Consider the following 121,896-nt stretch of genomic DNA (forward strand, 5'->3'; position numbering starts at 1 on the left):
ATGCATAAGATGTATATTGAAGGTCCATTATATAAAATAATGTATTTTTTTTTATATATATAAGATACATTTTTAATATATTAAAAATATATTATTTGTGTACTAAATATACATTATTTGATAATGTACAAAATACCAGGATTATGTGGTCTAATGGTATTCAGGTTGGACTTCCATTTGGAAGGTTGTAAGTTCGAGCCTCAGTGGATGTGTTATTTAGCTTTTTGTGTTTCAGTAGATTGAGAAAGTATATGAACAGATACTACAATGTAATAGAGCTAGTAGCATTCAAAAAAAAAAAAATACAAAATAAGTACATAAGTTGTAATAATTGAGTAAAGTTATAACCAACACTTTTGGAATTAAGTTGGGTGTCCATGTTGCAATATAATAATTCAATCCCCTTGTTTAACAACTCTAAACCTTTCATGAAGACTGCAAAATTCAGTTGTGAAACTATATGTAATATCAACATTACCCATGAAAGGCGTAACTCAATTCTTTAACCTGTTAACCATATACCATGCATGAACGTAACTAAATTACGAATTGTAATCAAACATCTTTTGTGGTAAGAGATTTATTTATTTATTCGCACCGGCTTAGTTTAATGGTTTAGTGAGCAGTATTTGGGGTAAAAGACCAAGGTTCGAACCTCGGCAGCGGCAGTGTGGGGATAATGTTCAAAGTGGGCAGATTCCTTGTGTGCACCGTCATTTGGCCTTGCCTACTAGCCTGATTTACATCCCCCACATGCCCTCGAAGTGTGGGGAACCCTTAGGGTGGGGATTCAGCCTTTTGGGGTAAGTATATGATTTATTTTGGAGTGAGAAATATATAGCATTGGATTCTTGGAAATTGATGGCCATTGGATTCCAAAGTCAAGAATGCAAACACTCATCTATATTAATATTTGTGAGTGTGTGTATATATATATATTGTGATCCAATCATTTCTTGTACGACCTCAACCTTGTCCTTTTCCCCAGCAATTCTGGCTACCTTATCGGAGTATTTATTATTTATTATTTATATTTTGAGCCCAGCCCCCACCATAACCATTAACCCATCCATGTGTTTCTCTGCATCATATCAATCTATATATTATCTACGCACAACTAACTATACTATACTATACTATACTATACATGCATGCCTCAATTAACGCAATCATATGAGCAGCAACACCTTCCAAGTCAACATTTGGGACATTTCCAGATTTAAATAGTTCTCTCAAAGTCAAAGGTCAACAACACTCAGAGTTTGAACAGACTAAATAATTTCTCTTAATTGCCAGGGAAAAAAGAAAACCACTAAATTAAAACAACTATCATGGATGAAACCAAGACTGACTGACTCACTTTGTTTCACCATTCATGCATGCATGCATCCATCATATCCCTTCACTCTCTCATGTCGAGTTCCACTGTACCAGGGGGAGGCTGCAGGCTAATGTGTGCGCGAGACTTGTGGCCTCACCGGCGTCTTTGAAGGACTCACCCTGCAATATCATATCAGTGAATTCAACTACTTAATAATTTTCTCGAGGAAGATGTAGTGTTTCATGCCTCAACCCATTACTGCAATGAAGGTGGTTATTGTTTGGGAAAGAAGGGGGGAGGGCTGTGATAATAATAAACAGTAGAATCCATCAAATTAAAGCTAGCTCAGCTCCTTTCACATTACCTGATGTGTTGAGACCCCATCGTTTCACCAGAACAGTCCAGCGCCAAAATTGCACTCTCAGCCTGCATGCATGCATGTTTTTATCAACAATTAGTTCCCAATATCCTTACAATTTTCAATCTCGAGGGAGCCGAGGTATGAGAAGCTGCTAACGATAATTCAGCAAATTAAAATGATATCTTAGCCAAAGATTTGCAATACCCCACAAATACACATATTAGATGCTATATACGCATGCATTTCCTTGCCGTTCTAGAAATAAATGAGCAATTAGTATATTTCTTAAAGTATGAATATAATCATAGTCATAAATACCATCCTGTATGCCTGAAATGCATCCTTTTATAATTCGAAGAATGCATTAATTACTAGGCTAGTGTTTTATCTGTAAAAGTATCAAAAGTTTCTGTTAAGCATAAATCCATGAAAAAAATAAAATGCTAAATGCAGTCTAACTATTATAGTGTATCATTGAAGCTACTCAACTCATTAATGCAATTATCTTATCCTAAAAAGTGCCTGCTATTTTGTGAAAAGATTGAAGAATGCAATTACCTATTTAGCCAGTGCACATAGCATATTAATAGATAGGATAGCATTGAAAATACAAGTCACAAATATACTTGAGCAATCCGTTGAGTAATTTTACACCTTCATGTAACTAGCTTGTAAGAGACCCATCCATCGAGTTCAAAAAAAAAAAAATGAAGATAACCCCCCAAAAGTATGGTGTGAAGTGTAAACATACCACAACAAATTCAACAAAAGCAATTCGGGTTGAGTGAACTTGATCCCCCAAAAGCCTCAGGCGGGAAACCTGAAAAGAAAATTATTATTATTAATGTTAAATAAATAATAATTTCACTGCTTAGCCAACCTATTGAAACATATGTAGAAGAAATTAAAAACTCTCTGACCTCACCACATCTTGTTTCAAAAAAGTCTTTAACATCAGCTTGGGAAACCTGTTCACCATGACACCAATTTGCCAGTAATCAATTAGGATTGAAAGGAAAGTTTTTTTTCCGACCAGTAAAATTATGTTCATGCATGCATCTTTGCAACTATTTCTGAGCTACAGAACACTATATCCCAGAATATGCTTAAGACCAATAGAAACATTCAGTTAAATAAAGCACAGACGATTCCATCAATGAGAAAAAAGTTATACCTTCTTATCAATATTTGTGCAGTAAACTGTCCTAGTACACATCTCACGTTCATCCTCTGACTGTTAAAATAACAACCAAAACGAAAGAAGAAATGGAGTAACTATTTCCAAGAACAGAAATTGCATTTAAACAGGAATTAATAAATAGGTGAAAAAAAGCAAATTTCCTTTAAAATGTGCTCATACCCTGGGAAGGAATGTAGGATTCACAGGCAGGATGGCAGTTTTTGAAGGCAGGACCTTCAGTTGAGAGAAACCTAATATTGTGCCAGAGAGGCAAAGAGCTGCTCTAGCAGAGTCTGCTCAGATTCATTCCAGATGATAAGTCAGGAAACAACTTACAAGAACTCAAAGGCTTGGGAGCCATTCTATAAAGAAATTGGGTCAAAGCGTGCAACTTACATTCATCAGCAAACTCCACAAAAGCAAAGCGAAGACGGGAGTGAGGATCACCACAAACACGGCAATCAACAACCTACCCAGCATGTGTAAAAATAAAAAATGAATTTCCTCTTTCGGAAGTAAGGAATTCAAGGCCAAACCCCACTGAATTTACTCTTTCAAGTTTTTAATAAACATGTAGGCAATTTCCAATTTTCCCCACCGCTCTTTAAAGGTGAAAATTAACCACAGAATTTTAAAAAGAAGCGTTTTAAAAGTAACTACTGGTCAAGCTACCCACCATGCCGCCACTAAAAGGTTGTCTTCCCACTCTTTAAAGGAGAAAGAAAAAAGTTCCATAAACCATGCCTTTATATTTTAGAAACTCCGTGTATTTAAAAAAACCAAAATTTATATGTGGAATAAGGTTGAAGTTCAGATGAGTAAAGTGACTTACTTGTCCATAGGCACTAAATAAGGCAGCAAGACTCTCTTCAGTGATCTAAAAAACAGTAAAACACAAATCTTATAAACATCTTAGTCGAAAGTATAAGATTCATTTAACATTAATGAAGATCTAATGCATGCTTACATTTTGATCAATGTCAGAAACATAGACTGTTCTCCTGACAGTATCTTCTCTTTGAGCTCTGAAAAGCCTATTGCTTGTTCTCCTTCTACCCTGGTTGTTGTTGTTTCCTCTCTGCAGAAACCAAGTTATTTATTTGCCAGTGAACTATGAAAAAACAGATAAATGAGATAATATAAATCTAGTCTAGTTAAAAGAAATGTCTGTCCGAACAGACCAAATTAATATAAAAATAAAAGTTTATAGAATGTTACTCCTTCCATAGTTATCACCACCAGTAAATTTACCATGATTAAAACAAAGTTCCGTTTTGCTGCAATACACATTAGTGATGATGGATATGAAAACAAAACCACTCCAACATGGAAAGAATCAACTAAATCAATTGCTTGCATGGAAATGAAACCAGCCATGCAAATTAATGAACTCAAGATAGTGACTTTATTAACGACCATGTCAAAACACACCATTTCATTGAGATATCAAGACTTCAGAAATAGTTAGAGAGCTAGATATCCCAACACAAGTAGGAAGATATAAGGAGAAGATCAAATCTTGATTCAAGTGAAGCTGAAACATGATCCTTGAATAGATCAACGAGTTCAGAATTCGTTGTTGGAATTGGTTTTGGTTCAAATGTATTTGGACAAATGATTGACTGTGTTATTTTTAAACCAATTTTTAAAATACATTAGAGCAAGGGAGATGTCACAATGTACTTTCAACAAACCAAAACCCATCTATCCATCTTTAATGAACCAAATATGTCACTAATTGTTAACTAGCAAAATCAGTAGACAATAAACCATGTATCAGTTTTCATTTCCAAAATAGGAATGCACACCAATCATTCGACAGAGCAAATACTAATACAAAATAAGTGAATTTCAATTCTATTCGCCAGGATAAGTAAAATATTAATCTACTGTATGTAGTTGCAACTTGCAACCAAGGAATGAAAAAGCTGCCAAAAACCTTGTTACCTCTCTAAATAAGAGATCTTAGGTTCAATTCTCATTCACCTCAGATGTACCAAAAAGGCAATATCAGTTCCCTTTGCTGCAATCATGCTAACTTTTCCACTAAACTAACAATCAAGCATAAACACACCTTCAAACAACAAGTGAATATAGTCTTGTGACAGTAGATGGGACATGCAAACAATAAAATACAAGCACACAAAACAAACATAAAAAGGACATAATTCATCCAATCCAGTATATAAAATCCAGGAATCTACTCAAGTAAAACCCTAGAAGAGTGAAATTTTGGAAGCCATGAAAAAAAAAAAAAAAAAAAAAAAAAAACCTCAACAAGTATATGAACTCAATCAGAATGAAGAACAGAAATTATACCTTTCGATAATTCCGGACACCGTCAGGCCCCAAACCCTTATGAGCCCCCACGAAATTATGGACTCCCATTTGATCACGATGATAGGAAGAAGGAAAGAACTCCTTCGCCAATGGATTCAATTTCAAAGTCTTCAACATATCAACCAGATCCTGCATTTGATACTCTGATTTCGAGTTCAAGATCGAATTCGGATCAGAATTGGACCCCTTATCACCGTCTAACATGGATTCTGATTTCGCATTAGCGCTGAGATCAGAACCGGCATCGGAAATTTTGCCGGAATCGGCATAATTGTCCGGTAACGAAGAAGAATTCTCTGTAGCAGTAGCCTTAACCACTGCTGCCTCACCAGACACCTCCGCACCAGCAGCCATTAAATCAAACGCCAAAATACACTAAAAAGGGAAGTTTTTGTTTAAGAAATCACAACTCAGATGAATACCCTTTTATCAACCCCTCCAAAGACTCAATCTTGATGATGCCAAAGATCAATGGCAAAAGAACAGCTTTCAGAATTGGGTAATCTCCATATTTATTTATTTATTTGAAAGGAAGAACTATATTTATTCTCTCACATAAATTGATAAAATTGTTATGGAAAAAAAAAAACTATAATAAATGCATTCCAAGTTGTGACAAATTTCTGGAAATGAAACAAGGAGATGGATAGGAGAGAGAATACGTAGACAGAGACTACTGAGTTTTTGTGACGAATTTGATTACAAGTGTTGACGGTTTATGAAACAACAAAAAGGTAGCTTTGGTACTTTTTTTTGTCCAACTAACCCAAGGTTAGGTTATTTTATTTTATTATTTTTTCAGTATTTCTAACATAGTAAAACTAATTTGATATATATATTTTTCAATTCATTCTAGTTTACACGGTTACCCACGCCAACCAAACTGGTAAATAATTTAATAGTAATAATATTTTATAAGTATATTTTATGTGAGACGGCTTCATGTGAAGCGAATTTTATTCATATTTAATTCAAATGTATTCAATAATTTATATTGTATCATATTTTATATTTTATCAGTTATATATGTATAATTTTAATACACTTCTAATGGTTAAGTCAACAAAGGAAAATTATTAAATTCTAGATAAAATTAACATATAGACTGAACATCTTAAATAATTTCCCTAATTAGGAGTTTTTAAATAAACAATTACGGAGTAATAATCAACAAATAAAAATTACTTTACCCAAGACGGTTAACTAAAAATGTATAATTGTTTCAAAAAAAAAAAACTAAAAATAAATATACGGAGTATAATATTACACTGTCAGAAATTACATTGACCACTCGAATTGTCAGTAAGATGATGATGGTCGACTGTATGTGCCCTCACTCCTAGGAATTATTATTATTATTATTATTATTATTATTAGGGTAATTCTATTTGCACCACCCTATTTACTATTTACACCACTCTATTTAATAGGTATGATAATTTTGTAGGTGGTGCAAATAAAAAAATCAACATCATTAAATGTGGTTAGATATTAATATTTATTATTCCATTTTTTTATCCTCAAAATCTTAAAAAAAAAAAAAGAAAGAAAGAAAGAAGATAACCCACCCGTCACCTTCTCCGGTGAGAAGGCGACCCACTAGGCTGCCTTCTCACCGGAGAAGGCAGCAAAGTTAAAAAAAAAAAAAAAAAAAAAAAAAAAATCCGTCACCTTCTCCGGTGAGAAGGCAGCCGGAGAAGGCAACTGGGCTGCCTTCTCCGGCGAGAAGGCGACCCAGTGGGCTGCCTTCTCACCGGAGAAGGCAGCCCAGTTGCCTTCTCCGGTGAGAAGGCAGTCCGTCGCCTTCTCACCGGAGAAGGCGATGGTTGCTTCTTCGTTTTTTTTTTTTTTTTTTTTTTTTTTTTAAGAATTCAATTTTGATCTCATAAATGCAGTTTTAATAGGGTGGTGCAAATAGCATTTTGACCACCCATTAGGCTATTTGCACCACCCATATATTTATTATAATTTACCACCTTTTTACATTTTCAATGATACTTTACACCATATTTGGTCAAAGAGGGTGCAAATAGCAACACCCTATTATTATTATTATTATTATTATTATTATTATTATTATTATTATTATTATTATTATTATGAAGTCTTTTAAAAAATCAAATTGACGAAAAAAAATTAAAATAATGATACTGAAAACGTAGCACTATTTTGATGGGAACAGAGTTTTTGTCGGCAAAATAACTATTCTATCACGTTTTCTATAAAACTAATAAAATAAAATATTAATTTTATTCCTGCCACGTATTTTTATTCAATGAGAAAATGCTCAAATAGGCTCTCGAACTTTAATTGAAAAGTCAATTTGCCCCTACATTTTTTAAAAGTATATTTACACCCATTTACTGAGAAGGCGACCTTGGTCTCCTTCTCCGTGACCAGCGACCGTTCGCCTTAAATTTCGCTGGAGGGTGGTCGGATCTCTAATAACCTGTGCTAGCAGGTCATTAATAAGTTTTTGGGTTTCATTGTATCAAAATAATTTGTTGATGAATGTAATAATACCTTTAAAAAATTTAGGAAGCTAATTGACTTTTCAGCTAAGGATCGATGCCCTATTTGATCATTTTATTTTATTTTATTAAAAGATTTTTTAAAGAACTTTATGTTTGAATTAATTTGTAATTGTTATGTGAATAAAATAAGGATTTACACCCCCTTAGTTTTATCACTCACAAATAACCACTTCATGATGTGGTACAATCCTATACATTATTAGAGTTAAAGTTAAATTTTAAAAAAATTAATAAACTAATACCTAGGATTTTGCCACAGCGTGGAGTGATTGATTTATGAGTGATATTTAGCATTTTTCATAAAATAAAAATTAAAAAAGAAAGAATACTACAATCTACAGGTCCTATCTGCTATGATTCTACTTGACCCTAGTTAATTGGTGATGAAACTTGTGGTTAGATGAGAAAAAAAATTATATTACACATTTAAATAATCAGTAAATTTCACTAATATAATAGATAAACTTTCAATATAATAGATTACGATAATTTTGTATCAGGTAATGAGTTTCTCTCCATCTAATCCCAAAAAGAAAAAAAGAAAAAATTGTGAGAATATTAAATATTAAATGGGACCATTAACCGTTAAAAGGCATTTAATTATAAATTTGAACACCCGACTTAATAATTCATTATTGTTCTTACCATAGAGAATACGAGAGGTAAATTAAGAGAAGAATATGGGAGGTAAATTGTGTGATGTGCTCATTAATTATAAATTATATTATATAATGGTGTAATATAATTTATAATAGACTATTATCATTAAAATGAATATATATATATATATATATATATATATATATATATATATATATATAAGTAGAACCTACCTTTCTTCTTTTTATAATTACGATAAGAACAAATATCGTGAAGACTTTAAGAACAAGAGAATCAATTGTCTGCCCATAATTGGCTGTATTTATAAAGTTAATTATTAATTATATTTCCTTTTCAGACTTTTTTTTTTTGAAAGAATTTCCTTTTCTGACTTAATTATTCTTTTATACTTAATTGCTATTCACTCGTGGCACGGCAGCAGGGGATGTTAATTTAAAAATTTAATTAATTAACTTCTTGGTTGTTCCCTCTAATATTATTCATACAGCTATTTGTGAATTAATTAATCGTATTATAAAATAATTAGGTAAATTTAAACATTTAAAACAAAATTTAGAAAAAAAAAAAAAAAAGTAACATGATTGTTCTTAACAAATATTGGTGGCTGCTAAGCAAGTTTGGCGGATCTACAACCAAAATAATTTTTTTTTAATTTTTATTTTTTAAAATTTGATATGGAATTATATGGTCGGAATAGGATTCCCCCTTTATCTTCAACTGCGATTCCCTCTTTACCTTTGAACCGTCCCTTTTTAAAGGTGGAAAGGATTTTTTTTTTTTTTTTCCATAACATATCATAGTACTGCTCATTTCTTATATCTACTAGTTTTTTACGCGCATTGCGCGATTGAGATAATGCCCAATATTTTTTTTAAATAAGTATTTTAAAGTATATCAATGCAAGATTATATTGGAATTGTTCATGCATAGATAATTGAATGTTAAATTTGTGTATTTAAATAGGCAATTCTAAGTTTACAAATGCAAGATAATATAGTCAATATTGATTATAGTTGTCAATAAAATAATTGTATAGGTATGGTTGAAACCAAATACAAGACATAAGGGAGAGAAAATAAAAATTAGGACATAAATTATTAAATACTCCGTATATACTAATATTGTAGAGCTAACTACTGATTGCCAAACAAGGACATTGCGAGATAGTTTCCCACCTCAATTTGTTGTGTGATTTGAATACTCTTTTTATCAATAAATCTCCCAAGTAGTTAATATGATTGACTTAATTATATTTTTTATATTTTTTATTTTTTTAAAACAATTATTATTATTATTATTATTATTATTATTATTATTATTATTATTATTATTATTATTATTATTATATCATCATCATACCCTTAGGTCATTTTACATGTTAATCTAAACAACTAAGTTTTTTCAAATATCTTTTTACCAACCATTGATATAATTCGATGGTCAAATTCGCTAATATAATCCGCTAACGCTAACCGCTAACTGCTGATTGTCAAACAAGGATATTGCGAAGTTGTTCTCACTTCAATTTGTTGTGTGATTTGAATAGTCTCTTTGTCAACAAATCCTTCAAGTAATTAATATGATTAGCTTTATTAATTATATTCTTTTTAATTTTTTCATGGTATTAATAAAATACTTGGTAAATAAATATATAGCATTATTTTGTATTATAACTTTGATATTTAATTACAAAAAAATAGTGCACAAAAAAAGGTAATAGACAATGTGTGAATATAATCAACTGATGAATTTGAATGTAAAGAATTTTTACATTGGAGAAATATAAAGACAATATAACTAATAAAATTATTTCTCTTAATTAATTTATTAATAATGAATTATTTTTTTAATAAAGACATTGTAGGGACAATGTAGCAAATATAATCAATTGATGAATTTGAATACAAAGAATTTTTATATTGGAGAAAAATAAATACAATATAACTAATGAAATTATTTCTCTTATTTAATTTATTGATAATGAATAATTTTTTTTTGAATAAAGGCATTGTAGACACATAATTCTAAATTAAAAAATGATATGTATTATTTTTTGTTGTAGCTACTAAATTATTATTTTTAATTAATTTAATAAGAGTAAAATAGAGTACTAATTATGCCAACTTTGATTGGGATGAGGTTCGAACCTAAGACCTTTAAATTCTTATTAAAATCAATGAGTAAGTTAACGGTGAACTAACAGAGTACTTATTATTATTACTAGTTTTTTACGCGCATTGTACGATTGGGATAATGCCCAATGTTTTTTTTTTTTTAAATAAGTACTTTAAAGTATATTAAGGCAAGATTATATTGAAATTGTTCATGCATAGATAATTGAAGGTTGAATTTGCGTATTTAAATAGGTAATTCTTCTCCCAAAGGTTGAGTCCCCAACCCCAAGGGCTCCCCACACTCCGACTCGACAGAGCATTGTGGGAAGTTGTAAATCACGGTGACTCAATGGTTCAGCAGATAGGACCAAATGCCGGTGCGAACAAGGAATCTGCCCACTTTGGACATAATTCCCGCACTACCGCCGCCGAGGTTCAAACCTTGGTCTCTTCTCCCAAATACTGCCCACTAAACCATTGAGCTAAGCCCGTGCGGGTTAAATAGGTAATTCTAAGTTTACAAATGCAAGATAATATAGTCAAGATCGATTATAATTGTCAATAAAATAATTGTATAGGTATGGTTGAAACCAAATACGGGACATAAGGGAGAACAAATAAAAATTTGGGCATAAAATATTAAATATATACTAATATTGTTTGAGGAGATTTCGACATTAGGATTTGTGGTTAAGTTCTATTAAGACTTTAATATTAGAATTAGATTAATGGTGTAATTATAATTCTATATTAGACGTTAATATTAGAATTAGACTAACGGTGAATTAACGGTATTTAACGGAAAAGTTAAATGGATAATCATATAATTAAGGATAAATTAGAAAAACTTTAAAAAAAATTAAAACCTGAACAATTTGAACCATTCATTTGATTTAATAATTTGGCGGTCATTTTTTCTACCCAATGTTAATAATTAAATAAATTCGTTGGTCAAATCCGCTAATATAATCCGCTAACTGCTGATTGTCAAACAAGGACATTGCAAGGTAGTTCTCACTTCAATTTGTTGTGTGATTTGAATACTCTCTTTGTCACAAAATCTCTCAAGTAGTTAATATGGTTGGCTTTATTAATTATATTTTTTTTATTTTTTCATTGTATTAATAAAATACGTGGTAAATAAATATATAGCATTATTTTGTATTATAACTTTGATATTTAGTTAGAAAAATAGTGCACAAAAAAGATAATAGACAATGTAGTGAATATAATCAATTGATGAATTTGAATGTAAAAATTTTTACATTTGAGAAAAATAAAGACAATATAACTAATGAAAATATTTGTCTTAATTAATTTATTGATAATGAATAATTTTTTTTCACTGAATTAAGACATTGTGAGGACAATGTAGCGAATATAATCAATTAATAAATTTGAATATAAAGAATTTTTATATTGTAGAAAAATAAAGACAATATAACTAATACAATTATTTCTCTTATTTTTTTTTTTGAATGTTACTAGCTCTATTACATTGTAGTATCTGTTCATATACTTTCTCAACCTACTGAAACACAAAGAGCTAATAACGCCTCCACTGAGGCTTGAACTCACAACCTTCCAAACGGAAGTCCAACTTGGGTACCATTAGACCACATAGCCCTGGTCAATTATTTCTCTTATTTAATTTATTGATAATGAATAATTTTTTTTTGAATAAAGGCATTGTGGACACATAATTCTAAATTAAAGAAATGCATATCTATAATTTTTTGTTGTAGCTACTAAATTATTATTTATATAATTTAATAAGAGTAAAATATAGTACTAATTATGCCAACTTTGATTGGGATGAGGTTCGAACCTAAGACTTTTTTTTTTATTGAAATCAATGAGTAAGTTAACGGTGAACTAACGGCAATTCTTAAAATTTTAACGGAATTAGTAACGGTGTGTGGGTATTTTAGGAAATTTTAGTGTAAAATTTAAATCTTATCAATCTTTTAATCAATCTGAGCCATTCATTTGATTAAAATCTGTGACCGCCATTTTTTCTACCCATTATAGGCCTAACTCTCTTGGGCTCTTATTAGTATAGTAGATAGTAGATATCTATTTACTAATACTAATATATAATCTAATAAGAGATAATAAAGTTAAGTTTGGGAACTAAAAAATATTGATCTAATTATTTAATAAAATGAATAGTTCATATTATTTTGATTTTAGTTTTTTTTTTTTTTCATATTTTACCCTCTATTTCATTTACTTTTTTAAATACCCCACAATCCATCGGTATAAACTTTAGTAACAGAATATTCAGTTAACTATTTACTCCGTATTATTCTTTAATTTACTCATTGATTTCCATAAGAAATATCTTAAATTCGAACTTCATCCCAATCAGAGTTGACATAATTGTTGAACATATATTATGAACATGTTAGAGTGTATGAAAAAAGTACAATATAAAATTTAGGGTGTGTTTAGAAACCATGAAAATGACTTCTGAAAAATGAGTCATTTTTCAAAAAAAAAAAAAAATCATTTTCAATGTTTGGTTGCATTCTAGAAATATATCTTGATGTGTTTGATTCATTTTCTAGAAAATAAGTAGAATTGTATAATTAAACAATTTAATTATTTTGTTTAGAATATAACAACATCCTCTAATATAAAAAAGCCATAAGAAGTAGTAAATGCTTTTTGGCCAAAAATTCCCGCCCAAGTCAAAACCGCAGCATTTAGAGTTAGATTTTGGTTTAATAGTTTTTCCACAAACATCATTAACATTTAAAATTCCAATGATAATTTTAAGGGAAAATGGCACTTTTTCCCCCTTTGTTATATACTTATAGCACTTTTCCCCCCTAAATTATTTAAGTGGCAGTTTAACCCCCTGATATATTAAATGGACATATTTACCCTTAAAATAAATATTTCATTTATTTTTCTTCTCCAACAAATTATAACCACGATTTGAAAACATAAAATACATTAAGTGTTAAATTTAGAATATTTTAAAAATAATAAAAAAAAAAATTTAAAAGAAAGTTTGAACCAACCGTTCAAATTGGATCCAAAATCGTGAACCGACGGTTCAAAATAAAACTCAAATCGCGATTATATATACTTATATGTGAGAGTCAATATAAATGCGGAAAAAAAACATGCACTATTTGCAAATATTATAATTCTAATTTAAGCTATTGCTAGTAGTTGTTCCGATTTGAACCTCCGGTTCACGGTTTAGGATCCATTTTTTTCCAGTTCACGATTTTAATAAACGGAAACCCAAATATTGGGTTATGTTATGAATCATAACCGAAATTTTTTAATTTGATTGCTATAGTGTTTGGTTCAGTTCGAACCAAACCGTGGTCATCCCTATGTATAAGCAATAATTTGGTGAAGAAGAGAAATAAATAAAATATTTGTTTTAAGGGTAGAAATGTCCATTTAATATTATCAGGGGGAAAAACCGCCACTTCTATAATAATTGAGGGGGCAAATGTGAATGCATGAATAACTCAGGGGGAAAAAGTGCTATAAGCATATAACACAGGGGGAAAAAGTGCCATTTTCCCAAATTTTAATTAATAGTAGGTTAAACGTTTAGTATTCGAAAGAAAAGAGAAGGCTGCAATGCGCCAATGCCGGTCCAAATTTTATTTTCAAATCAATAGCTTTTACAATTCCAAGCAAAATTTTAATAGTAGGCCCATCTTTTAGTATTCCAGGGAAAAAAGAAAGCTGCAATTCTATGCTATTAAATGCATGTTGAATTCGAATTTTAACAGGAAGCAACTGGGACGTATGCATATAAAATGAGCATTGAGGATATATATTCATTTTGAACATAAACTGCATCTGAGAGGGAATGAAACAACTTATAAGATCTGTGATAGGGAGGAAAAGGAAACACCCTTCTCAGAACAAAGGTACCATCTAATAGCCCTTCTCCATTTGAGTTCATATCAAACACAACTACTGAGAATAAAAACTTCATTACAACACAAATACAAATCAGAATGGGTCCAATATATATCTTTGCTTGCGATATTTCACCATTGAAAATTCCTGTGCTATTGAACTTCGCTTAGTGTGTACTTTTCATGAAGTTGCAGAAAGAAGGGCAGTAAATCTATTGAAGGTAAAGAGTGTCTGTTTCACGATGAAGAGGTATCCATTCTTTACTATTTTTATATAATCTTTTGCTTACCCATGATCTATTATTTCACCCATAAGATCCTACATACAATAAACATATTAACAATAAATCCTTCCACTAAGGCTCATTATATATGCTTGCAAGTGATTTATGATGAATTTGTTTCAGTACATTTTCCTAGCTATTATGTGCCAAAGACAATCACAGTTACTGAGAGTATATGTGCGTTTCTGCCATTGATGGAGTTCAGTAGCTAGATATATGAGCTTCATAATACATAAATGAAGGAAAAAAGGTTATGCATGCATGACTCTGGCCTTTGCAGATTGACAGGCATAAGCATGTGTATATAGTTTACTAAACTTTATAGTAACAACATGTTGAATTACAATGAGGACATGTTATTTGTATGGGAAGTGGATTTTGATTCAACTATGTGAATGTGGTGAAGATATGACTTTGCGGACTTCTTTGACAAATGAAAATTCAGGTAGAAAGTAGAAATGTTCAATGCGTAAGGTTAGTAATTTTTTTTTTTTTTCAGTATGTTTAAATTGTGATGTAGATTATGATTAATGAATTACTTTAATTTTGAAATGATTTTTCTCAAAATTCAGATTGCCTTCTTTGTTCAGTTTGTATAACTATAATAGTTGTTGATTTATCTTACATAAATATACACTATAATTTATTATATTATATGTGCATAAGAGATTAGACATTGTGTTTTCTTTTAATAAGAGACTAATAGTTTTAAACATATCATACTCATCTCTCTCAAATATTTAGCCCGTGCATTTTAGTATTCAGTATTAATTTAAAATACTAAACATGTCACATCGGAATAGTTTTTGTATTTCAAAATAAATTGTAATGGTCTTATTAATAATTAATATTTATTATTATGAAGTTCATGAACAATGTATAATTATGCTTATATTTTTAATAAAACTAATTCTGCTTAGTATTATAACATTATAAAATTACCTATAAATTTTTGTCCGTGCATCGCACGGGATAAATACTAGTGTATAATAATAACAACAACAACAACAATAATAATAACAATTTTAAATATAATAAAAAAATAACTAATAAGATATCAAAATAACTAACCAAAGTCTTCTAATTCAAAATGACAAACCAAAATAATCAAAGTTTTACAATCCACAATTACGAACAAAGATTAGTAATCAAAGTGTTGGTGTTGGTGGCGATAGTGGTAGTTGTGGTGGTATTATTTGTTATATAATAATAATAATAATAATAATAATAATAATAATAATAATAATAATAATAATAATAAGTGTTCATATTTATACCCCATATTTAGCCTTGTTTTGCTTATAAAGTGTCACAATGTTGTTCAAAATGATCTTTATTTAGCTCATTTGATCCATTATGCACAATTCATTATCTTTGAGTACAAATGAAGGATTTTAGATCATGTTGGATGCATTTGGATTCAAGGGGAGCCAAGGTGAAGCTAAGGAGATGGATGCAACACTTCCAAAGGAGCCAAAAAGTGATGTTTTCAATGGTGTTGATCATATGGACAAATTAAACCAAGGCAAAAGTGGAACAAGTGTCAACAAGCTGAAATTCTCGCATGGATTGGCCACTGTTCTGTTTTCAGGCCATATCTCGGTCTAGAAGTATCCAAATTAAGTGATTCTTGTTCCATTGGAAAGAAGACTCAAAGGGATACAATTCTTATAAATACATCAAAGCCTAAAAAAGAATCCACAGGGGTCAAATTTGTCCTTGAAGTTGAAGTTCTAAACTTACAATCCAAAACTGACCACTGTTTGGTTGTTGGACCATATCTCGGCCTACGAATGTCCAAATGAAATGATCCTTGCTTCATTGGAAAGAAGACTCGAAGGGCTACAACTTTCATAAAGACCATAGTTCCAAATTCTGGCGTTTTGAAGGTCAAAAGACACGGCCAAGTACACAGACGTGTATTTTTTGTGCAGTAGCTAGTTTCCAGAAACCTGCCCAGATTCTAGATTTTTGGACACGGCCTGGGACATGGTTTGTGTACTTAAGGTGCGCAATTTTAATGCTTAAGGTGCGTCAACCGCACAAACGCAAGGGTAGCTATACACGCACCTGAACCCTTCCAATTTTAATGCTTGGTCAGATTGACTTAGTAATCATAAAATTACAACTTCTACTCTCAACAGGAGCATCCTTTAGCCTTTATGATTTGAGTCGGTTACCTATGAATAACTTAGACTGATTTATTTAGTACACACCCTCATAGAGTGACTGAAAGGTTTTCCAAGTGACTCGAAAAAAAAAAAAAAAAAAAAAAAAGGACCTAAAGTCTGAAGTGGTGAGTCCAAAATATAAGAGCCCGGAAGGCCAGCATTGCTATTTTCACATGGCAAATTAAAGGATGAAGTTCCTGCCAAGAAACACTAATCAAAATTTTGCAGTAACTTAAAGCAACAGGAAATAGCAGAAGCAGCAACAGCCATGAAAGGAGCGGAGCTTCTTCAAGCATTCATGGCATGGTATGAAGACAACATATCACAAGCCTGTGAATTCACATTCTGGAAATAGAACTCAACAAAACATGTTGCTGTCATAACTCACATATTTATGTAATAGCGGGGCGCCTATAACTGAGATCATATTTCTCAAATTCTACCTCATACATAACATCAGAATCACTTCAGCCATCTTTAGGTATAACTCAGTGCTCCAAAAACTGGGATAAAACACTAGTCATTTCATGGATTGAAACAGGTTTAGGTATGACTCCATCCATACCGGCCCTCAAACACCTTTCTTTCATCCATCAATCTATCTATCCAGCATTGCAACTGGGTAGCAATATATGAACATCGAATCTATCAGGACCACTTTTAACCAATGCTCATTTATCAAAGCTATTCCAGGTCAAATAAATCTCCCACCTCAAAGGAAAAAAAAAAAAAAGAATACGTTTCTGACTTTGTGATGGGGGCAGTACTACTGTGGGGGCAGTGCTAGGTCCAGATTGGTCGTCCCCACTTCTACAAGAAAAAAGTGAAAACAATTAAAGGATGTGTTTCGTTTCAACTAAAAGTCTAAACTGATAGTTGAATTACACAACCCATGAACTTTCCGTATGACTCATATACCAAATTGAAATATATGTTTCGTTTCAACTAAAAGTTTAAACTGATAATTGAACTAAACATTGGTGTTTTATATATATTATTATATGCTCAACAAAAACTAATGGTTTTGATGCCAAGACAAGCTAAGGCCAGGAACAAGGATGTTGAGGTGTAAGTCAGAACGAATGGAGTAGAACTTAATCCTAAATTTCTAACCCAACCCGGCCAAGTATGTAGTCTTTTGGTGATTGGCCAGCCTATCTACACAACTACACCTTTATCCATATAAATACGCCATTCTACATATGTTCTAGCTCGATCTACGCACCAATATATGAAGCTCATACACATATAATTTCATTCAAATAGTTGAGGTTGGGGCTTGGGGCAACCCCAATCAAGTTGGTTTAGTAACTATAAGGTTCGAAGTTCGATTCTCTTTAAAGCAACTTATTGGTCTACTTGGTTTAAATATTTGTTTACTTTTTAATAATTATTTGTCAATCATTTTAGAGTTTTGTAGCCCAACTTAGAGATGGAATACGAATTGGATCATTCATTTGCAATCAAATTCGAAGATAGGATATGAATTCGGCCTCTACTTGCAATCAATTTGGGCCTGGGCTTAACATTTTCAATTACAGTTAGTCATGGTGTGTATATGGCAAATTATGTTGTGGAACTGTGTCCACCTTGCAAGGTAGACACGGTTTCAAAACTGTCATAATTGTGAATATAGTGTTCAAAAATTATGAACATAGAGTTCTGTAATTGTGAATATAGAGTTTAATAATTGTGAATTTGAAGTTCAAAAATTATGAACATAGAGTTCTGTAATTGTGAACATAGAATTCAATAATTGTGAATATAGTAAAGTTCAAAAATCAATAATTATGAACATAGAACTGTATTTATATTGCAAGGTGGACACGGTTTCACGGCATAACAATTGGTTCAATCTCTAAAAGAGGAACGGTAAGAGGTGTCGTGATGGGGTGCAGAAAAAATCTACTTCAACTAAGCCTAACAATACATCAAAACTAAAACACAATCTTTTGGTGGCCAATTATTTTGGTTGTTACGCGTTATACATACAATGAATTGTTGTAAGGAAGCTCCCCCTAGTGCGGTAGGTTCAAACTTTTGCAGAAAAAGAGGTTGTTGGTGGCGGCAGTTTGTCGGTTAATGGTGTCGGAAACGCGGCCCCAAGGACACGTTTCAATTGATGGATGGTCAGGAGAAGAGCCCAATTTTTGCACAAATAAAAACCACGTTTTACTCAGGTGGGGGGTTTTTCTGTCTTTTCACCAAAAAGCAGGAGAATCTGAATCCTGACGTGGCACAGATTAAGGGACCTAATTTGACGTTGGTCGTTTCAAGCCGTTGAACCGTTACGTAATTCCTAGATATTTGTTTTTTTTTTTCTATATTTTTAAATTTTTATTGAAAAGAAAAAAATAAACTTTTTTTCCTTCTTTTTTGATTTTTGATTTGTTTTTGTCTTGTATAACTCCTTTTTCAATATTTTAGTGTCAAATCTATTAACAGTATTAAGGAAAAAAGAGGGTGGATTCTATCCCTACCATTTATTTAAATTACTTGGGGATATGTTCCCTCTTTTAAGCTTCTTTTAATTTGATTAGAAATCTTATCTACTAATTGGATAAATTTGGACTGCCACGTGCCTATATCTCCATACCCTTATTAAAAAAAAAAAAAAAACCCTACTACCTACCTACGTGATGCACATTGCAAATTATAATAAATTAAAATTAATTTACTTCTTTCATATTTTTATTTTAATCGTATTTTTATAATGTAATTTGATGATAAGTACAGTTAACAGATTATGTATTTTTTTTAATTCTATTTTTTATAAAATATTAAAACATATGTATAAAATAGTCTTCATATTAATTAACTTTAGTTAACTAAATCATATTGAAGTTGTCTAATATCAAAACATTTATCATACCCTCATAAATCTAATGTTTATTATAAATCACATGTTTTGAAATAGGATTTAAGTTAAGTAGTATAATCTTTTTTTTTTCTCTCTCTCTCTTTCTCTCTTTTTTATTTATTTTCTTTTTCTTGTTAACCTAGGGGCAGTCACACGTAGGGGTGTGCAAAAACCGACCGACCCGAATTACCTAATCGACCCGAACCCGTTTAAGCTCTATTTGGGGCAATCCGAACCCGAACAGCATGAACCGAACCGATGCTACGGAAATAAGCCGGTTTGGAGGAGGCGGGTTGGGGCTTATAAATTCCCCCCCGAACCCGTCCGATTACCCCAATTAGGGTAAGGGTTCGTTTACCCTAAGGTATACGACGTCGTCCTAGCGATGTATATATGTGTTGCGTTCGATGGAAACCCTAGCCATTCCACTCATTTGCGCAGCTTCCTCTTCTTTCTTCTGACCTCTGAGAACTCTCTGGAAACCATAGCCATTCCACTCGTTCTCTCGTGAGTCTCGTCTTTCTCATCTGAAAATCTGAAATCTGAAACTCGTTCTGTCGTGAGTTTCTTCTCCAGTTCTCTGATTCTGTGAGAGAGTGAGACGCTTCGTTCTCTCATTCTCTCTGAGTTTCTTCTAGAGACTAAGAGTGATATTGTTCGGTGGAAGCTGAGAGTGTGAGTCTCCAGTGGAAGCTAGGTAATATTGTTCGGTGGAAGCCCTATTCTGGACGACCGGTGTCCAGTGGCCGGTGCGGTGGATTGTAGAGTGCTGTCACGGTCTAATTGATTTGAAGCCCTTTGTTCTCGGGGGTTTGATTTGGAGAAACGAAGTAATCTCTAAACCTTAATCTTAGACTTACTTAGATTATACTCTTATATGTTGTGATACTTTGGTATTAGTTGTGATTGTATGATTCTGATGACTGTGACACTGTGAATCTGTTGAGAAGTTCCGGATTCTGATGTCACTTGTCCCTTATTTGTGAATTTTTTATCCTTTGATTAGGGTTTCTATGATTATGTCATTTATGTGGACTGTGACACTGTGGATCTGTTGAGAAGTTCCGGATTCTGATGTCACTTGTCCCTTAGTTGTGAATTTTTGATCCTTTGATTAGGGTTTCTATGATTATGTCATTTATGTGGACTGTGACAATGTGGATCTGTTGAGAAGTTCTGGATTCTGATGTCACTTGTCCCTTAGTTGTGAATTTTTGATACTGTGATTTGGGTTTCTATGAGTATGTGGTTTGTGATTGTCTGTATTGTTTGTGGAAGCCCCTAAGTCCCTAACCCAGTAACCCATGTTGAGTGTTAGCTGTTGGATGTTGTCCTGTGTTGGTGAAAATGGTGGATTGGTGGAAGCCCCAATTGTAACTACCAACTCTTAAATCCAGTAAAATGATGAGAAAGTGTTCAGGCTAACAGGTTCCTGATTACTGAATTTCTTTGTCACTTTGTGTGATTTATGTGATACTGTGATTGTATCACTGTATGCCTGTATAGATTATAACTTATAAGTTATAAGTTTATGGATGCATGACCCTTAATAGTTAATTTCTTAAAGTCCCAACTATTAAATTTAGAAAAATGATGAAGTTAAGAGGTGCCTGTCTTCTGATTCTGGATTTCTCTATTTCTCTCAGTTGTCTGTGACTATCTGAATATCTGTACTTGTTCAATATGTTTCCCACTGAGTAGTGACCACTATACTGATGGTATTCCATTACTTAGATGGAAAATATCATAGAGTCTGGAAGTCAACCTTCTAAATCTTCAATTGATGGGTCTACAGTGGTGGAAGGCCAAACTGTTGACACAAATAATCAACAGAATGTGCAACCTACTACTGCAGTTCCTGAGAAGAAGAGGAAGATTGTTGAGTCCAGATCTCCAGTGTGGGATCATTATGAAAAAATTAAGGATAGTACTGGTGTTACTATCAAAGGCAAGTGTATATATTGTGCCAAAATATATCAATGTCAGTCTAAAAAGCATGGTACTACCTCCTTGAGAAACCACATGCTTAGCTGTCTGAAAAACCCCCACTCTAAAGACACTAGACAATCACTGTTAACCTTTCAAGCTATTACAAATTCTGATGCATCTCCTGCTACTGTTGGTGAGTTAGGAACTTGGGTCTTTAACCAGGAAGCTATTAGGAGGGCCTTGGTTGAAATGATTATAATTGATGAACTGCCTTTTAGATTTGTGGAGGGTCCAGGGTTTAGGAAGTTTATTCTGGTGGCTTGTCCTAGGTTTAAGATTCCATCTAGATGGACAATTAGTAGGGACATCAATCTGATTTATGAAGAGGAAAGATTGAAGTTGAAATGTGTTTTTAAGGGGAATGCTCAAAGAGTCAGTATTACAACTGACACTTGGACTTCTATTTAGAGAATTAACTACATGGTAGTGACTGCCCATTTTATAGATGAAGAGTGGAAGCTTAATAAGAAGATTATCTCATTTGTCCCTATTACATCACATAAGGGTGAGGCTGTAGCAAAAGTCCTTGAAACCTGTTTGCTTGATTGGGGGATTAGGAATGTGTATAGTATAACTGTAGACAATGCTTCATCTAATGACACTGCTATAGGTTTTTTAAAAAAGAAATTGATGTCTTGGGGAACATCTACTGTGAAGGGCAAGTATATTCACATGAGATGTATTGCCCATATTCTGAACCTTGTTGTCCAAGATGACCTGAAACAATGTGATTCTTCTGTGAAGAGGGTAAGGGAGGCTGTAAGATATGTGAGGAGTTCACCTGCTAGACTTATGAAATTTAGGGACTTGGCTGAGTGGAATGGGATTGAACAGAAATCATCTTTGTGTCTAGATGTTCCAACCAGATGGAACTCTACATATCTTATGTTACAATCTGTAATTATTTATGAGAAAGTGTTTGAGTCACTTGAAGAAAGTGATACTACCTACAAAACAGATCTGTCTGATGTTGTTCCTACTTTTCTTGATTGGGAGTCTGTGAAGAGTTTGGTGGAGATCTTGAAATGTTTTTATGATATGACAATAAGAATTTCTGGTTCTTTATATGTCACTTCTAACACTTTCTTTTCTGAAATTTCTGATTTATACTGCTTCTTGAATGGCATGGTGGAAGCTGAAGGGTCTGTGCAACTGATGGGAGAAATTATGAAGGCTAAATTTGAGAAATATTGGGGGGATATAGATAAAATGAACTTGATGATATTCTTTGCAAACATTCTAGACCCAAGAGACAAGTTTGAGTACATGGCAACACAGATGAATCACATGTATGGTGAGGCAAAAGGTAAACCATACTATGAGAAAGTGATTGCAGCCTTGAAAGAGTTGTTTAATGATTATGCTGCCTCTACTCCTGTCTCTACTCCTGCCTCTACTCCTGTCAGTACTCCTACTGATTTTTCACAGTCTACAGTTGGAAGGCCCCAACATTTGTTAAAGTCACAGATTAAGAAACAAAGATTGGAGAGTGGGGGAATGAAAAAAACTGAGTTAGAAATTTACCTTGCTGAGGCAATACTTGAAGAAGAAACCTCTTTTGACATACTTAGATGGTGGAAGTTGAAAGCTGAAAGGTTTCCTATCCTTTCTAAGATAGCTAGGGATGTTTTAGCTATACCAATATCTACTGTTGCATCAGAATCTGCCTTCAGTACATCTGGTAGGGTTTTGGATCCTTTTAGGAGTTCATTAACTCCTAAAATTGTGGAAGCTTTGGTCTATACACAGGATTGGCTTAGGCTATCAAATACCCCATTATCAATTTAGGAAAATCTGGAGGAATTGGAGAGATTTGAACAAGGTAACACATTCTATTCAATTTTTTTTTAACAATTTGTTATTTCCTATTTTCCTTATAATTTTTTGTTGTTGCAAAAATTGGGATTGCTGGTGGCAGTGGAACTGGAAGGAGTGGTGGTTCTACACTTGCTACAATTCCTGTAATGCTATGCTTTGTACTTTATACTTTATACTGTTGTTTCTGTTTGAATGTATTCTGTAATACATTTATGCTGTTTGCCTGTTATTCATGACTCATGAGGCTTGCTTGCAGCTGGCTTGGTAACTAATTAAATTAGTTGCTGCCATTGTAAGTTGTTACATTGTTGGTAAGTTGGCACATTTTACAATTTGTTTATGTTTTATACTTTTATTATATTATGGCCATGATGAAAGCTTCCACCAATGATCTGAAAAATAAGGGATTAAGCTGGTATGTTGCTCCATCCTCATGGGGATGTTGTAGTAATTTCCCCTTAATCCTAACTTTGATATGGATAAAAAGCTTACTGAGCCAAGTTTATAAATTATAACTGTCTAATGATATTCTGTTGCTCAATAACTTATTTTTGCTATTTGGCATTTTGACTTATTGCTAACTTTGCTTAAGTTTTGAGTGTTTACAGGAAGATGAAGAACAATAGGAAGAGATTAGGAACTCTAGGAAGACTAGGAAGTAGGAACTTGGAAATTCAGTACTTTTTTGGCATGTAATTGCAATTTGCAAGGATAATTTTTTGACTTAAGTGCATATTCAGTAGTATTTTGGCATGTAATTGCAGTTAGAGTAAAATGTAATTGCATGTATGTTATATTAACTTTTTATATTTACACTGTTTTGTTCAATTTTGTAGTGCTTTTCCTTTATTTCATTATTATTGAACTATCCGAAATTGGTTCGGATATCCGACCGAACCGACCCCACCCGAAGTTCAGTCAACTCGAGTAGATTTCTTAGATTAAAAAATGAAATAGGATTTAAATAATGATATCCGAAATCCGAAAGGGTTGCCCATCCGTCCACCCGAACCGCCCCGAACCGACCGATGCACCCCCTAGTCACACGGCAAAGTTGCACGGTAAATTGGTAATTAGTGACGACATAATACATAATAATTCGATATAATTTAAAGATTAATATTTGTGGAATGTAATCTCACATGCGTAATAATCGATGATAAGTGGTGATGAACAATGCATGCAATAGCTGGCCTTCATTATTATTAGGTCAATTGTATATATTATTCGATTATATTCTATTCTTGATGTAATAATCTAGTAATTTTCATTGGTATAAAATAAGTTTATTTTACATCATATTTCTGAGAAATATCTCAACTAGAAAGAATTGATCATTATCAAGCAAATTTTGCATAAAAATTAATTATTAAACACTTGACCAGACACATTAGCTTCAATTAATAAGTTTATATGGAATTTTAATCCTACAATAATTGTTAGATTTTGGACTTGGATGGTTTGTGGTTAGGAACTCGATAACAACATAGATTAAGGGGGAAAAAATAAGGAAACAAATTAAAAGAAAGTTTATATACTACTTTAATAATAAAATGAGAAAATTATTTTACTTTGTAATTAAGAATTCCACTACCCGCATTATACAATGCTTATAGGGACTACTAGGGTGATAGTCGTGGAAAGGAAAATGTAGAATCTTTTCAAGTAATGTTGGAAAAGATATAGCGCTGCCTGTCCTTTCTCTCAAAGAGGCAAATTAAAGCAATAAAAATCGTGACATTTATAAATCCTAACAAGATGAACATGAAAACACTACCTAATTGGTAGGCTGTTTATTCGTTGCTTCAAATTTTAGATAACCCTTTCGCTTGATCTTATCTACGTATATCCCATGTCCCAACTCGCCTAGGACTTTTCCTACCAAAAACAAAAACAAAAAAAAAAAAAACAAAAAAAAAAACAAAAAAAAACAAAAACAAAAACAAAAACAAAAACAAAAAACAAAACAAAACAAAAAAAAAAACAAAAAAAAAAACCCACATATCCCGACACACCGTTCACATGGTTAACTGATTTAAAATAAATTTATAAGTTTTGTTTTACCACTGAGTCCAGATTCGATTAAGAGTAAAAAAGACATAAATTTGGCTTTTGTAAACATTATTGTACAAGTCCATGATTTACCTCCATCACTAATAGACAGAAGTAGTGAGAGTTCTTTAAATTTGGAGTCTTAGGGTGTGCCCAAAATGGATTGAGAAATGCCTTTTGTCAAAAGAGAGGTATGAATTTGACTTTTTGTAGGTATCACATACTGTACTTATGATTTATCATTTTATCATGATTTACATCTTCTCAAATGCTCCGTCAGATCGAAGTGTGAGGGGCTTTTAGGGTTGGGATTCAACCTTTTGGAAGAATGATTTATCATTTTATCTCCACCAATAAACATAAGCGGTAAGAGTTCGTTAGTTCGAGGTCTTAACTAATTGTACCAAAATTGATTGGAAAATGTATTTGTCCCATGTTAGAAGGGATGGGCGAAAGACTAATTTACCAAAAAAAAAAAATGTTTTTAAATAAATGTGAATTATTTTGTAGAAAACTCTATCTTGTGTTTATTTTCAAACTTAAGCTTTATATAAGTAAATTATTTTAGAATTTTTAAGGTAGATATATACTTGAAAATTAATTAATATTTTAAATTTATTAAATTTCGTACTGATGGCAACATTTCCATGCGACGTAATAGGGTGGTTGAAGGAAAAGATTTAACATGTATTGTTCCTCCTTTGATGACGAAAAGTTAATTACTCGCTCCGAAATGGATAATGAGTAAAGCACAATTCTCATTTAATTTGAGTCTGATTTTTGTTAATACCTTTTTGGTTGAGCACGTCGCATATAATTTTTCTAATGCGATTTATCTTTATAGGTTTTATGGACATTAATTTACTAAGTTAACCCCTTCGACGTATTCTCATCAATATAATGTCGTTAGTCTTATTTTATTATTATATTATATATTGACTAAACAACAAATAATTTGCGAGACAATTTTTGTGCAATTTGATACGCATCCACTAATGCACAATTTAGATGTTTAACACTCTTCAGGTACATCTCCTTTTTGGCTTTTTTTTTTTTTTTCCCCCAATACTATATTTACTATTTTAAGTCAAAATCAACTCTTTTTTTATTTTTCTATTTTATACGGAGTAATATTTTAAAAATAATATTTATATTGTAGTGTAAACCGTTTGATCATATTAAGTGGTATTAAAGCCATGTTACGGGTTCAACTATTACTCACTGTCTTTATTAATTTATCTTTCTTCTTCCAATCTTTTTTTAATATAATGTAGATGAAGATTGTGCTAAATAATAGAGGTGAGATACATTTAATAATGAAATAAAGTTATTGCATTCATTATCCTTAGTTAAAATATGATGTGCACACTTAGGTGCGGTCAATTATAAAGCATATGAAATTGAGGAGGTTTTAAAATCTGTTGTGTCTATATTAGAAATCCCGTCAGGGAATTTACTTCCCTAATTAAACAGCGCGCACTAGCTAAAGGAACGCGTAAGACTGGGTCAAAAAAGTCCATTTACGATGATGGAGAGGTTAACGGTCAACTCTAATTTCGCAGTGATTAAGGATGTTCCAGGCCAGGACAATTGTGTCGGAAATGGACGAATCGGCGAAAAGAATGTGCTACCTGGCGGAGGATCGTTGGACGCGGGAAGCGCCTCCAAGATTACGACGATCGTCGGCCACGTAAAGGCAATTCAAGAGGTGTTTTTGGACAGGACATTACGTGCCCAATTCTACCTTAGCACGTTTACGACATGATATTGCCTTTTTGGTTGCCGTGTTGTGCGGATTAGGTTTTCTTTAAACTTCAATTCGCTTTTTCCTTCTAACTTCCCATTTAGCCAATGAGTCATCTCAGTGTGCAAACACACATTCATGAACCCCATCATGAAATGATCGATGAAGTGGGCATTTAGTGTCGAGTAAAAGCACTTGGGTTTTATTCGTGTCAGCCATGTAAAGCTCCATGTGTTTCTGTTCTAATATAAACGTCACGTCACGTTGTTATTGTTGTTAGTTACACATTTGAAGTTGAACACCTGCGCTGGTGCAGTGGTGTTAACTGTTAAGAACCTTCTTCGACTCTGCACATGTCAGTCGTCGGAGTTACTATGTTTTTTTTTTTTTGTTTTTGTTTTTTATGGGGTTTTCACCATCAGACACAATGACTAATTCCTTGTTGAATTGTAGACACATTTTTTTGAATGGAACAATTGGTCTGAAGATTTAAGACTGCTCCATACCCAAAACTAAAGATCGAATTCTTGACCTTTGGTTAAAGATGGATGAGTCACTCCACTCAACTGCACCACACGTTTGTGGAGTTCTATGTGACTATATATGTAAGTGACATATGCGCGCATTAGCATGCAATCAAGATCTCGATGAATGGACAAGGAGGAATTCATCACTTTCTATATTTAATTTCATGTCATTAGGTATTTAGGTTGACTTAATCAACGCATATTTCTTTCTATACACTTATTATTACATACTCCGTATATAATAATCACAATATAACTCTATTATATTTAAGATTTATACCAATTTTATGATTTTTATCTTTTTCTTACCCGAAAAGCTGAATCCCCAACACTAAGGGCTCCCACACTCCGACCCGACAGAGCATGTGGAAGGATGTAAATCACGGTGACTCAATGGGTTAGTAGACAGGGTCAAATACCGGTGCGCACAAGGAATCTGCCGACTTTGGAATTTTTATCTTTTTCAATTTTATTAGTTGTTGATTATCAATTTGGTCACTTTTAATTTTTCATAGAGATACAATTCCAATCTGTATCGTAACTATGAATATGAATCCACCTTGCATCGATCAATTTTTTCTTTTTATTTAATAGTGATAGCTGATGGTAGTTGGGAGTGGTTTTTATTTTAAAAAATTTAAATCCGTAGTGTGCATGTTCAGTGCATTTTATTTTTTTTGAATGACGAGTTAAATTCGCAGTTACTATTTAATGGTGCGCACTATGTAAACTCCGTCTTGTAATCCTAGCGCAAATGATCACAAGAAGGTAAACCAACTAATGTTGATCATAGGTAACTGAGTTAAACCAAGAAGGCCAATAGCTAGACTACTCCCGTTGAGAGTCAAACTTGTGGCTATGGTTACCAAGACTCACTGTCATTCCTTGTATTTTTACTTTTTCAAATCAACTAAATTCAGTTCAAAATGTTTGAATTGTGCTTCTAGGGTTAGTGAAGTTTAATGTGTTGGAAAAATAGCATTAAAATGATATTTTGAGTGATTATTTTGTGGTACAAATATATGTGGGATCCACTTTCGATTTGGGTCGGGTCAATGTGGATTCGGGTTCTTCGTAGTGAGATGAAGAATTTGATATAATGTACGCTCAAAATGAGTAATAGGTGAATGAGAAATTAATTCTCAAAGTGAACCTATTTGAGAGAAGTCAAAAAACTTAAGTTTAGATGCTAATTAAAATTAGCATTCTAATAACTTTCGTTGCACTGCACGAAAGTTGGTGTTGTAAGCTTAATGGGATTAAGCTTTGAAAGCGTAAATATAAAGTTTTAGATTTGGGATGCACCTTTCGTGGCTTAATGATGCATGGACGAAAGGTGTAGCACGAAAGTTCATTTAGTTATGTAAGATTAAATGGATTAATTAAGCTTTGAAATGCTTAATCAACTAAGCACGAGAGATTAAGCTTTGGGAAAAGCTTAAAGTGGAATTTGGGATTTAAAGCACAAATTTCGTGCTTTTGATCACAGTTTCGTGCTTGGGAGAAATGAGCTCCTTTCGTGAGCTCATTTCGTGCTGCACCTTTTGGTGCTCGCGGGTCGCTCGGGTGTGGTTCCCGGTCCCAATTCGTTAACCTTTCGGATTTGTACGGACTTCTCGGTCACTCAGATATTTGAAACGGGTCGTTACGATTGGTACGAATTAATCAGATATTAAGTTCGTGACCGTTGATATTATTTCGATAATAAGTACGACCGTTTCAAACGTTATAATTCAATTTTTTAAATTGAATTTATGTTGGGTTTTATGTGCCATGAATATGCTATTAAATCCTAATCTCCTATATAAGTTCATAGTAGGAACAAGTGATTTACAACGTGAGGGAAGAGCTAGAGAGACACAACACACAAAGATAAACATTTTTTTCTTCTCAAAACTTTGCTCCTACTCCTTTCTTGCTACTGTGTTTTGCCCGTGCTCTTGTTCGCCGGGTTCGTTCGTTTGGGTGCTCAAACGTCGAACCGTTGTACATTTTATCCTGGAAACCTAGGCCACAACGCTCCTAGCACTTTTGGGAGGTGACAAATAAGGTTTTAAGGAAAGACATGCACTTTGCCTAACTCGTACGAATCTTTCTTCCTTCTCCTTCTTTCTTGTTTTGGATTATGCTCTAAGCAAAAATCCGTTCTTTCTTGTTGTTTTGGAATTATAATCTAAGGATTATATTTTCTTTTTGGTTGATATATATTGGTATATCTTTTTCGTAGATATACATGTATATATAACCGTTGGGTCCGTTTTATATATATTTGTGTGTATATATATATTTCGGATATATATCCAATAATATTTTATATATATTCGTGTGTATATATATAAATATTATTTTACGGATATTAAATCGATTGTGGTTCATTATCACCAACATAATGAACAGGAGGGCATTTAATTTCAAACATTTTCAACCAAATTTGGTCGATTTATAAAATATCAAGAGACAAAAAATGATTGAAATTGATAGTAGTTGATGAATATATATATATATATATATATATATATATATATATATATATATTCATGCTGTGGTTCTTTTAAGTTTTACTATTGTTTTTTTTTTTTTTTTTTAGATTTAAAAATTTGAAACACCATGAACCGAGGTTTGTTGGTGTTGTCTTTGCTATTATCTTTATTTAAAATACAAAAGAGCCCCTGCACGTACGCATTGCTCCTTGTAGCTCATCTCTCTCCCTGACACACGCATATATATATATGACCAAGTTTCAGTGCGGTCGCACCATTAGGTATGCAGACACACACCAATAGTGTTAAGAAATGCACAACAAAAAATACATTAATGCACCAAAAAATGCAGCTTTAGGTACGCATCACCACAAAATGCACCATTAGGTACGCATAAACACACCACACAATGTTTGGAAACACACAATTAGGTGTGGGGATGTATAATACATTTTTTGGGGGTGTATCGTGCGCTTTGTAGTGCATGGGTGCATTTCATTGTTGTGAGTTTTCAAACACTATTGATACGTTTTTACATACCTAATGGTGCGATTGCACAGACCGCACGTTAAGGCATGGCTGTATTTGAACACACACACACACACACACATATATATATATATATCCAACCACCCATCTCATCACATTAGCACCTGATATTGTTTCAGTCTCCATGTGGCCTTCCAATAGCATGAGTTCACACATGGTCGGGTCCATGAACCTCTGATCATTCATAGGCAGTGATGAGAAAGGAGAAGACAAGTCTTCAATTCTTCTTTAATTTGGACACGGATAACGTTAATCATCTTCTTGTACCTGCGGCGTGCACAAAAAAACATATATGCAAATGTCTGCTAGCCAATATAATTCTTTGGAGTATGGATGGCCTGCTCTCATCCGAATGGGATTTATCATCCTAACAAAGTCATGTGTGTTGGGGACTATTCACTCTTTGTCTTGACAATACATGAACATCCCATCCCCAGAATGGGCACCCATTGTTAGCTTCTTGCTAGCCCGCCCACTTTCTTTCATGTTTTAATGTATTCTAAATTTATACAACTCACGTGATACCCTATGAAAAACAAAGAATTGAAGTAGGATTGTATGGTAAAGTTGTGTTATAATTTTAATTTTTTTTTTCTTACAACACATTATGGATGTTAGGGTACGGTATAGAATAATTTTAATTTTAAATAAAAACTTTATTGTCAATTATATATTGAACCAACTGCCAAGCACATTGTGCTCAGATGACATGTAGTGATTCTCTCATATGAGAAATCATGAGATCGAGCAATGCAGTGTTGACTCTTTATGCTTCAACAGGTGGAGAAAGTAGTACTGAAAAAGAATATATATTGAAAAAATAGTACTAGCCTTGGTAAAAAATAAATAAAAATCTTTATGCAGTTTGGTGGAGGGTCAAGATGAAAATGTAATAATTATACTAAAAATTTAATATTAATTACGAATAAAGTGTTTGTTACTTATAAGGGGGAGTATAATAATTTTGAAGAAAATGTAATACTTTTTACATTTTGATTTAAAAATATTACATTTTTTCTCATAATTACATTTTTCTTTATAAATAACAAATATTTTATTTCTGATCATATTACAATTTTTAATATAAATATTATATTTTTATCTTGACCCAACACATCTCACATATACGATCCTTGAACGGTCTCTAAGAATAGTCGCCCTCAAAATTTTAGTACTAAAATTATTACTTAATATCCAACGTGTTTATATATATATATATATATATATATATATATATATATATATATATAAGCTTCTTATATTTGATTTGATTATTACGATGTAACTTGTAGCTGAATAAACTAATTTATAAACATTTAATGCGTTAATGTTATCAACTAGTCAAACTTACTAACTTAATCAGCTAACAACCCGCTATTTACCAAGCACCCATGCAGTCTATTTTTGGTGTTTACAACTTAACGGTTGATATGTGTTTTAATTTGTTGGATTGGTAGGTATTTTCCGGTTAAGTCGGTTGCGCCCATCGATTATGAATAATAGGTATTGTTTAATACACTAATAATAATGAGAGATATGATTGAGATCCCTATACTAGCGATGATGGAAATATGGAATCATGCATGCAACCAATTCAAAAGTCCAAAACCTATACAAGTTTTCCTTAATTGCCACGATATTAATTAAATTTATGTGTAAAAATTAACACAAGTGGGAAACATTAATTGCCCTAATATTAATCTTTGCGGAAAGTTTAGGATTAATAATGGATCACGAAATCGATGAAGATCGATCCTTAAGCTCGCATGTGATAACATGTCTGGTACAAACAGCCAACATGCATATATGCTGATCGATCGGCGGCGTTGCAGATCTTTATTATGTGCACCCACTTACCATGCATGTTACGATTTATCATATACCTTCATCGCTAATATTATATACATCAACTGATCATTGTCATTAGTTACTACTAATAATGATATATATTTTATTTCAGAATTTTTTATTATATATACATATATTTTGTTTCCATTTGTATAGCACGTTTAGTTCACAGAATAAATTTTGAAGGGATATGAATCATATATATTTAATTAATAGAGAATGAATGAATTTTGGAGAAATACGAATCATATTCTATAAGGAATCAAATATATGGAAGGAATATAATAAAAATTTTGTATTCTCCTTGCAAGAATGTAAGAGCTGAGGGCGGATAGATCATTCCTAGCAATACTATATATTTCCGAGTATAGAACATACGAACTGGTGAAATAAGTTTATTTTCAATTTATTTTGTGAATCCAACATGTTGTTAAGGTTTGAATTTGAACTTTCATTTATGAAGAAGGGAGATAATTTATTTCACCTATATATATACAACATGGATTACATGCTATAAACTAATAACACTACTTGCATGTCTCCAACGTGCACTACGGTTAAGTAGTTACTTTCATATATAACTAACCTTTTTAAATTTCTTATGAAGTAGTTATTATTCAGATTAATCAAAACCAACGGCAATTAGTTAATTAACTGATCTGACACTTTATTTCCATAACTCAACATTATTTTTTTCATTAAAAAACCATTTTCAATTCGTCGTGCGAGTACTACATTACAAATTTAATTTATAAATTATAATTTCCTTTGTTTGATACTTCAAAATAATTGCTGCATGCAGCCTTCATGTGCCAACTACTTAAAAGTATTCGAGGACCACTATAATGTTTAAGGGCATCACAATTGTTGAGCATATATAATATATAAATATAAATGTGCAATCCAACTATCAGCTTACACTTTTAGTTAAGACGAAGTATATGCTTCAATTTGGTATTAGAGTCAATCCCATATCAAAGATTATGAGTTCGAATTTGCGCGTCACCTGATAAAATAAGATTATGGTCCACGTATTGTTTAGAGCCCAAAGTACATACATGCAATTTATGCCATTAAGAACATTTCCTTATTATGATGAGAAAAGTCTATTGGTCGTTTTGATCTGAGCCGATCAGCTATATGTAATTTAGGCTGGTTTACTTCATTGTCATTATTTGTCAGAAATAACAACTGCAAAATTTTCAGTAAATCAAAGATTCAAGTAATAAGAATGACGACATACAAGAAGATGGAGCACACACAGCTTGAAAATTTTCTCTGATCAACATCAATAACATCAAAAGAGGCTTAATAACATCAAGATTCAATTAAGAATGGCGGCATATATGAAGATCGAGAACACAAAGCCTGAACATTTCCTCAGATCAAAAAAGGCAACACATTGGCCCTGTTTGGTAAAAAATTGGCCTATTTGACCACTATTAATTGTTTGATTTAGTTAAAATATCAATATAAATGTTTGGTTAATTAGCTTTTTGCAACTCCAAAAGGCTAAAATTCAAAAAGCTACTCCAAGCAACTTTTTCAATTAGCTTTTTGAAAAAAGAAATTATACCAAACAGTTATCAGCTAACAGCTAATTTACCAAACACTTTTCTACAATCAGCTAATGTTATCAACTATTTATATCATCTAATTAACACAATCAGCTAACAACTAACAGCTATCAGCTAACAACCATTTTACCAAACAGGGCAATTATCTAATAAACTACCCAAAAATAAGAAATAAAAAGAGCTGATTGACAATAAGATTAACGTTGAACAACTATGTTTCAATAGGATAAATAATACCGAAACTAAATAAATTATTAGAAGTCCATATTTAATTTGTGATCTACCAAGACTATATATTATAAGCAGAAACAAATCCATATATAACATGCACGGGGATCGCGGACACAATTAAATTAATCCATTGTGTAATATGATATTAATTACAATAATTACATTGGTGAAGAAAGGAATCTTCAATCTTCAATGTTAATGTACTGTTTAAGTAACATATATTATATATAATGTATGTTCATAGTATTAGTTGAATGTTTTAAATATAAAATTAGATTATTTTGTTGTTTGGGAATTAAATATACATGTTAAAAAAATATGGTAGTAAGCTAGCTTGTGTTAATGTGTTCATTAATTGATTAAAAGAAAGAATGATTCAACCAAGATCATGGTGAAGTATTCAGATCAAGATCGAGTGTTTGTTATCGATAATTTTATTAATTTAAGATGGCCTCATATCAATTTTAACTTTAACACAATTCTCAGCGACTATCGACTCCTACAAAGAGAGGAATGAAAGAAAAGGCGAGAGAGATAATATATATATATATATATATATATATATATATATATATATATATATATATATATATATATATAAAGGTAAACTAATACCATTTCCGGACCATTGTTAACAATTTTGTATATCGATGTTAATAATTAATTCTGAATTTGATCAATTTTAAAATTTCATAAATAAAAATACTCAAAATTAAAATACATTAATTAATTAAATTACACAAAACCTTTATTTAACAACACCGGCATTGTTAAAATGTTGTGGTTAATATTTCTCCATCTAAAGCTTCAATTCAGACCACTCTATTTTGAAAAATTCATATCAAATTCTACAACTAACAGTCGTATCATTATAAAATTAATTAAAGGTGTTAATAAAACAATTGTACATCATGCGGCAGTTGCAAACCTCGCAATTTTATTTGTCTTTTTTCAGGTTGTTTAATTCCTTATATACATACGAGGATAATGCCATATATATGTAGTGCGTTTATACAAATAGAATAAATTACCAAGTAACCCTTTAAATTAATAAATCTTTCAACTTTATAACTCTTGCATTTTAAAATTCACAAACGTCAAGTTCCACCCCTTTGGGCAACAAAGCAAGAACTTCATTGTTTTGTAAATAATTAATGTAATATATATAATTTATGATTTATGATAATATATAATATTATGGAACTAATACAATGTTGAATGTAAAAATGTCATTTTTGTAATTAAAAAAAAGTGAAGAGGGTATATTTTTAATTTGCATATGTTGTCCGTGTAAGTGACTGAATGATCACCGCTATTTTCTATTTTAGAAACATAATATTTTTTTGGTCAGACCATGATGAGAAACAAACATAATATTTTTACATACTTCATAATACTATATGTTATCATCATCATGTCAAATATGAATTAGCGAATTTAGAGAGAATTATATTAGACATGTTAGATGTCAAAGGAGCTAAATCCTATAAATAATCTTCAATATAGGTTGATTCCTCTTTTCTTAGAGCATCTCAATCAACACACTTTTGTTGGTTTTTAGAATATATAGTGAAAAACTAGGAGCTAGGGTGGTTTTTCCCTAATGGAATGGCTGATTTTTCAAGGATTTTTTCTCCTGCTATTTATGTTTTTTTTGTGGGGCCCAGAATATGAGAGAAAAGGAAAAACAACAGATCATTTCTGCACATGGAGCGCAAGAAGTGCGTCCAGTAGGTGTGTGCGCACCTACTGAGCTAGTATTTATAAAGTTCTGCAGTTTTTTTTTAATTGTTGTTAGCATTTTTTTTTTCTTTTTTCTTTTTCTCCCTTTTTTCTTGTCTTGCCACCTCTCTCTTTTTTAATGGCACTTCAAAAATCAGGAAAAATCAAGAATTTTTGAGGATGCTCTTAGCGTTTACTTTTGTAATCCTTAAACTTTGATGTACCTAAAAAATATTTAATGCTTATGTAAAATTGACATTCAACTTCAATATTAAAAAAAAAAAAAAAAAAAAAAAAAAAAAAAAAAGAACTTAGCACCTTTTAGGATTGAAATAATTATCCATAACTATGAAGATGTGATGTCATATGCAAACAAAAAGAGACATATACATAGATATTATAGAAAAATGTAAATTCAAATTAAAAATCCCACATTGTATTCCTAAAAATAATCCACTAGTAAAAAAATACTATTTTTCAAGTCTCCTACTCTTACTAATAATAGTAGCATATATATAAACATTTCAAAAAGAAAAAAGAAAAAAAAAAGAAATTATAAGTCATAGTGATTGGTGAGTAAAGTAAAAATGGGTAAGGGGCTAAGGGGGCGTTTGTGTGCGCCAACGTGTGGGACAATTGAATAATTGATGGCGACTAAGATTTAGGTTTAGGTGCGTAATTAACTGCCACGTGGGTGGGCGCGTGACCGGAGTTATAGGATTGAACGCGGGTTTTGGCCGAGTCAAGAATGGTCCTATCTCCTATAACCAGGGACCCCACCTTTATCGAAAGTTTTTTGCATACTACCTTTACTTATCATTTTCCTTTTTTATTTTTTTCCAATAACACAGTAGTCTATAGCTTTACTTCTTTTCCAACTCGAATTACCATTGGAGTTTTTTTTTTTTTTTTTTTTTTTTTTTTTTTTTTTTTACCTTTTGAGTTGGACAGCTAACCTGAATATTTCAAGTTGTTCCATACCCAAAGTCAATGATCGAACCATTGACATCTGGTTAAGGATGAATGAGTCTCTTTCACCCCTACACCCCTGGTTGACCATTGGAGATTTTTTATTTGACTTTAAATGTTTAATTTATATATGAAGAAATTTTATAACATTGAAAATGTTGACAATGACATTTTTTGAAAATAATTGTCATTATATTTACAAAAGAAAAGGTTGTCCTTATGGTACTCTACAATTATAGAATGTTCAATATAGAATGACGTATGTATTGACGTATTGTCATGTCTTAAAAGAAAAATGAGATAATTTTGAAAACATTAACTCTTTTTTATCATTTAATAATTTATTATGGTCAAAATCATTATGCGGAGTGGAAATACTTGTTGTTGATTGGTAATTTAATGACTTGGGTTAATATTATTTTTTTTTTTCAAAAAATATATAATGGCAAGTGAATGTTTGAAATATATACTATGGAGTATAAAATAATTGACTCAATTTTGTCAATTAACAAAACCTTTTCCTTTGCCGTATGTTGTGGAAAATAGAAAATGGGTAGACTGGTGGTCAGGTTGTTTTGACAGGTAGAATAAATTAATTATTTAATTTGTTTTATCTTCTCCATTAATGGTGACTTTAACCTATTAACTATGACTTTCTCTAGAACAATGAAAATTAAAGCAATTAGAGTATTGTTGGTGAAATTAAAGTGAACTAGTTATAATTTTCATTATTGTTGCAAGTTTTACGATTAAAGTGGACTAATTGAATTACAATTCATCCAAATAATCATTTAGAAAAATGACTGAAGTAATCGACGGTTCCAATCATTCTCTCAAATCTGTCGAGAGCGTGGTATATATAGGTCATGTTAGGTAAAATAGTTAGCCTATAGGGTAATTTTGACTTATTTGACCACTATTAGTTGTTTGACTTGATTTAAAAATCAATATAAGTGTTTGGTTAATTAGTTTTTTTATTCTAAAATGTTAAAATTGGTTATTCAAAATAACTTTTTCAATTAGCTTTTTGAGAAAAAAAAAATTATACCAAATACCTTTTTTCAATCAGCTGATGTTATCAACTAGTTATACTCACTAATTAATCCAATCAGCTAACACGCATTTACCAAATAGGATATACTAGTTTAGGGAGTAGGGTTTATTATATGGGAATAATATAGTCTTTTAGTATATATTTTAAATATTGGAGTTTGAATATATAATAATTGGATGTATATATAGATTGTGTTTATAGTGAAATGATGATATGGAGATAAAAATGGTAATATGAGTGTAGGGACGAGGAGTTTCACGTAGTTCCAACACGTGGTCTCAATATATATATGAATTGAAGTGGACTCCGTGTCCCTAACCCTTTCTATATATACCCTTTCCTCTCTCCAATCTCTCCTCAAAACTCACACTTACTCATCATTCTAGCTCAGTAGTCTTCTTCTCTGATCTGCATTACTCTTTCTTTCCTCAAAACTACAACGAACACGTACTCTTATTATACAATCACAATCAAGAATTTGCAGAGAATATATAAAGGCAGCCATGGCGAATTACAGTACTGCAGCTTCTACTGCTATAAGTTGTAAGCCCAGGTTGTGTAGTAGAAAGAGCGTGAGAGTTAATTGCTCTCTGCAAACTACTCCTTCTCTGCTCCATTTTCCCAAGCAGACTTCCAGTCCTGTTACCGGTTTGAGTTCAGGCGTTGCGGTTTCGTGTCCGGTGGAGGAACGGTGTTCTTCTTCTTCTTCTTCGGCGGCTCCGCGGTGGAATTTGTTTCAGAGGATGGCTGCAATGGCCTTGGATGCAGTGGAGGGTGGGTTAACGGCGCATGAGCTTGAGCACCCTTTGCCTAAAACGGCCGACCCGAGGGTTCAGATTGCCGGGAATTTTGCTCCGGTGACGGAGCAGCCAGTCCGGCGGGGGCTTCCGGTGGTGGGGAAGATCCCGGAGTGTATTGAGGGGGTGTACGTGCGGAACGGCGCTAACCCGCACTACGAGCCGGTAGCCGGTCACCACTTCTTTGACGGTGACGGCATGGTTCACGCCGTGAAGTTTAATAAGGGGGAAGTGAGTTATTCTTGCCGGTTCACGGAGACGCAGAGATTGGTCCAGGAACGGGCCGTGGGCAAGCCCGTTTTCCCGAAAGCCATTGGGGAGCTCCACGGCCACACTGGGATTGCAAGGCTGATGCTTTTCTACGCCCGCGGGCTTTTCGGGCTCGTCGATCACAGCAAAGGCACCGGAGTGGCTAACGCCGGGCTGGTCTACTTCAATAACCGCTTGCTAGCGATGTCGGAAGACGATTTGCCGTACCACGTGCGAGTCACGCCCGCCGGCGACTTAAAAACCGTGGAAAGATACGACTTTGACGGCGAACTGAAATCCACAATGATCGCTCACCCCAAACTCGACCCTGTTTCCGGCGAGCTCTTCGCTCTCAGCTACGACGTGATTCAGAAGCCGTACTTGAAGTACTTCCGGTTCTCAAAAACCGGGGAGAAATCTCCGGACATTGAAATCCCAGTCCCGGACCCGACAATGATGCACGATTTCGCCATCACCGAGAGATTCGTGGTCGTCCCCGACCAGCAGGTGGTGTTCAAGATCTCCGAGATGATCCACGGCGGTTCTCCGGTGGTGTACGACAAGAACAAGGTAGCCAGGTTCGGAGTTCTCGACAAGTACGCTAAAGATTCCTCGGAAATGAAGTGGGTGGAAGTGCCGGATTGCTTCTGCTTCCACCTCTGGAACGCCTGGGAGGAGCCGGAAACCGACGAGATTGTGGTGATCGGGTCATGTATGACCCCGCCGGACTCCATTTTCAACGAATGCGACGAGGGATTAAAGAGCGTTCTATCCGAAATCCGCCTCAATCTGAAAACCGGCAAGTCCACCAGAAAACCCATCATTCAAAACCCGGAAGATCAGGTGAATTTGGAGGCCGGAATGGTGAACAGAAACAAACTTGGCCGGAAAACCAGGTACGCATATTTGGCCATCGCAGAGCCTTGGCCCAAAGTCTCCGGCTTCGCAAAAGTCGACCTTTTCACCGGCGAAGTCAAGAAATTCATATACGGCGATGAAAAATACGGCGGCGAGCCTCTGTTTCTCCCCACCTCCAACGCCGCCGAAGAAGACGACGGCTACATCCTAGCCTTCGTCCACGACGAGAAGGCCTGGAAATCAGAGCTCCAGATCGTGAATTCCCAGACCTTAAAGCTTGAAGCCACCGTGAAGCTCCCATCAAGAGTCCCATATGGTTTCCACGGCACATTCATCAATGCCAAGGACTTAGCCACCCAGGCCTAATCTTCAATTTCTTGATGCCGCTGCTGGGAGAATATGTTTACAGTTTACTTTACACAGTCATTTCCGCCATTAAAGATCAGAGGAGATTTACCAGAGGGATGGTTGCTGATACATACATCCCCGGAATCTCTTTCGATCACTTTTTTTACTGCATATTCATTTCTTTTTTTTCTTGAAGAGTTATTTTCATGTGAGAGGTTTTCAGAGATGGCCAGCTTGTAGCTTTCTGGACGTAGTTATTAGCCATGATTGAAGCTCAGCTGGTCTCTGCTGATTCTTTCACATTATTATGTGCATGATACATAGAAAGAAAGAGAGAGTATATACTGTAGAGTACATTGAATAATCTCCACAGCTCTGTAATGTACACATCAGATCATCTGTTTCCTGTTGTAGATATAATTAAATGTGATACTTCATGTGTATATATTATGCATTATATTTTCATCTCTTTTGTTTTTTTGTGCTGTTTTTCTATTTCTGATACTGTGACACGACCAAAGTAGGTAACATAATGTTGTCGATGAATATAATCGGTTCCAATCTTTTCAACCAACATATGCCGACAAACAGGTCTCTATTTTCTCTTAGATTTTAGAACAACAAAAAGCCTTTGATTATGGGGAAAGAAGAAAAGCTCTTTGATTTTATTTCTAAGGTTGTCAGATAACTTGTTTTTTTGGTACCACCACAAGTTTGTATGACTCAAGATTTATAAAACATGGATCAATTTCAGCTAAGTTGGTCAGATTTTTAATTTGATAATTATAAGATTAAAAGTTTCATTTAAAAAAAATAATTTATTAATCTTTTCATTTTGACTGACCAATTATAGACAACCTAAATTGATTCTTCCAAAAGGCTGAATCCCAACCCTAAGGGCCCCCCACACCCCGGCCCGATAGAGCGGTGAAAGGTTGTAAATCAGATTAAAAGTTTCATTTAAAAAAAATAATTTATTAATCTTTTCATTTTGACTGACCAATTATAGACAACCTAAATTGATTCTTCCAAAAGGCTAAATCCCAACCCTAAGGGCCCCCCACACCCCGGCCCGATAGAGCGGTGAAAGGTTGTAAATCATGGTGACTCAACTGAACATTAATCACAGAGCACGAACATTAATCACAGAGGCTAGGAGCCCCCCTCACTTTGAGAGGTTGCTCCCATACTGCCGCTGGTGAGACTCGATCCCTGGTCATTCTTCCAAAGTTTTACCTCTATGACCAGTTAAGCTACCCATGCGGGCGACCTAAATTGATTTACTGGAGGGATGGGTGATGAATTGGTTAGTTAGATAGTGTCCTGTGAAATTGGGGAATTATGAAATGTCAAAATCATATGCCCGCCCACAATTGCATGCAAATCCACCAAGTGAACTGTGGCGCTTCCCTATTGGATGGGGCGTAAACATTGTGGGTCCCCAGGGTTACCACTTATAAAGTGAAACATCATCCTAAGTTTGACTAATCCTGGGGCGAGATCACGCCCTAACTCTCGCTTTCCATATATTAAATCCGGAATATAGGACTTCATTATTGGTTTAATTACCTAACCTATGACTCAAATGTTGACCTTAATTACACCACGTTGAAACATGCACATAAGCAAGCTAATTAGGGATCGATATTTAAAAAACAGTGTGAAAGTCATATTTAATGTGGTGGATTCTTTATGGACACAAGACATTAGTCTTTCTATTTAAAATGTCGCTGAATCATAATTTTAATTTTTGTGGACAAATTTGTAAGTAATAATCTATTTTTGGTGTTAATGAAAGAAGGTAGAGAGGCTAAAGAATTGATAAGCAGTTAGGATGCAAGTTCCAAGCGAGGCGCAAAATATCAAATAACAATAATAATGGCTATGAAAATGACCTGGGAATAAAATCAATTCAAACAAAATTATGTTATTACAAAAAGAATATATGAATTGACAATTCAATTTTTACTAATAAAGATATCACATTAATTAGATAATTTAAAATTAATTAATATATTTGCCAAAGAAATGGTTTTTTTTTTTAACATAGTGAAAAATATATAAAATATATCAATTTAAATTAAATAAAAAAATTTAATGCAAAGGATAAATATGCACGTAGGCTATAAAATATATATAATATTATAAGTTGACCGGGTTTGTGAATGCGAATGGTGTCCACGAATTTGATAAAGCATAATAAATAAGAAAGGTATAGTAACGGCTGTAATTAAATGGGAATTGAAGAAGACAACTAACACAGATCGACATTCGAAGACGCAAACAATGTCCTCCACCACCACCTCCTTTAATTAACATATATGTCCTATGTAATATGGCATCTATATATGGTTCTAAATAAAGCGGAATATTTACCTATGGAACAATCTGTCACTCAAAAATCAATTAAGTTATATATCTATGTGGACAACAACCTACTTACAGATAAAACCATTTCATGTTATGTTCCTCAAATCAACTTGTATATTCTTAGGCTCCAACATTCATCATCTTCGTCATTCTCTTTTCCTTCGAAATTGTACGTCTCTTAAATTGTATGTCTGATGCAATTAAGGTTACATGTTGTACCCGAGTACCCGAGTTGGACTTCCATTTGAAAGATTGTGAGTTCGAGCCTCAGTGGAGGCGTTATTAGCTCTTTGTGTTTCAGTAGGTTGAGAAAGTATATGAACAGATACTACATTGTAATAGAGCTAGTAGCATTATGGACATACATATTAAGTTCCCTATATTTATAAATAGAAATGGTTATGGACATGCATAGTAATATTGGTTTAAAATCATTGTTTTTTATTTTATTATTTATTTATTTATTTATTTATTTATTTATTATTATTATTATTATTATTATTATTATTATTATTATTATTATTATTATTATTATTATTTTTTGTGTAAAGAAAGAAAAGGCGGTATCCTATTCAGCAAGTTTTGGAGTAATGAGGTGAACCGGAACTTGCGCAAATTATACCGTGGAAACGTGTTCACCATGCTTTGTGAACACGTTTTAAAACGGCGTCGTTTTTACGAAAAAAAAATAGTTAATGTGCTGTTAACGAAATTTTCTGTTATGAGATTATGAATTTACAGTTATGTGATTATGAATTTTTTGTAAATCCATAATTTCATAACAGAAAATTCATAATCTCATAAAAGAAAAACATTTATTAAATTATGAATTTTCAGTTATGAGATTATGAATTTACAGTTATGTAATTATGAATTTTCTGTAAATTCATAATCTCATAACAGAAAATTCATAATCTCATAAAAGAAAATTTATAATTTCATAACTGCACATTCATAATTTATGAGTGTTGAAGAAGCTTACGCGAAGAGGAAACCGCAAAATGTGAAAATAAAGAAAAAAAGTCACACGATTAATTAAGAAAAAAAAAAAAAAAAAAAGATAACGACATCACTTACAAGCACTGTTACCGTTTGAAACCGTGTTCACCAAAACACGGTTCCATGGCATAACGATTGCGGAACTTGCAATTGAGCTTCCACCTTCGATCACATCATTCCCACTTCATCACGGGAACACCATTTGTAGTACACGTGAGCGCCAACATTCGAGCTTCACTGCAACACGTGACCTATTTATTGTCCTATTAACATTCACCTAAATTCTTTGTTCTCGAAAGGTTGAGTCTCGAACCCCAAGGGTCCCACACATCAGTTCGACATAGCATCTGAAAAGATGTAAATAGGAATCCTTTCACTTTGAAATGTTACTCCAACACTGTTGTTGGTGAGACTCAATCTTGAATTATTATTTTTAAACTTCTCCCCTATGACAAACTGAACTGCCATGCGGGGAATATTCACCTAAATTATGAAACAATTAAAATAAATAATAATTTGTTGGTGTTTTGGATGATTGGTCTCCTACAATCCATTCCAAGTATTTTTATTATTGATTATTGGGGTATTAATCAAGGGGATAAATATTATTGGATCCTACATAACATTCTAGACAAGTTAGTTTGATAATCATAAAATTTTAAGTTTGACAATTCGTAATAATTATTTATTAGTCTTTTTTATTTGAGCGAGTCATTTAGGTTGCCAATATAGTGGACCCTACTACAATTATCATCTTCTAGTGATAATGACTTATTTTATATATATATATATATATATATATATATATATATATATATATATATATATCATAATAAGTTTGTTGAATGGAAGCACATGCTTAGGTCTTGACATGTACCTACTCTCAATTATTTGTGACATTTATTTTTAAAAATCAGATAAGGTTTTTGGGACATGCATGCATACTTAAAAAGAAATTAAAGATGCTTAACTTTATAGGAAGCATATATATGGAATGAGTAACACTTGTATGAGATCGTCTCACGAATCGAGTTTTTGACATCATTAATTAAAGATTCGACCCGTTTTATAGATTGAGACACGTGAGACGGTGTCACACAAGTTTTTGTCTTATGGAATTGGGGAAGTGCTATACAATTCCTTTAATCAAATACTCCGTATCTAACAATACCATTCATATAAGTATATGAAATCAAATAATCGCATGTGAAAGTTTAGTTAAGTGGACAAATTAAAGTTACAATTTTTTAGTCATAAATTTTTATTAAGAGTAATCTTAGTTAGGGGTCCCGGGTGGTGTAATATCTTATTAGCAATCATATTGAATTTTAGTGATTATTAATTGTTATGTATATATTTTTAATGACTTATAATAGTTTTTTTTTTTTTTTTTTTTTTGAAGGGATGACTTATAATAGTTTATGTAATCACCACTTAAAGAAATTAAAAAGGATAAACATGTTAATAAGTAGACTCAAATTAAATGTTAGAAAAGGTAAAAGGGGTATTAGAATATAATATAGTTTGGACCTTAAAAACTATGTATGGATGGATGATGACGGATCCCATGATGTCTTCAAAACGTATACTATATATATATATATATATATATATATATATATATATATATATATATATATATATATATATATATTAGCACTGCATTATATTGAGTAACATATGTAGACACATGCACACATATATTAAATATATAATCTTGCCTACCATTTTGTAGATATACACGCATGATCGACCTAGAAATTGGTTCAACGAGAGGTATATGTAATTGGGTAGACCAAATAAATGAAATAATATAAATGTGAATATGAAATAAAAAAAGTTCAAAATTATTAAGTACTGGACTTCTATAGTTCGAAAGATTAAATGTGTTATTTTAATATAGTGTATATAACTTATATAATCCGATGTCAATTTAGGCTGTCAATTTTTATATGAATATTCGATGTGTCTCGGGTGCACACGACTCTAAAAAAATTTACCTCATTTTAAAATTTGATTTGTACCCCTTCTTGTGCAAGAGAGATCATCTATGTTATATATATAAACAAAATTAAATTATAAATAATTAGAAATTTTAAATAGAATCTCACACAAAATGAGATGACATGAGCATTTATATTTATAATTTATTTATGTAGTCCAACACCTCCAGGTTAGGTAAATAACCAACACGTACTCACTAAACTGCTTCAAATTTCGATGGTTAAATTAAATTATTTAAAGAGAAATTTTGCGGCCATATATTATATATATATGGCATTGCATTGTTACAATAATAATTTAATATAAAGTCTTTTTGCAGTATAACTAGACTCCCACCACCTTATCTCTATACCCATTAAATTTAATTTAATTAATCAATTAATTATAAGTAGAAGTTCTCTCTTAATCGAATTGGTACAATTAGTTCCCTAATATTTTAAACTAATCTACTTCTCGTACAACATCATCGATCAGATAACATAAATTTCTCAAAAGGGACCTCCATTCGTTCCCACTCCGTTTACAATAATAATCCTATTTTTTATCTACGTGCATGTACGGAAACCTTCCATCATTATTTATATTGTCAATAATTAAGAATATAAAGAATTTATTTCTCCTTAATGTCTTCGAATTCAAGACTCAAAAAATTTTATATATATAAAAAGTATTAAAAATCTGAACCCTAAGTGGGAGGTGAAAGGTTCGACCTCATTAGAGGCAAGTAGTGTGTATATTGGGTATCCTCTTTTTTATAATAATAAAAAAAAATTACATTTTTGTTCAATTCGGAGAAGCAAATTAGTCAAACTTGTGCAAAGTCAAGAATAGATTTTTGGAATTTTTGATAATGGAGGAAAAAATAAAACGACCCATTGTTAATAATTGAGTAAAAACATTTTCTTTTGTATTTTCCTAGGAATAATAATAATGATATGCATTACAAGTCATATCAAGCAATATTCATACAATCTTGCACGAAATATTTGATAGGAATAGTATTTTGTTTTAAAATAATTAGAATAGAAAGATGATAGATATAGAGGAGTAATTGAGAGCCAGAAGATCAGATTAGGAATTGACCCAGAAGACAAAGATGATCCTTTTCGGAAAGGTGTATTGCTGCAACCTGTAAAAGGAGCCGAAAGAAGAGACAATGAAAATTGGGCGGGGAGGCGTTTTCAGTCAAAAGAATTCAATTTAATTAATGCGCATTTCATCAATTCTGCAAAATGGGTATGGTATAATATAATGCAAACACTCCATGCATGGCGATGGAATAAGGTCTAAATTGGCACTGAACATAAATTGTAATTAGATCACTGAACGAAGAAAAAAAAATGTAATTAAACAATTGAACATCCCAAATATATGCAATTTCACCTGATAACAAGTATCACCCATTTCTTTATTTATTTATTATTTAATGATTCTGATTCTGAAACCAATAGTAAAACTAAACGTCCCTTGAAGTACCTGACTTTTGAGTACTAAAACAAATGCTATTCATGCGCAGAAGTATAAAATTTGGGTTGGGGAGTGACTTTAAGATGAGTGACAAAAGTGTCATCCTGCAATTCTATTCATCCCTCAGTGGATACAATAATTCTCGACAACTTTTAACTAGCATGCGTCCCAACATTCATTCACCATCCTACCTCAACATGCAACTCAATTATATTATTATACCAAACTTCCCAAAATCTGGAAACACAAACTTCACAAAATCTCATTTTGTTCCATCTTAACGATTCAGATTTAGTTTATTGATAAACATTGGCATCTGGCAAAATCAAGATTAGAGTAAGCAATACTGTAAATTGAACATAAATTGACCTGTCCTATATGAGGAGAATCAAGAATTCAACAGAAAAATATTGTAGGCAATACTGCAAAATGGACTGGACTATTTATGCTACAACAATATCAATTATCAAAAACTAATTAAACTCGGTAACAGCTTATGTTGACATTCACCCAGGGTCTTCAATTCTTACAGCTGGGAGAGCATTTGTAATGGATCGATGAAATGAATCAATCCAAACAATACTATCAAAATCTTGGACATGACTGCATTGTCAACAATAGGTCAGGTAATTAGCCATTAAGCAGTAGTTTGCCTACTAATATCAATAAAAACAAATATCCTAGCAAAATAGAGGAAAGAGTAATCAACACGATGGAACTTTACCACAAGGAAAAGCCACCAAATATAACTTTAATCTTCTTCCATAGGAACTTCTGGGATATCAAACCTATCTTCTTCAATCATTTTGTTGATAACAGAAACAGGAGTAGGTAATCTTTTGTCAAGAAAGCCAAAACAAGATTAATTTGAATTAGAGATCACTTAATTAATAAAATAGGAAATGCTAAAAATAAGGTTTAGGCAGGCATAAAGTCTAAAGGAACTATAGACATTTGATCAAAAAGGATATACATCAACATAGGGTCATCCTCCTTTTCCCCACGACTTCGACTGTTATTTAGCTCCCGTAGTATCTCTGGTGTAATCTGGCAATTGAGAAGAGGTGTTACTAAGATATAATAGCACATCCAAACTGAAAAGGTATTGCACCCACAATCAGATGAAGCTGCATACCAGATGATGCCTTTGCCTTTCCACCAGAGTGATTATATTAGATTTATCCTCTTTCCTTAAATCAGCTTTGTATCTGTCACATTTCTTTTCACACATTAGAATATGATAGAGGAAACTGCAACATTATGCAATGCCTGTGAATTTGTGATGGTATAAAAGTGGGTGAAGAGGAAAGGAGAAGAGAAAAGCCAAAAAAGGAACAGAAATGAATGTTCATGAATACGTGAGAATTAGTAAGGAAGATAAGAGGAAGCTTTCAAACCTCCGCACAAAGCAAAGAAGTGATAGGTGCCAGATTACTGGCATAACCCTTGACTCCTCATTGAATTTCATGAAGTGAGCAGCCATAGCATTAAGGACACGATATGGCAAAGCATATTTCTTCTCAATCAGTACCTGAATGAAGTAACTGCAGCAGGATATTGAAATTGTTATATGCATTCAAATAGCATGTTCTTGTAAAAAAAATTGTTTAAGGAAGCATCTTAAGGTGCATAAACAACAAACCATATGCAATTAAGTTGATAAAATCCAGCTATGCCGATGACCAGAGGTAATTATCCAATATGGGATATCATAACACTAGAAAGAATAAAGGTCTAAGTACCTTGTTGTACCACAGTACTCCATTTCAGCAAGCTTCATGAGTGCAACACTGCAAATGTTGAAGTAAAACACCTCACAATAAAAAAAATAGTCGCAAACAACAATGGAGACAAAGAAATGATACTTTGGTGAAAGAAAACGGCCACAGGATGGTACTAGATAATGAATGAGTAGAAGCTTAATTTAAAGATTACAACCACTCACAAAATGGACATATAGGCATTCAAAGCATTCATTTGAATGCTTGATTATAATATGTTCCATACCAAATCAGGAGTTGAATGCCAGCACAGAAAATATCTTCTATGACAGGTAAAGTTCTACCTTCTAACCTAAGAGTGCCTTTTATACAAATGATGAAGTCCATTCCAAAAGCAAATATGAAATTCTTTAAGCTTTTATCAATAGTACTTCAAATAAGAATTAGGGGATGTTTGGTTCATGGAAAATGTTTTCCAAAGGAAAACATTTTCCTTAAAGTAGAGGAAAATGTTGTTTTCTTGTGTTTGGTTCATGGAATTCATTTTCCATTGAAAAATGAATTCTTCAAATTTGAGGAAAACAAAATCCTTGGTTGGACCAAGGATTTTGTTTTCCATGGAAGATGGGAAGAAAAGTTGAGATGGAATGCCTATTTTACCCTTACTTTCTTTTTTAATTATATTACTCTTATTAATTTGTAAGGGCATATAGGTCTTTATACTCATTATTCCTTACAATTCCAAATCTAACCAAACAATAGAATTAGTATTCCCAGTAATTCTTTTTCCACCAACCAAACAATGAAATTCATCTTCCTAGTAATTGTTTTTCCATGGAATTCCAATTCCGCTTCCCTTAAAATATTTTCCGCGAACCAAACGAGCCCTTAGGGTACAACCTTTCCAAAAAAAAAAAAAAAAAAAAAAATAGGGTTCAAGATCACCACAACCAAACTGAAGGTAGGCATACCTAGCATGAAGATGAGGAAAAGACGTCTTTTGAATAATACTCCCAATAATCACAGCCTCCCTTATAGAGCAAGTCCGTGACTGACAAAGCATAAATGCATTTCAATAACATATCAATCAGATAGAGAAATATAAATAAATAAATAAATAAATAATCCATATAACAATTACCAGCAAGCTTGATGCAATAAAAAGACCAAGCCAAATATAATAAACATAGTAGAGAAAAGATAATACTCCATATTACTTTGTCACATAGTCTATAATTAAGCTACCTAAGAAACACACTTCATTAGTTACTTATTATTCTATTCCCAAAAAAGTAAACAATCACCCACATCTGATAAGCAAAAAAGGACTTTGTTTCCAATGTTAATACCTCACACAAAGGTAACAAGATTCCCCTATTAAAGGCAGCTGGTTTATAAAGAGCTTTCTTCAAAGACTGATACAGGGCAAAATGCAGTCTCTTATTATTCTTGATATCGTCTCTGACACGGGGAAGCAAAACAAGCTTGTAAAAGCGTCCTGCCTTCTTGGTATCCATATTGGAAGCAAAAATTCTTGTTGCTTGGTACATAGCATTTGGTGACCATTTAGCCGGTTCAGTCAAATATAAGACTTCTTCCCAATACCGTACTGAAGGTATGTGCTTAAAAGCTTTTGGAATTTTGCCTGAGGTGTATTTGCTAAGAAGTTTACCAACACTGCGCAACATTTACAGATAAGTTTCCAGAATTAGTAACAGTTTCTGCAGACCTACAACACAAATAGCCCAAATAGAAGATAGTTGCATACCCTTTGTACAACTCAATAATGGAGTCATCCAACTTGGGCATTGGTTGCTGTTCTGCATATGCATTTGGAAACCATATCAATTTAATGCAATGGAGGACAGAAACAAATCTGTATTCTACTGGTTGAAAGATTTGTGTTCATGACTCAGGGAATAGGTAAATTTTTATTTCAATATACAGAATGATGTTGTGGCAAAGGTCATCAATTCAAACAGGTAAACAGTGAAAATTCTGAAACAAACCTGTTGAAGCTTGGCCATCCTTTTCTTTTATTTTCTCAACAATGATGTCAGCCAATGTCCTCTGTGGTGTATCATTTGTTGATAAGAAAGCCTCGAGTAGCCTCTCCTCTTCTTCATCAATCTTGTCCTATTTGAGCACCAATGCATTTCAACATCAAATTGGTGAATCATTAAGAAGATTATAATAAACCAGAAAAATCAGTCATATTTTTTTTTTTTATGAATAGGCTGGAATTGAAAAATAAAATTTCTCAGAAGTGGAATCTTTTCTCATCACCTGGAAGAGTTTCCCATGTTTCTCAAGCCATTATGATTACCCATTAATTTTTCCCCAAAAAATTATACCCCTCTAGCATAATGGTCACAACTACCCCGCTAAAATAAAATGCAAAAATTTCTGGCAAAGCATATTGAAGTCCATAAAGGTATAACCCAAAATTCCCACCTAATGCATTGGGAGGGAGATGGGGGGAGCAAATGCTATTATAGACCCCAATATTCTTTTCATCTCCAAAAGGAAGGACTAAGAAGAAGAGCAAACCACTTGTAGTGATAATTTTACATCTTTCAGGAAAGTTATATGTCTGCTAAGGCTTGTATATTGATTATCCTAACTTGGACTCTAAAATGCCAGGGTATATCCTCAAGACAGTTTCGAATTTTACATCCTTTCCTACACATTATTCGTGCTAAATAGTTTTGTATAAGAAAAACATAGAAACTTGAAAGGCACGGACAAACCTCGAAGTCACCATACTGACTCTGAGTTTCAGAAAACCCTACAAAGTTATCAAAATCAGCGTCGTCGTCATCATCCTCCTCGACCGCATCTCTCCGCTCTTCCGTAAAAACTAAACCATTAGGGTTCTGTTCCCGAGCCTCTTCCTCGTCAATTTCCTTTTGCTGAAAGAGAGCCTCCTTAAGTATCTTCGAGCTCATACCAGACGATATAAGCTGCAAAACATATTGAAGTACGGGGAGGGATAGTTAGAAAAAAGGTAGAAACTTCATATGGAATGAAAGCAGAGAGATGAGTCTGAGCGCTCTGCATTGCCTTCTGCTGTTGCTGGTGAGATTTGGGAGCTTTTGATCGTTTGCTTGATGAGGCGACGGAAACAGAATCCGTTCCGGCAAGGAACGGCTCTGGGTTCGTCAACCTAGTTCGCTTCTTCGCCATCGTCGATCAATTTGCCCTGTGCTTGCAAGTCGAAGCCGCCGCTCTTGCAGTCGTTAAAACCCTTACAAAGGAGGAGGGTTCGTATTGTTAGAACCGTTCATGAATTTATATCTTGCCCACATGTTTCTAAATTACAAGTAACACCTCACACTTTAAGCAATTTTGCACTTTTCCACCTAAACTTTAATATAATTCTATAATCTATCCTTTCTCAGTATTTCTCTTTTCTTTTTTCTTTTTTTCTTTTTTTTCTTTTTCATTTTTTAATACTTGGTAATGTAAATGATGTATGAATTTTTCATAAATTCGAAATTCAACAATTCCTCAAAAAGGGTTCAGTGATACAGTTCATCCAAGACATATCAATCACACTTTTCTTAAAATTCATTTGCTTCATTTTAATAATATTGTAGAAGCGGCAAAGAGTTAAATAATATATTTAATAATATATTTGAAAACCTAAGTATACTATTCATTAAACTATAACAAGATGTGAACATTAAAATTTTTATAGAATGTTGTAAATAGTTAGTTGAGAGTAGTATGAGATTGGAGAAAAAAAAAACTTACAAATTTTCAGTATAAACATTCTATCCCATCATAGGTATGTATAGGGATGGCAATTTCAATCCGACCCGTGGATATTCACCCGAATCCACCCCGCATGGATCGGGTTTTTTTGGGTGATGGTGGATGGTGGGTCGGGGGTGGGTCTTAAAAAAGAAAACCCGCGGTGGGTCGGGTTGGATTCGGGTTCTATGTACCAGACCCGCCTAGAACCCCACCCGACCTACCATATGTGTGTGTATATATATATATATATATAATAGTAAAATAAGTACTAGTATGTAGTTATTTATAAAAGTTTATATAACTTCGTGTATCTTTTTACTATTTTTTATATCAAAACTACTAATTTTATTTTAAAAAACTAACAATTTAGTTATTATATTTAAATATTTCAATTATTTATGTTTTAGTATCACTAATGGATTTTATTTTTTTATTATGTGTAAATAATTTAAATATTATTTTTTAAAAAACATAATAAGATGATATGTGGTGGGTACCCGTAGTGGGCACCCGCACCCGGTGGGAGTGGGGGTGGGTTCTGAAAAAATTCACCCGATGCGGATTGGAGGTGGGGTGGGTCGGGTGATGGATGTAGCCCTCCCCGACCCGCACCTGACCCATTGTCATCCCTAGGTATGTATATGAGATCTAGAAATATTAACACCAATGCATTCAAATTTGAAGTTGGCAACAAGCTTTCTAATAATTGAGAATAGTATGAGAGTGGAGAAAAAAGCTCACAATTTGTCTGCATAAAGCATTGTTTCCCAAGCATATATATATATATATATATATATATATATATATATATATATATATATAAACGAGAGATTGTGAAACCCCTTACTTTAATCTTGTGCTACCAATTTTTGGACAAACTTTAAATTTTAATTTATACCATATTTTGCACAAAAGAGAGTCTCTATTCTACAAAATCAAACAATTTTAAAAGTTGAATTATTATTATTACGGAGTATTATCTATAATAGTGCAAACTAATTTACTTTCTCAATAGGATAAAAGGTTACTTAAAAGATTTTTAAAAAAAAAAAAAACAAAAATAAAATTCTTACCCCATTTTTTTTTGGGGTAAAAAAACAAAATTCTCGATGGATCGAAGGAGAGGCAGTCATGATTGTCTCCACCTTCTTTTGAAATTTTTTTTAAAAATATATTTTTTTCTTTTAATTTTTTTTAAAAATTATATATAATTTGACATTATGACATCATATTTAAAAGAGAATTTGGAAGTAACATGTAAAAAATATTATTTGCAAATTTTTGAGTTTTTCTTTTTAATAGTTTGATTGCACATTATTTTTATTCAATGGTTCAATAGCACAATATATAAAAATTCAATGGCCTATTTGACACTTTTTTCATATATTTATTTCCTGTAATAGTTTTACATAAAAAGAATTGTTATTTTTAATGATTGTCATGAATCAGCTGACTCAGTGACTACCATAAGTTAATTTCAAATTGATACTTATATGCCAAAAAAACAAAGACTAATATTAAGATTCAAAATCTCCCAACCCAGACTCCAAAATATATACAAACAAGACATTTATTGCCCATTTTATGAGTAGTATCATCAGTATATCATTACAGAAGCAAAAAAAAACACATGTTCAGTAAACTTAGTTTAAACAGAAATGAGTTCCAGGCTCATGAAAGATGAACATAATACTTGAAGATCAGTCTGTTCCAATGAAGCCACTGTGAATGCGCTTATAACCTCGGGGCAGGAAGGGCGTGGGGAGCATCCCAATCAGTCACAATGTGGTTACGAGTGATCTCTCTCAGTGAACGGCAGCCACTCAACGCCATAGTCAGTTCGAATTCATCGTGCAGCATCTGCAGAACTTTCCGCACTCCTGCTTCTCCTTCTGAAGCCAGCGAGTACACCACCGGTCGCCCAATCTTTAACGATCGCCCACAACTCAGTTAGTGTTCATTCAAGGCATGGAGAAAGAGTGATCATGAATTGGTGGAAAACACTATACTTACAAATATGCCCGAGGCTCCAAGCGCCAGAGCTTTGAAGACGTCAGTTCCACGACGAACGCCTCCATCCAAGAACACAGGAATGCGGCCTTGTGCAGCTTTCACCACCTGGAAAGTGATCAACATTATGTTAAAGTGCACGAGAAAGAGTTATTTGATATTCCCACAAGCATATATGGTACCTCTTCAAGAGCCATGATAGTAGAAGGGACATAGTCAAGTTGGCGAGCTCCATGATTTGATACAATTATACCAGCTGCTCCAACCTGAACTGCTATTCTTGCTGTTGGTACAAAGTTAGAAAATTTTCATCATCACTGGATGCTTTCTTGAATGACAAAAGAGAAATTTATCAAAAGTTTATGTGATTCTATACCATCCTCAGCAGTAAGCACACCCTTCACCAAGATTGGCATTGAAGTGATTGTCTGGAGCCACTGAACATCCTGTCAATAATCTATAAATTATTAAGACAAATCTTCTTTGGTGTTCAAGATTATCAAGAAATGACAGCAACATACAAACATGTAAACAATAAGTGTACTGAAATAAGAACATAAGATGAGATGCTACAAGCTATGCGCCTGCACGTGAAATGTTACAGTTTTGGTATACCTTCCAACTCAAAGTACGATCAATTTGACCAGCGACATAGGAGGCTAATCCAGAATCATCAGCCTAAAACAAGAAAACAAGTTAAAATGTTAACTGAATAAAACTTATAGAATTTTATCAAGTAATGGAAGTATTTTATATCCTCACTCACTTCATCCATCTTGCCCAGGTTCAATCCTTCAAAGTTTTTCAAAGTCAGAAATGGTGGCAGAGTAAACCTGCATTGAAGAGAGGAGATTTAACTCATGCAAATCCATTCTAAAGTTGCCAGCTAAGTTAAGGACAATGGTTCTTAATTCCTCTATAATTACGATGCTCATGGATATTATAATTACACACCTGTTCTTAATATCAGCTTCCCTACGCCCCAACCTTGGGGTGTCAACGGTAAGAGCTATAGCCTTGAATCCTGCCTTTTCAGCTCTTCTAACAAGTTGAGCAACAACATTCCTGTCCTTGTAAACCTGGGCATCAGAGAGAACACATTTATTAGAAACACATATCCAGATTGTCACATTTAAAGGCACTGTAAATGAGTTTCATGCTTACATAAAGCTGGAAAAAGCGGATGCCTGGTCCAGTTGAAGCCACCTCCTCAACACTGGACGTAGCCCAAGATGACAATGTCTGAAACATAGATTTGAAATTCATAAACAAATTGATATAATAGTATATGCTGTTCTAGATTTAGTTAGAATTCATAGTCTTATTGATCAGATTGCTGGGAACCTTATCTGCTAAATTCATCATTTTTTGTACTAAATTACTACAGATACAGATAATGAGGGACTTACCATAATTGTTCCAGCTGCTGATGCAGCTCGTGCAGTAGCATATTCTCCTGCATAGGATCAAATCAGCTCATTAGAATGAAAACTCTAGTAAGTTTGTCCAAACTAAAGATTGGTGTTGTGTTTCAAGTACTATGAACCCGAACAAATGCTAGAGTGTATCAATTAAACTCTAGAGGTGTGAACAGTAAGCTGATTACCGGGTAATAAAGTGAAATGTGTTAGTCAATCAACAAGTGAACTATAACAATCTTAAGGAACAAGTTTACAACTGACAACAATTACCATAAACAGAAATGATATAGGGTTCTCATATAGAAAAACAACAAGTAACTATACTATGGTATTGAAGATTTACATGTACTAGGATAAGTTGAATCTTGGTTAACATCCATGTTTATGTTTAAAGGGTATCCTGGTGTAATTTATTAATTTAACTTATTAGAAGTTAACTTACAACAGACTTGTGAAAGATCAAACTAATACCTTCAGGATGAGCCATTTTCTGGAAGGCTGTTGGTGCAATCATGATAGGCATGGAAATCTTGAAGCCTAGCACTGTGGTGCTCATGTCAATTTTGCTCACATCAATAAGAATACGGGGCCTAAACCTGAATTCGTAACAATAAAGGTTACATAAGATTTAACACATAATAGAAGCCAAAGTCATCCATCAAGATTGCTCATCCAGGAGAATAGGTTTCAGACGGAAGAGCTGCTTACAGAATTCTTGAGAAGGCATTCCTATTTTCAGCCAGAGTCCACTGGTCCTCCGCACCTGATGCATAGTAATCAAACGCCATCTTAGGCAACTTCTTCTTAGCAATAGCTTCATACTCCATCACATTGGTAATCTCCCCCATCTTTGCTCCTTTTATGCTTCCCCTCTAAAAATCTGGATATGCAATAAAAATTAGAAAAGCAGATATGCATGCTGTAGCTATCATGGACAATTTAATAACTTTAGTAAACAAGAAAAGAAAAGCAGATTCTTGATATGCATGAAGATATACTAACTTATATTAGCAACTGATTAAACTAATTGGTCGTATAGAAGTAGGTGTAAAGGAGTATGTTAGAAAGCTTTACAGAGTAAGCCTGAAAGAAGCAAAGAAACCAAAGCACCAAGCACATGTAACATCTCATATTAACCAATAAGTTCAAGAAAGAAATGAGTTAGTATCGATATAGCAGTCTTATGTGCTCATCCAAAATCTCAGAACACAACAAGTTAACACCTTCAGCTAGAGTTATAATCAGGCGAGGCACGCATGGAGAGAGTAAATCATGTTGAAGTGAAAAGAAATACAGAAAAAGAGAGAGAAGGAGAAGAGTGAAAGACCTTGAGCTCCAAAGCTAGAGAAAAGAGTGCATGCAGAGTGAAACCAGTGGAAGAGAGCTAGGTGATAAAGAGAAAGAAGATTGAATTGAACAAGGATAATACTGACAAAGATATGGGAAGAAATGGTTAAATAAGACATAGGAAGAAGACAAAGTATGTGGGGAAGGATGAAGAGAGGGGCACAAATTTTTGGATGAGTTTTTGGAGGTGAGTATTTTAAACCACATCCGATTAGGAGGAACAAATGAGTGGCACACACCATATGCACCTTTTGTGCTTCACACTTTCCCTTCACTATCAATCCCATACTGATTTTCCAAAAACCAGAAATCTGCTAAGAATACATTCAAACACTAGATTATTAATATTAATCATCATTAGCCTTCAGACTTTCTTGCACTATCTATACTGTTACCTGGAAATGCAATAACAGCCATATTCGTTAGAGTACTAACAGCATCTTTAGTTTAAACCTCTGGTATTCAAACAAAATTCCAAAACTAAAGCGTTTACTAATTGTAATAAACGCAGTTGATATAAGAGCCTCTTCCATGCAATTAGGGATTTATAAATCCAAAACATTCACACAAAAACATTTCAACAAAGAATCAAAATGTCCGAAAACAAGAGATGCCATGCACGACAGAGTATGTAAGACACAAAGAATGATCTCTTGACTCCTAGTCATCGTCTTATCGATAAGAAAAGCTCACTTAATTGCCGGAATAAAGTACGGCGTGCTGCTTGCATATGCATTTCCGTATATCGTGTTCTTTTCCAGTACATGACGATGGGGGTAGATCATAGATGCCATGCCAGCATAGCAAATAACCTCAAATTTTTATTTTTATTTTTCATTTAACATTCAGTATCCCATAATCATCTGCTTGCCGATTATCCATATTGCATTCCATATTTGGCCGGCTTGCATTTCCGTCTCAGGAGAATAACTTCAAACAGTTGGCGTGCGCAACGCTCGATTTTGGGTTGGACGTGAAGCATAGCCCGTAACAAATTCCAAATAATTATAAAGCCCAATTGAGTGGTAGATTGGGCCCGCGTGTAGGGCATAGCGCAATTTTTTCGGACCATTGTCTATGGGCAAATTATTATGTGGACCCTTGTAAGTTGGACTCGGGTTCAAGATGCACAATTTATATATTAAATGTTCACAATTTACATATTAAATGTTTACAATTCATGGTACAACTGTTGTAGTCTATGTTGCAACATGGACCATGAAGTATGTATCATTTGAATTGACTTCAGTTTCATTCGACAATATTGTTATGTTTTTTAGTTTCATTTTCCACACGTACTAGTCTCATTATAGCAATACCAACGTATCATTTTTATTCTAATATATAGTTTCATTTGACAATATACATTATTACAAGAACTCTATTTTGTTGTTTCATTTCTCACAAATACTAATTTAATTATAGTAATGTTGAAGTGTTATTTTAATTACACTTCAGGTTCATTGACTTTGAATTTTAATTTCATTTTTCACACATACTAGTTTCATTATAACAATAGTATCGTTTTAATCATATTACACTTTTATTTAACAATAATGTGTTATGTTTGTTAATTTCATTATTCATACACACTAATTTTATTATAATAATATTAAAATATTATTTTAATTGTACTACAATTTTATTCGAAGAACCGTGGTCCATTGTATATATAACAATTGTAGGGCATAGTATGGTGTCGAGCCATTGACCAAAAACCATGGAGTCAGAAGAGGGGACCGAACCGAACCGGGGCAGCAAAGAGGGAAAAGTGATTTGGACAAAAAATAACAAAAATAACGACACGCCTCTTTGGGGGTTGGGTGGGGGCTTTCGCTTTCCTCCTCTACTTCTCTTCTTCACTCCCTCATTTTCCCTCTTTTCTTTTTCTTCCCTTTACAAATCTCGCTCCCTCCCTCGCTCGCTCGCTCGCTCGCTCACACAAACAAAAACCTCACAAATACAAATACAGATATCCGAAATACTGTGATTATAAACCACAATTAAACCTCCGAATCTGCGGTTGAAAGAGGAATACAAGTTTATACGTATAAGGTTTGTGTTGTATAGGAAGCGGAGGGTAGGCTATGAGACTCTGCTGTTGGGGGCTGCAGCGGCCACGGCGGGGCGGTCCATCCAATGAGGCGGCGGCGGCGGAATCAGGTCGTTGATGGCCGTTCTGCAAATGACTTGGCAGCCGAGTCTCCTCAGCCACAAACGGAAATCCAGTCCCCCTGTAGGGCTCAGAAACCTCGGCAACACCTGTTATCTCAATTCCGTCCTCCAGTGCCTCACCTACACCCCTCCTCTCGCAAATTTTTGTCTCAAATCCCTTCATTCCTCCTCCTGTAAGTTCTCCGTCTGTTTCGTTTGTTTCCTATTTTTTGCCCTAAATTTTGCGTCGGGAGTTTGATTTTCGTTTAATTTTCTGCCTCTAGGTGATGCAACCCCGGAGAAGAAGAGCGAGTGTCCCTTCTGTTTATTAGAGAAGCGAATTGCTCGGTCGTTGAGTTTAGATTTGGCTTTAGACAGCCCGTCTAAGATTAATAGCTGTTTGAAGATTTTTGCACAGCATTTTAGGAACGGAAGGCAGGAGGATGCCCATGAGTTTTTGCGGTATGTGATTGACGCCTGTCATAACACATGTTTGCGGTTGAAGAAGTTGCAGCAACAGAGGAAGAAGGTTGGGAATGGGAGTGCTGGTGGTGGGGATGGAAGTGAGAGCACTGTTGTTAAGGAAATTTTTGGAGGTGCTTTGCAGAACCAGGTGAAATGCTTGTCTTGTGGAGCGGAGTCAAATAAGGTAGATGAGATCATGGATATTAGTCTTGATGTTTTGCACAGTAGCTCTCTGAAAGATGCTCTGCAGAAATTCTTTCAGCCAGAGATTTTAGATGGTAATAACAAGTACAAATGTGAGAAGTAAGTACTTAGTCCTTTGTCATTTGTTGGTATCTGTTTTACACATTACTATTTATGTACTCCGTATGTATATACATCTGAAATTTGTTTATACTTGTTTAGATGTAATAAATTGGTGGCAGCACGGAAGCAGATGTCAATACTTCAAGCACCAAATGTTCTCGTGATTCAGCTCAAGGTGGTATACAGCTGGAACAATGCTGTGTTTTTTTTATGTTATTGCATACATGGTACTTTGCTTACTGAATTGTTTCTAATGGACAGAGGTTTGAAGGTATATTTGGTGGAAAGATTGACAAGGCTATTGCTTTTGAGGAAGTTTTAGTGCTTTCAAGCTACATGTGTAAAGCAAGCCAGGTATGTTTTGAAAATATGGCAGATAATCCTGTCTATGATATTATAAGGCTTTATTTATCTAAAGCTTTAATACCCGCTAAACTTGGTTATGTGCATGTGTCTTTGTTTCTAGGATCTCGTGCCTGCATGAATGAAAACAACATGAAATCCTTCAGGGCATTTTATATATATATTTTTTTTATAAAATATTTGCTTTTTTTGATTATGCAGCTTCATGCTTTCTCTGAGTTTAATGATCTTTTAACGTGTTTTCTTTTGCTTTATTGATTACTTATGATATATGCTATATATTATTATTTTATTATTTATTTGAAAATATGAGTTATGTAATTGATGCTACAGGATCCACATCCAGAGTACAAGCTCTTTGGTACCATTGTGCATTCAGGCTTCTCACCAGATTCAGGGCATTATTATGCATACATTAAGGTTGTCCCACTTATTCATATTTTAACCGAACCTTGCACTTTTCTTTTTATTTACTTTGGTCAAGAAACCTAGATCTACTCTGCCTATTTTTTTTAAAAAAATTTGGTTCTGGGGTCTGTAGGATGCAATGGGCCGTTGGTATTGCTGTAATGATTCTTATGTCTCGCATTCAAGCTTGCAAGATGTTCTTTCAGAGAAGGTTTATATCTTGTTCTTCTCTCGTGCTAAACAGAGGCCACCATCTGCCAAGAAATGTTTGCCATCCAATGGATTGAAGAATAATGAGTCCAATGGCACCAGTAAATCTGAAATCCCCAAAGGGCATTTAGCAAAACCTGAAAATATGAAGCAATTTTCAGGTCACCAGTCAGAGATAAATAACTCAGCTTCTTCTAAAGTTGATCAAGTTCCAGGCATCTTTGAAAAAGCGAACATAAAAAAGTTGCGTGCTACAGGAAATATAAAAATTGTTGTTCATCAAAGAGAATCTGGAAATAATAATGGCGTTGAAAGAGGCAAGAAAGAAGCATGGTCAGCACCAGATAGAAATGGTTTTAGCAAAACTAGTGTTAATGGCAAGACAACAAAATCATCTCCCTTAGCCAATGGTAATGGTAAACTCCAGACTGTAACAGCTGATACCTTAGATGGTGGTCTCTGTAAAGAGAATGGTCATAGTAAGAAAGAGACTTCTGACCACAAGGAGTTGCTCAACGGTAACGTGGAATCCTCAACTACTAACTCAAGCTTGAAGAGAAAATCACCGGATTCATGTATTCTGCCATCTGAAGATGTTAACTCTTCGGGGAAAATGGAAGTATTGAAGAAAGAGTAAGTTCTTATCACTGTTGCTTCTAAATGTTAATTTATGTCTAATATGACTTAAGAGTTAAGAAACTTGATCTTCTAGAACTACATATTTTGTTTCATTTGCTGAAATTTGAACTCCTCTACTCATCAATAAAAATGTTTGTTGTATCACAACATTACTGGAAGGAAATAAATAAATAAAGCAGCAGACCTTAACTTTTCCTCTTTGTCTGCTCCTTCCCCATCTTTCTACACACACTCACACATTCTGAGAAACCTTATTGGACAGAAGTAGTTGGGTATTCATTTTCTGGCTAATGCTCACATATTGGTTTGCATTTCCATTGTATTGAGGTTTTCTTTGATGTTTTTGATATTAAACCCCTGACCTTCTATTGTGATATTCAGACTCTTAGGCAGCAGGATGTGACATGTTCTTTGAAATAATTGTTTAACCATTTTCTTAAATACATTTCAGACTGATTAAAGAAGCTTCATCAGTGCTGCGATCATGTGGTTGGACAGATAATGTCTATGCCCTCATGCGATCTAAGAAAAGGTTACGTACACAAGGAGACAGTAATGGAACATCAGATTTTGATGAGGAAAAGTACGTTCTGCTTACCTGTTGTGGTTAAAGTAATTGGTTGGTTTTATTGTACTTGTGTGCACCTGGATTCAAACATTTATCATTATTCCGAGACTATTAATTTTCCCCTCATTGAAGCTTCAATTGATTTGATTTAATTGAGTGACTGCTATTAGATGGTTACTACTATTCTGAATTTTTGTTGAACTACTGCGGAGTATTGATCTTGCTTCAGTTGATACTGGTATGCAAGTTAGCTTCCCACACCAATGTTCTTAGTTTTTAAAGGTAGTCCAGTAATAGTATTAATATGTCAAGTAGATGTATATTAGTTAACTTTCTTGTTGGATATCTGTATGGAAACTTGTAACAACTATTATGGTGAAACAAAATCAAACTCCAAAGAAGTCCTTGTTGCAGGAGTTCTCTTGCTGCGTTAGCAACGTGCAGGAGTTTTCTTGATGTATATGAAAGGAATACATGTCAGTTGGCTTTTAAGTTCTTTAAAAGTTTACTGTCAATGGGACAGAGCATTAGATGCTAGAAAACTTTGGTGTCCATTCAGTATTTTAAGGTCAGATCGGGTTCAAAAAGTTTGCACAAAATCGGATGCTGTTTATCGTTTCCCATGCCATATAGTTTGTCTATGTTTGGCTTGAATGACTTACAAGCTATTAGTCAGTCGTTGCTATTTCTAATATCCTTATTTATTTCTTCATTTCTTGTGACTTTTTTTCAGTTTCTCTGTATATTGTTATGCATATATTAGTTCATTCTAAGTGAGATAATGCATGGGTGTGTTTCTTGTCTGTTACTATTTGAACTGATAAGAGATTTATGTCTTGTTTATTGTGCAGGAGGCTATTAATTGCAGATGCCAAACCAACATTTATTTCACAAATTCCTGAATCATTGAAGAGTAGTCTTATTGGACACCTGAGGTCTTTTCACCAGGAAAACACATAACCAGTTCTTGAGCACTTGGTATGTAGAAGCAAGTGATGGACAAAACTTAGCTAGCCCCTTCTTCAACTTAATTATTCACATTTTCGTGAAACTAATAATATGAAAATGTAATTTGCAGTCTGCGGTCGTTGCTAGTGATGGGATTGTACTACCATTTTATATATAGATGATAATTTTACTGTTGGCGATATCTTTGGCTGACAAATAGCTAGGGAATATCATGCATGTGAGATTCAAAAGGAGGTGGAGGTGGCAGGGGGAGCAGAGGTGAATTTCAATTTGTTTAGCTCTTTTTCTATTAATTACTTTGGTACTGAATGAGTCAAAGATGAGAAGAAATGGCAGAGTTTGTAATGTTCAAAATTTCTGTCTGAGACGATGCGGTATGGTGCTGTGGTGATGGAGGACGGCGCAATTGCAATTCATTCTGTATGATATACTTTTTTGACTATTTTAGTTTAGCATACTGTTTTGGTTGTATGGTTTCCTAACAATTTTCCATATAAATATGGGCGCGGATGTATTGATGGATCTAAAGTTGAGTTCCGTTGCTAGATAGAGGTGATATTGAAATCGTTTAGAAGCAGCAGTACTTGTACCATTCATTTCCCATAAATCATAATTTAGCTGTTTTCTCTGGTGTCGCCGCCTCTATTTTCATTTGCTTCTTATTATATACTCTCCAGAAAGTTTCAATCTGGTGCTGCAGAACCCCATACACCTAATTCTTGACTTCTCCCTTTTGTCTGGTGTTGGATAAGCATCGAAAAGATATTTTAAAGTACTGACAAAGATAACTAAAAAGTAGTTTTCAAAATCAAATAATTGCGGATCAATAGTAAAATAAGTGCTATTCCCTATTCCTTAAATAGTGATTGTGTATCTCGAGCGATTCTTATCTTTTGAGTTTCATTCCTGAGAGAAATGGAAGATGAAGTGGTGGTTTTGGACTACTGGGCAAGTCCATTTGGAGCAAGGGTAAGAATTGCCCTAGCCGAGAAGGGAATTAGCTACACCCACAAATTTGAAAACCTGGCCAACAAATCTCCTCTCCTTGTTGAAATGAACCCAGTGCATAAAAAAATCCCAGTTCTTATCCATGGTGGCAAACCTATTTGTGAATCAGACATCATCATCCAGTATATTGATGAAGTCTGGAAGGGGAATTCTCCCCTGCTGCCCTCAGATCATTACCATAGAGCAAAGGCAAGATTCTTGGTTGACTTCATCAACAACAAGGTCAAGTCACTTCAATAATTATCAACTTGTTTCTTACTATGTATGTATTTGTAAGACTAACAGGAATTTCAAAATTTGGTTCAGATATATGATTCCAGCAAGAAGATTTGGATGGGAACAGCAGAAGATCAAGAGAGTGGGAAGATGGAGCTAATTGAGTGGTCCAAAGTGTTAGAGAAAGAGCTGGGAGACAAGCCTTACTTAGGGGGAGAGGATTTTGGATTTGCAGATATTGCATTTGTACCATTCTACAACTGGTTTATTGTTTTCAAGACATTTGCCAATTTCAACATTGAAGAAGATTGTCCCAAACTGGTAGATTGGGGCAAAAGGTGCATGGGAAGGGACACTGTATCCAAATCTCTTCCAGATCCACACCAAGTCTATGAAGCTTACTTGGAATTTAAGGACAGGCTGGGAAACACAAATTAGATTTTTTTTTTTTTTTGGTTGTAAGCTTAATATTGTGTAAGACACTTTCTCATTAATTTTAAAATAATTACACTCAGAGTTAAATCTGCACAATTTATCCACATTCTATGGATACACAAATACACAATAACAATTATGTCAATTGTAATAAACATTGTAACTACTAGAATAAGTGATTGCAACTATACTGCATCAATTATTCATTAGTAATTTCTAAATTGGATAACTTTATTTTCAATTTAGGTAAATTTATCTATTTTAAGCATTTAAAAAATAAAAAATAAATGTTATTTTACTATATTTACACTTACAAATTTTAACTCTTACTCTACTAGTCTAAATGTATTCAGCCTAGTAAGAGTTTATACACAACTTTTTTAAAAAATAAATTTCATTGGCTTATAAGCTTATTTGATAATTTTTGGAAGAATTTTAGAATTTATAAGCTGCGGCACGGTGTACAGTAGTTCTGACTCTAAGCCTCCACGGTGGCAGAACCTGAAGTTTCTATTGGCTCAACATTGTCACGATATTGCCGTGGATGACATATTCAGCCTCATAGAACTCTCACTCTCCTCCCAATCAGCCCAATAGCTACGCGCGCTCTCCAACAGCCACGTGACATAAACCTCTGCTCATGACGGCACGCGCCTAGTTTCCAACTTCCCCCCTTGCTGGAGAGCTCTGTTCATCCTTGACCGCCTTGTTTGACTACCGCTTTGGGTTAGATTGTGTTTGCCAAACCCAGGGACGGCATAAAGCTGAGATTAGGAATTCTTATTTTTCTGTGTACATATTAATACAGGTGTAGATACAGATCAATGTATGTATAGGCGAAATGGTGGAAGCTGAGGTCGAAGAGAGGAAAGGGAGAGAGAAGAGTAAGAAGAAGAAAGGAAGAAGATGGGGGTGGATGCCGATTGGAGCGGTGGCGGCGGTGGTGATAGCATTAGCAGTAGGGTTTTTTCCTGCACAGAATTTCAAATCTTGTCCCTGTGCTCAGGTTCTTCCTTAATCCCTTAATTCCTTTCATTTCTTTTGGATTATCTAGAGATTACTGATGCAAAGCACTTCTGGTGTTGTGTGTTTAAATATTTGAGCAAATAAAAAGATTATCAGACAATGTTTAAACAATTCCAGACTTAAGTTGGCAAGAAACTTGGATAGTTTTCTAATTGCCTGTGAATTGCCAATTTATGCAATATCATCTATAAAAAAGAAAGAAAGATGCTTAATGGAGTTTGAAATCTATCATGCACGGGAACATTGTACTTTTAGTAGCATTTACATACAAGAAGATTCAAGATTCTATTAATATGTGATTACTTCAATTTGTGAATTGGGATTGACTGATGCTTGATGTTTTGTGACAGGATTCTCGAAAATATACTGGAATTGTTGAGGACTGCTGCTGTGATTATGAAACAGTTGACACTCTTAATGCAGCTGTACTGCATCCTTTACTCCAAGAGCTTGTTACAACTCCATTCTTCCGATACTTTAAGGTGTGATGCAAACCTAAGGACCTCATCTCTAATCACTATAGAAGTGTTTAATCTACATTAATCACCTATTTTAACTTTTACACAGATCACCTTGAGTTCTCTATAGTGTTAGGAGTGGTTAAGGGATTTGGAAATTTTTTATGATAATTTTCATGTGAGCTGAGTTCATGTTTGTGGAAATTATCCTCTCTTTTAACAATTTTCAACTGGAACCTTCCTAGGGGATTTCTGTGAAAGTGTGAACTATTGTGTGCATTAGATAAATTTTGTTAGTGATGAGAATCTGATGCACATTTCATGTCATTCAGGTGAAGTTATGGTGTGACTGCCCTTTTTGGCCAGACGATGGTATGTGTAAGTTGCGTGACTGTAGCGTGTGTGAATGTCCGGAAAATGAATTCCCAGAACCTTTTAAGAGGCCTCTGCTACATGGTCTTGGATCTGATGATCCTATTTGCCAGGAGGGAAAGCCACAGGCTGCAGTTGACCGCACATTAGACTCTAAGGCTTTTAGGGGCTGGATGGAAGTAGATAATCCTTGGACGCATGATGATGAAACTGATAATGGTAATTTTTTTCATGGTACATGTTGGACAATGCTGTTAGTCTATTAATCTCTGGATCTTATATTTGCTGATTGTTTGAAAAACAAAGTAAAAGGCTTAAATTGCGGTGATAAAACTTTCATTTACTTTTGTTTCATACATTTTAATTGTAAATCATGGTGTGATGTCCTGGGAAATTTATTTTGTTATATGGCACATTTAACAACTGAACTGTAATTTGTGTACTTCCAAATGGTTTATTTTGATACCGAAATAGCTTTCTAGATACTGATGAACTTCTTCATGCAGATGAAATGACCTATGTAAATCTCCTACTGAACCCTGAGCGCTACACTGGCTATAGTGGGCCATCAGCCAGAAGGATATGGGATGAAATTTATTCAGAAAACTGCCCAAAATGTGAGTCATAGTTTATGTAACTGGTTCAACTTCCAAAAAAGTATATTTTGATGTTTGCTGATTTCCAGCGATTAATCCTGGTGGAGAAAGGCCGTTCTATAAGTTCTTGTCTGTGAATGCTCAACTTAATTTGCGTTTCATTTAAAATGTAAAAGTTCCTTTAGGCTTACAAGGCTATGCTAGCAGAATGGATAAACTCTCTTAGGGAAGTGACAAAATTAAACTCTGTAGAAGGTATTTGTTGTAAACAAAAAAAAAGTAGAGGAGATAGAAATTAGTTTTACTTGGAAGTGAAAATGTTGTTGAATCTTTCTGATGCTAGTTATTCCTGTTTAATCATATTTTTGGTTCAAGATTATATTTGCCAAATTAATGGTCATGTCTTTCCCGTAATTGTCTGTTTAATGTGAGATTTCCATGTTCTGACAGATGCCTTTGGAGAGATGTGCCAGGAGAAGAAAGTGTTGTACAAATTAATATCTGGTCTTCACTCCTCTATTTCAATACACATAGCCGCTGATTACCTTCTCGATGAAACTAAAAACCTGGTTGGTGTCATTGTTTTATAGATGCACGTTTTTTCTTGGATACTTCTTTTAATGTGTCAACTAAGATGATATCTAGTCTTCTATCTGAGAAAGTAGATAGCTTTGCTCTGGAAATTTAAGAGTTAAACCTGCCCAGACCTAAACTATTTTACTTAATCATCGTGACATAGAGTCTTTGAGTGAGATCCTGACATGTTTGCTGCAACTTTCAGTGGGGTAAAAATCTGGAATTGATGTATGATCGTGTTTTGCAATATCCTGACCGTGTCAGAAACTTGTATTTCACTTTCCTCTTTGTTCTTAGAGCTGTCACAAAAGTAAGTGCTCACTGTTTTGCTTTAATTCACAAACCCTTGAGTACAAGTATAGCATACATATTCAATTATCCATTTACGTACTTCCCTCTTGATATGCCCTGCAGGCAAAAAATTACTTGGAACAGGCTGAATATGACACTGGAAATGTGGAGGCGGATCTGAAAGCGCAGTCCCTTATGCGCCAACTACTTTACAACCCGAAACTTCGAGCTGCATGTCCACTTCCATTTGATGAAGCTAAACTGTGGAAAGGCCAAAGTGGACCTGAGCTGAAGCAGCAGATTCAGAAACAATTCAGGAATATCAGGTTATTGTCTGAGGATTTTGTTAAAATGACAAATATACTCCAGTAAAATTAGATGATCTGTTGATTCTTCTATTTTACCTTTAAATGGAATCAAAGAACTCATCTGATCTCCATTATTTCCTTATAAAATATACTACAATTGATCATATAACTGAAAGATTTACACATTGAATCTGCAAATTGCAGTTCTTTAATGGATTGTGTAGGATGTGAAAAATGCCGTCTTTGGGGAAAGCTTCAAGTTCTCGGTCTTGGAACTGCCTTAAAGATTCTTTTCTCTGTGGATGGTCAGATGAACTCAGAGCCACCTGTGAGTTTCTACAGTTTAATTTTATGAAACAATTTTCTTCTCAAATGCATGTTTGTAATTCCTTCTTCCATGCTTTAGCAGCTGCAGTTGCAAAGAAATGAAGTCATCGCTCTAATGAACCTGCTGAATCGCCTATCAGAATCAATCAATGTTGTGCACACGACGAGCCCATTGGTTGAGAAGACAAAGTGGTGGAGGCTTGTTTCAGATCACCCAACCACAATTATTAGTTCATGGAGAAGAATATGGGAGAGAATAGTAGAAAAGGTGTACGTATTAGCAGAACCGTTCCGTTGAAACGTTGCCATTAAGAACTGTCTATATAAAGAGATCTCTCAGAGTCATATAGAAACATCAGGAAAAGGCTCCATCTTTGTTGATGAGATGATGACTGGAAACTTGTTGTCAGAATGTAAATTTTGCCACATTAATCCTCCTCAAAATGTCTGTAACATTAATTGTACGGTTTATCATGTCTCTGATTACAACTGGCATGAAATGAGAAAATTTTGCTTCCAATATTGTTTGCCTATTTATTATATTAATCCAAGCAATACATTTCATGCAAAATCTATATATACACTCAGTGCCAGCTATATAGACACAGATTGATGGATGGAATGCAGTTTGGTTCAGAGGAATCTTGGAAGTTTCTGCATAAAAGTGTAATTTTGTCTCCATTGTAGAATGATTACCTTCCTCCAAGGTCATACACTCTCACGTCGATGTTGAAAACTACTCATAAATCCTATTGAAATGTAATGCCACACATCTGTTATACATGCCTTATCTGTTAAGGTGATTGTTCGTACGTAATATGATTATATTGCTAAAAATGTCCTTCTCTGAAGCTGATATAGGAAGATGGCATAATACCAGAATATGCCAATGCTTTCATATTATTTACATTACTCCTTAATTAGGTGAAGATAGCTGAGCCTACGGTGGAGCTTCATTTGATTGTCTCTCTTTATGAAATGCAGAGTTTGAAGACATTGACAAAACATAGGGTAGTTTAATCTGGGCCACTGTTTCACGTGAACAACATGCTTACACATGATATATGCCTACAACATGACTAGATTGAAGTGACCACAGTTCAAGTCCAACCTTGCTCACTAAAGACAAGGACAAACCCTGGCCCGATAGGATGGTGCAATAAATTACTATAATTTAATGGCTTTTTAGGTAATGTTTGACACTTCTCGATCTTGCATTCTTATTCACAATTTATGATATGAGTATCGATTGAGTTGTCCGTACGGGCCAGTTCAAGTCCAACCTAGTCTTAAAGAGTGTATTTGGTTAAAACATTTACAGACTTCACAGTAACTAACCCCCTTGCTGAATTGTAGGCACATCTAAAGGTGGGATAGCTGGCATGGAGATTTAAGACTACTCTATACCCAAAGTCAATGATCGATTCCTTTTACGTTTGGTTAAAGATAGATGAATCTCTTCCACTCAATCACACCCCAGGTTATACGTGTTAAGATTATAGTCCAATGTTAGTGAGCTTGAGCCAATAAAATCAAGGTACAAGTCAAGAAAGATGTATTACATACAAGATATGGTTATAAGGTGAAAAACTGTGTAAAACTAGAATTCACTCAAATACACAAATGTCTCCAAATTCAAAACCCCTTATTCTATATACTCTAGTAAAAGATAGAGCTCATCACAGATTCACAGCCTACAAAATTCAGGATGTAAATCAGCCCATCCGAAGACAAAATACTCCATAACAATTTTTTTAAGAAAAAACAAAAAATTTGCAGATTTACAGGGGCATAAATGGTGCAAGTCTTCATAGCTTCAGACACGATCCTCTTCCTCGGTTATGGTGGCCAGCACTATAATTAGCGGACGCTTCACCACCGAGATAAACTTAAGTGGAGCAACTTCTGTTACATACCTTACTGTCAAAATCTTAGCCATTGAGATAGTATTTCTAGTCAGGGACATTAGAAACACGAGAAAAAAGTTGCCAGAAGCTAGCGAGGAAATGAAATCCTTAGAAAGTGTTGTGGTGTGCTGAGAAGAGCAATGACCTGTGAATTTATAGGCATAGATCACAGATGTCCTAGTAGCGTGTTGAGCAGGTCATTTGCCTACGCATTAAACATACGCCGCGTCCTACTTTTTGAATTAATGGCATGAAATAGACAGGACATTCGAGCCATGATATGATAACCCGTACCTCATGCTGCACGGCTTTCATGGAAGGGGACCAGAAATCTTGAAAAGATTTGCTCTTTACCTGGTAGGCTGGTAGTATATGTTGCCCTCCATAGAGAGATTGACCATATTTCACCGCCATTATGCCAGAACTTCTTGTAACTAACATTTTCTTTCTGCAGGTGGCTCTTGCTTCATCTTTTGCAATTGACTTCGAAAAAACACCTGTCATGTTTGATAGTTAAGTAAATGAAAGAGATCAGAGTGAAAAGCGAGCGATAATTAGTCCTAATTCAATGTGTTAGGTTCATAGCTAGTGAGAACTTACAGTTTCTTGGTACGGTGTGGGGGCCATCAAGATGAGGTTGATATCCTCCTTTCTTCATGACCTCAAACTTATCCACAGGAAGGGGACCAGACCCAGAACCAGTTATTATCACTTCCTGGAAATTATTGTTTTTTTTATAGATCTGCAGAAGTGACAATGCTGGCCTTGATTGCACCAGATCTGTAGAGAAGGAAAACTCGGTTCACAAAATGTGATTTTACTGTTCATTTGTGTCCTTTCAGAGTCATTTCTGCAGTCTTTGCAGTAGAGGATTGCCTCTGCCATAGGTCAATTCCTTCTTCCAATCAATTAAAGAATTGGCAATGTGGCATTCCCCTTTTAAACGATCCAGTAAAAAGGAATGATTCCCAAACTGATAGTTGGACTGCACATTTATGTTTATATATTATATGCTCAACATGTCCCCTCACGTGCCTCTTGCATGGGGCTGGCTCTGATACCAAATTGAATAATGTGTTCACTCAAAACTAAAAGTCCAAGCTGATAGTTGGACTGCACATTTATATTTATATATTATATGCTCAACACCAGCATTTGTGGAAGATATGACAACATGCCTCATGCGATCATTTCTTATGAAATTGTGCTTTGTATGGAACATCAAAGGAGATGCCAATGGTTAAGGGCCAACATAGAATCATAAAATGGCTCTCTGCTACTTCAAATGGCCATCAAAAGAGATTGGTATACTTCTCTAGAGATGTTTAATGCATCTGCAGCATACTAAAGACAATGCCACTCTGTAGAAAGCTGCAAGTATTTATGACTTCGGTCCCCTCACTGGCTATACGCCTTGTGTCATAATAGGTGGTCGGTTTCACCCACATCTAATTGATTCACCAGCTCCCTTTCAACTCTCGCTTCTTAATTCAATCCAAGTTTCAATAACCTTCCTCGCATATCTTGTTTTGGTTCTATTAAAGGAATGGCCTCGTTCTTCATGAGGTAAAGCCTATCAGTTGCAATTCTAAAAGGAAATTAAGCAAAAGAAAGAAAGTGGTCTTCGATCTCCTCAGATGAATCATTTTACAGCAGAAGAAAATTTTACCTAGTTTTTTGGTCCCTCCTAAGAAAACCAAGAATGGGGCAACTGGTTTCGTGGTTCTCACTGTCCTGTCCTTTTCATAACTCATAACTTCATGCAACCGATGCCATGTATAAGGTGAAGTTGGCAGTACAAATGAAAAAAGTTAAACGCAGGCAATGACCTATGGAATACGTTATCTATGCTATAAATTCTCAAGTCCTCAGGCTCTTCTCTGTATCCTACTCATTCTTATCTCCTCTCACTCATTTCTTGCCTCTTCTCTTATCAGAATGGCCAAAATCCGGAGAATGAGATTTTCAACAGAAGTTGCTCCCGCAAAATTTCTCTCTCTGGCAAAGCGTCCACAGCTCAAAATGCTGGACACCATCAACGAGGAAGAGGCCTATGTCTCCACCATTTCATCTTCTCTGGACAGATCTTTCGATCAGGAGAAATATCGTGAAGGCTGTCCTGTTGCTTAATAAACAATGGTCTTTCCATTTCGGTCACCATTTCTACAATTCAAAGAAATAAAGTACAGAGCATGTTCTTCCAGCTGCAATGTACTACCAGCCTAGATTACTCTAGTCTAGGTTAATAATAACTATGTTAAGCTTTTTCTTTTACCCCTACTGTTTTCGGGGTCAGTTTTGTATCACAGCCCACATTTTTATTGGCCATGATGAAAGAGTACTTGTGATTTCTCGTTTTCAAGAAATGTATTATTATCATCAAAAAATAATCTTTCTAAGATGATTCAACTGGTAAAAAAGTATACCTGTTTGACCAGACGCGATAGCAGTCAGTAGCCCGAGCACTAAGCACTTTCTGCAATCCTCCAGCCAGTAAATGATGACAATAAAAGAGTTACTATCAATGAGGAAAAAGACAATATAATCAGAAAATTGTGTGCATGAAGATGATCTCGAGAAATTCACAGATCAATATTGAGTCATTCTTAATGTCAGGCTGAAAAATCACTAAGAGAGAAAGAAAAAGAATCTAAAATATATTAGAGCCTTTTCCTCTCTTTGAATACAATTACCACTTGAAGAGGCAAACACTAGTAACATTACAAGACGAGGCATCTGACCTAGAACATATCCTATTCCTTGTGTTTTGGAACTTCTTTTCTCCGTGTCAAGTATAACTGTTACATCTGTTATCATTGGTTTGATCTTGGGCAACATAAATGAATGGTCGAAGTGCTGCTCTTTACAAAATGGAGCTCGAATATACGTATCACTATTTACAATGCAACAGCATACAACTGTGGGCCAACCCTTTGTTCCTCACCTCTTCGGTATCAAATCTTCTAGACAAGCAATCAGCAAAACTAGCCCATATTTGCTCTGAGCACTGCAGATTTGTCGGTAATTGATAGGACTCCTATGCACGGTGAGAGTAATCTTGACGAAATTGCTAAAACTCCCGTATTTGTCTTTAAAGGTCTATCCCCGCTGCTTCGAGTGCTGCAGCCATTGAGGATGATGCTTCCTCGAGTGTTCTTCTCTTTTGCACCAAATTGAAGGCTTCAATAGTATCTCCAACCTCCCAATCATCAAAATCCTCAGCCCCAATTCCACATTCTAGCCCGGCATTCACCTGTTAAAAACAATTGGTTCTTGGGTAATGAACAAGAATAAAATTCTAGAGCATAAGCTTAACATGGAAATCTTTATCTTCAAAAAAGGTACAACTTTAAGTCGCATATACCTCTTTCACAATCTCCTTAACCCGTCTTAAAGATTCAAGGACACCAACATGGACTTCTTTGCCTTTCCTAATAACCCTAATTCCACATTCTTTCACTATTTTCCCCTCCGTTATGATGCACCCAGCAACACGACCGCTACCACTACTGAACACAGCACGCACTTCTGCTGTACCAATTGGAACTTGTTCCTGATGTTGAAAATAAAGAGTTAGGTTTATCTATAGGGTTATGTCTGTTTATGAATATGTGTTAGTTATGGGTAGTTACTTACAGTTATGTGTTTGAATATATATATGTACTATGTTTCTTTGTTAGAAACACAGACAATACTAATAAATTTCAGTCTTATATACATCTATTCTTTGATTCTTCATCATTGCTTCCGCCTAACTGGCGGGTGGTGTTATTCTCCACCCGCCAGGCCATTCTATCTTCCAAATTCAACACAAGATAACCAATTTCATGCCTTTTGAGTATTTCCGAAATTAGTACAAGGAAAGACCGATATAGAAACTCCACTTACCTCAACGGATTCCAAAAGTCCTTCCATAGCATCTCGTACATCATCAATTAGTTCATATATGACTTTGTAGAGACGGATCTCAACACTTTTGTTGTCCGCATAGCTTTTGACAGACCCTGGCGCTTTGACATTAAATCCAAAAATAATGGCTTTACTTGCTACAGCGAGATCAACATCGCTGGTGTTCACATCCCCTGTAGCTTGCAATAGGAACTTCAGAGTTACATTATCCTGAGGGAGAACCTGGAGAGCCTGTCTGACAGCTTCGATGGATCCCTAACCATGCAAGGGGGTTTCGTAAATATCAAGTAACAATAAGCGCCCAATGGGGTCACAAAATTTGAGACAATTGAAGCATGTGCTCCATCTCAACTAAAAGCCTAAGCTGATAGTTGGATTGCACATTAATGGTTATATGCTCAACACGCCCCCTCACGTGTGCGGTGTGGACCGTAGTCACTTATCGGGTGACGTAGAGATTCAAACCCATGACCTTTGGTCTAGCTCTGATACCAAATTGAAGCATGTGCTCCATCTCAACTAAAAGCCTAAGCTGATAGTTGGATTGCACATTAATGGTTATATGCTCAACAGAGACTATAACTTCTTTATGTTGAAAAAGCTATTGACTCGTATAAAAACTATATACTTGTGAATCCAAATTGCAATTTATTTGAATACCTGAACATCAACTTTCAGAATAATATTCAGTTGGTGCAAATCTAGCCCGGTAAGCTTCCCAGATGAAACTGCAGAAGCAAAGGAAGATAGCGTAACCTTCCCATCCCCAGCCTTTGCTGATATGCGTTCATTTCTCAATGACTCCGCTCTTTTCTCTGCCTTTTCACGAGCAATATCAAGGGAGCTAACTACTTCAAACTCATCGCCAGCATATGGAACATTACTCAAGCCAATTACCTGTTGAAGCATGCAACAGATGTTTCGAATTGATGGAATGAACTGGCAATCTTGAAAGTGATATAGTAAAACTTAGCCCATGACATTCCAAAACTCATGTCATTTTTTTTTTTTCAAACAGAGCAAGTTTTTTTTTTGGTTAGACCATAAGGTGTCCTGAGCAGGCCCTAACTGTAGGAGGCACCTTTAAGCCCGTACCATACTCAGACTAATCCCCATTCGCACCGGGCCGGCCCAATTAAGGGGCAAAGTGCTGGCCAGATTAGTTTTTCCATACGAGAGGGGGTTTGAGCTCCCGACCTCTCTTAAGGCTCACGGCCACTCACGCCAACCAAGCTGGTTTCAAACGGAGCAAGTTAAATATGAGAAAAAGTAATAACCACGAACTACTAAATTGGAAGCATCAACCGGGAGCTCATACCTGGACAGGTATGGAAGGTCCAGCTTCAGCAACACGTTTTCCATTGTCATCAAATAAAGCTCGGACCTGAACAAAAGACATGGAAGCTTTTTCAAAAGCAGGCATTAAGATGAAAATGAGCCAAGTAGAATTGATTACCTCTCAGACATTCAGATTAAAAACACAGGAGAAATTAGACAGCATATTTTATCTTAAAGAAAATTCTAACCTTTCCATAAGCTTCACCACAAACTACTATATCTCCTGTTTTTAACGTCCCATTCAGCACAATGAATGTAGCTACAGGTCCTTTAGATTTATCAAGACCAGCTTCAATCACAGTTCCCTTGGCATTTCTGTGAGGATTAGCCTTCAACTCTTGTAGCTACAGTTATAACCAAATCACAGAGTTAAAATATACCAAGGATACAAACAAGAAAAATGAAAGTCGACCAAACAAGTTTAGGAAAATATTCAGAAATCACATTATGGACAATTCAGTACTACAGCAGTCACAATAAAGACAAGAAATAAGCTTGTGTTAATTATAAGGGCACATAAAACCAATCTGGCAGTGGCTGAGGCACATAAAAAGGTGAATCCATATACATTTACTATAGCGGTGGCTGAGGCACATAAAAAGGTGAGCGGTTGGAAGTAGCATCTAATATCCAAGAACTTCAATCTGAGATATGTACAAAATTATTTGAACTTACTTCTGCAACAAGCATGGTAGTTTCCAGCAATTCATCTATATTCTGTCCTTTAAGAGCACTAATCTGTTCATGAATATAAACAAATAACTTAGAATCAATGTAACTACCAAAAAAAAAAAAAAAAAAAAAAAAAAAAAAACCTAAGTAAATTTCCATTTCACCACCTTAACAATAGGGACATCACCACCCCAGTCTTCTGGCATCAAACCAATTGAAGAAAGTTCTTGCATGACTCGGTCTGGATTAGCTCCATCCTTGTCAATCTGAAAAAACACAGAAAAGAAATCATCAATCCTAACAAGAAGCATGAAGAGAAAAATGTGACACTAAGTGCACTTAATCCCAGAAGACCTTATTTATGGCAATCACAATTGAAACTCCAGCTGCTTGGGCATGTGCAATGGCCTCATTTGTCTGAGGTCGAATCCCATCATCCGCAGCTACTACAATGATAGCAATATCAGTGACTCGCGCTCCACGAGCTCTCATTGCTCCAAAGGCCTACAAAATCATTAGATATACTATCCATATTAATAAGCCAATTCTTAGTTGGAAAAGTTATTATTCAGTACTAAACACTAAGTATGTCAGTGCAATAGAGATGTGTGAGAGAGAGAGAGAGAGAGAGAGAGAGAGAGAGAGAGAGAGAGAGAGAGAGAGAGCAACAAGATCAACTTCTGGTTAATGAAATGAATGCTGAAACACAACAAATAATCGGTGTCTTGGTATACCTCATGCCCAGGAGTATCAAGGAAGACACAAGTTCGAGGCTTGCCATCTGTAAGTACTTTCACCTGATATGCACCAATTCCTTGTGTGATTCCACCAGCTTCAGATGCTGCCACCTAAATATCTACCAGTTAGGATTCAGGTTTCAACTACATTTTTTATCACAACCCTTGAAGCTAGAACATAGCATCTCTTGGAATAACAACCACATTATAGAAAATATGATTTCCAAGCAAAATAAAAAAATAAAGAATTATGTATATGACATAAGCTTCAACACATACCTTGCTCTTGCGAATATAATCCAAAAGGGTTGTCTGTAAAGGGAAAAAACAAAAGTTAGCTAGACCCAGCTAAGTAAATGAATTCAAATGTTCACTAATTACAGAAGGTAAAAATCAAACTGAAAGAAATGATCACATCTTTTTTTCTCTTTAAAAAAAAAAAAAAGTATGAACTTTGATTGCTTACCTTTCCATGGTCTACATGGCCCATTATAGTGAGGACTGGCGGTCTATCTTCCAATTTGTCCAAATCATCTTCATCTAAAATCTCCCTCTTTTTTGCCATTTCTTCCACTCTAACCGGATCAGCATCAATAACCTCCACTTCATACTCTTTACATATCATCTTCACCATGTCTTTGCTGAGAGTTTGCACACCATCAGGTTTGATTCCCTTCGTGTAGAAGTAACTAAGAATTTCACCTTCACTAATAGTTAAGTTGTAGGCCAACTCCTCAATTAACATGCCATCTTCATCAACCTCCAGAATTTCAACTTTAACAGGAGCAGCCTCTTTAGCTGCCTGCAATCTTGCTGCCTTACGACTTGCCTTGGTCCATTTTCTACCTTTCCTTGCAGTAATAGAAACATCCAGTTCTGATGCCTCGTCATGGTCATCATCAACTACCATTCGCCTGCGCAGTCCTCCTGATGCACCACTCTTTTTACGGAACTCATCCTTGAACCTAGATGGAGCACTCTTTCCAGGTTTTGAAGGGCTCTTTGCGGGTTTTGGTGGGGCTAAAACTGCTTTAGAAACCAGAGGATCAGCAACTGGTTTCTTAGAAGCAAATTTGTCAACTAATATTGGTTGGCGTTCTTTGGCCTTTGCAGGTGCCCCAGTAGCGGCTGGGGGCTTAGGAGCTGCCCCAACATCCTTCAAGATAACCGCTCTCTTAACTACAGGTGGAGGAGCTACAGGTGGAGGAGGAGGAGGAGCTACAGATGGTCTTGCTTGCAACATGGGTTCAACTTTCTGAGGTGGCTGAGGGGGTCTTAGAGGAGCAGCAGGTTGAGACTCGGTCTTCTCTGTGCTGCTTGTTTTTAGTTCTTGTTTTGGAGGTTGCTTTACAGCATTTTGTACTGTAGGTACCGGATTCCCTTTCCTCCAGACACTCTTCGACGTACTAGAATTTTGCTGGGGAATAGCCATTGAATTAATCGGTTTGCCATTTTTTGCTTCAACGTTTGCACTGGCCAGTGGTTTCTTAATAGCGGCATTCATTCTCTTCTTTGTCTCTAGCTTCTCCACCTTCTCCAGTGCCTCTCCTAGCGACTCGATTACTTTGCTTTTGTCTTCTCCATCACTACTGCTCTCATCATCAGAATCCGGGCTACGTTTTGCTCCATTCCAATCTGCTGAACTCGAGCCTGATAGGACCGATTTTGGCCCTGACTTCAATTGAGGTTTGGGAGCCGGTTTGAGTAAAAGATCAGCATTAGCATTAGCATTAGCATCATCCCCACTACTTCTAGGCGATGAATCCAATGATATCGAAGTTCCTTGATCAGCAATAAAATCAGCAGTGACCGAGAACCTACAAACAGACACGTATGGCCATCTCTTCCCAACCCAAATTCTGCGAAAGCTCCTAAAATTCTTGGCAAAGGAAATGCTCCCCACCAAACCAGACGACCCTTCAAACTGCCCTGAAGAACAGCTGCAAACGCTTCCCAAATTCACCAGGGAAGTCATGCTAGCCATTGCTCTCTGTGCAGATTATCTCAACACTATCATAGACTTCCCACTACAAAACCAACCTCCAATTCTCCAACCCAACAAATTTAACTCCCTCCTCTCTACTCTTAACAATTCAAGAATCACCTGGCATTCAATTTAATGTCTCAAATTCTTGAACTCACACGAAAAATATGAACTTTTTAAAGAATCGAATATAACTTCATTCAAGACACAGTCAGTAAATGGAAAAGTTTTTACCTTTAAGAGTCTCAGACATTTGCTCAAGAATGGTCTATCCTTCAATGGGTGTTTCTGGTTGCTGATGATAGGGAAATGATCGTTAAAGAAGCATGTGGTTGAGAGGGCAGTGAAGCCAAGTGGATGATGGACAGACATATGAGAGATAAGGCTTTTGGGTAAGGTTCTTTTTTTCAAATGTTTTTTTTTTTCCAACTTCGTGTTTTTTTGTGCTATACATTTATCCCCGTAGCACACCATTAGCCCATAGAAGGGAACAATCTCTGGGCGTGTTTGGTTCAAATGGTAGGTGTCAAAATCAGAAATAAAATTGTACAAGTAATTAAATGTGTTCTAATAAAAGTAATGTTTTTTTATTTGATAATAAACAAAAAGTGGGGTTAAAATAATATGGGGTTGTTTGGAAATTAGTTGGTAACCAATTGTGATAATTATTTTGATTAATTGATAATATAAGTTATTATAAAAAGATGTTTCGTAAATTAATTGTTTAGTTAGTGAATTGCATTCAAAGTTGATGATTTTATTGGACTAGTTCATCATACAACTAAGTATCAAGAATAATTTTGAAAACAAACGAATAAGTAACATAGATTTATAATAAAACGGGTTGAAAAAGACCAAATTTTTAAATTACAATTGAATAAATAAATAATATAGACTACTTAGGCTCAAAGCAAATATATGATCATTAAAGAATCATGTAGTTGAAAGTTCAAACCAGGACTATGTGGTCTAATGGTATCCGGGTTGGACTTCCATTTGGAAGATTATGAGTTCGAGCCTTAGTGGAGGCGTTATTGGTTCTTTGTGTTTCAGTAGGTTGAGAAAGTATATGAATAGATACTACAATCTAATAGAACTAGTAGCTTTCAAAAAAAAAAAAGTTGAAAGTTCAAACCTTTCTCAACGTGTAGGGGTGGTGCAATTTTTATTTTTTTTATAAACAAAACAAAACAAACGCTTAACTTGTGTGCACTAGCGAACTTGCTTACATGATGCAAACATCATCATTGGTAGTAGTGATCAAGTATATCAAAAATTAAATTTGAGATTTGACAATAAAGACATAGGTTTGGCATATTTAGTCCTCGAGTCAATCTCAATATATTGATAATGATGGTTGTACTAGGTTTGGTATTGTTTTTGCGGTTAGTAAACTTAGTAGATATGAAAGGCAATAGTGAGAGTAGTCGTTTCTTCGAAATTCTTTAAACAAATTGTAATAGTTAGGCTCATGATATATGAGATGATAGCCTTGGACATGTGTGGCGAAGATACTGAATGGTTATACTATTTTCTTAATGATATTTATAGTTGGGAAAAATATTTACCTCCAATTTGTGTGCATTATAATAGTCAAGTTGCAATTTCAATAGTACAGATTAACATATATAATGATAAATCTAGGCATACACATTGTTGACATAATGCTATTAAACATCTTATCATAACGAGTGTTATCTCTGATATGTTGACTAGTTGACTACATAAGGTCAAAGAATAATACATACCCGATAACCAAAGGGTTCAGCGAAGAGATAGTAGAGAAGTTGACACGAGGAATTGGGCTAAAGCCCAACAGTTTTATAGTGGATATTCAACATAGTTGGCATTGAGGTTCAATGAGACAACTAATTATGGAACGAAGTTTATCATCATGAGGTTTCGAACTTGATGGGAAATATACTCCGGGTGCAGACTTCCCGTACGCTCCGCGCTCCTATTTGAGTCGGGGTCAAACGGTCAGGTCCTGGTCCACGGGTCAAAATCAAACCCGCCTACGCTTGGGCCTATAAAAGGGGTTTTGGCCCTCCATTTTGGGGATTCCTCCTCTTCCACTCTACACACTATCTCTCTAAAAGTGTATTACTCTCTAAACGCTCTCCCCTCTCTCTACAAACACACAATTATGAATAAAAGAGGATCCCTTTGAGCTATTTTCTTTGGCATATTCTCTACATTGTTCATACATACACTATAGTTTATACATAGTGTATACATTCCGAGTAATTATCCACATCAGAACTCCTAACCAATTTTATTGGAAAAAGTGATTCCATCCCACACGAGGCTAGCATGCTTAAATGCTTTAATGATTTGAAGTGTCAAATGACATAAGTGGAGTATGCGAGATACTCGAGAAAAAATCACCTAAGTGATAGATAATTGGGTTTGCTTCAAAAGATAATTAATTGGGCTAAGTTTTTTATAAACTCTTGTAGAATTAGAAACAATGCTCCATGGCCAAAATGGGCATACCCGTAGAACTAGACAAAGATTTGGAGGGTTTTTATCTGAGATATATTATTGTTTACACAAATGACAATATAGTTAAAAGATATTGCGTTCTACCTGACAACTAGTAAAATAAATATATACACCATATTTACAATGAAATGTTCAAACGGTTTGACTTGGTTTAAAAATCAATATAAATGTTTGGTTAATTAGCTTTTTGTACTTAAAAATGCTAAAATTTAAAAAGTTACTCAAAACAACTTTTTCAATTAACTTTTAGAGAAAAAAAATTATATCAAACAGCTAATTTACCAAATATATTTTTACAATCAACTAATGTTATTAACTAGTTATACTCTCAGCTAACAGCCATTTACCAAACAGGCACAGGCCGTCGTGTAATTTCGAACTTTTCATCTGTCTTACTATGCAGTCCAAGTTGTGGTCAACTTATCTGGTTAAAGGCATCTCAATTCTCATCTCACCTCACCTGTATCGCGTGTATGATGTACATGACGACACACTATCACTTCACTGCGTTCCAATACATACATACATAGAATACAAGTCATTGCGCGACACAACACTGCAAAGACAAGACTAGGACAACCAGCAAGAGCTCGAAGAGAGACTGAGCAAGAATGATGAAGGAAGAAGCTATAAGCTCCTCCGCCGATCCTCGGTTGCGACCCAATTCTTCCTCTCCTCCACCTACCCCCGCCCGCCCAACCAGGTGATCCGCACCGGCAAATACCATAAACCCTACCTTTCAAATTTGTTCAATGATTTTGCCCTCATCGGGGCATCATTTACGGATTTGAATATTTCTTGATCAATTTCTTTTAGTTTATTGTTTAGTTGTTCAGTTTCAGAATAATGCTCCATCGTTTTCGGTCATATATGTTATTTCTTTGTTTTAGTTCATTGGTAATTGGTAATAGGGGGTTAACAGGGTATGAGTGAACAGGGGAAAAAAATTGTCAACTGGAAACTGAATTTCGAATTTTGGTTGGCTTATTTCTGTTTAAAGTTCGTATTGTAATTGCTAAGATATTACAGTTATTAACTTTATTCCACTTGTTTTAATTATTTGGATGGCATTAGTGTGATATATAATTTTGTCTTTTCAGTTCTGTTGGGGCATCTTCTTATGCTGTTCCAACAAACATTGGCAGCACAGATGGGGTGGCACAAGAACAGGGTTCAAAAGCAGGTTCTCTTTCTCGTATTGGTTCACATCCCACACAGACTTCTTTAAGCACAAGTGCTGGTGGTTCTGCTCTTGGATCGACACATCCTTCATGTAGACCATGGGAAAGGGGTGATCTGTTGAGGCGGCTGTCAACATTCAAACCCACAGCCTGGTTTGGAAAGCCTAAGGTCAAAATTTGAGCTTGCATTTACTTTTGTTATTAATCAAAGTTATTTCAATCACTTGCTATAGGTTATCTCAATTCTCAATAATGCAACATGTCACATCCACTTCTATCTGTCAGGCTTTGTTGGTTTGGTAGAATGGTAGATAACTGTATTTACTGAAATATGATATTGAATTAATACTGCTCAACTTGGAAGGTATAGCTCAATTTTGTTGCCTAATAAATTATGTGAAATATTTGTAATACTTTTACATGAGTGACAAATGGGCCATCACCTGGCCTCTCTTTCATGAGGAGGTGGTGTGATGGTGGAGGTTGAGTTCTGAAAATTGTGGACTAGGCTGGTAATGGGCAGTGGACCCATAAGTGACATATTTCCCCATGAAAGAGAGAAACCTTCAAACCTAACATGCAGGGAAAATTTGAGCTGCAAGGATAGTATATGCTACTCCGTGTCCCATTTTACATGTTTTATTTATTATTCATTGGTCAAATTAACTCCTCTTTCTTTGTCTATTTTCTATAACATCTTTTAATAGTTTTTACATTCAGCCCTTTGAATTTAATAGTACTTTTTGATGTTGTTTCCAAATATATAAATTTCATATACTAACACTAAACTAAGTGCTACAAAAAATTGAATTGTAAATAATTTGAGTCAAGCCTCATTAACTAAACCTGACACATAAAATGGGATGGAGGGAATAATTGCTAACAAAGATAAACCTTTAATACAACAACAGTCCCACATTTTTACTATGTGCATTATTCATAGAAAATTTCAAATATTGCTAGAAAAATTGTTTTATTTATAATAGAGATATTGTTCCTAGTAAGTTATATTCCTCCACAATGTCTGCAATGGCCCTGATTCTGCCGATCAGAAATAGAAAGAGTCAGTTAGAGTTGGTTATTGCTTTTTTCTTACTCTGATGGATTATTTCCTTGTTTCTTTTCTCCTCATTTTTGGAAATTGCTTAGAAACAACTTTGCAGAAGTATTCTATAAATTATGGTTTTTGTCTGTCTTTTTGTTGTTAGGTTGCCAAGCACTTGTCTTTTCAAGGCCTCTGCTTTGTGATACTAATTCACCTTGCTGCACCTGGCTTTAAAAAGTTTAAATGATATGCTTCTTTCTTATCATTTAGTAGGGGGTGAAATGTGCTAAAATAGAGAGCTTGTCATACTTAATTCAAATTTCCTGCAATTTCACTTTGCTGCTTTTTGTACAATCTTTGGCAGGCTGCAAGTTCGCTTGCATGTGCCAGAAGGGGCTGGATAAATGTGGATGCTGATAAGATTGAGTGTGAGTCATGTGGAGCAAATTTGATGTTTATTTGTTCAGCTGTCTGGACTCTTTCTGAAGGTGATTGCACTGTTAATTGTTACCAGTGCTATTGTTTATTTTGACTGTTTAATTGCTTTTAGAGAACTGGGGTCAGAATTCTATAAAGTTAATGGACATATAACTTCTTGAATAGTATAATATGCAGGAAATAATTAGCAACATGGGAAAAAGTTTATTTTGCTGTAAAGAAAAAATGTTTTGATTACTCATTCTTATTAAAGTTAACTTGATGACCACTCAGCACTGAGATCAGATGTTCGTTGGATATTATCAAAATTGTCTTATTCAGGGCCATTTGAGGCACATGAAAAATTTCCCACTTTTTGAAATGTAGTGTTTCAACTACAATATCTGGTGCCGCCAAGTGCACGCTTTGTGTTCCTCTTGTATTGTCTATACTTTAGATTATAATGATTTGCCTTATGTTATGTAACTTAAAGGTTGCCGGCATGTTTTATTTTGTTTGATTTTTTTAAAAAATACCTTTTGTTCTAATCAACTCATTCTCCTTTGTAGCTGATAGTGCCGGTGAAGAGTTTGTAAAAAAACTTGATGAAGGGCATAAGGTTGCTTGTCCATGGAGAGGAAACAGCTGTGCAGAAAGCTTGGTCCAGTTCCCCCCTACCCCACCATCAGCCCTAATAGGTGGTTATAGGGACCGCTGTGATGGATTGTTTCAGTTTCCGTCCCTTCCTGTAGTGGCTGCATCTGCAGTTGAGCATATGCAAGTTTCTAGAGGTTCAGAAATTGACCGCTTTCTAGCTCAACCACATGTTTTTGGCGGTGTTGAACATGTCTTTAGGCCAGAGGTCATTTCTGGAGTTGAAAACACCAGTGAAAATGTCTTCTTTATATACTCACGTGTAGGTGTCATGTTTCCATCTTCTACTGGTTTCTATTTTCTTTTCTGTTCGTAACTGTTTTTCAACTTTTAATTGCTATTTAGGCTCAAAAGCTGATAAGCCTTTGTGGATGGGAACCAAGGTGGCTTCGAAATGTTCAAGATTGTGAAGAGCATTCAGCTCAGTCAGCGAGGAATGGGTATTCAACTGGTCCCACAAAACATCATGATCCTGTCCGTGGCAAGAAGGTATTGTCTATTTCAAACAAAAAGGATTCTAGTAAAATTGAAGTACTGGGTCCCAAGTCTAAAGGTGAATCTAGGTTGCCTTTGCTGGATTGTAGTTTGTGTGGGGCTACAGTGAGAATTTGGGACTTCTTCATTGTTTCTCGTCCTGCTTGCTTTGCTCCAAATAGCATTGATATTCCAGAAACAAGCAAAAAAATGGCATTGACGAGAGGTGTAAGTGCAGCAAGTGGAATAGGTGGATGGGTTGCTAGTGATGGTATGGAAAAGGACAAGACAGAGGACCATGATGAAGCTGCAACAGATGAGAGAAGGTCATTATCAAATAATGCAGTAGATCTTAATCTTGCAATGGCAGGTGGAGTGTCCTCTTCAAAGTTGCACAGAGATGTTCCTAACCAATTCCCAAATGTGCATAAAAGAAGAGATTTGGTGGTGGGTCAACCTTCTAGCAGTGAAGTTGGTGACCATGCAACTTCATATGAGTCTCGGGGTCCTAGCTCTCGCAAGCGCAATTTGGAGGAGGGTGGAAGCACCATTGACAGGCCACAGTTGGTGGTACATCAAGCAGATAGTGTTGAGGGAACCGTGACAGATCGTGATGGAGATGAGGTTAATGAGGGTAGTCAGTACTCAACTGGTCCTTCAAAACGTGCCCGTCAATCAGATCCTCATGAAACCTATCACTTTTCGCATGCCAAAGATTCATTTGGTGCAGGTCCTAGCCTGTCACTTGGTTTTGAGGTTGGAATGGATGATCAGAGAGATGGTCCTTTAAACCAAGGTCGTGAACAGATTATTTCTGTCCCATCTACAAGGGAATTGACTCATGTTTCATCTGTTATTGCTATGGACACCATTCATAGTGCAGATGATGATTCAATGGAAAGTGTTGAAAATTATCCAGGAGATCTTGATGATGCCCATTTCCCTTCAACATCAGGTGTAAAAAGCTCAGATCCAATTGAGACATCTGACTTGAATTATAGTAATCAAGCACAACAGAGTGCCTGCCTTGCTGCTGCTAGGTGTACTGGTGAAATGGGTGTTAGTAGCACGAATGATGAGGAAGTATTAAATGCAGATACAGCAACTGCTCGTGGGAGGGATGGGCCTAGTTTTGGAATTAGTGGAGGAAGTATAGGCATGGTGGTTAGTCATGAACCTGGAATTCATGGAGTGGATGCTGCTGTACATAGAGTAGATAGTGTTGTTGGTGATGTGGAACAAATTGCTGAAATCACTGAAAACCAGGGTCAAACTGGTGATTTTGGTGCCAATCTTGGAATAACTGGTGACTATGTTCCTGAGGAAATGGACCGTGAAGATCCTCATGGTGATAGCCAAGATCTAACATCTCGCTCTGTGGGAAGGGCTGGGGCTGATAGCGGTTCAAAAATTGTTGGCTCAGCCAAGGAAGAATCAATTGAAAGCGGTGAGAAGAATAGCAACATGCACTTGGCACCTGATAGTAGTGCACATCCCTCTCTTTCTTGCAATGCTGTTCTATGCTCTGCTTATGAAGCATCCAAGGGAGAAGTTACCCAGGCTGCTAATGCGCTGGCTACTGAAGAGGCTGAATATGTGGAATCTGGTTATTTGGTTGCAAATGGGACAGGTAATATTGCCATTTATGATTTCAGTGCACTAGGGACTTCATCATTCCCTTCCAGCTCAAAATTGGGTCTCTATGACACCTTCCTTTCAGTTAGTCTGTGTCGTGTTATGTCGCCTCCTATTGTATATAAGAAGTGTAGGAACTTTATTGATGCCTTGAAAGTATGAAACAATACATAATTAAACCTGGGTTTTGAATTTTGATTGATTGATTTATTTTATTGATTTGATTCCATTCAATATGGAAGATGCAATGTTTTTAATCATTAGTCACGCTGCTAAGGTTTAGAACATTTAGGTGGAAGCATTAACAAGTCACATACTCGCATCTTGATGGGAGATTTAACAAATTGTATTCTAACATGTCTTCCAGTTATAATGGATTGCGAATGGATTATATTTGGCTCTTCCTATTGGAATGATACCAAAGGACAATATTATATTTGTCTTTCACACAGAACATGTATCTTTTTTTGGTCCTTTTTAACAATTCAGTGCGCTTTTCTATTTAAATAGTTTCATTTTGATATATTTGTTAAAAATTGTTCTGTAGGGCCTCCCAATGGAGAAAGCTATGAAGGTGTGGAGTTTGATCCAATTAAGCACCATAACTCTTTCTGCCCTTGGGTCAATGGAAATGTTGCTGCAGCTGGCTGCTGTAATAGCAGTGATTCCAGTTCCACTGCTGGTGGTCTTGCTCTCTGTGGCTGGCAGCTAACTTTAGATGCTTTAAACTCTTTCCAATCACTCGCCAATATTCCAATCCAGACAGTGGCATCTGAATCAGCTGCTTCTCTGTATAAGGTATTCGAATCTCCATCCTAGTCTTAATAATCCAATTGTCTTGTAATTATTCACAGCCTTGTTAGATGGTGATCATGGAGCCTTGTACATTCCTGAGCTGTGTAAAATGTGCTACCTGCAGAAGTTTTAAGAAAATGCATTTTATTATTTCCGGCTGGCATCATTGTTGCTTGTTATTTTTCTTGTTCTCCCCGTTAGCATTTTCTTGACGCTTTGATTCCTTTGCACATTTGATTTGACTTTCTTGTGCAGGATGATCATCTAGCTGCTGGTCAGAAACGCTGTGCTAGCAGAAGTCATGGGCCTAACTAATTGTGAATCCCAAGTGACTTCAAAACCTGGTATTTGTGTTTGCTACTATGATTTCTTTGACCCATCAGCTTGTGTATTTTGAAATTATATTAACATATATATTCTATTACTTTTCTGAATATGAAGGTAACTATATTAATTTAAGGGAGGGATATACTTTTGGTTTTCAATAGATGTAAGGCTGGTATACCCACAAATCCAGGTGATTCCAATCATTCCATAGTCTTATCGGGTAAATAGAAGCCTCAGTGGATAGGTATAGATTGCAAAAAGTTTATGAAATTTCTTTGAAGCTTCTCCAATCTATTGATTCTGAGATAGATATCTCAAAGAGAGATGTCCAAGTTGGTCAGTCTATTAACTTAGTAACTACAAGGTTACAAGTTTGACTCCCAGTGGGAGCGGCCTTGGCCTTCTTGGTTTGAGCCGGTCAGTTATGGGCAACCTAGGTTGGTTTACCTCCTTGTGTGGTCCTTTGCCAGTTAGAGTCACAAGGCAGGGTTTACTCAGTGCACACCCTTGACTCCTCGAGTAGTGGTTTCGGGTTTCCCTCATCATACAAAAAAAAAAAAAAAAAAAGAAAAAAAGAGAGATGTAAGTGGGAATTCCACCTAGGCAAGGTTTGATGGGAGTTAATCTAAAAGATATTGCCTCTCAAAGTTTGACAGTTTTTCTCATTGTCTTTCAAGCACCGGTTTCCAACTTGAAATCGGCCCCTAAGGGCATACCCAGGTAGGTAAGTAGGTTGTAGGCAGGGAGCCTATCTGGGCATTCACAGGCATCCCCGAGTAATAACCTAACCAAAACGAAGATCACCAACTGGAATGGGCTCACTGTTCAAGGTTAAACCTTTACCTCAAGCCTGAGGTCATAGGTTGTAGAGGGGTTTATAAAACTAATAACTGGCCATTATAAATCTTTTTCCTCTGAAACTCCACACAACTAGGCAATTAGAATACTATGAAACCCTGGCTCAAGTAGCTACTTGAACCCCGATGAACATTATTTATGAATGTGATACTCTTGCACTTCAAAGGCAATGAACATAATATGATACTCATGTTCCGGTTAAGCCTATCGGTCAAAAGCCCCAATGCCTACATGCTTATGTGCTTCATCTTGGTTACCGTTAATCAACCTTTGACATATTGCATGCATGCCTTGATCTGCAAATAGGTCTTTAAACGAGAGTTGCCTGGTCAGCTGGATTCAAATTTGCAGTGGATCTGGAAACACGTTGAGTCATTCCATTGAGAGCTAGAGAAGGGAATCGTTTGCTTTCTTCGTCGTGGTTGTAGCTTCTTCAATGTTTGCTATCATACTGTTAGCTGAATGTTTTTGAAGAAAAGTGTAGACTGTAGTCTGCAAATGGATTTTGTTTCCCACTATTTTTTTTTCATGTTTGCCAGATAATAATACCATGTAGCCTGCTATTGATTTTCATAGATTCTTATATTGAGATTCTGAAATTGTACGGATTTTTAAAAAATAAACCAGGACGAAAAGTTATTCTGTAAACTTGCTTTTACATATTACTGAGTTAATATTATTTTTGGTTTATCGAATATATCACATTTAGTTCATGATTTCAATTTTGACACATTTAAGTCTAGCCATTAAATTTTCAATTTCGATTTTCACTAAATTAATTTTAAAAAATCACCAAAATATATCAAATTAAGTCTAGCCATCTTATCTTCAAAACAAGTCTAGCCATTTTATAGCACTAAGATGGTTATGCCATGTTTGGATCTTTCAATCCAATCCATCAATGATGATTTCGTTAAATCTAGATTTTTCAATTGAAATCTTCTCAAAATAAGAGCATCCACATCTCTAATGTGGGGAGAATGTAAGAGTGATTAGGAAAGAGAAAATGGGAGGGGAGAGAGAAAAAAAAAGAAAAACTGAAATTTAAAATAAAAACAATAATATTTTAGTGGTTGTCAGGCGCGCCTAGCGGGCGCGTGCAGCTGGGCTGCTATTTTGGCCCTCACGGTGTGCGTGAGGGAGTGGAATTATTAAATGAATGGGACTCACTTTCTGCCATTCTCCCCACTCTTGCAGGAAGGTCTCAACTTTCTCTTTCCTACACTCTCTCACTTCCATGTCATCAAAGGTTGTACTATTCTCCCCACAATATGCATTGATGGTGATGCTCTAAGGTGTTGATCCAATTTCTCGGCACATTTTTTTTTTCATTTTGGTTGAACAAATTATTTACCTCAGTATAATTTAACTCGTTATTCATGTTATGAATTTTAATTAATTTAGTTAAGTGAATTAATTCTAAAAATTAATTTGAAATTAAATATTTATGGTGTGTTTGATTTGCAGGTTTAGCACTCAGGTATGTGCATGAAAGTGATTGTTATTGTTTAGTTGACTGTTTTTAAAATACTACTATAGGTTGGAAAACCCCATGGAAAAACTCATTCTCTTATTTTATAAAGGTTTCATCCCATTATTCATCCTTAGCCTAATTATTTTCATTCCACCTTATTATCAAACATACAAAATATTTTTATCAAAACTCATTACCATTAACAAGTATTTGATACCAATTCGGATTCGGATTTCACACACCCTTAATTAATCGAAATAAGAAAGAGTAATTGACCCGCCTCTTTTCCTCGCGGGTTATAAAATATGGCGGAAGCCCTAAACCCTCCTTCCAGTTTGCCTCTGTCAAAACTATTACTTAGCTCTGCGCATTGGAGTCAATGGATGCTCAACCGGAACCCGTCAGCTACATCTGTGGAGGTACTCCCTTCTTATATCTATATAAATAAGTCTCTTTGTTTTCTAGGTTTTGGTTTTGATGATTGATCGTTGACGGGAGACTATGTGTGTGTAGATTGTGGTCAAGAGAACACACTGAAGCAGGGAGATGTGATTCAGTGCCGTGAATGCGGTTACCGTATTCTCTACAAGAAGCGAACCCGCAGAAGTAAGACCAAAATTTGCTTAGTTTTCAGTTTATCAAATTTCTCAATCTTTGTTTCATCTTAAAACTCCGTTTTCCAGTCTTGGTCTTGATTTTTTTCCTGGTAGAGTGTATAATGAGCCATGTTCTCGATAGCTTAGATTATTTGGTAGTTTCACATTCTTCTCTGGGGCTTACAGCATACTGTAAATATTTTTTTTGACTACTCTTTCCCAATAAGAGCTTATGGTATATCACTTTAGTCTCGGTCATTTGGCCCTAATTGAGAAAGTGTTTGGTCTTCATTGAGAAGATTCCAGCTTCATCTTTGTTGGAAAACTATGCAGAGATATCTTTCCTTGGGTTTGAGGTATGTAGGGATGGTTGGCACCCAATTTGGCATCTTCTCTTTAAACTTTATGGCCCTGTTTGATAAAATAGCTGTTAGCTGATAGCTGATTGTGTTAATTAGAGGGTATAAATAGTATAGCTGATTGTGTTAATTAGATGGTATAAATAGTTGATAACATAAGCTGATTGTAGAAAAGTGTTTGGTAAATTAGTTGTTAGTTGTTTGGTATAATTTTTTTTCTCAAAAAGCTAATTGAAAAAGTTGCTTGGAGTAGCTTTTTGAATTTTAGTCTTTTTGGAGTTGCAAAAAGCTAATTAACTAAACATTTATATTGATATTTTTACTAAATCAAACAATTAATAGTGGTCAAATAAGTCAAAATTGGCCTATAGGCCAATTTTTTTACCAAACAGGGTATATCATTATATGGAGGCTATGCATATTGCACAGTTCTTCTCTATGTGTTACTCCTATAATGCTATTCTTTAATTTTTGTGTGACAATATCCTATTCATTAATTACGGCTTGTCCATTGGATATAATTCCCTTTACTGTTTCATTCTTTTTGGAAATAGCTGGGATGAGGATTCTCTTTCATGTTGGATTTTCAGAAAAGTGATCCTCTTTTTGAATTGTAAAGATTTTAAAGTTTTGTTGAATGGAATTTTCTGTGATTTGTGTATCCAAGTGATATAAAAGTTTTCCTCAGTTCTGTTGCTTATCAGAGACTGGTTTGTTATGGTGCAGTTGTGCAATATGAAGCACGCTGATACTCATGGTTTGGAGATCCACATCCACTGGAGAAGTTGATATGGAAGGCGTCAAGTGTCTCACTTAGTGAAAGAGATGTCAATACTTTTTAAGCCTCTATTACATACAGTACTTACATTTTAAGTTGTACACTTGTACCATTATCTGTAGAACTGCTTCTTCCTCTCGAGTCCGGTGTTAATGTCTGTGTTCTGTCTGCAAATGTGGGCCGTGCCATTGTGAAACTTGAATAGTTGAATGTTAGTCATCTTTGGTGTGTCTTATGTCAATTTTCTATCACTTTTCTGCTTGCATTTGCTCAATTTGAATTATATGATGCTTGATTGCTCGGACAAGGGGGTTGGCTTGGGCTCAAAGATATTTCTCTTGTCCAGTGATTTGGTTGCAAAAATTGTCACTAAGATGTCTACTACTGCATAAGATTGGCTGGCCTTGTTATCAAATGATATTCTTGTGGACTTTATCTAATGTACAATTTTCCCAAGAATGAGACTATGATCTAAGCCAGCCATGGATTCCCAAGCCTCAAAACCTTGAGAAAACTCGACTAACGTGGGTTCAGCTTCATCTGCTGAACTGCACAATCCTAGTCTCCCATTTTTACCACAGCCCCACGCCCAAACTTCATTCCTAGCCGTGAGAACAAGGGAATGTGCTCGTCCTGCTGAAACCAATTTTGGTATCTCACCATCCAGCCCCTCGACCTGCTGAGGAATGTTGCCTGGACCTCGCCTGCCAAGTTGACAACTTTGGTTCCATCCCCATGAAAAAACTTTTGGTCCTGATGAAGGAACTTCGCAAACAGCCAAAGAGTGTCCTAAACCTGAAGCTATGTTTAGGGCACGTATACCTATTTCAACAGGGTGGATTCCCAAATCTTGATTTGTCCTTCCTAACTGCCCATATGCATTGCTTCCACCACTAAAGAGAGTGCCATCACCTGAAACTCAAAAATCCAAACTTGTCAGAGCAAGAACTTATATGCCAACCGGTAAATGAAAACCATGACTTACTGCAAACAACCAATGAGTGGTCAAGCCCACAAGCCACGTCTTCAACTTTCGACCCTTGTAGCTCCTCAACTAAACCGGGATTCCATATAGTAGGCATATCTTTTTCCTTCTCCATGGCTTCCAAGACTGACTGTTCAGCAGCTTCCACTGATTTAAATTCAGATGAATTAGATTCCAGTGGGGAGATCTCCAACTCTTTCCCAATCTTCCCTATTCTACCATCTGCATAGTATCCCCAGCCAAACAATTTCCCACTTCTAGTCATTGCTAGAGCATGCCCCCAACCAAGTGATACCTGCAAATACCAAATCAACTCAAAACAACAGTACAATATAACACAGACAGATTACTTCAATTTCCAGATTTAAGCAATGATCGGAGGACCACCTTAACTATATATTCTCCAAGTAGCGTTTCAACCCTGGTGGGCACAACAGTTTCGGTTATTCCTTCCCCTAGACCTAGTTGCCCCCGTTTGGAACATCCCCAGACCCACAGAGATCCATCTTCTCCAAGGGCAGCAGACACAACACCCGAGGCAAATGCAGCTCGAACTCTCACTTTTTCTAGCCCTTCTACCCTCTTTGGCTCATTCCATGTCTCTCTGCAGCCAATTCAACCGAAGAAAATAGAAGGATCCCAGTGTTAGTACTGCAGTCTACTCAAAGGAACAGTCTTTTAAGCAAATATCATGCACAATGCTGCCAAAGCTAAATAACAAATAGAAAAAGAGGAAGCATTACTTTTGTATGCAGTTGCAAAAAACAAGCCATCTGTTTTCTGTTCCACCATTAATGAATAATTTCTTTTACAATTTCGAACCAGTAGAATTTGGATTTCTCTGATGTTTAAGTTCAAGGCTGTAAGTTTAGCAAAACCTGTTCAATATTGCAAAGTGGGAGTTCTCAGATATCTTATTCACCTCAAACTCGGTACTTTGGTTTATTTTTCTCGAATCACAAAACAAGCTATTGAATATTCAGTGCAATTAACAGTATTTCACAAAAAATAAATAATAAAACCTAAAAAGTTATCATTCTTCAATAACCAGCAAAATGCACATTCATGGATTAGATAGATAGAGAAAGAGAGGTACCTAGGAGAAATACGATCACGACCGAGCTGACCTTCGGTGTTACGGCCCCAGGCATAAACATGGCCCTCACGAGTGACGGCGAGGGAGTGGAAGTGGCCGGCAGCGATGCCGGTGACATCACGTGGGAGGCCTGGAACGGGAGTAGGCTCGTAGGCATCGGAGCCTAAACCCGGTATGGACATCGGCAGGCCCAAAGCCCCGTGGCTTCCATCGCCGAAGCTCATCACGGTTGTTCCCCTGTCGGTGCATATCCACCGCCTGGTCAGTCCGATCAAGATGCCGGACGGCGGGATTCTCCGTCTCTTTAGTGAATGCAGCATCATTTGTACCTGATCGCTGAGGTCCGATGAAATGGATCCTGAGTCCTGACAAAGTGAGAGTGCGGCGTAACAATTGGGTCGGGTCGGCTCTATGTTGGCAGGTTCTTTTCAGGTTCGGATCTTCACATGCTCATGTTAAAATTTATTATTATTAATTATTAATTTCTTGGTTATATCATATATGGGCATTCTTTAATTAATATAGATTTTAAAATTGTTTAATTAAATTTATAATTTTTTAAGAGTATTAAATATCTCATTTAATGCCAAGACTTTGTGGTTTAATAACACTCAGGTTGTACTCATATATGAGAGGTTGTGATTTCGAGCTTTAATGGAGGCGTTATTGGCTTTTTGTGTTTTGTGCGTCAGTAAACATTTTGTGCCTTAAGAATAAGAATATTTTGTAAACTACGGTGTAATAATTTAAATATTTTTTAATATGCTGAAATTTTCATTAAAAGAAAAACTAAAATATAATCATTTTGACCTGATTTCTATTTCATCAATCAAAAGTGACAACAAAAATAATCATCTTAGGTTATAAAACAAAAAGTTTTATTAGTCTACATTGTTGTCATCTGTGTTTTGGCAACACCTAGATGTTTAAAGAATATTTGTGTTTATTTCAATTCTTCATTTTCTATTGCATTCTCCAATTCCTGTTTCTTAAATGTACACAAAACATTTCATTCTCTATTCTCTATTTTCTTAAAAATAAAAGATGAAAACCCACAACCACGACCTATTGGTATGCATTGAATAAACTCACTTATGTGTAATAACTCGCAAATCACATAATAAATTTTGTGCGACAAATTCGACTGAAAAAGTGCTGACAAGAATCAAACTCATGACTTTCTAATACAATAATCATGCTCTACCACTCGACCACCCCTTTAAATGTGCAAGTGTAATGTATTCTCTTCTTTCATTTTTTTTTTTTTTTTTTTTTGAAGTATAGAATTTTTTGGGTTGGTAGTCTTAAATCTACTTGAGTCTAAGACCAGAAGTTGAAGCAAATCTATCCCAACCCAGGTGCCAAATTAGTTTCTGTGATATCAATGTCTCTTATCCCAGTAACCATGCCACGTGTAGTGTTTTCATTTGACACCAAGATCCTAATTTTATCTGCAATGTGGATATTCTTATGTACACCACAATTTCATTGTTTTCATTTTGCCCCACACAACACACTTGGTGGCCTTATTTGCCACCACCTGTTGTAACTTGTAAGGTTGGGTTGTTTCTCTCCACAGTATCCAGCAGCAAAAATCACACAGCCAAAGATGGCAGCACAGGCTTTGATCTCTTCTTCTTCCATCACCTCTTCTGCAGAGGTTGCCAGGCAGGTTCTTGGAGGAAGGCCTCTCCAATCTTCCAGGAAAGTTTCCTTTGTTGTAAGGGCTTCTTCTTCTACTCCCCCTGTCAAGGTATGTATGTATATATATTTGCTTTCTTTAAATGTTAGTTCAGTAACATTGTCTCCAAGTTTGATTTACTTGCTCTGGACATCAATTCTGTACTTCAGCAAGGAGCAGATAGGCCTCTCTGGTTTGCATCCAAACAGAGCCTTAGCTACTTGGATGGCAGGTAAACTCCCATGCTAAAACCCTTCAATGCTCTAATGAAAAACCGAGAATTGAAAGCTAAGCAAGAAGTGATTTAACTTGAATGTTCTTGCGGTCTATATGAATCTGATATTTCAAGAAATTCATACTCACAGCCTTCCTGGTGACTATGGCTTTGATCCACTGGGGCTCTCAGACCCGGAAGGGACAGGAGGTTTCATTGAGCCGAAATGGCTAGCATATGGAGAGATCATCAACGGGCGTTTCGCCATGTTGGGAGCAGCAGGGGCTATTGCACCAGAGGTTCTTGGAAAGGCCGGCCTCATTCCGGCTGAAACCGCCCTCCCATGGTTCCAGACCGGAGTAATTCCTCCGGCAGGGACATACAACTACTGGGCTGATTCCTACACTCTATTTGTTCTGGAGATGGCTCTCATGGGATTCGCGGAGCACAGGAGATTCCAGGACTGGGCAAAACCAGGTTCAATGGGGAAGCAGTACTTCCTAGGACTAGAGAAAGGCTTAGGAGGCTCAGGCGATCCGGCATACCCCGGTGGACCTATCTTCAACCCCCTTGGATTTGGAAAGGATGAGAAATCAATGAAGGATTTGAAGCTGAAGGAAGTGAAGAATGGAAGATTGGCAATGTTGGCCATCCTGGGATACTTCATCCAAGCTCTGGTGACTGGTGTTGGCCCATACCAAAACCTTCTTGACCATTTGGCTGATCCTGTCAACAACAACATCTTGACCAACCTTAAATTCCACTAAACTTGTAGCAAACCACCATTTCTTCTTCACAGATCTGTCGACATTATTTTGCATGTCATCTGTATTCCACAAGGACATGTACCAATTGAAACCCTGCAACTATTCAGAGTTGTAGTCAGAAAATTTCACTGTATTATCATCTGTCAGTCAGTTGGGCAAATATGACTAGAAGAAGTCCAAGGAAAATTTTCCATGGAACTAAACCACATAAATTAACAGTGCGGATGAAAATTATATTCAACTTTACATGTAAAAACTGTTGCATTTAAAACTACTTTGAAATAAATCAAGGATATCAACCTACATTATTTGTTTTATATTGTTAACGACAAAATACAAGGAAATTTCACTTCAAAGCCCCACACATTGACCCTCTTTATCAAAGGTTTGTGCACTTTGGAGAAATAAGTTTTCCATAGAAGGAAGTCAGGAACCAGTTATGTAAAGAATTTAAAAGTTTAAAAGCATAACTAGCGAGCAAGGTTCTTAATGTCGAGGGAAAAGCGCAATATGAAATAAAATTTGCTATAGGCTTCAACGCATGAAAATTGTTGTCCAAATCAAGCTGCCTGAGCTGAAGGTTTAGTGCCACTACATTCTTCAACCCTGAAAGTTAAGGTAAGACAAGAGTGAAAAGGAAGATCAGATATGGCAGATGTAAAACATTGAGAAGAGCTAATTGTATATGACTTGCAGCTATCAAGCATCTGCTCCATTCACAGCTCATACACCAATACAGAGAATTTTACTAGATGAATAAATGAAAAATAAATAATTGTAGTGCAAATGAAGGTCTATATCTGCATATCAAATGATATAATGGTTGTAAGATCATGTGAAAAGAAGAATATGGGATGTTCTTTGAATCTTCCAGTTGGTATGCCTAGGTCTAAATATGATCTTTTGCACAAGAGTCTCCATATCATAGTTTTCTATCTATTTTGTAATTAGATCATCATCGAATTTATTAACTATAAAGTGAGAAGGGAATAGAAAGGCGGCTTTGGAATGAAGTTTGGAATTGAAAAATGTTAACCCCCCATCCCCCAAATTTACCTTATAATGCTCACCTCCTGAATATCACAGCTTTTAGTGACCTCTTAGGTTAAAACATAAAAGTGAGGAATAGGAAAAAAAAAAAAAAAAAAAAAAAAAAAATCACATTTCAGCTATCACGAAATGTGCAATTGCCCATAAACTTGTAAATGCTAAATACCTTGACTACTTAAACTGGCCATTTATCAGAATAGGTCATTAAATTCAATACATGATCTTAGAAAATTAGATGAAACAAAAATAAACCATATACTAACTACTAACCAAAGTATTGAATAGTGGGGCATAAATGATTATTAGTTTATAATAGCAACAACTAGAAACCTTGGAAAAGAGTCAGTCCTTAGGAATGGGAAACATTTACCCCTGAAGGCCTTCTCCGACTTCCACTCTTAGAAAGCTTCCTATCTTTACAGGTGAACCCAATTCCTTGGATAGATCACTCAATAATGTCTGCAAGATTTTGTTGGGAAGTCAACAAGTAGTTAGAGTTAACTTGGTGTACACATCTCAAAAGTAATGTGCTTAAACAATGTGAATAAACAGAATCTAGATACAGTGATATCATAATGAAACTATCTATTATTTGTAGCAACTAGAAATTCCAATTAATAATTCCCTTGCAGATAGAGAATCAATGCAGTACAATGTTTGAGGTAAGGGAAAGAAAAAAAACCCAAGGCCTTCTGGGAGTGGGGAAAGATGGTGATGATACAAATAACTTAGGTAGGAAAAAATGGACTTTACCTTTACATTTAGTTTGTCATTCACAACAAATTTCTGCTCCAAAAATACTACATCCTCATAGTATTTCCGCAGGCGACCTTCAACCATTTTCTCTATAGCCATTGCAGATTTGGCTGTACTTTCCGCCTAAAAATGAACAAAATACAAATTCTCTTCATTTGACTTTACTAAACTTTATAAGAAGAAAATATACTTGTATTATAGACAAGCTAAGTTGCAGTTTTTGAGATTATATGATGTCAAGAACAAAAGAAGTTTTCAAAGATTAAGAGGCCTAACATCATCTCAATGGTCCAGGTTTTCTAGTATATAGTAATTCTTTGAGGTTTTAGTAGAGGGGGAGAGAGAGAGAGAGGCCACTTCCTCCAAAGTTGAAAACGTACAAATAAGAACTCAATATTTAAAGTCCAGATTTCTTTCGTAAGTTCCAGTGGATTACTTAACTGCTAAAGTTAAATCCAACAAGAATGAAATATCACATATTTACTTCAATTGCTACCTGCGATTTGAGAATCTCGCGTTCATTGTCTAGTGCGTCAGAAGAAACATCTTCCTTGGTTAAGAACAATGGCTTTGCTGCCACTACATGCATTGCTAGTTCTGATCCAATGCGCTGAACAGCGTCCAGGGGAGTATTTGCATCCTCTACTTCAAGAGATAAAATCCCAGCAATACGTCCAATGCCTGCAACATTCTTGTCAACAGCCAAGCTATCATTAACTCAACATAAGACTACCAAGTTATGCTTAATGACATCCTCTTCATGTAAAACAAGGATTTTAACCATGTACCTTGTTGGGGGCTGGTATGTAAATATGTAGACATGACACCCTGTGAGGGATTGGCTATTGCAAAGCCCCTTCTAAGTTTAACATTTTCCCCCATCATTGCAGCCAGTTCAGTTATTGCATTTTGAACAGTTTTCTCTCCATTTAATTTGGGGTGATCAAGACTAAGCTTCACATCCTGCAGTCAAAGTTAAGGTCATTTTTTATTTGATACGGGTGTATTTTCACTTAGAGACACAAGAATACAAAATGACATATTACAGGATAAATTAAATACAAGGTTTATTAGCAAAAAGAACGCAATAGGAAAAGGTAAATAAAGACTAGATACGAACACTTCAAAGCAAAAAAAAAACACATGAAAACAGAAAAGTGGAATAATTCCATAGGAAAGAGTGCAAATGTATAAAGCAAGAACTCATAATAAGCCCTCAAAAGAAGCCAAACATAGAACATGGTGTCCTCAATACAACTGCTAGTGTCAAACAGATTTAGCTATGTAAGTGTAAAAAATGGAAACTAATAAGGCAGATAAAGTAATTAAACTTTCTGATATGAGAAATCATTTTGGGCCAACAGCTTAATAGCTTTTTAAATACAAAAGTTATAGCCAAAAAAAAAAAAAAAAATTGCAAAACTCATCTGTTTATTGAATGAAAACTCCTTATCATTTACTTGCCAAAAGGCTATAAAGACCTCTTACCTCCAAATATTCAGGTCCAAAAGGAAGTGTACCAGATGCCAGTTGTGAGCCCTCAACAGACAATGCTGATTTTGCCAAAGATAAAGCCTACATGATTTGTATTAAGAGAACAAGCATTGCCATGAGATAGATAACACAAGGAGAGAGATGTGAGAGAACAAAAAGGATCCTGGAGAACTTTTAGAAATGCAATAAATAAGCACATGTCATGCAAGCAATCAGCTCTCCTCTTTTTTAATTATCTCAAATGTTCAAATTTTGAATTAAACTTTTTCATCAAGTACAAAACAGCTGTAAGTGCTTTCAACTTTGTTCTAGGATCACGAAGATTTTTACTAACCAAATACTGAAAAATTTCATTCCTTGCAACAAAATCTGTTTCACAGTTAAGTTCGATTAGAGCAGCCTTTCTTTCATTCTGTGCTAAAGCAAGAAAACCTTCAGCAGCAGTTCGAGATGACTTCTTTGATGCCAGAACCATTCCTCTTTTTCTTAGTTCTTTTTGTGCCGCATCTGCATTGAAGAATCAGCACAACGGTCATTCTAAGGAAATACAAAATCATACACAGCACACAAGGTTTTCAGACTTGCCAATGTCCCAATTGCTCCCAACAAGAGCAGCCTTGACTTCTTTTATGGGTGCACTGGTTCGTTCCCTCAGGAGCTTTATCAAACCCATCTGGTCTAAAGCAGAAACATCAGTTGAGTATCTCCTAGCAGGAAATCCAAATTCAAAGCTCCCACTAGCATATCTGGAGGTATATAAGTTTGTACTTCCACCAATTTTGTTAGTGATATTTCCTCTGATTGTCAGTGTGGAGTACTCATGCCCGAATTGTAAAGGGCCATTTAACCTGTTGTACAGGATCTCAATGGGACGTTTTACACCTCGAGAGAACCCCATTTTCATTCTTACGTATTGATTAAATGCAACCTGAAAATTCATTAGCAATGGATTAGCATCAAAACAGCATTCTATGGTTGAATTAGATTGCTCGACAGACACATATACACATGTGAAATCTCAGTTGCAAACAAATAAGTAGAAGAAGGTGCTTATATTTGAACGCAAAACAACACGCGAAAATCAGACCAACCTGGCATTGAAACTGAAAAAAGGGAGGAATCAAATGGCAAAGATCTAGACAATTTTTAAAATTAATCGGCAATTGGGGAGCGAGTGAAAAAAATTATTTATGCTGAAGCCTGAAGGGGTATGAGGGTAGGAATAGCAGGAGAAAGAATACCTGAGCTAGTGGAAACTGGACGAAGTCTCCGTAAGTATTTCCGGCGACAAAGATCAGGAGGAAATTATGGTGTTTTCCGGAGCGGAGGACGGTGGAGAACAAGGTGGCTGCTGGCTGTGACCGTGAAGGGTTTAGCGGTGGTTTTTGTTAAAGAGAGTAGCGAGTAGCCATCACTCGAGCAGGGATGGTCAAGAGGTCAAATTCTTGGGATATATTTATTCGAGATCCCTTGAAACGTAGAAAATTACACTATTCCCGTTATAATTTTCTAGTGAGTATTCATTTTCAGGGGATAAGGGTTAAATTATTATTTTTTTAAATGTAATTTATCTTTTAAATGGGAATAATTTTTAAATAGACATCCAAATTCTAAAGAGAGTGAAATATAGCTGCTAATATTTTATTAAAAAAGTTGATATGGATAAGCTTAAGTTATTTTTGTTTTTAATACGAGTCAATAATAAACTTTTGAGTTATATTTAATAATGCAATGGAGCTTTTATTAAAAAAAAAAAAATTAAGGGACAAGTATCAAATAAGTAACTGAACTTATTATTTTTGTATAATTGGGTCATTAATAATTAAACTTAAAATGTGTGCAATTATATTGAAGCATCAAACAAGCAAAAAAAATGTGAAAATGAAACATTTTTATGCAGATTTTTTTTTATTACAATTTAATTTGAAAATATTTTAACCTTTCATTTCAACTAGTATGGTAGAAGAAATAACGATTCTTAGTACATACTATGTAAGTAATATGAATTTACGGATTCTACTAATAAATATTACAAAAATGTTACAATTACACATATTTTACTTGTTTAATGACTTAATTACATACTTTTTAAGTTCAGTGATCTAATTGCACATAAATACTAAGTTTAGTGGTTTATTTGACTTGTTTTTTTTCTTCCAAAAATCAATTAAACCCTCAAACTTATAAAAACAAAAAAAAAAAAAACAAAAACAATAATTAGCATTTTTTTTTTTTTGCATGTTACCAATAAGTAACACATTGACTAAATGTTTTTTTGATGATGTGGGTTGATGTGATTTTTATGTGTTTAAAAAATTGATCTGGTTTATTAATTTTAATTTTAATATTAATAATAATAAACATTTTTCAAGCAAAACTATTTTTTTTCTTCAAAATTGCCTCCTTCCCCCAACACCCCACCCACTTCCTTTGGCGTTACTCCTCTAGCTCTCTCAAGAAAACACATGACGTACGCCCGAGCTAAAGCATGAGCTACATGATTCCTGATCTACGGATATGGCGAATATAAATGTTCCCAATATCCCTAACAATTTCAAGACATTGCTACAATATCAATTAATATTGTGTCTCTTGTACCAACCCAAAGTAAAAGAGGTGGAAACAATAATGTTGACTTTGTATCATCTGCAAGCTCAAAACTTTCACTATTCACCTTAAAATAATACAAGATATAAGAGTTATAAATGTCGATCGACAACTTAAAATTTTTAATAGTAACAACAACAACAACAATAATAATAATGTGGCTTGGCTATATGTTGGTAAATAAAAACCTGATTTGGCATTTGATATATATTAGTTATTGGCAACAAAAAGTAAAAATGACTCAATTGATTTTCTCTTATAAGTTTAATAGTTCAATTGAAACTTTTTAGAGTTCTAGAGCTTAGTTGCACACTTGCACTATAATTCAAGAGTTTATTTAACTTATTTTTTGACTTTGTAACATAAAATAAAAATAAAAAAATCTCTTTATTTAAAAAAGCTGTGATGTCATTATTTGACAAAGATGATGGCCAAATTTCCTAGACAAGGATGGTGGCAAAGACAATATAATAATCATCATTGTCCTCGCCTATATCTAAATCAATGGCAATTTTTAATATTCAATGGTATTTTTCAATGGTATTTCCAACTAAATTTTTACTGATCATTACTTGTATGTTTCAGGCCAGGATGGAGAAGATTGAAAATACACACAGAAGCATTAATTTTTCGTATTGCTGTGTAACAAGATACTACAGGGTTTCAATTATATATACCTGAAAATTACAAAGAGAGAGAAAAAACCACAGTATTATTTATTTATCCACCACAACCACCTCCACAACCTCCACCGCCACACCCGGCGCCGCCACCACAACCGCCGCCTCCGCGCTTGTCCCCATTTGTAGAGTCACCACAAGCAAAGATGACCATAGAAATCATCATCACAGACACTACAATCATACCCAACATAATATAGAAACCCGACGGCGACCCCTCCAAGGAGGCTGCAGCACCGTCCGCCATAGCGTAGTATCTTCCCATTAATTCTAATTAATAACTATTATACAAGCAATTAAGCAGGGAATGAGAGGTCGTAAGCTCTGCCGCATGCCGGCACGGATCGATCATTATTCTTTCCTGACTGAATTTATAGAGAGTCTGTCTGTCTCGTAGACTTGACTTGGTCATATATATATATATATATATATATATATATATATATATATATATATATATATATATATATATATATATATATATATATATATATATATAGAGCAAATACCAATTTTGGTCCCACGAATATTAGCAAAATGACGGTTTTGGTCCACATGTTTAATTTCTACCAATTTTCATCCCACGACTATTGTTTTAGTACCAATTTTCATCCACGACTATTATTTTAGTACCAAAATTCATCACGCCGGTCACCCCTCCATCCAAGACATGTCGAAATCTAAAAATTTTAAGGGCATTTTCGTCCTTTTCAACTTAAGGCTCTAATTTGAGCATGAATAAAGGGATGTAAGCCCTAAGATCAATCCCAATTGGCAGTTCTCCTCCTCATCCTACTTTAATTTGAGGAGAAAAACTGCGAATCACGATAGATCTTAGGGCTTAAATCTTTTTATTCATGCTCAAATTGGGATCTTAATTTTAAAAAGACGAAAATACCCTTAATAGTTTCATATTTCGACATGTTTTAAACAAATGTGTGATTGGCGTGATGAATTTTGGCACTAAAACAATAGTTGTGGATGAAAATTGGTACTAAAGTAATAGTCGTGGATGAAAATTGGTAGGAATTAAACATGTGGACTAAAACTGTCATTTTGCTAATACTCGTGGGACCAAAATTGGTATTTGCTCTATATATATAGCTAGGTTGAGTATTGAATATTGATAGATATTTTTAAATTCTTACTTGCCTTCCACCACAAATATCTATCAGTGAAATTCAACTGATATTTTGTGGAAATTGTATGCATATATGGCTGTCCTTTTCTTTATTGTTATTTTTAATTAGTATACTATTTAAATTCTTGCTTGCCTAGTTGCCTTGCAATCTACGTTTTCAAACAAATATTAGTAAACTGATATTTTGTGGAAAAATTAAAACTAGGAACTTTCCATGAAGTTGCATGGCTGCTGACAAATCTTTGTTTGAGCTCTTAAATATAATGTTACTTGGTTTAATTTGCAGATATATATATCCTAACTAATATAATTCATTTTTCATTTTTTCAGCATTATTATCTATTATTGTTGTTATTGTACATGGAAAAAGAACACAAAAAAAAAAAAATAAAAAAAAAATGATTGAATGCTCAAGTAATTTGCTGGGTTAAAGAGTAAAATGGGAACAAACCAAAAAAATTGACAAAAATAGGACACTTTTGATATAGGATTATTATCTAATTTTATTTATTTATTTTTTTATTTGTTTTCGCGGTCAAACAGACACGCAATTCAAGTGGTTTGTTCCCATTTTGGTCTTTAACCCCTCTACTTGGCCTCCATTTTTCTCTTCAAAAACCCTTTTTTTTTACTGCAGGGGGGGGGGGGGGGGTTCATTCTTATCGCTGAAGGCGGCGAAGTCGAGCAGAAATAATGAGGGGTCGTTTATCAACTTGGAAAAATGAAGGATTTTCCAGAAAAATGGAGAATTGGAGGAGTAAAAAAATAGAGACTGGAAAAGTTGTTTACTAAAATCCTTATTCCAAATGCTTCCTCCTTCTCCATTTTCCAACTTCATGTATATTTTTGGAGAAAAGAAATTTGGACTTCTCCAAATGGAGGGATGGAGGAATTTTGGATGAACAGTACCCTTAGCAAGATGTCGCAGGTTTGACTCCAACTTTGTGCGTTTGATTCAAATTTAGTTTGCTACTTTAGTTTTGATTCAAATTTATTATTATTATTATTATTTTGATCTTATTATTATTACTATTATTATTATTATTTGAAAACGTCTTTATTATTAATTTTTTATTATTATTATTATTATTATTATTATTATTATTATTATTATAATATTATTATTATTATTATTATTATAATCCTGATGAGTGTGCCTGCGCTTTAGTTTTTTGTTTGCGTCTTGGCTTCAGTTTATTACGGAGTATTATCTTGCCTTTGCTTCAGTTTTATTATTATTATTATTATTATTATTATTATTATTATTATTATTATTATTATTATTATTATTATTATTATTATTATTATTATTATTATTATTATCATCATCATCAGTTTATTATTATCTTTTATTATTATTAGTATTATTATTATTATTTTCAGTTTATTATTATCTTTTATTATTATTATTATTATTATTTTCAGTTTATTATTATTATTATTATTATTATTATTATTATTATTATTATTTTCAGTTTATTATTATCTTTTATTATTATTATTATTATTATTGTTATTATTATCTTTTTTTTTCATTTTTCCTTTTCCTCATCCTTAAATGCTATATGGGATGATTGTATTTAATAAAATAAGAAAATTATAAAAATGAAGAACTAGAGGAATAAGGAATGAAAATTGGAAAATTGGAGAAATGGAAAACTGGAAGAATGGATAAGGAAAACTGGAGAAATGGAGAAATGAAAAATTGGAAATGGAAAAACAGAGAAACGAAGTAAACGACCCCCAGTCGTTTACCAACTTGCAAAAATGGAGGATTTTCTAGAAAAATGGAGAGTTGGAGGAGTAAAAAAATAGAGAATGGAAAAGTTGTTTACTAAAATCCTTATTCCAAATGCTTCCTCCTTCTCCTTTTTCCAACTTCATGTATATTTTTGGAGAAAGGAAATTTGGACTTCTCCAAATGGAGGGATGGAGGAATATTGGGTGAACAGTACCCTTAGCAAGAGGTCGCAGGTTTGACTCCAACTTTGTGCGTTTGATTCAAATTTATTATTATTATTATTATTATTTGAAAACGTCTTTATTATTAATTTTATTATTATTATTATTATTATATTATTATTATTATTATTATTATTATTATTATTATATTATTATTATTATTATTATTATTATTATTATTATTATTATTATTATTATTATTATTATCCTGATGAGTGTGCCTGCGCTTTAGTTTTTTGTTTGCGTCTTGGCTTCAGTTTATTACGGAGTATTATCTTGCCTTTGCTTCAGTTTTATTATTATTATTATTATTATTATTATTATTATTATTATTATTATTATTATTATTATTATCAGTTTATTATTATCTTTTATTATTATTAGTATTATTATTATTATTTTTAGTTTATTATTATCTTTTATTATTATTATTATTATTATTTTCAGTTTATTATTATTATTATTATTATTATTATTATTATTATTTTCAGTTTATTATTATCTTTTATTATCTTTTATTATTATTATTATTATTATTATTATTATTATTATTTTCAGTTTATTATTATCTTTTATTATCTTTTATTATTATTATTATTATTATTATTATTATTATTATTATTATTATTATTATTATTATTATTATTGTTATTATTATCTTTTTTTTTCATTTTCCCTTTTCCTCATCCTTAAATGCTATATGGGATGATTGTATTTAATAAAATAAGAAAATTAGAAAAATGAAGAACTAGAGGAATAAGGAATGAAAATTGGAAAATTGGAGAAATGGAAAACTGGAAGAATGGAAAAGGAAAACTGGAGAAATGGAGAAATAGAAAATTGGAAATGGAAAAATAGAGAAACGAAGTAAACGACCCCAGCTCCCACCATCATCAGCCACCTACTATTCGGCCTTATCAGCTCCGAGAAGGCATGGCACTACATGAAGGCCTCTTGATTTGCTTTGGTAAGTGGCACTTGCGTTTCACGTTGACCAACCATTAAAAAAAAATGTTTTCAAAAATTTCAAGAAGCTCATTTGGTCCCAAATAAGTTTTTCCTTCTTCCAAAAGGTTAGACCCGACAGAGCATAGATGCTAGACCTTTGCTCACTGCGCACAAGAAACCCCCTCATTTTGAGAGGTAGCTCCCACACTGTCGCTGATGAGACTCGATCCCTGGTCATTCTTCCAAAGTTTCACCTCTGTGAGTTTTTCCTGAAATTGTCTACTTTTTAAAACTTTCATATTTTTGTCATTTATTCCAAAATTATTCTTATTTCTGTCTTTGAATCGGAATTTTCAACCCTAAAGACCCCCACATCTCGACCCGACCGAGTATTTGGGAGACACGGTAATTCAATGGCTCAATAGACAAGGTTAAATGCTCGTGCACATAATAGATCTGCATGTCCGCTTTGAACATGCATAATCCCTACTACACTACTGCTGTTGAGTTTTGAATATTTTGGTTTCTAGTCTCAAATATTATCTATTGAACCAATGAGTTAAGCTAGCTCATGTTACGTCAAAATACTTTGATGTATGAGAAGGTCGGAGATGAATGCCATCTATCCAAAAGAGAATAAAGAAAATATGGAGTCCCGATATACCAATTACTACAATTCAATTTGTGATCATCAAATGAGCACATAAATTAGTTTTTCTTTATGAATATGGATATGTATATTCTCACACACACACACCTCCAACTCTTATTAAGATGATCTATCACGATTTAGAGAGTGAAATGAGGAGAAAAGGGCTCTTATCTTCATTCATCAAAAACTGATTTATGAACATACAGAGACTTTGCTATATACTAATGGAACAGTGTTGCTCTTCTGCTACAGTACATAACGACCAAACTAACTAATCTAATCAAGATTAACTACCACTCTAACTGCTTCTTGTAACTGATCTAATATCCCCCCTCAAGCTGGACTGTACATGGAATGAAGTCCTAGCTTGGAGACTAAACTGTGAAACACCATTGGCTGTAGAGGTTTGGTTAGTATATCTGCTGTCTGATTTTCAGTGGAGACATGCACAAGTTTGATGATTCCTTTCTGGATTTTTTCTCTTATCAAATGGCAATCAATTTCTATATGTTTGGTCCTCTCATGGAACACCGGATTTTCTGCCATAGCAATGGCAGATTTGCTGTCTGAAAACAATATGGCTGCATTATCCACTTGGACTTCAAGAACCTTCAATAGGTAGATTAGCCACTGTAACTCACATGCTGCTAAGGCAATGGCCCTGTACTCAGCTTCAGAAGAGGACCTTGAGACTGTGGTTTGTTTCTTTGACTTCCATGATATGAGAGCATCTCCAAGGAATGTGCAAAAACCAGCAACAGATCTTCTAGTGTCAGGGCATGATGCCCAGTCTGAATCAGCAAAGCCACTTAACTTCAGATTAGAAGTGGCTGGAAAGAACAGTCCTTGTCCAGGATTGCCTTTGATGTATCTCAATATTCTATGAGCTGCTTGCATGTGGATAGTAGTGGGAGAATCCAGAAATTGAGATAATTGTTGGACAGCAAAACTGATATCTGGCCTAGTAATGGTTAGATATAAAAGTTTGCCTATCAACCTTCTGAAAGCAGTGTTGTCCTCCAGAGCTATTCCATCAAATTTGGATATCTTGTGTGTTTGAACCATTGGGCATTTTGCAGGTTTGCTCTCAGTGAAGCCTATATCATGTAAGAGATCCAAAACATACTTTCTTTGTGTCACAGAAATCCCTTTATGAGACCTAGCAATCTCAAGTCCCAAGAAAAACTTCAAATTCCCCAAATCTTTGATCTGAAACACTGAATGTAAGTGATTCTTTATCTGTTGTATCTGTTTGTCATCACTACTTGCCAGTACTATATCATCTACATACACTAGAAGGGCAACAAGGGTGTTACCTGATCCTCTAGTGAACAGAGAATTATCACAAGAAGCTTGTCTGAACCCCATGCTAGACAACTCAGTGGTTAGTCTAGTATTCCATTGCCTGCTTGCCTGTTTCAACCCATAGAGAGATCTCCTTAGCCTGCACACTTGCCCTGGTTGTGTGGGTGTAAAGCCTGGGGGAAGGTTCATATAGACTTCTTCTTGCAAATCCCCATGTAGGAAGGCATTGTTGACATCAAGTTGATGCAACTGCCATCCTTTTGCAGCTGCTATGGCTATAAGAGTCCTGATTGTTGTGACTTTGGCTACAGGACTAAATGTATCAACATAATCTATTCCACAGGTCTGAGTGAACCCCTTTGCAACCAACCTGGCTTTGCACCTCTCAACTGTTCCATCTGCCTTGTGTTTCACCTTATAAACCCATCTACACCCTATTGGATGCTTGGATGGTGGGAGTGTAGTCAGGTCCCAGGTGTTATTAGCTTGTAGGGCCTCTATCTCTGCCTGCATAGCTAGCCTCCAGCACTCATGCTTAACAGCTTGGTTATAACTCTTGGGTTCTTGTACATTGAGTATGTTGGTAGCAAATGCCTTGAATCCAGGGGAAAGCTTATCATAATTCATCACATTGGAGAGGACATGAGGGGAGGTTTTTGTAGCAGGCAAGCTGTAATCATAGTCATCAAGGTAAGCAGGTCTTGTCACCTGCCTAGTAGATCTTCTAGGTTCTACTGGAACTTGCTCAGATTGTAACTGGCTTGAGTTATGACTTTCTAAATTCACAAGTGTGTCAATACTACTTGGTTCCTCTCTTGGATCCTCTCTTTGATCATGCCTTGAAACAGCAACATCTTCCACAGTACCACTACCAATTGGAAAGATCAAAGATGAATGAGGCAACTGCTTATCATCCTGCCCTTCTAGTCTGAGTGGAAAGACATTCTCATAGAAAGTCACATCCCTTGATATGAACACTTCTCTAGAGTTTAAATCATATAATTTGTACCCTTTTATTCCATTAGGATATCCAAGAAATATGCATTTTCTAGCCCTTGGTGAGAACTTTCTTTGATGCCCTCTGTGTAGAATAGCATAAGCTAGGCATCCAAACACTCTTAGATGGGAATACTGAGGTACCTTTTTGAACAAGGTTTGATGAGGGGTTTGTCCTTTTAGAACTGCTGATGGTAATTTGTTGATGATGTAGACTGCATGTAGAATGCAATCACCCCAAAAAGCATCTGAGAGTCCTGCTTGGAACTTTAATGCCCTTGCAACTGTCAGGATGTGGCCATGCTTTCTCTCCACCACACCATTTTGCTGTGGTGTATAGGCACAAGTTGTTTGATGAATAATCCCTTTCTCTTGAAAAAAAGAGTCCATCTTGAATTCTTGGCCATTATCTGTCCTGACACACTTAATCTTTCTCTCAAACTGTGTCAGGATGAAAGCACAAAAGTTCTTTATTAGGGTTCTGACTTTAGCTTTGCTTCTCATCAAGTAAACCCAAGTGGCCCTGCTAAAATCATCCACAATAGTTAAAAAGAACCTGTGGCCATATATAGTATGTGTATGATATGGTCCCTAAATATCCATGTGCACTAATTCAAAGCAATCATTGGAGATAGTAGTACTATTATTGAAGGGTAATCTCTTCTGTTTAGCTAGATGGCATATAGTGCAAACTTCATTTTTATTCATTTTCAAACTTCCATCCAATAGAGACAATTGTTTCAGCTTTTCATATGAACAATGTCCTAGTCTAGCATGCCAGTGACTACTAGAATTACATGTGTTGGCCCTAATGTGTCCTAACACAGCATGAATGGACATCTGAGGTGTTTCAAGGTGATATAACCCTTTCTTCAGACTAGCCAAGCCAATCATCTTCCCACAATCCTGATCCTGTATTATGCAAACATCAGATTGTAATAGCAGCTTGCACTTAGAGGATTTAATCAGTTCACTAACAAAGATCAAATTATAGTGAAATGCAGGAACACAGAAGACATTTTGCAGATTCAACCTATCAACATGTATAGAGCCTATATGGGTAATATCTGCCCTATCACCATTAGGCAATTCAACAAACATACCTTGGACCCTTTTAGCATTGGTCAACAGCCCAAGATGACAAACAACATGGTGAGTGGCTCCACTATCCAAAATCCAGCTAGTTTTGTTACTAAAGGTAGGTTTAGAGCAATTACCTTCGACCTGTGGATTGGGAGCAAAATTGGCTGCAATCAAGTTAGCCTGTGGTGTCAATTCTCCAACATCATTCAATGGTGAAGAGTAGTGAATCATATCCCTCTGCAGGACTTGCTTGAGAATCTTATATTCCTCCTGACTCAAGGTGACAGAACCAGTGCCTTCAACTGACCCCATCTGTACTTGATTAACAGAGCCAACATTCTTGCTTCTTGGTTTCCACCCTGGTGGATACCCGTTCTTCTTGTAACACTTCTCTGCTGTGTGGCCAGTGTAACCACAGTAAGAACACACAGGTCTTCTACTATTGTTGTTAGAGGAGAACTTCTTTGGTCCTGAGTTTCCATTACTACCTTGAGTAAACAAGATACTTCCTGCTTCTTGAACTTGCAAGCTTACCCCTGTGTTATTGAACCTCCTTTCTTGTTGTTGGATCATCATAAAAGCTTCATCAACAGTAGGGAGTGGCTTTGTCATCATAATTTGAGATTGGACCGAGGCATATGTGTCATTTAGTCCTCTTAGAAATACTGAAAGATTGTCACTCTCCTGTTGCTGTTCAAGAGTTTCCAGTAGACCACAATCACATCTCCTCTCACATTTACAAGTAGGCAATGGCCTTATTACCTGGAGTTCATCCCACAGTACCTTCAATTTGGCAAAAAAAGCACTTACAGTGAGGTCTCCTTGCCTCGTTTGGTGTATCTCGGCATGAAGGTCAGAAATTCTAAAAATGTCTGATTCACTAAATCTTGCCTTCAGGGTACTCCATATCTTCTCTGCTGTTCCGATCCAAAGAACGGTTTGAGCAATTTCTGGGGAAACAGATCGCATGATCCAGGTAGCAACCATGTTGTTGCATCTCTTCCAGTAAGGATATCTTACTTCACCAAGGCTGGGCATCCCAATCGTTCCATCGACGAACCCTAGCTTGTTCTTTGATAGAAGTGACATCTCCATCGCCCTGGCCCAGGTGTGGTAATTCCGGCCGTCAAGGGGCATGGATACTAGGATTAGGGAGGGGTTTTCGCTAGGATGTAAGAAAAAGGGGCTAGCAGCGTCGTTCGGATCAAATATTGCTCCTGGGATGCCGGAATTGACTGTCTCAAAACCAGGTGGTGCACTAGTCGCCGGAGCTGTCGCCGGAGCCGTCGATGCTGCAGCGTTAGGTCTGTTCATCGTGCCGTTCCAAGCTATGAGAATAGCTTATACTTGCTCTGATACCATATCATGATTTAGAGAGTGAAATGAGGAGAAAAGGGCTCTTATCTTCATTCATCAAAAACTGATTTATGAACATACAGAGACTTTGCTATATACTAATGGAACAGTGTTGCTCTTCTGCTACAGTACATAATGACCAAACTAACTAATCTAATCAAGATTAACTACCACTCTAACTGCTTCTTGTAACTGATCTAATATGATCTTTAATAATAGAATCAATGAGGTGTAAATGAGAATTTTTTATTTTCCTTCATTCTTCACTTTTTCCACAACTAAATGTGAATCACTTTCGAATTTCATAACTCTAAACCTCTCATTTCAACCTAATATAACAAAAGCCATGTTAAATAATACCGAACTCATATATACATATCCATAGACATTTTTCAATAATAATAATAATAAAAATAATAATAAAAGATGAATATACAATATATTCTACCATGATCAATAATTGTATCATACAACTTAACTAACAAAGTTTTAGTACTCAGTATTTAAATAAATCCTTAATTCTAGATATACTAGGCTGGTAAACAATAATAGCCAGCATTATTTCAATTTTGTAACAACTAATTTAAGTTCCTGCTCTCTAATTTAACAACCACCTCCTCCACCACCACCACCTCCTCCACTGTCGTCACCACATCCGCCACCACCACCACCTCCTCTACTGTCGTCACCACATCCGCCATCGCCACCGCCACCGTCACAACCACTTCCTCCTCTAACGAAATCAGCGCCACCATAACCAGTACGACGCCGATTATCCCCATTTTTAGAGTCACCGCAAGCAAAGATAACCATAGAAATCATTATGACAGACATTACAACCATACCTATCATAATAAAAAAACCCGACCCCGCCAAAGAGGCTGCACCGTTGTCCACCATAGCATAGTATCTTGCCATTGTTTCTAATTAACGTTGTAGGCTCTGCAGGCATGCATGGATCATTATTTTATTCTCAATGATCCAATTTATATAGAGTCTCTGTGCCATATACTTGACTCAGCTCGGTCGTAGGCGGTTGTCGATTCATACAAGTAGCTAGGTACATAATTTTATTAGCAAATTTAATTTTCTTATTACTTGCCCTGTACGTACGTCTTGGAGTAAAGCTAAGTATTTGTAGAAGTCAACTCATGATATTTCTATTGAAGAAACTAATAGGATTTTTCCATGAAGTTGCATATATATGCCCCACCTCTGATCTTCTTGGTTTGAACCGTTAATTGGTCTGCAAATATATTCTACCTAATTTCATACTAAAATTTACAACTTTGCAATCTGGTTTTAACTTGTTACAATATATATGATTTTATTAATTCAAGCTAGGACATAAAAAATGGGAGGAAAAGGGATGAAAAATCAAACACATTAGAGATGTCATCACACTACATATAGTAGTTGACTTATTATTATTACAACTTGCAATATAATTAAATACCATACATAATCACAAGAATGTGACAATGCCTTATTCTAAGGGCAAAGCATCTTTTGGTCCATAGATTATATACATTTAATCAAGTTTGCCATTATTGACTTTAAAAATGATCTAATTAACTAGGCCGGTTTTGTCCAAAAAAAAAAAAAAAAAAAAAAACTAGGCCGGTCCTCTAATTATTGATTTTGTACTCCGCTATCAAATGTTGAATTAATTTTTTAATGGGATTAATTAATTCCCATAAGCAAGTTGGACTTTAAAAGGTTACCCCTATTTGTAAGTAAATTATATTTTATTACTTATTTTAATTTTCACTTTAAAAAATATGGGATGAATTTTATAATTATATTATTGCAAACTTTCAATATTTATAAAATTTCTTGTCCATTTTCTCTTTATTTTTTAGAGTTAATTCCCAAAATGATCATCCGACTAGGGCCTTTTCTCAAATTGGCCCATTGACTTTTAATTTCTCCAAAATGGTCATCCGACTTTTGAATTTTAAGTCAAAATGGTCCTTTGTTAGCTTTGGCGTTAAGTTGATATTGAAATGAAGGGAAAAGCTGGAAATTTAGGTTTTGCACTCCAATTTAAAGCAGTCTGTGATTCCTTTCAGCAGTTTATGCACATATGTTTTCAAATTAGGTAATCAACTAAAAGGACAAAAAAGTCCATCGATCTTCAACTTCATCCACAAGCTTCCCAAGGCAAAGATTACTGACCTTATTAAACCGATTGAAACTGAAAAAATATGAAAAGACAAAAATGCCATTATTAAAAAAAAAAAAAAGTAGTCATATGAGAATGACTAAAAGTGTCAAAAAATAATAGGCTAGGATGTTTTCGAGGATAATAGTCTAGAATGTTAAATGGTAAAAATAATAGTTTAGGACTAAATTTGAAATTCCCACAAAAAAACAAGTACCTCTAGTGGAATTAAATCTTTCTTATTATTGCTTGCGTTAGCTTGCACGTCTTGGAGTAAAGTATTTGAAAAAGTCAAAGGATATCTCTATTGAAAAAACTCAAGGATTTTTCCATACCTCCAGAATATGTTGTTAAACAAGTCAATGGCAACTAAATGTAAAAGTGAGGATTTGGCCCTTTGGAAGGTGGAAGACTCCAATTTAGAGAGGAGAGCCTGTAACTCTACTAGAAGAATGCCAAGAAACTCCGTAAGAGGTAAGTTTGCAAGATTAAGTTACCTCTATAGCGTTAACCAAATATTCAGATAGAAGAGCTATCCATGCAGTCAAAATGGAAAGCCATATGATTGACGACCACATGGATATCTCGGGAGCTTCTTGTTCTTCATCTGGGTCACTGTAATTTTGATTCGGGTCCTAAACGTGTTTAGTATCGAGTGAGTATAAAAAGTTAGAAACCAGAAAAACAAACCTATTTTTAGTAAGAAAAGGGGAAGGGTGTTGCCGGATAAACCGTAGGTTGTATTTATCAGGTCAAAAAAAATTATAAACCACAAGATTAAGCAAGATCAACGGTGCACAATGATACACGTGTTTACATTTGAACCTAATTATATATATTAACTTGAATTTTATATATATATATATATATATATATATATATATATATATATATATATATATATATATATATATATATATATATAATTCAAATTAATATATCAAAAATATTTTAAATACTAACTCAATAAAAAATATTAATATTATCCAAACTTATTAAGTTATATATTGGTTCAGATATATTTTTAGTTATATTTTATATAAGGATATAAATTTGGTCCGAATATCATCAAATGTAAAATTTTTACATATATTAGACTTGCTTAAAAGTAAAAATTATACTTATTCCATTTAAACCAAACATAACAAAAAATATTTTAGATATAAGGTATAAAATCACTCAAAAGTTACATTGTGTTAATTTTATAATGTTAGTATAAAAATATATAATAAATTTTAAAAAATAATGCTAATAAACAAATTTTTTTAAACAATAAATAGAGAATGAACTGAAAAATTAAAATATAGAAAACAAAAGATTTTTTTTTTTTTTTTAAGTAAACGGCCCCTTTTTCTATGAATATGGATATGTCTATTCTCACACCTCCAACTCTTATTAAGAAGCTCTTTAATAATAGAATCAATGAGGTGTAAATGATTTTTTATTTTTTATTTTCCTCCATTCTTCACTTTTTTCACAACTAAATAATGTGAATCATTTTCGAATTTCATAAGTCTAAATTAAACCTCTCATTTCAACCTAACAAAAGCCATGTTAAATTGCTTACTAGCAGAGCATCGTGGTAATTATAACACTAACCACTATTCTAATCTTGTAATCGAAACACATGCACCTCCCAGGTTCCCCGGGCTTATTCTATCCTTTTTAACAATCCATTCTTTTCTCCCTTGGTAAGCTAAGCTAGGCCGCTAGAAGATTTATTGATATCGTCATACAATTAAAGATTATGATTTATTTGCAACAAAAATTCCTTATGATGATGTGATACTTTGTGCACGTGGTTAGTCAATGTGGATCTCAATAGTGTATAAATGTTATGTAGCATCATCGACTTCATGTTAAGATTAAAGTTGCAAAATAAATACAATGCGTTCGTAATAATCATATATGTTGATGAGACATCAAATGTAATTAAGCTTCAATAATACCCAACTTATATATATATATATATATATATATATATATATATATATATATATATATATATATATATATATATATATATATATATATATATATATAGAGAGAGAGAGAGAGAGAGAGAGAGAGAGAGAAATTTTCAAAAAGATGAGTGTACAATATATTCTACATACCATGATCAAGAATTTTGACATAGTATACAATAAAGTTTTACTATTTAAATAGGTTCTTAATTCTAGATACTATATATGTAAACATTTCAAGTGTAACAACTAATTTAAGTTGCTGGTACTTTCTAATTTAACAACCACCTCCTCCGCCACCATTTCCACCTCCTCCACCACCACCATCACATCCGCCACCACCACCACCACCACCACCACCGCCGCCGCAACTGCTTCCTCCTCCAACAAAACTACCACCCCCTCCAACGAAACCGCCGCCACCATAACCAGTACGACGCCGACTGTTTCCATTTTTAGAATCACCGCAAGCAAAGATAACCATAGAAATCATCATGACAGACATTATAACCATACCTAGCATAATAAAGAAGCCCGACCCCTCCAAGGAGACTATACCGTCGTCCACCATAGCATAGTATCTTGCCATTTCTAATTAACGTTGTAGGCTCTGCAGGCATTCATGAATCATTATTTTATTCTCAATGATCCAATTTATATAGTCTCTGTGTTGGCGGGAGCAATCTTAGGAAGAAAATCTACTGTCAAAAAATTAGACTGATTATGTAAATAGTATGTTTACTTATTTATAATTTGATTATATTATGTAAATATTGTATTTACTTATTTAATTGATTTGCTTAGATTTAGGCCATAGTGTAGGAAGCTAATGTACGTATATATATAGGCTGAAATTAGCTAGATTATAATGCAGAAAAGTATTTTTTTTCCTCCATTATCGTTTCTACACTCTGTGCCATATACTAGCTTGACCCCGTCGTTGGCGGTTGTCGACTCATACAAGTAGTCAAGTAGAGAATTTTATTACCAAATTAAATTAGTACAAACTTAAATTTTTTATTACTTACACCATATGTCTTGTAGTAAAGAATTTGTAAAAGTCAACTGATATTTCTATTGAAGAAACTAAGGGTTCGTTTGGAAAACAGGAAAATGACTTCTGGAAAATGAGTCATTTTCCGGAAAACATTTTCCTTTTCCAGTATTTGGTTGCATTTGGAAAACTGTTTTGGTGTGTTTGGTTCATTTTCTGGAAAATGAGTAGAATGGTATAATTAAATATTTTAATTATTTTATTCTGAATTAAAAATTTATTTTAAATCTTTAAAACAAAAAAAAAAAAACAAACAAAACAAAAAAAAAAAAAAAGAAAAAAAAAAGTATGGCTTCCGGCGGAACTGATTTCTGGGAAACCATGGCTATGGTTTCTTTTCTGGCGGAACCCAGTTCCGCCAGAATTTAAAAAAAAAAAAAAATGAAAGAGAAGAGGCGGAAAACGACTTCCGCCCAAATTTGGAGGAAGTCATTTTCCGCCAAATTGGGCTCATTTTCCCCAGTCAACGGAAAATGTTTTCCGTTGACTGGATTTTTCAGGTGTAGCCAAACACCAAAAACTCAGAAAATGACTTTCAGAAATCATTTTCCGGGTTTCCAAACACAGCCTAATAGGATTTCTCCATGAAGTTGCATGCCCAACCCTTTCTTGGTTTTAGCCGTTAATTGGTCTGCAAATATATTCTACCTAATTTCTTGTTCATACTAAAATTTTCAACTTTGCAATATAATCTAGTTTTAACTTGTTACAATATATATGATTTTATTAATTCAAGCTAGGACATCGAAAAAGGAAAGAAAAGGAATGAAAAATCCAACATATAAGATCAGAGCGAGGTGTCATCACACTACATATATAATAGTACGTTGGCTTATATTATTATTACTAGCATTTTGTACGCGCGATGCGCGAAAATTCATGCCCAATATTAAAACATTGATAAATGCAAATAATTAAAAATTATAATTTGAATTATATATACACAAATAATATATGTATTTTGTACACACACATATATAATTAATCATTGATAGAAATTTAGTTAAAATATAATTAAGTATTAAATTAATATATAATGATTTTAATAAAATAATAATTAAAAGATAGGAAAAAGATGTGATAGATATATGTGTATGGTAATAACGATGTGTTATCAATGTTAGAATTAAAAACTAACGGTGTTATAACGGTGTAAGGGTAGTTTTGTCTAATAACATTGGAATGTACAACATTTAAAGTAAAATGTACATATTTATTTGCATACAAAAAGAGAGACAAAAATCAAGAATATAACCTTAATTGAGGCTTATTATTATTATTATTATTATTATTATTATTATTATTATTATTATTATTAAAAGTTGCAATATAAATACCATACATAATCACAAGAATGGGACAATGCCTTATTCTAAGGGCAAAGCACCATTTGGTCCATAGATTATATACATTTAATCAATTTTGCAATTGACTTTAATTTAAAAATGGTCTAACAAGGTCCTCTGATTATTGATTTTGTACTCATTTTTGTTCACCGCTATCAAATGTTGAATTAATTTTTAATGGGATTAATAAAATTAATTCCCATAAGCAAGTTGGACTTCAAAAGGTTACCCCTATTTGTAAGTAAATGATATTTTATTACTTATTTTAATTTTCACAGAATCAATTTTATAATTATTACAAACTTTCAATATTTATAAAATTTCTTGTCCATTTTCTCTTTAATTTTTAAGCAATTTTTAGCCATTGATCTATATAAATGGATGAAATATCATATCAGTTATTATTTTTTACATGAAAACTTATTCTCACATGAGCCTTCCCTATACATATGGTTGAACAAAATTCAACCATATTTAAATTAAATTAAAAAGAAAAACTATATTTTGGAAGAGGAAAAGAAACGTCATCCAACAACAATTGCTCCACATTTTATGTATCAAATCAAAGATGTGAAATTAATACAACAGTACACATAATCACATGTATAATAACTATAACTAATCCTTACCAATTAAAATCTAAATTTGATATAATAATAATATAAATTATTTTTATAAGCTTGATATTTATATTTTAGAAAATAACTAAGTAGTCCTTACTAATTAAAATCTAAATAAAATCATATCAAATTTATTTATTGTATTATTCCAATACATAATCTCTACATATATTAATATATATTATTACCATTATTGAAGAATATAATAAAATATACGGTGGATGCATATGTATGATAACAATAATAGATAAAAAGAATAATAGATAAAAAGATAATAGAAGTTATAACAGTAAGGATTTTTAATTTGCTCAAAAAATTGTATAGCATAACTTTGCATAATCTATATTTAAAAGATTAAAAAAAAAATTGACATAAATAAACGATATCAATCTCCATTCACTTTTATTAATATTTTAGATTGAAATATATTCCAAAAGGATTAGTATACAATACAATATATTCTATGAGAATCAAAAAACTTTAACATACATCAAAGTTTTTCTATTTGAACAAGGCCTTTATTTAGATACAATAGTCAATATAACATTTCAATATTGTAACAATCAAGTACTCAATCTCCAATTTAGCTAAGTTGTCTATTGAATATTGATAGAGACTTTTAAATTCTTACTTGCCTTCCACCACAAATATCAGTGAAATTCAACTGATATTTTGTGGAAATTGTATGCATATATGGCTGTCATTTACTTACTAATTTAAGCTCGTGCTCTCTAGCTAATTTAACAACCACCTCCTCCCCCACCACATCCACCACCTCCTCCACCACCGCCACCACATCCGCCACCTCCTCCACCGCCGCCACCTCCTCCACCGCCGCCACCACATCCGCCACCTCCTGCACTGCCACAACCGCCTCCTCCTCCACCATAAACAGTACGACGTCGACTATCTCCATTTTCAGAGTCACCGCAAGCAAAGATAACCATAGAAATCATCATAATAGACATTACAACCATACCTATCGTAATAAAGAAATCCGACCCCTCCAAAGAGGCTGCACCGTCCACCATAGCATAGTATCT

At 34.7% G+C, this 121,896-nt stretch overlaps 13 protein-coding genes and 1 long non-coding RNA gene across 20 annotated transcripts; 6 read left to right on the plus strand and 8 right to left on the minus strand.

Moving 5' to 3' along the window:
* Window positions 1–1,192: 1,192 nt before the first annotated feature.
* LOC109188442 (polyadenylate-binding protein-interacting protein 8-like) lies at window positions 1,193–5,888 on the minus strand. The gene is made up of 10 exons (XM_019339130.1): window positions 5,182–5,888; window positions 3,830–3,940; window positions 3,695–3,739; window positions 3,259–3,331; window positions 3,043–3,155; window positions 2,857–2,916; window positions 2,603–2,650; window positions 2,434–2,502; window positions 1,686–1,747; window positions 1,193–1,500 (listed from the first exon to the last, which is right to left on the minus strand). The coding sequence occupies exons 1-10, from the start codon at window positions 5,554–5,556 to the stop codon at window positions 1,449–1,451; spliced, it is 1,008 nt and encodes a 335-aa protein (XP_019194675.1). The 5' UTR covers window positions 5,557–5,888; the 3' UTR covers window positions 1,193–1,448.
* Window positions 5,889–38,601: 32,713 nt separating this feature from the next.
* On the plus strand, window positions 38,602–40,937 carry LOC109188196 (9-cis-epoxycarotenoid dioxygenase NCED3, chloroplastic). Its single transcript, XM_019338762.1, has 2 exons — window positions 38,602–40,513; window positions 40,570–40,937. The coding sequence occupies exon 1, from the start codon at window positions 38,746–38,748 to the stop codon at window positions 40,510–40,512; it is 1,767 nt and encodes a 588-aa protein (XP_019194307.1). The 5' UTR covers window positions 38,602–38,745; the 3' UTR covers window position 40,513; window positions 40,570–40,937.
* A 6,728-nt stretch (window positions 40,938–47,665) lies between these two features.
* Window positions 47,666–52,329, minus strand: LOC109188197 (bystin). Of its 3 annotated transcripts, none has more exons than XM_019338763.1 (12): window positions 52,119–52,329; window positions 51,806–52,018; window positions 51,065–51,191; window positions 50,824–50,875; window positions 50,405–50,732; window positions 50,027–50,106; window positions 49,077–49,124; window positions 48,732–48,878; window positions 48,470–48,542; window positions 48,308–48,381; window positions 48,059–48,170; window positions 47,666–47,937 (listed from the first exon to the last, which is right to left on the minus strand). In XM_019338763.1, exons 1-11 carry the CDS (start codon window positions 52,239–52,241, stop codon window positions 48,086–48,088), a joined length of 1,350 nt encoding a protein of 449 aa, XP_019194308.1. In that variant the 5' UTR covers window positions 52,242–52,329; the 3' UTR covers window positions 47,666–47,937; window positions 48,059–48,085. The 3 variants fall into 3 exon arrangements, with proteins under 3 accessions (XP_019194308.1, XP_019194309.1, XP_019194310.1); XM_019338764.1 differs by having other exon boundaries at window positions 47,666–47,935; window positions 48,056–48,170; window positions 52,119–52,241; XM_019338765.1 differs by having other exon boundaries at window positions 48,059–48,165; window positions 48,306–48,381; window positions 52,119–52,241.
* Window positions 52,330–54,368: 2,039 nt separating this feature from the next.
* On the minus strand, window positions 54,369–57,683 carry LOC109187629 (peroxisomal (S)-2-hydroxy-acid oxidase-like). Of its 2 annotated transcripts, none has more exons than XM_019337866.1 (12): window positions 57,573–57,683; window positions 56,954–57,125; window positions 56,717–56,841; window positions 56,234–56,280; window positions 55,989–56,066; window positions 55,779–55,903; window positions 55,591–55,657; window positions 55,440–55,502; window positions 55,201–55,270; window positions 55,007–55,107; window positions 54,828–54,932; window positions 54,369–54,740 (listed from the first exon to the last, which is right to left on the minus strand). In XM_019337866.1, the coding sequence occupies exons 2-12, from the start codon at window positions 57,091–57,093 to the stop codon at window positions 54,549–54,551; spliced, it is 1,113 nt and encodes a 370-aa protein (XP_019193411.1). In that variant the 5' UTR covers window positions 57,094–57,125; window positions 57,573–57,683; the 3' UTR covers window positions 54,369–54,548. The 2 variants fall into 2 exon arrangements, with proteins under 2 accessions (XP_019193411.1, XP_019193412.1); XM_019337867.1 differs by lacking the exon at window positions 57,573–57,683 and adding an exon at window positions 57,469–57,548.
* A 1,736-nt stretch (window positions 57,684–59,419) lies between these two features.
* LOC109187627 (ubiquitin carboxyl-terminal hydrolase 25) lies at window positions 59,420–64,307 on the plus strand. The gene is made up of 9 exons (XM_019337862.1): window positions 59,420–59,940; window positions 60,031–60,514; window positions 60,617–60,692; window positions 60,779–60,871; window positions 61,214–61,300; window positions 61,422–62,131; window positions 62,589–62,720; window positions 63,557–63,683; window positions 63,784–64,307. The coding sequence occupies exons 1-8, from the start codon at window positions 59,763–59,765 to the stop codon at window positions 63,663–63,665; spliced, it is 1,869 nt and encodes a 622-aa protein (XP_019193407.1). The 5' UTR covers window positions 59,420–59,762; the 3' UTR covers window positions 63,666–63,683; window positions 63,784–64,307.
* Window positions 64,308–64,482: 175 nt separating this feature from the next.
* On the plus strand, window positions 64,483–65,426 carry LOC109187630 (glutathione S-transferase 3-like). The gene is made up of 2 exons (XM_019337868.1): window positions 64,483–64,904; window positions 64,989–65,426. The coding sequence occupies exons 1-2, from the start codon at window positions 64,590–64,592 to the stop codon at window positions 65,334–65,336; spliced, it is 663 nt and encodes a 220-aa protein (XP_019193413.1). The 5' UTR covers window positions 64,483–64,589; the 3' UTR covers window positions 65,337–65,426.
* Window positions 65,427–65,761: 335 nt separating this feature from the next.
* Window positions 65,762–69,809, plus strand: LOC109187628 (endoplasmic reticulum oxidoreductin-1-like). Of its 3 annotated transcripts, none has more exons than XM_019337864.1 (9): window positions 65,763–66,339; window positions 66,710–66,841; window positions 67,150–67,408; window positions 67,696–67,806; window positions 68,236–68,354; window positions 68,567–68,671; window positions 68,776–68,978; window positions 69,165–69,288; window positions 69,370–69,809. In XM_019337864.1, exons 1-9 carry the CDS (start codon window positions 66,175–66,177, stop codon window positions 69,583–69,585), a joined length of 1,434 nt encoding a protein of 477 aa, XP_019193409.1. In that variant the 5' UTR covers window positions 65,763–66,174; the 3' UTR covers window positions 69,586–69,809. The 3 variants fall into 3 exon arrangements, with proteins under 3 accessions (XP_019193410.1, XP_019193409.1, XP_019193408.1); XM_019337863.1 differs by having other exon boundaries at window positions 65,764–66,339; window positions 69,367–69,809; XM_019337865.1 differs by lacking the exon at window positions 67,696–67,806 and having other exon boundaries at window positions 65,762–66,339; window positions 69,367–69,809.
* A 1,010-nt stretch (window positions 69,810–70,819) lies between these two features.
* Window positions 70,820–73,783, minus strand: LOC109187631. The gene is made up of 3 exons (XM_019337870.1): window positions 73,621–73,783; window positions 71,795–71,974; window positions 70,820–71,691 (listed from the first exon to the last, which is right to left on the minus strand). The coding sequence occupies exons 2-3, from the start codon at window positions 71,850–71,852 to the stop codon at window positions 71,372–71,374; spliced, it is 378 nt and encodes a 125-aa protein (XP_019193415.1). The 5' UTR covers window positions 71,853–71,974; window positions 73,621–73,783; the 3' UTR covers window positions 70,820–71,371.
* LOC109187625 (translation initiation factor IF-2, chloroplastic) lies at window positions 73,768–80,219 on the minus strand. The gene is made up of 13 exons (XM_019337859.1): window positions 80,069–80,219; window positions 78,317–79,954; window positions 78,130–78,162; window positions 77,848–77,961; window positions 77,468–77,617; window positions 77,281–77,379; window positions 77,117–77,179; window positions 76,630–76,785; window positions 76,422–76,487; window positions 75,764–76,000; window positions 75,083–75,358; window positions 74,559–74,747; window positions 73,768–74,447 (listed from the first exon to the last, which is right to left on the minus strand). Exons 2-13 carry the CDS (start codon window positions 79,832–79,834, stop codon window positions 74,286–74,288), a joined length of 3,063 nt encoding a protein of 1,020 aa, XP_019193404.1. The 5' UTR covers window positions 79,835–79,954; window positions 80,069–80,219; the 3' UTR covers window positions 73,768–74,285.
* Window positions 80,220–82,712: 2,493 nt separating this feature from the next.
* Window positions 82,713–90,413, plus strand: LOC109187626. Its single transcript, XM_019337860.1, has 8 exons — window positions 82,713–83,042; window positions 83,440–83,689; window positions 84,930–85,053; window positions 85,552–85,898; window positions 85,982–87,740; window positions 88,293–88,543; window positions 88,796–88,884; window positions 90,032–90,413. Exons 1-7 carry the CDS (start codon window positions 82,951–82,953, stop codon window positions 88,853–88,855), a joined length of 2,883 nt encoding a protein of 960 aa, XP_019193405.1. The 5' UTR covers window positions 82,713–82,950; the 3' UTR covers window positions 88,856–88,884; window positions 90,032–90,413.
* Window positions 90,414–93,056: 2,643 nt separating this feature from the next.
* On the minus strand, window positions 93,057–95,447 carry LOC109188430 (RCC1 and BTB domain-containing protein 2). Of its 2 annotated transcripts, XM_019339100.1 has the most exons (5): window positions 95,014–95,447; window positions 94,305–94,521; window positions 93,918–94,212; window positions 93,351–93,844; window positions 93,057–93,285 (listed from the first exon to the last, which is right to left on the minus strand). In XM_019339100.1, exons 1-4 carry the CDS (start codon window positions 95,334–95,336, stop codon window positions 93,369–93,371), a joined length of 1,311 nt encoding a protein of 436 aa, XP_019194645.1. In that variant the 5' UTR covers window positions 95,337–95,447; the 3' UTR covers window positions 93,057–93,285; window positions 93,351–93,368. The 2 variants fall into 2 exon arrangements, with proteins under 2 accessions (XP_019194645.1, XP_019194644.1); XM_019339099.1 differs by having other exon boundaries at window positions 93,057–93,844.
* Window positions 95,448–96,497: 1,050 nt separating this feature from the next.
* Window positions 96,498–97,887, plus strand: LOC109188250 (chlorophyll a-b binding protein 8, chloroplastic). Its single transcript, XM_019338839.1, has 3 exons — window positions 96,498–96,766; window positions 96,865–96,926; window positions 97,060–97,887. Exons 1-3 carry the CDS (start codon window positions 96,623–96,625, stop codon window positions 97,673–97,675), a joined length of 822 nt encoding a protein of 273 aa, XP_019194384.1. The 5' UTR covers window positions 96,498–96,622; the 3' UTR covers window positions 97,676–97,887.
* A 4-nt stretch (window positions 97,888–97,891) lies between these two features.
* Window positions 97,892–102,409, minus strand: LOC109188249 (elongation factor Ts, mitochondrial). The gene is made up of 9 exons (XM_019338838.1): window positions 102,217–102,409; window positions 101,561–101,903; window positions 101,310–101,482; window positions 100,970–101,056; window positions 100,270–100,444; window positions 99,978–100,162; window positions 99,479–99,604; window positions 99,096–99,184; window positions 97,892–98,281 (listed from the first exon to the last, which is right to left on the minus strand). Exons 2-9 carry the CDS (start codon window positions 101,877–101,879, stop codon window positions 98,236–98,238), a joined length of 1,200 nt encoding a protein of 399 aa, XP_019194383.1. The 5' UTR covers window positions 101,880–101,903; window positions 102,217–102,409; the 3' UTR covers window positions 97,892–98,235.
* A 4,846-nt stretch (window positions 102,410–107,255) lies between these two features.
* LOC109187284 lies at window positions 107,256–114,837 on the minus strand. Its single transcript, XR_002055262.1, has 3 exons — window positions 114,425–114,837; window positions 110,637–110,640; window positions 107,256–107,268 (listed from the first exon to the last, which is right to left on the minus strand). It is a non-coding gene; the product is annotated as an uncharacterized LOC109187284 (long non-coding RNA).
* Between the last annotated feature and the right edge of the window lie 7,059 nt (window positions 114,838–121,896).

Source organism: Ipomoea nil, unplaced genomic scaffold (assembly GCF_001879475.1).
Source record: "Ipomoea nil cultivar Tokyo-kokei standard unplaced genomic scaffold, Asagao_1.1 scaffold1421, whole genome shotgun sequence".
NCBI classification, from domain to species: domain Eukaryota; kingdom Viridiplantae; phylum Streptophyta; class Magnoliopsida; order Solanales; family Convolvulaceae; genus Ipomoea; species Ipomoea nil.

What these genes read in the sequence shown, in the direction of transcription:
- LOC109187626 (XM_019337860.1), top strand. Translation starts at nt 82,951, where the DNA reads ATGATGAAGGAAGAAGCTATAAGCTCCTCCGCCGATCCTCGGTTGCGA. An exon ending in TGTCTGGACTCTTTCTGAAG is followed by an intron (nt 85,054 to 85,551) that starts GTGATTGCACTG and finishes TCTCCTTTGTAG; the next exon opens with CTGATAGTGCCGGTGAAGAG. An exon ending in TCTTCTTTATATACTCACGT is followed by an intron (nt 85,899 to 85,981) that starts GTAGGTGTCATG and finishes ATTGCTATTTAG; the next exon opens with GCTCAAAAGCTGATAAGCCT.
- LOC109188197 (XM_019338763.1), bottom strand. Translation starts at nt 52,241, where the DNA reads ATGGCGAAGAAGCGAACTAGGTTGACGAACCCAGAGCCGTTCCTTGCC. An exon ending in TCTTGTTACCTTTGTGTGAG is followed by an intron (nt 50,107 to 50,404) that starts GTATTAACATTG and finishes ATGCTTTGTCAG; the next exon opens with TCACGGACTTGCTCTATAAG. An exon ending in CTTCTTTGCTTTGTGCGGAG is followed by an intron (nt 48,543 to 48,731) that starts GTTTGAAAGCTT and finishes GAAATGTGACAG; the next exon opens with ATACAAAGCTGATTTAAGGA.
- LOC109188249 (XM_019338838.1), bottom strand. Translation starts at nt 101,879, where the DNA reads ATGAAAATGGGGTTCTCTCGAGGTGTAAAACGTCCCATTGAGATCCTG. An exon ending in ATGACAAACTAAATGTAAAG is followed by an intron (nt 99,185 to 99,478) that starts GTAAAGTCCATT and finishes AAAATCTTGCAG; the next exon opens with ACATTATTGAGTGATCTATC. An exon ending in GTCGGAGAAGGCCTTCAGGG is followed by an intron (nt 98,282 to 99,095) that starts GTAAATGTTTCC and finishes CTTAACTTTCAG; the next exon opens with GGTTGAAGAATGTAGTGGCA.
- LOC109188196 (XM_019338762.1), top strand. Translation starts at nt 38,746, where the DNA reads ATGGCGAATTACAGTACTGCAGCTTCTACTGCTATAAGTTGTAAGCCC.
- LOC109187629 (XM_019337866.1), bottom strand. Translation starts at nt 57,093, where the DNA reads ATGGGGGAGATTACCAATGTGATGGAGTATGAAGCTATTGCTAAGAAG. An exon ending in ATCGTACTTTGAGTTGGAAG is followed by an intron (nt 55,271 to 55,439) that starts GTATACCAAAAC and finishes GATTATTGACAG; the next exon opens with GATGTTCAGTGGCTCCAGAC. An exon ending in CTATCATGGCTCTTGAAGAG is followed by an intron (nt 54,933 to 55,006) that starts GTACCATATATG and finishes ATCACTTTCCAG; the next exon opens with GTGGTGAAAGCTGCACAAGG.
- LOC109187628 (XM_019337863.1), top strand. Translation starts at nt 66,175, where the DNA reads ATGGTGGAAGCTGAGGTCGAAGAGAGGAAAGGGAGAGAGAAGAGTAAG. An exon ending in CATTCTTCCGATACTTTAAG is followed by an intron (nt 66,842 to 67,149) that starts GTGTGATGCAAA and finishes CATGTCATTCAG; the next exon opens with GTGAAGTTATGGTGTGACTG. An exon ending in AGATGAACTCAGAGCCACCT is followed by an intron (nt 69,289 to 69,366) that starts GTGAGTTTCTAC and finishes TCCATGCTTTAG; the next exon opens with CAGCTGCAGTTGCAAAGAAA.
- LOC109188442 (XM_019339130.1), bottom strand. Translation starts at nt 5,556, where the DNA reads ATGGCTGCTGGTGCGGAGGTGTCTGGTGAGGCAGCAGTGGTTAAGGCT. An exon ending in TATTTAGTGCCTATGGACAA is followed by an intron (nt 3,332 to 3,694) that starts GTAAGTCACTTT and finishes CATGCTGGGTAG; the next exon opens with GTTGTTGATTGCCGTGTTTG. An exon ending in TGTGGAGTTTGCTGATGAAT is followed by an intron (nt 3,156 to 3,258) that starts GTAAGTTGCACG and finishes GAATCTGAGCAG; the next exon opens with ACTCTGCTAGAGCAGCTCTT.
- LOC109187627 (XM_019337862.1), top strand. Translation starts at nt 59,763, where the DNA reads ATGGCCGTTCTGCAAATGACTTGGCAGCCGAGTCTCCTCAGCCACAAA. An exon ending in AACAAGTACAAATGTGAGAA is followed by an intron (nt 60,515 to 60,616) that starts GTAAGTACTTAG and finishes ATACTTGTTTAG; the next exon opens with ATGTAATAAATTGGTGGCAG. An exon ending in TCAGATTTTGATGAGGAAAA is followed by an intron (nt 62,721 to 63,556) that starts GTACGTTCTGCT and finishes TTTATTGTGCAG; the next exon opens with GAGGCTATTAATTGCAGATG.
- LOC109188430 (XM_019339100.1), bottom strand. Translation starts at nt 95,336, where the DNA reads ATGATGCTGCATTCACTAAAGAGACGGAGAATCCCGCCGTCCGGCATC. An exon ending in CGTGATCGTATTTCTCCTAG is followed by an intron (nt 94,522 to 95,013) that starts GTACCTCTCTTT and finishes AATTGGCTGCAG; the next exon opens with AGAGACATGGAATGAGCCAA. An exon ending in TTGGAGAATATATAGTTAAG is followed by an intron (nt 94,213 to 94,304) that starts GTGGTCCTCCGA and finishes TGGTATTTGCAG; the next exon opens with GTATCACTTGGTTGGGGGCA.
- LOC109187625 (XM_019337859.1), bottom strand. Translation starts at nt 79,834, where the DNA reads ATGGCTAGCATGACTTCCCTGGTGAATTTGGGAAGCGTTTGCAGCTGT. An exon ending in GTGATGTCCCTATTGTTAAG is followed by an intron (nt 77,180 to 77,280) that starts GTGGTGAAATGG and finishes ATTCATGAACAG; the next exon opens with ATTAGTGCTCTTAAAGGACA. An exon ending in TTAAGGAGATTGTGAAAGAG is followed by an intron (nt 74,448 to 74,558) that starts GTATATGCGACT and finishes TGTTTTTAACAG; the next exon opens with GTGAATGCCGGGCTAGAATG.
- LOC109187631 (XM_019337870.1), bottom strand. Translation starts at nt 71,852, where the DNA reads ATGAAGAAAGGAGGATATCAACCTCATCTTGATGGCCCCCACACCGTA. An exon ending in CCACACCGTACCAAGAAACT is followed by an intron (nt 71,692 to 71,794) that starts GTAAGTTCTCAC and finishes CAAACATGACAG; the next exon opens with GTGTTTTTTCGAAGTCAATT.
- LOC109187630 (XM_019337868.1), top strand. Translation starts at nt 64,590, where the DNA reads ATGGAAGATGAAGTGGTGGTTTTGGACTACTGGGCAAGTCCATTTGGA. An exon ending in TTGACTTCATCAACAACAAG is followed by an intron (nt 64,905 to 64,988) that starts GTCAAGTCACTT and finishes AATTTGGTTCAG; the next exon opens with ATATATGATTCCAGCAAGAA.
- LOC109188250 (XM_019338839.1), top strand. Translation starts at nt 96,623, where the DNA reads ATGGCAGCACAGGCTTTGATCTCTTCTTCTTCCATCACCTCTTCTGCA. An exon ending in CTTCTACTCCCCCTGTCAAG is followed by an intron (nt 96,767 to 96,864) that starts GTATGTATGTAT and finishes TCTGTACTTCAG; the next exon opens with CAAGGAGCAGATAGGCCTCT. An exon ending in CTTAGCTACTTGGATGGCAG is followed by an intron (nt 96,927 to 97,059) that starts GTAAACTCCCAT and finishes TCATACTCACAG; the next exon opens with CCTTCCTGGTGACTATGGCT.